Source organism: Bubalus bubalis, chromosome 19 (genome assembly GCF_019923935.1).
Source record: "Bubalus bubalis isolate 160015118507 breed Murrah chromosome 19, NDDB_SH_1, whole genome shotgun sequence".
NCBI lineage: Eukaryota > Metazoa > Chordata > Mammalia > Artiodactyla > Bovidae > Bubalus > Bubalus bubalis.
This window is the reverse complement of record NC_059175.1, coordinates 10,086,479-10,207,696: the sequence shown is the minus strand read 5'-3', so window position 1 is coordinate 10,207,696 and position 121,218 is coordinate 10,086,479. Positions and strand designations below refer to the sequence as shown.

General features: G+C 40.2%; 5 protein-coding genes across 12 annotated transcripts; 2 read left to right on the top strand and 3 right to left on the bottom strand.

Moving 5' to 3' along the window:
- Positions 1 to 3,702: 3,702 nt before the first annotated feature.
- CCDC125 (coiled-coil domain containing 125) lies at positions 3,703 to 35,248 on the bottom strand. Of its 5 annotated transcripts, none has more exons than XM_006058936.4 (12): positions 35,009 to 35,248; positions 26,137 to 26,579; positions 21,400 to 21,458; positions 19,418 to 19,504; positions 18,339 to 18,416; positions 16,809 to 16,894; positions 14,840 to 14,922; positions 12,535 to 12,653; positions 10,347 to 10,454; positions 8,292 to 8,466; positions 5,000 to 5,130; positions 3,703 to 4,164 (listed from the first exon to the last, which is right to left on the bottom strand). In XM_006058936.4, the coding sequence occupies exons 2-12, from the start codon at positions 26,444 to 26,446 to the stop codon at positions 3,859 to 3,861; spliced, it is 1,542 nt and encodes a 513-aa protein (XP_006058998.2). In that variant the 5' UTR covers positions 26,447 to 26,579; positions 35,009 to 35,248; the 3' UTR covers positions 3,703 to 3,858. The 5 variants fall into 5 exon arrangements, with proteins under 5 accessions (XP_006058998.2, XP_025126666.2, XP_006058996.2 ...); XM_025270881.3 differs by lacking the exon at positions 35,009 to 35,248 and adding an exon at positions 34,510 to 34,616; XM_006058934.4 differs by lacking the exon at positions 35,009 to 35,248 and adding an exon at positions 34,333 to 34,510.
- A 6,238-nt stretch (positions 35,249 to 41,486) lies between these two features.
- On the bottom strand, positions 41,487 to 57,040 carry AK6 (adenylate kinase 6). Its single transcript, XM_006058931.4, has 5 exons — positions 56,902 to 57,040; positions 55,134 to 55,226; positions 45,439 to 45,497; positions 45,108 to 45,253; positions 41,487 to 41,951 (listed from the first exon to the last, which is right to left on the bottom strand). Exons 1-5 carry the CDS (start codon positions 56,927 to 56,929, stop codon positions 41,759 to 41,761), a joined length of 519 nt encoding a protein of 172 aa, XP_006058993.1. The 5' UTR covers positions 56,930 to 57,040; the 3' UTR covers positions 41,487 to 41,758.
- On the bottom strand, positions 53,385 to 56,953 carry TAF9 (TATA-box binding protein associated factor 9). The gene is made up of 3 exons (XM_025270880.2): positions 56,902 to 56,953; positions 55,134 to 55,226; positions 53,385 to 54,430 (listed from the first exon to the last, which is right to left on the bottom strand). The coding sequence occupies exon 3, from the start codon at positions 54,411 to 54,413 to the stop codon at positions 53,619 to 53,621; it is 795 nt and encodes a 264-aa protein (XP_025126665.1). The 5' UTR covers positions 54,414 to 54,430; positions 55,134 to 55,226; positions 56,902 to 56,953; the 3' UTR covers positions 53,385 to 53,618.
- Positions 57,041 to 57,250: 210 nt separating the features above from the next.
- Positions 57,251 to 91,195, top strand: RAD17 (RAD17 checkpoint clamp loader component). Of its 3 annotated transcripts, none has more exons than XM_006058932.4 (17): positions 57,251 to 57,388; positions 58,883 to 58,986; positions 61,657 to 61,914; positions 62,450 to 62,533; positions 67,705 to 67,861; positions 69,272 to 69,408; positions 69,901 to 69,953; positions 70,042 to 70,167; positions 70,256 to 70,325; positions 75,431 to 75,542; positions 77,386 to 77,571; positions 77,882 to 77,967; positions 78,085 to 78,231; positions 79,425 to 79,574; positions 81,749 to 81,869; positions 88,535 to 88,592; positions 90,435 to 91,195. In XM_006058932.4, exons 1-17 carry the CDS (start codon positions 57,373 to 57,375, stop codon positions 90,694 to 90,696), a joined length of 2,127 nt encoding a protein of 708 aa, XP_006058994.2. In that variant the 5' UTR covers positions 57,251 to 57,372; the 3' UTR covers positions 90,697 to 91,195. The 3 variants fall into 3 exon arrangements, with proteins under 3 accessions (XP_006058994.2, XP_025126664.2, XP_006058995.2); XM_025270879.3 differs by having other exon boundaries at positions 90,412 to 90,641; XM_006058933.4 differs by lacking the exon at positions 57,251 to 57,388 and adding an exon at positions 57,479 to 57,744.
- Positions 91,196 to 91,341: 146 nt separating this feature from the next.
- MARVELD2 (MARVEL domain containing 2) lies at positions 91,342 to 115,080 on the top strand. Of its 2 annotated transcripts, none has more exons than XM_006058930.4 (7): positions 91,342 to 91,701; positions 96,940 to 98,103; positions 99,223 to 99,258; positions 104,904 to 105,052; positions 109,218 to 109,389; positions 112,374 to 112,424; positions 113,022 to 115,080. In XM_006058930.4, the coding sequence occupies exons 2-7, from the start codon at positions 96,955 to 96,957 to the stop codon at positions 113,142 to 113,144; spliced, it is 1,680 nt and encodes a 559-aa protein (XP_006058992.1). In that variant the 5' UTR covers positions 91,342 to 91,701; positions 96,940 to 96,954; the 3' UTR covers positions 113,145 to 115,080. The 2 variants fall into 2 exon arrangements, with proteins under 2 accessions (XP_006058992.1, XP_006058991.1); XM_006058929.4 differs by lacking the exon at positions 91,342 to 91,701 and adding an exon at positions 91,727 to 91,875.
- Positions 115,081 to 121,218: the final 6,138 nt, after the last annotated feature.

Sequence of the window (121,218 nt, the reverse complement as noted above, 5' to 3'; positions counted from 1 at the left end):
TAATTGTGAGGTCACAGTTACACAGTTGTATATTTTCAAGTAGCATTGATATTGCCATACTTTTCCAAAGTAGCTGTATCAATTTACACTCCCAGTAACTGTTCAGTAGTTCTTAAAAATGGAGAAGCCCCTTACCGTACACTATATACAAAAGTTAACTCAGGAGTTCCCTATGGTCCAGTGGTTAAGACTCTGCTTTCACTTCCAAGGGCACAGATTCAACCATTGGTTGGGGAACTAAGATCCTGAAAGCCACATGCTGTGACTGAAAAAAAAATATCAAAAGACCTAAACATGAGACCTAGAACTATAAAGATTCTTAGAAAATAACATAGAAGGAAAGCTTCATGACATCAGGTTTGGTAGGGGCTTCCTGGATATGACCCCAAAAGCAGCGGCAACAAAAATTAAAAAAGGACAGTTTGGACTGTATCAAAATTAAAAGCTTGTATGCCTCAAAGGAACATGATCAATGGAATGAAAAGGCAACTCCTATGGATTGAAAATATTTGCAAATCATGTATCTGATAAAGTTCATAGCCAGAATACATGAAGAATATATGTTGTTGTTATTGTGTGTGCTCAGTTGCTCAGTCATGTCCAACTTTTTGCAACCTCATGGACTGTAGCCCACCAGGCTCCTCTGTCCATGGGATTTTCCAGGTAAGAGTACAGGAATAGTTGCCATTTCCTTCTCCAGGGGGATCTTCCCGAACCAGGGATCAAACCTGTATCTCTGGCATCTCTTGCATTGGCAGGCAGTTCTTTTCTAATGGGCCACCTGGGAAGCTGTTGTTACAGCTCAACAACAACAACAACAAATCCAATTAAAAAATGGGCAAAGAACTTGAAATAGACATTTCACCAAAGATGATATTGAAATGGCTAAAAAGCATGTGAGAAGATGCCCAAACCACGAGTCATTAGGGAAATACAAGTTAAAACCACAATGAGATATCACTTTAAACCTACTAAGATGGCAGTCACCAAAAATAAACAACTAACAAGTATTAGTGAGCATGTGGAGAAATCAGGAAACCCTTGTACACCATTGGCGGGAATGTATAAAAACAGTGCAGCAGCTGTCGGAAACTAGTGTTTGCTCAAAAAGTTTAAAATGGAAATACCATATGATCCAGCAGTTTCACTTCTGAGTATGTACCCCAAAAAGTTGAATGCAGGATCCCAAATGTATACATTCATTAACTTTTATGTAGGAATCTAGTTCACCTCATCATCTCATCTCTAACACTCATAATCTTTCTTTTTAAAAAACTTTTTATTTTTTAATGGGGTATAGCTGATTAACAACGTGGTGACAGTTTCAGGCAAACAGCAAAGGGGCTCAGCCATACTTATCCAGGTATCCATTCTCCCCCAGACTCCCCTCCTGTCCACGCTGCCACATGACGTTGAGCAGAGTTCCATGTAGCACTCACAATCTTTGAGGTCTTTGCTAATTTATCTCATTCTGATTTACTTTTCTTTGATTTCTACTGTGTTGCTAATCATATATGATTCCGCCTTTGTGAACTGTTGATTCAGATTTTTTTATACAGTTTTTAAAGGTTACTTTCCATTTAGTTACTACAAATGTTTATATATGTGTGTGCTATATACATGCTCAGTTACTCAGTTGTGTCTAGCTCTTGGTGACCCGTGACCCAAAGAACTGTAGCCCGCCAGGCTCCTCTGTCCATGGGGATTCTCCAGGCAAGAACACTGGAGTGGGTGGCCCCACCCTCCTCCAGGGGATCTTCCCAACCCAGGGATCAAACCCAGGTCTCCCACATTCCAGGTGGATTCTTGACTGTCTGAGCCACCAGGGAAGCCCAGGTATTACAAAGTATTGATTGTATTTCCATGTTGTACAGTATATCCTTATGCCTATCTCACACCCTCTAGTTTGTACCCCCACTCCCCTACCCCTATATCCACCCCCATAACCACTATTTTGTTCTCTGTATTTGTGTCTGCTTTTTTGTTATATTCACTAGTTTGTTTATTTCACATATTAGTGATACCTTGCAGTATTTGTCTTTCTCTTACTTCAGTTAGCGTAATGCCCTCTGAGTCTATCCATGTTGCTTCAAATGGGGAGATTCTTTTTTATGGCTGAATAGTATTCCATTGGTTTTCTAGGACAACTATATACTGTTTTCCCCAGTGGCTGTACAAATTTACATTCTCACCAACAGTGTACAGCTGTTCCCCTTACTCCACATCCTGTTTGTTATGTGTGTTTTTGATGATGGCCCTTCTGACAGGTGTAAGGTGATATCTCATTGTGGTTTTGATTGGCATTTCCCTGATGATTAGTGATGTTGAGCATCTTTTCATGTGCCTGTTGGCCATCTGCATTTCTTTGGGAAAATGTCTGTTCAGGTCTTCTGCCCATTTTTAAATTGGATTTTTTTTTTTTTTTTGCTGTTGGGTTGTATGAGCTGTTTATGTATGTTGGATATTAAACTCTTTGTCATATCATTTGCGAGTATTTTCTCCTATTCAACAAGTTGTTTCTTCATTTTGTCTATGGTTTCCTTTGCTCTGAAAAAGCTTTTATGTTTAATTAGGCCCCATTTGTTTATTTTTGCTTTTGTTTACTTGATGAAATTTAATTTTGTCCTTGATCAGTTGGAATATTACAAATTTTATCAATTTATGTGTTTGTTTTAAACACATTTAAAAAGAACCTTTCTAGTTTTTGCAATTTGATTTTTTTTTTTATGCTTCTCTTTTTGGTATTATTAAATAATCCCAGATCCTTCCTTTCCCTACCTTAAAAATTATCATATATACTAGACTGTGTATGGACTTTATCTTATTCTCATTGACCTGCTGTTTCCACACTGTTTTGAATAATGTAGCATTGTATTACTGTCAGGACAATATATTTTTTAATTAAATATAATTTTTATTTTGGAGTATAGTTGATAAATATACTTTGATATCTGGTAACAGTAGATCCTCATTATTCTTCCCTTTTTCAAAATGTATTTGCCAATTTTTCAGCTTTTGTTAGTAATGACTACCAGTGTGGTTCCTGTAACACAACTATAAATGGTTTATATTGTTACCTTATTACCCTATTGTGTTCATCTATTTAAATAGTAGTATCTTTTCGTAACTGCTGAAAATGCAGTGCATTTCCTGTGCCATCATTGTGATGCTTTGTGATTAATATAGTAATATTCCCAAAAGGTATTGAAAATTATTACTATGTAATATTTTTAGGAAGAGAACATTTTAAATGGCCTAAAATTCAGCATTAAGACCAAGAAGTTAATTTCGAGGTATTTATAAGTGCCAGAATTCTGGGTAGATCTGGCTATAAAATGTCACCACTCTGACAAAAAAATCAGCTGTAAAGGCAAGTTGCTAGCAATGACTTTGAATATACTTCTGCCAAATTCCTACCATAATAACTTTTTTATTGCAGTTAAGGAAATTATTTTTAAGCTTTATATGGGAAATAAAAAACAGAACTAGAACAAGATAAATGTATTCCAAAAATTAACATTGAGTCATTCCTTTTGTTGCTTGAGCCAAAGATCCCTATAGTCAACAATCTGTATAGTCAATCTAAATATTTTTTCCTCAAATATCACTATTTCTTTTAATATTTTGGGAAATGCTGAAAATTTCATATAACATAGTAATATAATTTATAAATAAAATGCATCAACACAGAATACTAATAAATTTCTTGTAGAAAACATTTATTTAATTAAGTTGCCTCCCAAAATTTAGAAATACCTAGAAAACATACAACTTCTGAAAATGTAGCAATATTTACAAGGCCCTTTTTCAAAGTCTCAATATAAACATCTCTCAGTTCTAATTTCATCTGATTTATCTTCAGTACATATTTGATGGCAAAGAACGGGACCTTTTAAGAGTTCTTGTGTACTTTTGATCTGTTTGAAAGTGCTGAATTGAACAAATGCAGCCCACAGAATTAAAAATTTGAACACTTGAATGTACAGGATCACATGAAACAGGGAATTGTAAAATTTTCTGCCAGGGGTTTTTTAATGTAAAACTGTCTTTCATAGAATTTCTTTCTTTAATCTCTTTTGAAGTGGTGTCTTTGTCTTCCAAAGCCCGAGCAAGCATGTAACTCACTTTCCTTTGATGAGCCAAAGCTTCTTCTTTATCATTCAACTGCATGCAGAGAAATTAAAAATGTACCAGTTAGTCAGTAAATCAGAATACAGAGCTGTAGTCCGGAGTATTTCATGAAAATTAAATTTAGTCTTCAATCTGTCCAGTCAGTCAATATGAATAAATTAATTTAGGTCCACTAATTCCTCAGCATTGTGCTACATGTTATTGAAGACTTTCTTATTTTTAGGAAGAATAGAAAACAGCATTCCTTCTGCTGAAAAAAATGTTTAAGTCATTTGGAGAGAAGTATATATTTACATGGGGGGTGTGTGTGTATATATATATATATAATGCTAACATGTACTTACCTCTGAATAAAGTTATTTATAAAATTGTGTTATATATTTATATGCAATAAATAACTTTAATAATACTCTTCTATAGATACATGTGTTCATATAACATGAGTTTCTTAGTTTAGTCATCTATGAAATTGAGGATAACAGGACTGATTACAGTGTTGTGGTAATGATTACAGGATATAATGCATGAGGATGTGCTTTGAACACTTAAAAAAATCCTAAATATATAAAAGTCTTGTCATGAACTGTACATAAGTGCTGATGATGGAGATGCCTGGACTTAATTACAGAGAGCCTCCTCTTTTTCAGAGGTGGAACTTTATTAAAGTTGCACAGGAAGAAAGAACCTGGAAGGGGGAATTGGAAAGCGTGTGTGGGGTGTTCAAGAAGATAAAAATTCCAGAAAACGGTACCTTAACTGGGAAAATAGCATGAAAGTCAAGTATACTGCGATAAAGAGTTGAATTAATAGGAAGCAAAAAGATTAGCTCATCCACAACCTCTTAACAACAAAGAAAGCAGATACTAACCAAGTCTATTAGCATCTTAAAGATTTCCTGAGGATCGTCCTGGTCATTGGTACTCTTAGAACTGTTTTCTGAAGGGAGCATACCCAACAATTTCTGCCCTAAGGTCTTCTTACTCCCTTGGGATAGTGACCCTAAAATAGAACATGAAAATCCAGTTGAGACATAAAAAGACACACACTGACATGCTTCCAGGAAAAGAGGTAAGTGTGAACCAAGGTTAATTCATTCCTAAATCAGTCAGGACCTTGTCCTCTTCAGGGACCCTCCAGCATGAGTGAGGCAGGCAGCACAGTGCAGTGGGAAAAATGGACTTTAGAGCCAGCAGCAAACGCAGGTGAGAGACCAAAGTTTTGAGAACCCAGAGCAGTGCCCTGCACTCTCATTGCTCAGCCCATGGGAGAATGCAGTCCTTGCTACCCAACTCGAGTCCTCCAGAGGAACCAGCGGTCCACATTTGTATGTGAAATCTTCTGATGTAAAGGTCAGTCACCTACCCACATTGAGAACACTCCCAGCAAAACATACCTGCAGACAGGTGGCCTCTGAACCACGCAAACTCTGCTTTAGAGCCAGAAAAAAACCTGGACTTGAATCCCCATTTAGCCACTTGGGAAGGGTATCACTTTAGAATAAAGTTCTCTAAGCTACATGCCCTCAGCTCTCGAATAATGCTCTATTGCTGGGCTGCTGTGCCATTTAAATAATAGAGCATGGCTGGGAGAGGGGAGTGGTATTGAGCGAGTACAGGGTTTCTGTTTGGGAAGATGAAAAAGTTCTGGAGATGGATGATGGTGATGATTATACAACAATGTGAATGGACTTAAATGAGACTTAAAAATGGTTAAAATGCTAAGATTTATGTATAATTATCACAAGTAAACCACACAGTTGTGAAAGCACCTAGCCCGGGTACTGACATAATGCTTAAAAGGCCACATTTCTGCAGTATTTATGCTGATATTCTTCATCCATCAAAAGGATGCAGTTTGTAGCAGGAAATACGAAGTCATAGATTTATATACCAAGAAAGTTTCAGATGAACTCCAAAGGGACAATTCCCTTTCCACCCATTCCTAATAAACCACAGTGACGGCCTCACACCTGACATTTGCCAGTGGCCACTGTGGCAAAGGGGAAAAGCCAGGCAAGTTGACTGGCTCATCAATCCTGAGAATGAATGTGTCTCTAATTTTAATCTAAAAAAAGAAATATGTTTATGAGCTATCTCTCAGAACTTGTCTAAGCTGCCAAATCAAGAAAAGTTAATATACTGTTAACCACAAATAAAAAAATGACCTGTAACAATCATTTTGCAACAAATTATTGAAGTATATTAATAAAGTGAATCAAAGTCTTGTCACTAAGAAGGGCTTCCCCAGTGGCTCAGCAGGAAAGAATCCGCCTGCAGCGCAGGAGCCGAAGGAGGCGTGGCTTCAGGCTGTGGGTGGGGAAGATTCCCCTGGAGAAGGGCATGGCAGCTCACTCCAGTATTCTTGCCTGGAGAATCCCATGGACAGAGCCTGGCGGGCTACAGTCCATAGGACCACAAAGAATCAGACACAATTGAAGCGACTTGGCACACACATGCTTGTCTCTAAGAAACCAGAGCTAGTAAAGCTTTTATGGGCTTGTAAAGACTTTTCAGAGACGAACCAATTATTTTAAATTCTGCTTCCAGTCTCAATACCTTATGGAAAGCAAAGACTGTACCTCTCAAATCATGTTTTCAATGGAAAAGTTCCTGAATTCTGTAAATAGGCAAGGCAGGAATTCTGGAATATAAAATGAATACAAGCGCTGAAATGAATATGAATCTACCTCTCTGTTTCTTCTTTCTCCCTACTCTTCTCTCTGCATGTATGTTCAGTTGTGTCCAACTCTTTTTGTCCCCATAGACTGTAGCCTGCCAGGCTCCTGTGTCCCTGGGATTTTTCCAGGCAAGAATGCTGGAGTGCGTAGCCATTTCCTCCTCCAGGGGATCTTCCCAACCCAGGGATCGAACTCGTGTCTCTTGCGTCTCCTGCATTGGCAGGTGGATTCTTTACCACCAAGCCACCTGGGTAGCCCATGCCCGTGGAGGATTTAGCCATTATACTTGCTCATCAGCCTCTGTAAATCTCAGAAGAAACAACTTCAAAAGTTAGTTTCAGGATAAAGTGGAATGCTTGTTGCAGAATGAGAGCTGAGGAATATCATTTTCCCCCTTTTGCCCTGACTTCCACCTGACTCTAAATACATAACTTTTATAATCTGTTTTCACCCACTTTCACAGTTCTTGTTTACCACTTCTATTTTTATTATCCCTTATTTCTTACCACTTCAGCAAAGAGATGGGTAAAGTTTAATGAAGCTAAACTTCACAACACTTGATCCATATACTAATATGCACTGTTTGAAAAGAAATATTTAAAACAAAATAAGTATTATATATTAAAAGTTTCATGTTAATACTGTAAGATTCTTATTGGTCCTAAATTCATCTGAAAATGAGAGGGACTGGAATTAGGATTATGGATTTTGACAAATTAAAAAAGATTTAGAAATAGGGTCATTTCAGAATTTTAAAAATAAAAATTTATACTTCTTAATAAACTTCACTTTAATCATGACTGATAAATGGTTTCAAATTGGAATTTTAAATTGAAACAAAGTGAGTTCTACTGAATAATATTTAAAAATGAAAACTTAGATTGACCATTAAGAGAAACTAATTTCTAAAAAGTAATACCTATTTGTTTATATTGGACAGTCTACATACTTCAATGACAATTTGATTCTCTCATGGCATTTTTATATATTTTGTTTACACTAATACCATAATGACTCAAAAATGGCCATGAACTTTTTGACAGGCTTGTAAACCAAAATCTAAACCTTAATTTGTTTCACTTTTTATAAGAATATTTTATTGATTTGTCCAATTTAAGTTTCCTCTACTGCTCAGTGTGTCCTTCCAGAAACACACATTTCAATAAAGTTTACTTAGGTAAGTTTAATGTTGGGTTTCACTCTCATTTTTCCCTTTAATCATCTAGCACTCATTATAAATTCTTCCCACTGAGCACGGTCTTGTTTAAATGAAATAGAAGAGTACTAAAGTAGTCTCCTGTTATTTTATGATTTCATTTGCATAGGTAACATTCAGCGACCCACTTTTTCCCCACAGTTGCTAAATTTTTAGATAAATCATAAGTATATCTGAAATTTCAATTATATTCACCATATTATGCTTAATTATAACTAAAAACGACTGAAATTACACCTGATTATTACCATTATAATTCATATTTACCATTTTCTTTAAGGTGCTTCCAACTTATCCATTTTGTTGCTTTCTTACACATTTTATCCATTTGTGTCAATCTTAGTGCCTGGTCATTTTTCCTCATTAATTGTTGCTCAAATGCAATTCTGAATGCATCTGCCATTATGTAGGCTTCTTCTTTACTCTTCTGCAGAAGTTCCAACTGGTTTTGAAAGAAAGTTTGAGAGGTGTTAGAGACAAAGGCAATGGCACCCCTCTCCAGTGCTCTTGCCTGGAGAATCCCATGGACGGAGGAGCCTGGTGGGCTGCAGTCCACGGGGTCGCTAAGAGTCGGACACGACTGAGTGACTTCACTTTCACTTTCCTGCATTGGAGAAGGAAATGGCAACCCTCTCCAGTGTTCTTGCCTGGAGAATCCCAGGAACAGGGGAGCCTGGTGGGCTGCCGTCTCTGGGGTTGCACAGAGTCGGACACGACTGAAGCAACTTAGCAGCAGTAGCAGCAACAGAGGCAAAACCAGGGCTTCCCAGGTGGCTCAGTGGTGAAGAATCTGCCTACCAATGCAGGAGCCGCAGGAGACACGTGTCAGCAGGTTCAACCCCAGAATCAGAAGATCCCCTGGAGTAGGAAATGGCAACCCACTCCAGTATTCTAGCCAGGATAACCCCATGCAGCCTAGCGGGCTACAGTCAATGGGGTCACTAAGAGTTGGATGCAAAATGAGAACCGTTTTTTTTTTTTTACCTTATTACTTACCAAATGCTGAGTCAGATTCGCAGATGCAGTTTACCACTGAGTGGAGTCGAGTGCATATCCGTGATCTATTGCATCTGTTTAATCTAATTAGTACTTGCCAACTAGATGCCAACTAGATTACTGGATGTTTCCCTTATGCCTGTCAGCTCCTTGGTAATCCAACTCTCAGACTTCATTATCAAGACAGGCCCTGTGTGTGCCCTTCCCAACAAGGAAGCAGGGAGGATGCCAAATGCCACATTTCAGTTCTGCCTTGGGCCATTCCAGACAATACCACTAAAATAATTATGAATACCATCTCTCAGATACCTCCCACTGGTCTTTGTAATCTTATGCTTTTCCTAATGAATTGATAATGTTTAGCTGCTTGCTTTCACATATATACTGAAGACTAAATTCCATACCTTCAATAAAAATAAATTCTAAAAATTATGGTCCACATTGTATTTATTATTAAAGCCTAATAATGGCAGCTATCATTTGATTAAATGCCAGGCATGGCCATATGCTAAACATTGTATGTACTGTATTTCTTACAACAAACCTCCAAGCTAGTTATTACCCTCCATTTAACACGCATCCAAAGCCACAAAGGTGGAAAGAGACTGAGCTGAGATTCCAACCTAGATCTGGCTGGCACAAAGGTTCCTTCCACTATACCTTGCAGCTTTTCTAAGAAGCTTCATGTTTATCTGTTAATCAGGGTTGTGCATCCTGATGATTTTAAGCACTTTTCCTCCATGTATAGACAACAGAAAGAAGAACTTAAGCAACACCAACTAAAACATAGGCAAACAACTTCACGGTTACAATATCGTGCCAAGTACTATTTGTATTTTGGAACCGTGTAAACCTGTTTTTTATACATTAATGTTACTAATATCATTTAAAACTAAGGATGAGTTACATAGCCAGTGACTACCAATGAAGCTAATTACTGCATATACTTCCATTCATCTTTATACAGTAAGTCCCCTACATACAAATGAGTTCCATTCCAAGATCACATTCGTAAGTGCAACAAAGTTAGCCTAGGTACCCAGATAATACAATGGGCTATACACCATTGCTTTTACACTTGCTTCCAGATGTGCTGGGCTTGAAATAAAGATCTGTACTCTGTACAGCACTCTACAGTAATGTACACAAAAGCACAAGCCCCTGTAGAGGATGCGTGCATGTGACTGTACACCAGACACATGTGAACTCACGTGACTGGACGTGGGCAGGCACACTCGCATCTCTCACAGTTAGCAACTTGAAGGCTCGTATGTAGGGAACTTACTGTATGAACAGAGAAACAACCAAAGCTTTCACTGTTTTTACCTCCTGTTTGAGCTGCAGGAGCATTTTCCGAGTGGACGCAGCCAGTTTGGCACAAGCACAGGGGCTCCCTCTGGGACGGTGACACAGGCAAGCTCCCAGCACTGCAAGCTTCAAATCCCAAAGAATTATCCATTACCAAGTGTAACACTGCTGACCCATACACAAACACGGGGCACACACAAACCCACTGCACATTTCAGACAAGCATCTGATTCAAAGAAACTACGAAGGAAAACAAAAATAGGAAGCTGAGACCATGATTTCAGGACCCAAGTGGAAATTAATTACAAACGAGCAGAGACTGGTATTACAAGGAACAAAAACCTAAAGGAATTCTACATTCTTTTCAGTCTCCAAAACCTTTCACTTGGTATCAGTTTCCTATACCTCTGAGTCCTTGGCAGGAACTTGACCTAACGAAGTAAATATAAACCTCTCTCATGTGGACTTCCTGTGACTGGGCTTGGCCCTGCCACCCAGCATTGATTACTGTCAGGTCCCGCAAATGGTGATTTTTAACACTGATGAGGAGTACATCATCCTGCCACTCCTAAAAAACACGCCCTGTGATCATGTAATACATTCTTAAATACTTCCTGGCTCACCCAATGTTCTGGAATTGCATAAGGCCTGGATTCCTCAAAACCTGTCTTTGGATCACAATGAAGAAACTAGTCCATCTGGGTCACTTAGAAGAAAAGTAAGAACTGTTGTACTTTTTCTTAAAACTCATTTTGACAACTAACCCCAAGTTGCTTTCCCAACATACTCCAATTTAATGGGGACAGTCTATGTAAGATATTGGGCCATATCTTTTAAAGTTTCATGTGAAACTTACTACAAATTATTGTCAAAGCTTCCTGCTGCTGTAAATTTCATATTAATGGACTGGCTTAAAATAGAATCTTATTTTACAGACTGTTTAGAAAAGAAGATTCCACTGTCTCTCTTAGGGTAAAGGCTATTTCAGAAAATTCCTTCTCGCATGGAAGATAAACTGAAGTACATAACTTTCGGCTGACTTGAGTGGTTATATGGCTGATTGGTATCTTCCCTCTTCCCTTTTCAACGTCCAACTACTGCATATTGTTCCTGCGAAAGTTGCCAGCAACCAGTTTCAGATTGCAAGGTTTCTGCAAGGACCTCTCAGTCCCAGTTCGCTGTCCTTACCTCAGTGCCCCTCCATCAGCTGGCTCAGGGCCCTTGTTCCTGCCTGTTATAAGGTTACTTACGATAGCCTACTCAGGATTATAATAAAGCACACTTATTCTGAACTCTCTCTCAGTTCAGTTTATGTTTCATTTTTTGATAATACACTAGTTTTCCACCCAGGCAGTAGAGCATGGTGATCAAAATCACAGACTCTAAACTCTACCTGGGTGTAAATCCCAGTTCCACCACTTACCAGCTCTGTGACTGTGAGCAAATTACTGAACCCTTCTGTGCCTCTGTTAACCTCATTTGTAAAATAAGGATTTAATAGTACTCACCTTATTTGGTAGTTGTGAGAATTAAATGTATAAATCTATGCAAAGCACCCAGAACAGTATCTGGTGCTTACTAAGGACTATGTATTTGCTATTATGAGTAGTAGTTACTTTATTTGAAGTTTTATAATAAGTGAATGGCTACTCCCTCTCACTGATGTTTATTTCTCATGAGTCCCCAGGACCCTTTTTATCTTATCAGCCAAACTTCTACCTTGTAAGACATTTCACACCTCAGCAAGCAAATAGCAAGGCATCAGCAGATCTTTATCCTGAACCTGGCTCAACTCCAGACTGACTGCGTCACTTCAGGGAGGTAAATGAAACTGAGCCTGAGTTTCCTCTGTAAAATGGGGCTGATACCTGCTTTGCAGCCTTCACAAGACCATTACAAAGATCAGATTTTAAAATGTGTGGGAAAGTACTCTGCCATGGTAAGCCTCTACCCAGGGGAGATACTACTAACTAGTTTCTCCTGAAACTAGACAAAGGAAATAAAAGGACCAGGAAGCAGCAAGCTCATCCCCTAATGCCCAAAGGGTGCAGTACCTGCAAGGTTGAAGAAGGAACACAGGCCTCTCACCCTCAGTCTCAAGGTGCTAAGCACGTTGCTGTTGTAGACATGGAGGTGACGGCGATCACAGAAACAGAACACAAGTGAAAAATTCCCTCCTGCTAAATTTTCATAACTGCTTACCTACCTCAAGACCTGAAACCTCTGAGAAGCCACTTCTATCCTGGCAGGTGTCTTCCTGAGCCATCTGCTGCTGCTGTTTGATATCAAGCATGGCGAGCACCTCCAAATACTGTTGATTCAAAACTGGGAAGGGCCATGTAAGAAAGTGTTAGTCATGAGGTCTAACTCCAGCTTCACCTAATCCGCTTAAACTAACATCATATACTTATTTCCTCTAAGCAAGGGATATACAGTTACCCACAAAAGCTGCCTCCAGCCAGAAAATCTACCTGAAAGAATAGTGGGTATTAAGCAGTATTAATACACATGTGCATGCGTACTTCGTTGTGTCCGACTCTTTGCGACCTCATGGACTGGAGCCCACCAGGCTCCTCTCTCCACAGGATTTCCCAGGCAGGGATACTGGAGTAGGTTGTGATTTCCTCCTCCAGGGGATCTTCCCAAGCCAGGGACTGAACTCCAGTCTCCTGCATCGGCAGGCACATTCTTTACCACTGAGTCATGTAAATACATGTGTTCAGTTTAGTTCAGTCGCTCAGTTGTGTCCGACTCTGCAACCCCATGAACTGCAGCACGCCAGGCCTCCCTGTCCATCACCAACTCCCGGAGTTCACTCAAACCCATGTCCATCGAGTCAGTGATGCCATCCAACCATCTCATCCTCTGTCATCCCCTTCTCCTCCTGCCCCCAATCCCTCCCAGCATCAGGGTCTTTTCCAATGAGTCAACTCTTCGCATGAGGTGGCCAAAGTACTGGAGTTTCAGCTTTAGCATCAGTCCTTCCAATGAACACCCAGGACTGATCTCCTTCAGAATGGACTGGTTGGATCTCCTTGCAATCCAAGGGACTCTCAAGAGTCTTCTCCAACACCACAGTTCAAAAGCATCAATTCTTTGGCCCTCAGCTTTCTTCACAGTCCAACCCTCACATCCATACATGACCACTGGAAAAACCATACCCTTGACTAGACGGACGTGCAACACTAGATAAAAATGTTAATTTAAAAAAAAATTGTATTTATTTTTGGCCAGGCTGGGTCTTTGCTGCTGCATGGGCTTTCCTCTAGTTGTGGCAAGCGAGGACTGTTCTCTAGTTTTGGTACACAGGCTTCTCACTGTGGTAGCTTCTCTTGCTCTGGAGCATGGGCTCCAGGGCACATGGGCTTCAGTAGTTGCAGCTCCCAGGCTTGAGAGCACAGGCTCAGGAGCTTGGTGCACCGGCTTAGCTGCTCCAAGGTATGCAGGATCATTCCCAGGCCAGAGACTGAACCCACGTCTCCTGCATTGGCAGGCAGATTCTTTACCACTGAGCCACCAGCGAAGGCCAAAATGTTATTTTTAATGTGGAAGGATCTTAACTGCAACTGAAGTCTGGTTGTCATTTGCTCAAAAAAAATTTGTAGGATTTTCAAAAAGAAATATACAATATCCACACTGTGAGACAATCAGACAATGAGATCGCATATACTACATTAATGTACTGTCTGTATTGAATTAATGTACTGTACCAGCTCTCTAAATGCTATCAGGCTTTTGTTTTAGTTAAGAGTTTTCATAAGAGGCTCTCAACCCAAATACTTAGAACAAGAGGGGTCCTGCTATTTACTGCAGAGCAGAAAACAGAGTAACTTTTCCTCTCTTCTTGCAGGGTAGAAGGATGGGGAGGAAGGGCAGGGCTAGTGGTTAGCAGTTTCTGTCCTGGCACGAACCCAACAAGAGGGAAATCACTTATCTGCTCAGATCACTGGTGTGGAGAAGCATGTCTGTGCCTGCAGTTCTCACCGGGGCATCGCCACAGTTCACTTACTACACTGTGGAAAGTGCTGCTCTTGGGCCCGTGGCCCAGTTGAGCACTCATCCCTTTCAAGCCACCACTTTAAAAAATAGCTTCTGCTGGGAATTCCCTGGTGGTCAAGTGGTTAGGACTCCAGGCTCTCAGTGCCAAGAACTCAGGTTTGATCCCTGGTCAGGGAACTAAGATCCCACATGCCACGGGACAGCTAAGCCCGGGCGCCACAACTGCCGAACCCTTGTGCCTAGAGCCCGTGCTCTGCAACAGGAGAAGCCACTGCGATGAGGAGGCTCGCACCGCAACCGAGTAGCCCCTGCTCAACACAGCTAGAGAAAGCCCTAGTGTAGCAAAAACCCTGTGCAGCCAAAAATATATTTTTTAAAAAAGAAAAAAACTAATTGATGCATTTCTTCTTTCATTCTTAAAATATATTACTTCACAATATTCTTAACATAGGACAAAACTGGTCTTTTAACATAATATTTTAAAAAAATTATCAAAATACCATTCTACTTACTTGCATTTTCAGACTTGAGCATTTTAATTTCTTCTGTTTTTAGTTTCAAAGTTTCTTTGAGGACTGCATTTTCACAATTTAGCCTGGAAAAGAGTACCCTCCAAATCATTAAAACATTAACATTTTGTAGTTGAATATTTAATCCCATAGTTAGAACATTAAAACCCAAATATATTTTTCTTATTTCAAAATTGTCTAGAATTTATATGTGTAACAAAAATTTAAAGAATGTGGTAAGATTCTGTACTTACTCTTAACACTTTTGTATATTTAGCTGAGAAAATCAGAACCAGAAATAACTGTAAGGCATCTATCTTGAACACTCATATCTCTTTACTAAAGTTTCAATCAACTTAATAACCATTTGAACACCAACTACATGCTTAGGACACCTTCCAAAATTTACAGAAAAAGCTACATAGGAGGTACAAACTTTCAGTTATAAAATAAATAAGTCCTGAGGATGTAATACACAGTGTGGAGACTATAGCCAACAATTACTGTGCAGTATTTGAAAGTTGCTAAGAAAGTAGATCTTAAAAGTTCTCAACATAAGAAAAAGATGTAATGATGTATGACAATGAATATTAACTAGATTTATTGTAATGATCATTTTGCAACATATGCAAATACTGAATCATTATCTTGTACACCTGAAATTAATACAATGTTATTTATATGTCAGTAATACCTTCATTTAAGAAAAAGAGACATAGGGAGTTTTATCTATTGAATGAAAGTTGGAATTACTTACAGGAGTTCTTAAATTGCCCAACACCAGAGGCTTAAAAAAACATATTTTTGTAATTAAAAAACAGTAGCCAGATCATCTGGTCTAATTTGTAACTTTAAATAAAATACCTATCAAGACATGTTGTGATATTCCTAGGGAATATTACATCCTGTGCTTGGGATATAATATCATTTATCCCAAATGCTATAGGCCATAGGCCTCATATCATTAGAACAGTGGTCATGAAGTTCAAGTTTCTCAATTAAAAAGTGAAATGTGGTTCATATCACAAGAAAAAATATTCTGTAACCATGTATGGTGACAGATATTGACTAGACTTACTGTGGTGAGCCTTCTGCAACGTGAACAGGTGCTGAGTGCATTGTGTTGTACACCTGAACTAATGTAGTATGTTGGTTACATCTAACAATATGTAAACCTAAGGCATCCTCTTTCCATGAATTACCTAACAAATTAATAAAATGTGAAATCACTTTTTCAAGCAATGTCTATGGCCCTTGAACTAAGCAGAAAAATATTACCTCTATTTATATTTATGTATTTAACTACAAAGAGAGAGAAAGAAAGGTAAAAAGAATGATAAAGTAAATGTGGTAAAGAGTTAAAATTTGGAGCATCTTGGTGAAAGATATATAGGAATTATTTGTACTATTCTTACAACTTTTCTGTAAGTCTTCAATTATCTCAAAGTAAGAAGTAATAAGTTAAAAAATTAGGTACTAAAGCCATCTATAACCCCAGGTATCAATTTCTCAATGACTGACCTTGTAAATATGCTACAAAGTTATTAAATAAATTCACACTGATAAAAAAGTTGTTCAGAAGACTGTAAAAAACAGTGCCAATGCTAAAATAATTTCGGAAACACAATTCTTAAACAGTATTTTAATACACAATTTGTACTGTATTTTTTAAAAAAAGAAAACAGTAAAGTAAAATATAGAACTGGTAAATAGATAAGCAACATGAATTTCATTTTTTATTTTTTTATTTTGGCCACACCACACAGCTTGCAGGATCTTAGTCCCCTGAGCAGGGATTGAACCTGAGGCCCCAGCAATGAAAACGCTGGGTCCTAACCACCAGACTGCCAAGGGAATTCCCTGAATTTTATGTTTACAATTAGGTCAAAGAAGAAGAAAGTCTAAGCTACACTTAAATTATACACAGTTTAAAAATTTCCAAAGAAAAATTATGGAATAATAATATACAAACCTGTCATATTTTTGGATCCAAGATTCCTCTATATTTTTAAATCTATTCTGATCAAATTGTATTTCCCACTGCAAGACATTTATTTCCTATAGAAAAAAATAGCACTTTCAAGGAAAATTACTACAATTAAATCATTTTATGACTTAACAAATAACTGAAATAAATCATTTAGTCATTTCACAGAACTGGGCTAAAGAGAAAACACTAATTATTGCTCAGAAAGAGTCTGTGACATTTGTAAACACATATAACATGCCTCTTTAGCACTCAAAAAGCTTTACTGAAGGTTACTTATCATTAGAAAAATTTCAAATTGTCTAGCTTCAAATTCTGCTGGCTTGAGCCTAGATTTTTCATCACCTCCAATCCATGCAGACCCCAAAATACACTCTTGGAAGTCTGAGCCCAGGACACTCCCATCAAGGGAGAGTGAAACAGACACAGGAACGTGACCACTTAAGAGTGATTCCTAACCATGATGGTTTATGACAGGACAGTGAGTCCCCTGTGCTCTACAGCAGGACCTTGCTGTTTATCCATTCTGTGTATAACAGTTTACACCTGCTAGGCCCAAACTCCCAGTCTGTCCTTCTCGAACCCCTCACCCCTTGGCAACTACAAGCCTGCTCTCTGTGTCTGTGAGTCTGTTCTTGTTTTGTGGATAGGTTCATTCATGTCATATTTTAGATTCCACACATAAGTGGTATCATCTGGTATTTGTCTTCCTCCCCCTGACTTACCTCACTTAGTATGATAATCTCAAGCTGCTTCCACTGCTGCTGCCTAATTACCCTTTTAGTGAAGATGAAATAGAAAGAGGCAAGCACTGCAGGGCAAGTAGAGGAAGAAAAATAGAAAAAGAGAAATAGAAGTGTCATTTTTTGGCAGGGTTAGCCCATGTGACAATCTGTTTTGGATTATAAGATCCAAAAGGGAAGGGACTGTATGAGGCTGAAGCACATCTGGTAGAAGGAAGGCACAAATGATATAACCATTGGTACGGGGGTCTTTAAGGAAATTCTATTGGAAAGATTACTGAATTGAACAAGTCCATTGCCAACAAAGGTCCATCTAGTCAAGGCTATGGTTTTTCCAGTGGTCATGTATGGATGTGAGAGTTGGACTGTGAAGAAAGCTAAGCACCAAAGAATTGATGCTTTTGAACTGTGGTGTTGGAGAAGACTCTCTGCAAGGAGATCCAACCAGTCCATTCTGAAGGAGATCAGCCCTGGGATTTCTTTGGAAGGAATGATGCTAAAGCTGAAACTCCAGTACTTTGGCCACCTCATGCGAAGAGTTGACTCATTGGAAAAGACCCTGATGCTGGGAGGGATTGGGGGCAAGAGGAGAAGGGGACTACAGAGGATGAGATGGTTGGATGGCATCACTGACTAGATGGACGTGAGTTTGAATGAACTCCGGGAGTTGGTGATGGACAGGGAGGCCTGGTGTGCTGTGATTCATGGGGTCGAAAAGAGTCGGACACGACTGAGTGACTGAACTGAACTGATGCTACAAGTGATCAAATACCTTCTCCAAGGATCTCTTTTGTTCCACAGTTTTTTGAAGCACTGCCTGGGTATGACTTGTGGCTTTGCCAAATATTGCCTACAAAAAATAAAGACATATCAGTATAAATTAAATATCTGACCATCCTTATATACAAGGTGAAGTTCACATCTTTATTCTTCACATTTTTATTTTAAGACAGCAGAAAACTGCCTTGAGATGAGAATTCCCACAGAGACCACCTTTCGTATAGAGTTTGATAGTTCAAAATCAGAAGATCTTGGTTTGTTTCCCAATGAATGTGAGAATGAATGAATGAATGGATGGATTTCCCACACAAAAACGAATCCATGAACATTCACAGCAGTATGATTTATAACAGCCAAAATGTATTAATATAAACCACATAAATGCCTATCAACTGGTGAATGGGTAAGCAAAATGTGGTATATCTATACCACATTTTATTATTTGGTAATAAAAAAGGAAGCAAGCACTGACACATACTACAACATCCATGAACCTTAAAAATATGCGAACTAAAAGAATCCAGAGGCACAAGAATCTAGACACATATTGTATGATTCTATTTATGAAACAAAAAGCAAAGCTGTAAAACAGCAGATACTGCTTGTTGGGAGATAGGAATAGGAGTAACTGCTAATGGCTAAGAGGTTCCTTTTGGTGGGTGATGGAAATAGTATAAATTAGGTTGTGATGATGGTTACACAAGTCTACATTTAGTAAAAATAAATTGTATGCTTAAAACAAGTGAAATTTATGACACATAAGTTTTATCTTAATAAAGCTGTTTTAAAAATCTGTAGCTAAAAAAAAAAAAACAACCAACTGTATTAAGCATTGATGCTTTTATTTTAAAAGCTAAAACCAGGGAGTTCCTTGGTGATCTACTGGTTAGGATTCAGCACTTCCACTGCCATGGCCCAAGGTTCAGTCCCTGCTTGGGGAACTGAGATCCTGGAAGCTGTGCAACACAGCCAAAAATATAAAAATAAAGATAAATGAAAAACAAAAGCTAAAAATCATACTACTTATCACTGGAATGTGTACCTGATGAAAGTTTGAAAATAACTTCTTACCATGCTTTGAAGAATTTTCAATGCTTCCTCTTTACCTTCAAGTTGTCTTTGAGATGCCTCAAGTTCAGTTTTCAAAATTTCTACCTCCTGAGGAGAAAAATATAATCAGTCTTCCTATCTGTAATATATGCAACCCCTAATGATCAACTTAGTATACATTTAAGCTCAACATTCACTTTGACTCAAAGCACTCTGATCTTACAAAATGAGGCTGGAAATTCCTCCAGGCTATATAAGTGGACTAGAGAGGCTAAAACTGAGATCATTACTCTCAGGTATCAGTTATGGCTAAAAGCCCAAATCTTTTGCTTTTACCTATGTAGGCCACACAGTTTTTGGGTGTATGTGTGTGTTTGCTTCTGCTTTTTGGCCACACATGAGGCTTGTGGGATTGTGTGTGTGTGTGTGTGTGTGTATTTGCTTCTGCTTTTTGGCCACATGTGAGGCTTGTGGGATTGTAGTTAATTACCCAACCAGGGATTGAACCTGAGCTGCTGGCAGTGAGAGTGCAGAGTCCTAACCACTGAACCACAGGGAATTCTCTAGGCTCCACAGTTAATAATTTGGAGAAAAATCTTTAGACCACGTAAACTAAGCACATGCTCATCCATACAGCTCCATGAGCTATTAATATTATGGCTTAGACTGTGCTCTCTATCCCAAAAGATATGTTCAAGCTTTAACCCCTGGTACCATAAATTCGACCTTATTTGGAAATAAGGTCTTTGCAGATGTAATTAAAGTCATACTGGATTAGGGTAGGCCTCAATCCAGTGACTGGTGTGATGCAGCTACAAGTCTGAGACTGTTGGTGGCAACCACCAGAAGCTAGGAAGGTTGTAAAGGTCCCTCTAGACCCTTCAGAGGGTACATGGTCCACCCACACCTTGATTTCAGGCCTCTGAAATTAAAAGACGCTTACTCCTTGGAAGGAAAGTTATGACCAACCTAGACAGCATATTAAAAAGTAGAGACATTACTTTGTCAACAAACGTCTGTCTAGTCAAAGCTATGGTTTTTCCAGTAGTCATATATGAATGTGAGAGTTGGACTATAAAGAAACCTGAGTGCCGAAGAATTTATGCTTTTGAATTGTGGTGTTGGAGAAGACTCTTGAGAGTCCCTTGGACTGCAAGGAGATCCAACCAGTCCATCCTAAAGGAGATCAGTCCTGGGTGTTCATTGGAAGGACTGATGTTGAAGCTGAAACTCCAGTAGTTTGGCCACCTGATGTGAAGAGCTGGCTCATTGGAAAAGACCCTGATGCTGGGAAAGATTGAGGGCAGGAGGAGAAGGGGACGACAGAGGATGAGATGGCTGGATGGCATCACCGACTCAATGGACATGAGTTTGAGTGAGCTCCGGGAGTTGGTGATGGACAGGGAGGCCTGGCGTGCTGCGGTTCATGGGGTCGCAAAGAGTCGGACGAGACTGAGCGACTGAACTGAACTGAGCCTCCATAACTGAAAGAGAATCAATCTGCTCTTTTAAGCCGCCCGTGTGTCAGGGCAGCTCTACAAAACCAGTAGAGCAGCTTTCACCAGAAGAGTTCACAAACGCGCCTGCAGACAGCTTTCCTGTCCCTGAGAGCACGGCCACCCGCATTGGAACTCCTACTCCCGAGCAAGATGGACGACCTCCACAGACCCCCTGGGCGCTTTCTGGTCCTCTGACTTGAAAGAGGTTAAATTAAGTCAGGTTATTTCAAGCCACACACTCTGGGAAGACAGATGAAAGGGAGTGACTACTATTTTCTCTAGGAGATTAGAGAAGTAAGGTGGAAAGGAGACTAGGAAGGCATGTTTACATAAACAGCCTTTTTGAGAGATAAGGAGGCCAGTTAGAAGTTAGGAGCTTGCCACCATGGCTCGAGAATGTCTGGAAGGCCAACAACTGCATTCCATGCCATGTTAGTATCACTTAAACAAAATGTCAGTGGTCTTCATTCACATGAGAATTTGTATATCAGCCTGAGTACCTACCTCTAAAGTTTCATGAAGACGTTGCCTTAATTCCACATTTGACAACTCTGAATTAGAATCTATTAGAGGGAGAAAAAATTAAATATTTATTAAATATTTTCTTAAATTAGTTAGATATAGGACATTTGTTTACAAGATATCAAATATCAAATACAGGCTTTCCCTAAATTGAAAAGAGAAAATAATTGTAATAAAACAATGATGATACAAACAGGTAGCTTAAAACACTCCACAAATGAAAAGACACATACTTTTGAATCAAAAGATTCTTTTAAAAACAGGACTCTTAAATAAAACTGTTGTTAATGAATTGGTTAACTACTATAACCACATACAGTATCAGAAAACATGAATGTTCGTGAGTGAAATAAATGAATTTTGGTGTTTGGCTTAAGCCTATTCAATATCATGATATAAATATCTAAGAAATAACCTAAATTTAGTTTCTTTCCAAGCAGAATGACGAGAACTCTCCAGTAACTTTAATTATTCTCTCCTTAATGTGATCAATTGAGACATTAAACTGAGTTTCCCAGGAATTTCATTTTCATCGCAGTCTCACTGGCAACAGAAAAACACTGAACTGGTAAATAAGAGCAAGAGGGCGGGAAGTAAAAAGAAGCAAAACAATTAGAATATTTGGAAGTACATTAAAGATTTCTCCAAATTTTTTTTGCTATTCTGAACTTTCATGAACATGACAGTATCCAAGGGAAAACCTAAGTCATGTTTTTACTCTGATAATTCAGGGTTCCAAGGAGGGACAACGGTGCCTCTGGGCTGACAGTGACAAGTTCTATTCTATTATACTTGTGGAAGGCAGAATAATGGCCCCCAACAACGTCTACATCTTAATCCCAGAGCCTGTGAATACCTTGCAAAAGGGATTTTTGCAGATGTGATTAAGAACTTGGAGACAGGAGATTATTCTGGATTATTCTGGCAGCTGGGCCAGATGTAATCACAAGGCTCCTCACAAATGAAAAGAGGAGGCAGGGGAGTCAGAATTAGAGTGATGATGCAGCAGGAGAAAGACTCGACCGGTGACTGCAGGCTTCAAAGATAGAGGAAGGGGGCCATAGACCAGGGGACTCAGCCTCTACACAGTGGAAAAGGCAAGGGACAGGATTCTCCCTTGGAGCTTCCAGAAAGAAGGCAGTCACGCTAACACTATGGTGTTAGCCCAGTGAAACCTACTTTGGGCTTCTGACCTACAGAACTGTAAGAGAATAAAATTTGTGTTGTTTTAAACCATTACATTTCTGATCATTTGGAAACTGCCTATTAGCAAGAGGAAACGAATACCATATTCTTACCTAGAATCAAGTCAACTCTGATGAAAAGACAAAAGTCCATAAACTCCTAAAATAGGAGCTCATACCATTACTATTTTCCTGGGTTGGGGAGATCCCCTGAAGAAGGAAATGGCAATCCACTCCAGTACCCTTGCCGAGAAAGTCCCATGGACAAAGAAGCCTGGGAGGCTACAGTCCAGGGGGTCGCAAAGAGTCGGACACAGCTGAGGGACTTCACTTTCACTTTCACCATTACTATTATTTATTATTTATATCCCAGTAGTTTCCTAAAGTTTCTAATGCTCAGTTTTCAACATCTTTCTTGCAAAACAGTATCCATCCTCTATGCATGATAAACACTTTGAAGAAAAATATGTAAATAATCTCATCTTAATTTTAAGAAGGATTCTGAAGGATAGAGATCAGTCCCTAGCTGCAACATGTTATTTGTACATCTGAAACCATGTTTCTTAAATTATTTTCATGCTGTTCCACTTTGGAGGGGAAGTTTTACAACGGTGGATTACAAAAGATTCAGCCACACCAGAGCTGTGCCCCAGTGCAGGCAGGGGCTCGTCCACCAGTTTCCAGTCACTTCAGGGATGTTAACATTTTATCACAAGATGATTCTGAATGTTAGTCTCTCCTTAGTGTACAAGCAGAATTTATGTTTCAGATCAGATCAGATCAGATCAGTCGCTCAGTCGTGTCCGACCCCTTGCAACCCCATGAACCGCAGCACGCCAGGCCTCCCTGTCCATCGCCAACTCCTGGAGTTCACTCAGACTCAGTCCATCGAGTCAGTGATGCCATCCAGCCATCTCATCCTCTGTCGTCCCCTTCTCCTCCTGCCCTCAATCCCTCCCAGCATCAGAGTCTTTTCCAATGAGTCAAGTCTTCACATGAGGTGGCCAAAGTACTGGAGTTTCAGCTTTAGCATCAGTCCTTCCAAAGAAATCCCAGGGCTGATCTCCTTTAGAATGGACTGGTTGAATCTCCTTGCAGTCCAAGGGACTCTCAAGAGTCTTCTCCAACACCACAGTTCAAAAGCATCAATTCTTCGGTGCTCAGCCTTCTTCACAGTCCAACTCTCACATCCATACATGACCACAGGAAAAACCATAGCCTTGACTAGACAAACCTTTGTTGGCAAAGTAATGTCTCTGCTTTTGAATATGCTATCTAGGTTGGTCATAACTTTCCTTCCATGGAGTAAGCGTCTTTTAATTTCATGGCTGCAGTCACCATCTGTAGTGATTTTGGAGCCCAGAAAAATAAAGTCTGACACTGTTTCCGCTGTTTCCCCATCTATTTCCCATGAAGTGGTGGGACCGGATGCCATGATCTTTGTTTTCTGAATGTTGAGCTTTAAGCCAACTTTTTCACTCTCCACTTTCACCTTCATCAAGAGGCTTTTTAGTTCCTCTTCACTTTCTGCCATAAGGGTGGTGTCATCTGCATATCTGAGGTTATTGATATTTCTCCCGGCAATCTTGATTCCAGCTTGTGTTTCTTCCAGTCCAGCATTTCTCATGATGTACTCTGCATAGAAGTTAAATAAACAGGGTGACAATATACAGCCTTGATGAACTCCTTTTCCTAGTTGGAACCAGTCTGTTGTTCCATGTCCAGTTCTAACTGTTGCTACCTGACCTGCATACAGATTTCTCAAGAGGCAGATTAGGTGGTCTGGTATTCCCATCTCTTTCAGAATTTTCCACAGTTTATTGTGATCCACACAGTCAAAGGCTTTGGCATAGTCAATAAAGCAGAAATAGATGTTTTTCTGGAACTCTCTTGCTTTTTCCATGATCCAGCGGATGTTGGCAATTTGATCTCTGGTTCCTCTGCCTTTTCTAAAACCAGCTTGCACATCAGGAAGTTCACGGTTCACATATTGCTGAAGCCTGGCTTGGAGAATTTTGAGCATTACTTTACTAGCATGTGAGATGAGTGCAATTGTGTGGTAGTTTGAGCATTCTTTGGCATTGCCTTTATTTGGGATTGGAATGAAAACTGACCTTTTCCAGTCCTGTGGCCACTGCTGAGTTTTCCAAATTTGCTGGCATATTGAGTGCAGCACTTTCACAGCATCATCTTTCAGGATTTGGAATAGCACAACTGGAATTCTATCACCTCCACTAGCTTTGTTCGTAGTGATGTTTTCTAAGGCCCACTTGACTTCATATTCCAGGATGTCTGGCTCTAGGTCAGTGATCACACCATCGTGATTACCTGGGTCGTGAAGATCTTTTTTGTACAGTTCTTCTGTGTATTCTTGCCATCTCTTCTTAATATCTTCTGCTTCTGTTAGGTCCATACCATTTCTGTCCTTTATCGAGCCCATCTTTGTATGAAATGTTCCTTTGGTATCTCTGATTTTCTTGAAGAGATCCCTAGTCTTTCCCATTCTGTTGTTTTCCTCTATTTCTTTGCATTGATGGCTGAAGAAGGCTTTCTTATCTCTTCTTGCTATTCTTTGGAACTCTGTATTCAGATGTTTTTATCTTTCCTTTTCTCCTTTGCTTTTCACTTCTCTTCTTTTCACAGCTGTTTGTAAGGCCTCCCCAGACAGCCATTTTGCTTTTTTGCATTTCTTTTCCATGGGGATGGTCTTGATCCCTGTCTCCTGTACAATGTCATGAATCTCATCCCATAGTTATGACAAATTAAGATTAACTTTATTTTGAGAATTTTATGATATCCCTAAAATAATCTGAAGCCTGTGTCCTGCCTTGTAACACTCTTTCCCCAGATGAGCTCTGGGCCTGCAGTGCTCAAATGTCACCTCCTCAGGGAGGCCCTCCTGGATCTCTGCTTGAAACAGCAGCACCTCTGCCCTCCAATCACTTACTGTCTTTCCATTTACTGCTGCCTAATGTTATATAGTTGATCTGCAGATTTATTTTCTGTGTCCTCTACCATGAATGTGACCTCCATGACCTTAGAGCCTTTGACTATTTTGTTCACTGATGTTATTCCCAGAACCTGGCACTGTCGTGGGCACCTAACAGGTACCCAGTAAACGTTTATCAAATAAGACCAAAAAAATTTAAAAATGAAACATACCACTACTTCACAAGAAAAGTAAGGTAAGTAATCACTTATCGATATTACTAACATATGTCAGCTAGTCAGTCCAGTCGCTCAGTCGTGTCCAACTCTTTGTGACCCCATGGACTGCAGCAAGCCAGGCTTCCCTGTCCATCACCAACTCCTGGAGCTTGTATGTAATGCCACAGAATAACTACTTCACAATTTGTATAATACTGGGAAACAGAAAGATGAATGACTTTTATACCATCACCAATCAATCTCTAGAGGTGAATAATGATAAATTTCTAAAACCCATGATGGTCCCCATCTTCACGCACTGGAAGGGTGACAGCCTTGATCACACTCATAACAGAGAAAAGAAGAGGAGGACGGTAGGCATCCTTACCGGTGCTACTTTGTCTCTTGTGACAGGGAATTCGGGGCCCTTCCAGGTATGTATCTTGAAAGCTCTTCTGTCTGGAATACTGAAAAACGGCACCGTTTCTTTTGTCCCCATTTCTTGTAAAAAGGGGAGGACTAGAATTCTTTCCATCTGATCTTTTTCTAGATTTAAATAAATGTGAAACTGGCACTTCACAAATGCCGCCAGGCCTTCTTCCAAGGCCATACCCTAGGTCGCCTTCTGCCGTGTCATCGTCCTCTGTTTCCCAGGCCTGCCCCTCCGCCTCACTCGGCAGCCTCGCCACGCTGCTCATCAGTCACGTGCCTTCTTTACAATGGGCTGCCCTGCTGGCTCAGCAGTAAAGAATAATCCACCTGCCAGTGCAGGAAATGCGGGTTCTGTCCCTGGGTCGGGAAGGTCCCCTGAAGCCTTCTTTACCTAGTTACCTGTAGTTAAGAAAAAACAGCAGTTAAAACCCAATCAGTATAATCAGAGTTGGGTTTGCCAGGGAAGAAAAGTTCCTTTCTGCATCATGCTGGCAGAGCCAGTGACGCACAAGCACACAGATGTCCCTGGCAACCCAACTGAAGCTATTTAACATTTCAGGACTTTTTAAATAAGAAAAAGAAAAATCTGACTCTATATTTCTGAGAACACAGGACAGACTTTTACTGAATCCAATAATAACTGATCAGGATGAAGAGATCAGGCTTTGCCAAGGAAACAACAGTCTTGACAAATGAGCTTCCAAAGGAAAGCAATCAGTTTTCACAAGCCTAACAGCTGTACAAAATTCAGCAGTCTTGGGAGTTCCCTGGTTGGGGAATAAGATCCAATAAGCCGCGAGGTGCAGCCAAATATATATATAATCCAAAAAGTGTCTGAAAAATCAGCTTCCAATGACTAAGACCATCCTATCCCCGTCCTTTATCCTTCATCTGCCTGAGATACTTAGGACTCTTATACTCTCTCCTACAGCTCTGCTTGGTTCATTGTCTATTTCTGTGCAGACACAATTAGGAGACGTTTTGCTGGGTCAGTGACAGGTGGGAGGGAAGAAGGTTCCCTCTCCTGCCCCTACATCATCCTTCCCTCTCTTTTTTCTCAAACCAGGTCACATCTGTCATCAAAACCCTCCACCGTTTCTCAGCACAGAGTACATGTCAAAGCCCTTCCAATGGTGAGGGGCCCCAGGTTCATCTCTGCCTGGTACCCTCACCCTGGGCCAGCCGCCCTGACCTCCCTGGTGGCGTTGACCCAGCCAGGCATTCCTGCCCCAGAGCTTCGAGTTCCCCATGCCCTGAACACTCTTTCCCCAGGGGATGCGCAGCTGGTCCCTCGCCTCTTTGGATCTTTCCTACAGTGTCTACTTCTCAGTGCTGCCTTTCCTGGTACCCCACCTAAATTTGCCAACTCCTCCTCTCTCTCCTCCTTCTCTGCCTGATTTTTCTCTTTGGCATTTATGACCTTCTAGCATGCCCCTACATATTTTACTCATTTTTCAAAGCACACCACCAGAAGGGGGAAAATAGTACAAAAGGGAGCCTAGGGAAGACTATGGTTTTTCCAATAGTAATGTCTGGATGTAAGAGTTGGACCATAAAGAATGCTGAGTGCCTAAAAATTGATGTTTCTGAACTGTAACGTTAGAGAAGACTCTTGAGAATACGAGGACAACAAGGACATCAAACCAGTCAATCTGAAAGGAAATCAACCCTGAATATTGGAAGGACTGATGCTGAAGCTGAAGCTCCAGTACTCTGGCCACCTGATGCAAGGAGCCAACTCACTGGAAAAGACACTAATGCTGGGCAAGACTGAAGGCAGGAGGAGAAGGGGGTGACAGAGGATGAGATGGTTGGATGGCATCATTGACTCAATGGACATGAGTTTGAGCAAACTCCGAGAGATAGTGAAGGACAGGGAAGCCTGGCGTGCTGCAGTCCATGGGGTCACAAAGAGTCAGACACGACTTAGCAACTGAACAACAACAAAAGGGAAGCAGAAGGTGGCTCTGGCTTGCCTGTGATGCTTCTTAAAAAGCAGGGTGTCCTGAACATTTCCTCTGCCGGAGCCCAAACCTGCTCCTGAGGGCACCAAGTGGAATGCAAGCTCCACGGGGTAGAGACTTTTGTCTGAATCACACTGCAAGCCCAATGCCTAAACAGTTATCAGAGACATGATCTGTGCTCAACACATACTTTTAAATAAATGGATAAAGGAAGGAAGGAATAAACAAACAAACTGAGGGACTTCCCTGGAGATGCAGTGGTTAAGACTCCATGCTTCCACTGCAGGGGGCATGGGTTCGATCCTGGTCAGCTGATCCTGCATGCTGAACGACGCAATCAAAATACATAAATAGATACATAAATAGTAGTGTTAGTCACCTGAGAAGGCAATGGCATCCCACTCCAGTACTCTTGCCTGGAAAATCCCATGGACAGAGGACCCTGGTAGGCTGCAGTCCATGGGGTCGCGAAGAATCGGACATAACTGAGCGACTTCACTTTCACTTTTCACTTTCATGCATAGGAGAAGGAAATGGCAACCCACTCCAGTGTTCTTGCCTGGAGAATCCCAGGGACAGGAGAGCCTGGTGGGCTGCCGTCTATGGGGTCGCACAGAGTCAGACACGACTGAAGCGACTTAGCAGTGTTAGTCACTCAGTCGTGTCAGACTCTTTGTGACCCCATGGACTACAGTCTGCCAGGCTCCTCTGTCCATGGAATTCTCCAGGGAAGAATACTGGAGTGGGTTGCCATTCCCTTCTCCAGAGGATATTCCTGACCCAGGGATCGAACCCGGGTCTCCTGCATTGTAGGCAGATTCTTTACCATCGGAGCTACAGATATATAAATAAAAGACAGATAAATAGATAGATAAATAAACAGACAAATTAAAAAACTGAAATACTTGCCTGGGGTAAAAAACTGAACAGTCACCTTGGTAAGGCTCCCCACTGGATAACCTGGGACTAACTGCAGGTGAAAATGCCATCCAGAGAAATGCCCATCACTGAGCCCTCCCACAAGGAGCCCACTGTGGCCACCTGCCTGGTGACAGTGGCCTGCCTGTTGGCTGAAGAGCACCAGAAATGCCCAGCCTTGCCCTCCAGTACCAGGGCAGTTAAGAGGGCCTTTTACCACCAGGCATTTCAAAACAGCTGCTGTGCTGAAGCTGTTTAGGAACATTTCATCCTTTTCTCAAGACTCACGTTTTTTAAAAAAGGAAAACAAACAGATCTGACATCCTTTCTAAATATCCTGCTGTTTAAGTAGCTGCTTACAAGGACATTCAAAATGGTTAAATCTCAGTCTTGTGTTTTTGCTGAAGTCGCTCTCTTAGTTTGCTGCTATTAAAAGCACACACAGATGCCAAATAAATCTATCATGTTTTTGAAGGGGAACCTGGTGCCTTTAGGGCCAAGGTACCATATATTTTCAGTGTTTAATAACAAAGGCCCTTAAAAATTTTTTAAAACAAAAAAAGGCCCTTAGAAAACTGGAAAAGATACATCATAAAAGAAGGTACGTGGATGGAAAGAGACTCAGCATCATTCATCATGAAAGAATTGGAGATTTAAACCACAGTGAGATTCCACCACCTACCACTGACAATTCCAAGTGCGCTGAGGATACGGACACCACACACACAGCAGGCAGGAGTGTAAGACAGTACAACCACTGGAAAGGTCTGAAGGCTTCTTTCAAACAAGTGACCCATCAGGTGCATTCACCCAAGAGAAATGAAAACACTGCACATACAAAGATGTGTGCATGAATGTTCAGTCCTTTGGCTGATATTCAAATTAGCCAAAAAAACCCTGAAAACAACCCAAATGTTCAGCAACAGGAAAATGAACATACTGTGGGAGTCCACACAAAGAATATACTCATTAATAGATAACGAACTTCAGACGCATGTGATAATATGAATCTTACATTAGCCAACAGAAGAACCATATACTGTATGAAATCTGGACCAACAGACAACAGATCAATGGTTTCCTGGGGCGGGAAGGATGAGGGAACTTTTCTGGAGTGATGACAAAGTCTTGTGTCTTGACTGGATGGTGGTTTGTCAAATTCATTAAACCATACGTTTACAATGGTACCTTTTATTACATGTAAATTATACCTCAATAATAAGCTATTAAAAAAATTTTTTTAAAGTAAAGGATCTTTTAACTGGACTAGGGGAAAAGATTAGAAGTGTGTTAAGTGGTTGTATTGTCCTCAGTAAGAAAATCATTAAACTGGATGTCTTACATTGGTAACAACTTTTAAACCATGATCTAATAATTGCCAGCACTTGTTGCTTACTAGACACTATTCTAAGTGCTCTACTTAGATTATTCTATTTAATCTCCAGAAACACTTTAAAAGACAATACTACTATTGTTTAAGTCTACCTAGAACCATTACACTGAAGTACAGAGAGGTTAAATAACATAGCTAGAGTACAGCCAGATTCTGAATCTAGACTCCTCATGTCAAAGATACTGCTGGACTATTAGACATTGCTTTCTATCTTTCAGAGCATTTTAATGAGATTAATATCAGAGTAAACCAAGTTTCTATTACTTATGACATCAAATAAAACTGAGAGTGAAAGTCTAGGATAGTTAGTTTGGCCAACACTCAACACAGTATGTTGGACCCATTTTCCCCCCAAAATTTTTATGAAATCCTCTTGGTTCCTTTATATGTTTATTTCCTAAATAAGTCTGTCTATTTTTATTTGTCAAGGTTGATAGGAAATTACTTATTGAATCAGAGACTAATCCCTAAGAAGCTGCACTAGAGCAGATTTCTGCTTATAAATTCAACCTCCTGCCTCTGTTAAGAAGGGTGTGGTCAGGGTCTGGCAGCCAGCAGTGAAGAAAATGGAATTGGTCAAGACAAAGGAAAAAAGCAGTAAGAGGAAAGAGTAAGCAATCACAAGATCAGCTAAGAATATTTTTCAAAGTGCCACATATATTCAGGTATCATAGGTATACTTTGACACTGTTCAGAGTTGAATATGAGATTTCACATGGTCTAATGCTCTAGTGTTTTTTAAAATGTAACTTTGGGACACTTTTATATACTAAGTCTAGAGTGACTTTTTCATCACTCCAGAAAAGTTCCCTCATGCTCTTTGAAGTTATCCTTCCCACCCCAGGCAGCCATTGATAATAGTAATCTGTAATGCAGTCAAACTTGACTTTTAGAACACATTCCTTATAAGAAAGGAGAAAAGACTGACGTTACATTCCATTCAACCACTTTTAAATGCATCCAAGGTTATCAACCAGGGAGGCAGCAGGAGGTGTGACAGAGAAAGCCCTGATCCAGGAGGCCTGGGTTCAAATCTCACACCACCACTTGCTGCTCTGTGATTCTGGGCAAGTCATTTAACCTCTCAGAGCCTATGTCAGAATTTCCAAAACGGGTTTAAGCATAGCTACTTTATAGGTGGATTTTGGGCACTATTAATATACTTGAAATCAATGTTGGTTGATATGAATTTGAGTTTTAGTGTCTTAATTTGTCAAGTCACAGGACTGGATAAGACTCTTTTGTTCTTTAGACCTCTAAAATTCTGATTCTATTGCAGCGTTCTTCCAAGGTGTGCCCCAGGGAACCCTGGCTCTCTGGACTATTCAGTGTTGCTAGGAATAAAAGGATCCTTTTGGTTTTATTAAGGGTGTAAAATTATACAGAAAATTACATGGCAGTGGCAGAGCCAGAAGTAGAAACCACATCTCTGACTCCCAGCCCCCTTGCGAATGGCCCCTGGATGAACAGATGACGGACTGTGAGCAGACAAGCTCCTGCTCTTCCGTTAAAACAACCCTGAATGGGACATGGGTCTTCCTAATTCCTAAATCTAAGACCTAGCCTCCTAATCCCTAAATTTAAGACAGCCTCATCCCTCTGTCTCCTCTACCTCTGCACAAGCTATGATGCTACTGACTCGCCATGTCCAAGTCCCTCTTGGCACACAACCCCACAGGGGTCCCTGACTGCCTCCTACCTGCCCACTCAGACTCCTTTTCCTCTTCCTGTATATATTTTATATATGTTTGTATATATTTTTGGCTTTTGTATATATTTGGCTTCCTCTCCTAAATACTTTAAATATACATCTCCAGCTGGTTATCCTGCCAACAACTCAAACACAGGTTGTTCAAAAATACTTTCATTGCGCTCCCCACCTCCACCCCAGGTCTCCTCCTGAGTCCCCCATTTCTGCAAATCCATCAACCATGCTCCAAAACATTCAGGGACAAAAAACTCCAGGATTTAGGCTTTTCCCCTTTTTCTTATTTTCTGGCCTTCAGTTGCCAAGTCTTCCACAAAATTTCCCCAAGCCATGTCCTTCTTTGGGCTGCCTTGGTGGCTCAGCGGTAAAGAATCCGCCTGCAACGCAGGAACCACAGGAGAAGCAGCTTCAGTCCCTGGGATGGGAAGATCCCCTGGAGGAGGAAATGGCAACAAACTCCAGTATCCTTGCCTGGAGAATTCCACAGATAAGAGTAGTCTGGAGTGCTACAGTCCATAGAGTCATAAAGAGTCAGACATGACTGAAGCAACTTGGCACGCACGTACGCATATGTCCCTCTTTGCACATCAACGTCATAGCCCTGGGTGAATTTCTTTAACCTCTCCTGGGCTAAACCAATACTCCCCTAACTGCTGCCAAGTCAATCATCTCCAAGCACACATCCAATAATGTCCCTCTCCTGTCCTAAGACAAGCCACAGCTCCCATGGCATATACAGTGAAAGCAGGTGTTGCCCTTTTCTATAAGGTAACTGCAGCTTTCACCTCCTGTGCCACGTGAACTCCCTGGGCACGCTCTGTGCTTCCGTGTGAGACGCATTTTACCTGCTCCCAGGCCCCCGCAGCCTCATCTCCTTAAAGTCTCTGGTGGAGCCACTCTCCACCCCAGGGATCCCTTCTCGTCTCAGGACCCCTCAGTTCAGGACAGCCACTCCCTTCAGTAGCCCTCCCGAGTCCCCAGGGCCAGAAGCGATTTCTCCCACCTCTGAGCCCTCCTAGCTCAGTGTTGTACCTTTCTAACAGTCCTTCCTTCCTTCCTGACTTGTGTTTTTATTGTACACGCCCCTAATGTGTGTGTCTCATTTACTTGTGCATAACAGGTGTTCCAGAGACACTTCATAGATGGAACGGAAAAAGAAAACAGATTCCTGCTTGGAAAACTTGAACTAGAAACACCCACACCCACTAGCCAGACAGCTCTTTCCTTAGCAAACAAGTTGATCAAACAGACACCTAATTCCTGGCAAAAAAGGAAGTGACGTCAGCCCTTTCTGTAAACAATGGTCTACTGCATATCACTGTAGAATTCTGTTTAAATTTTTATGTTAAAATAATTTTAGATATACAGTAAGTTGCAAAGATAGTACCATGAACTTCTGTATACCCTTTACCCAAATTCTTTTAATGAAGTATTAGGGTACATTTATCAAAAATAAGAAATTAACAATGATACACACACTTAACTAAACCATATATCTGTATGTGTAGTTAGTAGCTCAGTCGTGTCCATTTGGGACTCCATAAACTATAGCCCTCCTGGCTCTGTCCATGGAATTCTCCAAGCACGAATATCAGAGTGGGTTGCCATTCCCTTCTCCAGGGGATCTTCCGGACCCAGGGATCAAACCCAGGTCTCCCACATTGTAGGCAGATTCTCTACTGACTGAGCCACCAGGGAAGCCCTAACTAAACCACATACTTTATCAGAATTTCCCCTTTCCCTTTGTTATTGTTCAGTCCCTCAGGCCTGTCCAACTCTGAAACCCCATGGGCTGCAGCACGCCAGGCTTCCCTGTCTTTCACTATCTCCTGGAGTTTGCTCAAGCTCATGTCCATTGAGTCGATGATGCCGTTCAACCATCTCATCCCCTATCATTCCCTTCTCCTCCTGCCCTCAATCTTTCCTCCATCAGGGTCCTTTCCAGTTTCCCTACTTAAGTCCTTTGCTGTTCGAGGATCCAATCCAGGACACCACAATTCATTTAGTGAGCTACAGTTTTAACGTTCATAATTAGTAGAAAAAATTTAGAAAAAGTAATAAAGGAGGAGGGGAGAGAGGCAGAAATAGAGTCTTTCAAACCTATTTCTCATTTCTATAATGTCAGACAAGGCCATTAACTAGCGTGAGGGAAAGGAGGAGCCCGTTTACCAGCTTGTCCACAACCTGCGGAGTTTCTCGAATTTGCGCAGCTGCGTCCTGGAGTCTGGCTCCACACCCTTCCCAGATCCCTGGCGGGTGAAGAACTGAGAGTGGGGCACGGCGAGGGGCACCCTGGCCGACTCGCGCCGCCCGCGTCTCGCCCCGACGGCCCCTAAGCGCGCTCACCGGGCTCGAGCCTCCTCGCCGCGCGCGCCGCCGCTCCTCCCGCCACATGACCGCGCGGCGCGGCCCCGATCGGGAAGGCGGCGCGGCGCCCGGGTCCCTGGCCCCACCCCCTACCTCGGCGCCACCGTCTGAGCTCTCCCGGTTAGGATGCGGGGACTGCGACTTGGACACCCGTAATGTCCCCAGATACAGCGCAACCGAGTTATAAATAATAGCTCGAGACCTCGAGAAACGACGAGGTCGTGTGTGCGTCACTGAAGGTAAAATGAACTGGTTCAAAGCTTAAGCCTCAGCTGCTGCTGCTAAGTCGCTTCAGTCGTGTCCGACTCTGTGCGACCCCATAGAGGGCAGCACACTAGGCTCCTCTGTCCCTGGGATTCTCCAGGCAAGAACACTGGAGTGGGTTGCCCTTTCCTTCTCCAGTGCAGGAAAGTGAAAAGTGAAAGTGAAGTCGCTCAGTCGTGCCCGACTCTTAGCGACCCCATGGACTGCAACCTACCAGGCTCCTCCGTCCGTGGGATTTTCCAGGCAAGAGTGCTTAAGCCTCTAGGAGTCGCTTAAGAGAAGGATGGAGCTGAGCTGTAGAGGGGCTTTTGAAAAGAAGGGTTTCAGAGCCGAGGAATGAGGAGGCCTTGCAGGCCAAAGGGACTGCCAGGGCGAACGCTAGGCAGTGGGAGGGAACCAGAGGGCAGGGCCTGGAGAATTGCTACTGAGGAGATCCATTCCTGTGAATTTCCTGAGAAAGACCCTACCTCCCTTCAACCCCACCCAAAACGTGCCAGTCCTTAGCTTCCTCACCGGGTGCAATGATTTTGATATTTCCTAATACCTCGTGGGAAGAGTTGACTCATTGGAAAAGACTCTGATGCTGGGAGAAATTGGGGGCAGGAGGAGAAGGGGATGACAGAGGATGAGATGGCTGGATGGCATCACCAACTCGATGGACGTGAGTTTGCTTGAACTCCGGGAGTTGGTGATGGACAGAGAGGCCTGGTGTGCTGCGATTCATGGGGTCGCAAAGAGTCGGGCACGACTGAGCGACTGAACTGAACTGAACTGAACTGAATGCCGGACAGGGCTTCCCAGGTGGCTCAGTGGTAAAGAATCTGCCTGTCAACACAAGAGACGAGGGTTCAATCTCTGGGTCAGGAAAATCCCCTGGAGGAGGAAATGACAACCCACTCCAGTATTCTTGCCTGGGAAATCCCATGGACAGAAGAGCCTGGTGGGCTACGCTCCATAGAGTCGCAAAGAATCAGACACGACTGAGCACACACGCATGCCACCCTATAGTAGGTGATGTGGACCTATCCATGGGCCTGTCTCCTAGACTCCATCTTGGTTAAGAGATGCACGAGCACACGTGGGAGGGCCCTACCACGAGGGCAAGACTCTCTCTGAGCCCTCCCATGTGTCTATTCACACATACCTTTTTCCTCCTGTAAACACTTGTTTCACTATTTTACGTCTCTCCATGGGAATTCATTTCTACACAGGTGGTGGGCCAGGGCCTTGTCACCAGTCACAGGTTCCTGGTGGTCTAGTGACTAGGATTCAGCACTCTCACTCCCAGAGCCTGACTTTCAGTCTCTGGCCAGGGAATCGAAATCCTGCTTCAAGCTGCTGCAGTCCGAGGCCACCTGAGATCATATTTTGTTCATCCTTCCACTAATACTACACTGACTGACTTTACTCTTTACGGCAAATCTTGAAATCATTTAAGTCTTCTAACTTGGTTCTTCTTCATCGTTGTCTGGTTATTCTAGTTTCTAGAATACAAATTTTAGATTCAACTTATCAATTTTTATTTTAAAAGAGTATGTTGGAATTTAATTTCTACATCAATTTGGAGAAAACTGACATATTAATAATATTGAGTCTTGAAATTCATGAACACGGTGTGTGCATGCTAAGTTGGTTTCAGATCAGATCAGATCAGTCGCTCAGTCATGTCCGACTCTTTGCGACCCCATGAATTGCAGCACGCCAGGCCTCCTGTCCATCACCAACTCCTGGAGTTCACTCAAACTCACGTCCATCGAGTTGGTGATGCCATCCAGCCATCTCATCCTCTGTCATCCCCTTCTCCTCCTGCCCCTAATCCCTCCCAGCATCAGAGTCTTTTCCAATGAGTCAACTCTTCACATGAGGTGGCCAAAGTACTGGAGTTTCAGCTTTAGCATTATCCTTCCAAAGAACACCCAGGACTGATCTCCTTTAGAATGGACTGGTTTAGTCGTGTCTAACTCTTTACGACCATGTGGACCGTAGCCCTCCCGGGGTCCTCTGTTCATGGGATCCTCCAGGCAAGAATACTAGAGTGGGTTTCCATACCTCCTCCAGGGCATCTGGATGCATCTCCTGCATTGGCAGGTGGGTTCTTTACCACTAACACCACCTGGGAAGTCCACAAACATGGTATATCCACCTATTTGGATCTTTTGATTTCTCATTTGAGTTTTCTGCATGCAGAGTTTGCACATATTTTGTTAGATTTATACCTAAAGTATGTAATGCTTTTTGGTACCATTTAAAATGGTATTGTTGTTTTAATTTCCAAATGTTTGTCATTACTGTATAGAAATGCATTGTCTTTTCTGTATTGGTCTTGTATCCTGTGGCCTTACTAATGTGACTTATTCAAGTAGCTTCTGTGTGGATTCTCTTTGGAATTTCTGCATAAACAATGTTAACTGAGAATAGCTGATTTATTTCTTTCAGCTCTGTACATCTTTTATTTTCTTGCTTAATGAACTGCCTAGGACTTGCTACTGCTAAGTCACTTCAGTAGTGTCCGACTCTGTGCGACCCCATAGATGGCAGCCCATCCGGCTCTGCCGTCCCTGGGATGCTCCAGGCAAGAACACTGGAGTGGGTTGCCATTTCCTTCTCCATTGCGTGAAAGTGAAAAGTGAAAGTGAAGTCCCTCAGTCGCATCTGACTCGTAGCTACCCCATGGACTGCAGCCTACCAGGCTCCTCCATCCATGGGATTTGCCAGGTAAGAGTACTGGAGTGGCTTGCCATTGCCTAGGACTTACAGGATGACCAATTTGCTTTTTATTCACTAGTCTCACTTAACAAATTATATTTTTCTAATCTCCCCTTCCATAAACTCCTTAAAAAATAAACCTCTGGATGGATTTTAGGGATCCATAAATCTTTTAAAAATATAACATTTTATGTTAGTATGTAGATCTGTATTTCTTTGAAGGAAGTGTGTTCATAGCTTACATGACTGTTAAAGGAATTTATATCATCAAAAGGATTAAGGAACTAAATCTTTAGTAAAAGCCCAGGTATAATTTCCATGATCTTGTTTTCCTCATATGCAGCAACCAGAGTTATTAAGAACAGGGTTTTGTTTTTCAGCTGTGCCATGTAGGATCTTAGTTCCACAACCAAGTATCAAACTCATGGCCCCTGTGGTGGCAGCTCAGTTTTAACCACTGGACTGCCAGGGAAGCCCCCCAAGACGAGTGTTTTTCCCACCTTGCCCTCTCCCCGCTCAACTGGAAAGAATAAATAGTTCTCTCCAGATCTGACTCTTGTGTTAAAGATAAACACAAATTCAAATGTTCTTAGGCACTGGTGGTAGGACATGCTTAGAATGCAGAAGAAATATAGCCCCACTAAGGCCAATACCTCATTTCAAAGCCCACAAAAATAAAAATATACCAAGAGGGGCATAAGGGAGAAAAATGACTGTTTATGCACATGTCAAAGCTTATTAAGACACTTTCAAACCTATGCTCCATACAATGGAAGCACAGAGTCTTAACTATTGGACCACAAGGGAAGTCCCAGGACACTTTTGAGAACCTGAATAAATCATGTTAAGAACTCTCATTCATAGAAATACAAAATGATTAAAAATTTGCCACACTTTTATCTCCAGTTTGATTTACGTCACACTGCCTATTTAAACAAAAAGTTTACAAGTAGGTTTGGATAAAACTGAGACAAACAATAAGTAGGTTTATTTTTAAGACATTTTTTCCCCCAAACAACTATAAATGTTAAAGCATTGTGATGAAAGCATTACATGAAAACCTTGGCCTGAAATTAATAAGCATATTTATATTTTTAAGAGTCTTATAATGTATATAGTTTGGTAGTAGATTCCATTATTTCCTTTGTTAAAGGAACATCTTATTATGAGACAATGCTAGTGTTAGGATGGATAAGTAGTAGCAATGACTTGACAAGAGGATTTAGTGAATCCTAGTGAAAAAAAATGGCACCCCACTCCAGTACTCTTGCCTGGAAAATCCCATGGATGGAGGAGCCTGGTGGGCTGCAGTCCATGGGGTGGCAAAGAGTCGGACATGACTGAGCGACTTCACTTTCACTTTTCACTTTCATGCACTGGAGAAGGAAATGGCAACCCACTCCAGTGCTCTTGCCTGGAGAATCCCAAGGACAGGGGAGCCTGGTAGGCTGCCGTCTATGGGGTTGCACAGAGTCGGACACGACTGAAGCGACTTAGCAGCAGCAGCAGCAGCAGTGAAAAAAAGTCTTTTCAAAACAGATTAGTGGGAATTCCCTGGTGATCCAATGGTTAGGACTCCATGCTTCCACTGCACGAGGCATGAGTGGGTTCAATCCCTGGTCAGGCAACTAAGATCCCACAAGCCACGTGGACTGGCCAAAACAAACAAACAACAAAGTATTAGGGATCCAAAGGAAGATACACAAATGACTAACACATGGAAAGATGCTCAACAGCATTGGTCGTTAGAGAAATGTATCTAAACCAAAATGAAGCTACGACTGTGTATCTACAGGATGGCTATTAGGTGAACAGTAGCCAGTGTTGGCAAGGATATGGAGAATTAGATCCCAATACATGGATGGTGAGAATAGAAAGTAATGCAACCACTTTGGAAAACATTTTGGCATATCGTCAAAATGCTAAACTCAGTTGCAATATGACCTAGCAATCTCCCTCTTTGCTATATCCAAGAGAGTTGAAAACATACATCCACACAAAAACTTGTGCACTAATGTTCATAAAACATAATACCCAAAATGGATACAATCCAACTATGCTGCTGATGGAATGGATAAACAAAATGTGGAATAGCCATACAGTGGAATATTATTCAACCATATTAAGGAATGAGGTACTCATTAAGGCTTCAACATGGATGATCATGAAAACACTATGCTAAGTGAAAGAAGCTAGATACGAAAACCATTTATTGTATGATTCTATTTATATAAAATCTCCAGGATATGCAAATCTATAGCAACAAAGTGGACTAGTAATAGCAAGGGGCTAGGAGAAGGGAAGAATGAGCAGTGACTGCTAATAGGTATGGGATGTCTTTTGGTTGGGGTGATGAAAGTGTTATAGAATGGAGTAGTTGCACAATCTTGTGAATACGATTTTTTAAATGGACTGTACACTTTAGTGGATTTTAGGATATGTGAGTTATAGCTTAATAAAGAATAGGAAGGTCTGTATGTTCTAAGATGGTATAATATCCAAAATACATTAAATGAAAAAAAAATGACAGAACAGTTTGCATGGTATGCTACCATATGCTTAAAAGAAAAAAAGCGAGCACACACATGCTATACCATATGCTTAAAAAAAGCACACACACAACACACACAAAATGCTACCATATGCTTAAAAAAAGCACACACACACACACACATCCAAACCAGTAACATTCTTTCCTAAAGGGAGGGAATCCAGCAGTGACTGAAGAACAGGGTGGCCTGAAAGGGAAGCCTACCTTTCTAGTACAGGTCTTCCTTGACTTATGTTGGGGTTACAGCCTGATGAACCCATCATAAGTTGAAAATATCCTAAGTCAAAAATGTGCTTAATACACCTGACCTACCAAACATCACAGCCTACCTTCCCCCTGCCCCCCCCCCCCCCCACACACACACACTGTGGAATGTGAGATCCTAGTTCTGCAACCAGGGGTGAACCCACATGCCTAGCAGTGGAAGCTCGGAGTCCTAACCACTGGACGACCAGGGAAGCTCCTGTCCTAGCCTACCTTAAATATGCTACCTTAAATGTAAGAACACTTACATTAACTTACAATTGGGCAAAATCATCTTAACACAAAGCCTGTTTTATAATAATGTGTTGACTGTCTCGTAAGTTACTGACCGCTAAACTGAAAGTTAAAGTAGAACGGTTGCATGGTGCAGAGTGGCAGTGAGTTTTATCGGTACCCTCATTATCACCCGGCTGACTGGGAGCTGCAGCCACCCCCAATCCCCACCATCACAGGTAATGTGCTGCATACAGAAAGCTAGCCCAGGAAAACATCAAAATTCAAAGCATGAATTTGAGAGAGTCAATTCCTAGGCAGGTTGATATAGTAAGTCTGGGGTCCCTGAGGAAAAGAAGGATCTGGGGCTCTCAAAGAGGAGATAAGGGTCTGGAATTCTCAAGGAGGAGGAAAGGACAAACTTATATAACAACAATGTATCTGGCTTGAGGACAGTTACTTCTTCCTGAAAACCTTCTGGCTAATCCTGTTACCTTAAAAATGTAAATTATGGGAGGGGTCTAGTAAGATCTTTACAACCTTGAGACATTCTTTTGATTTATTGTAATAACTAATTAAAAATGCATATAACTCCCTTGCTTAGACTAGGAAGGGGGGCTCTCTGTCCCCCTTCTGATGTCTGTGTCAGAAGCTTTCTCTGTCCTTTTTATACTTTAATAACACTCTGCTACACAAAAGCTCAAGTGATCAAGCCTGGTCCCTGGTCCCGAAGCTAAATCTTCTTCGGAGATCACGAATCAGACACCATTCACCATAAGCTATCAATTTCTAGTGTGTATGTTCTCGCTTTTGCTCCATCATAAAGTCAAAACATCCTAAGCTGAACCATTTTAAGTTGGGTACCATCTGTATATGCTTTTGTACATTTTTAATTCTATACAGAGTGCAAGTATTACCACTTTTTTTTTTAAAAGAAAGAAAAATGGAAAATCGATGCTTTATCTTTAACCGGTGTTTTATTTTAAGAGATCATCTTCATTTTCTTCTTTAATAAACTTTTACAGTTTTAACTCTCAATCCTTAATAGTATTATTCAATATATTTGAGTTTAGCTTTCTCATAGAGAAAAAAACCCAAACATAAACCTTTATACTATCCATCTGCTAGTCTAACAGCACAATTTCAATGAGAAAGTTTTATTGATAACTGAATAATTCATGTGACATCAGCAGAGAGATGTCAAGAGTGATTGTGCAGTGGCCATTCTTGTTAAGAACTGTGATCTTTGACCCACTGCTCAATCCATTTCAGTATCTGATTGATATTATCCTCTAGATCTTCTGGTTTATTGCTCGGCAGCTGATGCACTATTTCTTCCTTGTAGGATGCTAAGGCTTCTTCATGAAGAACTTGAAAAATTTCACACTGAACATTATCTTTTAGTTTCTTCTCATTATAACCCCTAGAAGGCAAAGAGGAGATAATCTGAATGGCATTAACTAGAGTTTTAGGAACAAATTAGAAATTGGACACTTCAGAATCTATACACTTTTTGAACACATGAAGAATCACACAAAAATACTTCTTCATCTCTTTACCTAGAAATAATAGGCTGGCATTCTTCCCCCTACAATTTGTCAGCCATTCAATTAGCAAACATCTACTTACCTCAAGCCAGATGCCCAGCTATGAGATTAAACAGTCTAAATAGTTATGGTTCTAAATTTTTAAAGTTAGAGGAATTAAGATATAGACAGATAAAACAAATAAATGGCATATAATAAAACGCACATGGTAAAGAATATCATATACTAATTGGGTACTAGATCACACAGATGTATCTGTAGTTTACCAGTTCCAAAGACACTGAAAAAATTAACTTGTATAATCTTTAGGAAGATGTAAATTAGCCAGCTAGTTAGTGAAATGAGTAAGGAAAATTCAGACTCAAATTAATTCAATTTTCTAACAATCAAAATTAGATTGAACTACTCAAAAGGTGATTAACGTTATGGAAAGACAGCCCACAGAATGGGAGAAAGTTTTTGCAAATCTTATATCTGATAAGGGACTTACATCTAAAATACATAAAGAAATCTTACAACTTAGTAAAAAAGGCCAAATAATCCAATTAAAAATTGGGCAAAAGGTCTAAATAGATATTTTTCCAAAAGATATACAAATGGCCCATAAGCACATGAAAACGCACTCAGTATCATTAGCCATCAAGGAAATGCAAATGAAAAGTACAATGTGAGGGATGGAATGGGAAGGGAGGAGGGAGGAGGGTTCAGGATGGGGAACACATGTAAACCTGTGGCGGATTCATTTTGATATTTGGCAAATCTAATACAGTTATGTAAAGTTTAAAAATAAAATAAAATTAAAAAAAAAAAAAAAAAAAAAAAAAAGAAAAGTACAATGTGATACTACTTCATATCCACTAGGATGGCTGCAATCAAAAAGATAATAAGGATGTGAAAATACTGGAGGCTTCATATACTCCTCTTGGGAATGTAAAGTCGTGCCATCACTATGGAGAATGTCTGACAGTTTCTCAGAAAGTTATACGTAGCTATTTAACATGTGACCCAGAAATCCTATTCCTAGAGAAACTTCAATACCCAAGATAAATGAATGAATGCATAATGTTCACAGAAAAACACATGCATGAATGTTCATAGCAGCATTGTTCATAATTGCCAAAAAGTTGAAACAACCCAAATGTCTATAATCTGATAAACGGATAAATAAAATATGGTATATCCATATAATGGAATATTATTTGGCAATAAAAAGAAAAGAAGTACCGGTACATGCTACAACACAGATGAACCTTGAAAACATTATGCTAAATAAAAGAAGCCAGACACAAAAGATCACATTTTATATGATTTCATTTATAAAAAGTCCTGAATAGGCAAATCCACAGAGATAGAAAGTAAATTACTGGTTGCCTGGGACTGGGGACTAAGGGGAGATGGGGAGTGACCGCTAATGGGTATGGGTTTTTTTGAGGGGGGTGGAGGTGTGAACATTTTTAAAAATTGGTTATAATAATGGATATACAACTCTGTGAATACACTGAAAACCACTGAAGTGTATGCTTCAAATTGGTTGTACAATTCATATGGTATATGAATTTATTTCAATAAGGTTTTTTTCTTTAAATAGGTGATTGCTGCTGCTGCTGCTAAGTCGCTTCAGTCGTGTCTGACTCTGCACGACCCCAGAGACAGCAGCCCACCAGGCTCCCCCGTCCCTGGGGTTCTCCAGGCAAGAACACTGGAGTGGGTTTCCTTCTCCAATGCGTGAAAGTGAAAAGTGCAAGTGAAGTCGCTCAGTCGTGTACGACTCTTTGCGACCCCATGGACTGCAGCCTACCAGGCTCCTCCGCCCATGGGATTTTCCAGGCAAGAATACTGGAGTGGGGTGCCATTGCCTTCTCCAAAATAGGTGATTACACATTAAAAAAAAAAATTAAATAGGTGATTAATTTTTTCAATGGTTAAAAACAAGACTGCTTTTCTCATACTTTAATCTTTATTTACATAAAATTTTAATTTTTAATAAAAATGTTAAATGGTTTTTGAGAAAAGGCATATATACCATATTGTCTCTATTACTTCTCTGTTCAAATATTTTTAATGGCTTTTCCTGCCTAAAGAAAGATGATGAAAGCTTCAGGTATTATTCCCACCTAACTTTTCCTGTATATTTCATACTATACTTTTTTGTGCAAGGATTGATTTCCCTTGTAGCTCAGATGGTAAAGAATCTGCCTGCAATGTGGGAGACCCAGGTTTGATCCCTGGGTTGGGAAGATCCCCTGGAGAAGGAAATGTCAACCCCCTCCTGTCTTCTTCCCTGGAGAATTCCATGGACAGAGGGAGCCTGGCAGGCTACAGTCCATGGGGTTGCAAAGAGTGCGACTCACACACACACACACACACACACACAACTCAACGGTGTTTAGTCAGAGTTGACTATGATCACTGAGAACACAAATTCTGAACCTGACCTTAGTTAGGCAAACTTCTGGAATTTTCCTTCCCGAAACTTCTTTCTAAATTCCTTTAAAATTCCCCCTTTGCCACAGCTTGAATCAAAAGACAGTGGGGAAATGTTTTCCATAAAACTTTGCTTTTTTGGTTATTCTAGATTAAGCCTGATGCTCTCTTGGAAAGGATGAACTCAAATATGTTGTGAAATGTTAATTTATCTTGTTAGTTTTTCATAAGTTTTCTCACTTCTGATGTGAGAATGATTTAAGTGGGTAATTTTCATTCCATAGCAAAGAATATGCTATTGTCTTGGCTGTTTTCCTAGAGAAGCTTTACATTAGGGAAAAAGCATGACTAAATAGTTGCTATATAGTACATTTTACTGAATCAGACTGTCAGTTAGGTCAGAAACTACTGCTTGTGTTTTACAAATGCATCCTTTTCTCTTAGGTTCAGGATGTTGGTACTATACAGACTTGGTTTATAATGAGAACAAAATATAAAGCAGTCACATTTTCAAATAGAACCTTTGTGATGTTAGTAATTGCCAACTTCAGGAATCTGAATAAAAGTTTATATAATACTTTAAGAATTTAATGTTTTTCCTTTCTTACCTATTTTCAAGTCTTTTGTACAAAATACTGTTATCTGTTTTCAGGACAAATACTATATGAAACCAGCGTTCAGGGAAGAAATCACAACCATGGTAATCAACAATAACTCCACCTTCACTCATTTGGCTTTCTAGTTCATCAACTACCTGTAAGAAAGGGAAAAAATAAAGATGAATACTCTTTTAAAAACTGAGGTCAATAAAAAATAAATAAAATAAATAAGCTAAAAAAATATTATCACCTCAGTATTCAATCAATTAAAAAAAAACCTAAGGTCAACTTTCCTATTAAATTTTTTAAATGTATACTTTATTTAAAAAATTGTACTTACTCTATCTTCATCTAAAATGGGACAGTCATACTCTTCATCATAGCCATCATATAACTGCCCTAAAAGAGATTTACATTGGAGTATTAAAGTAGTCTTTTCTCGGTAACTTTCAGTAATTTTCAATTACTTTTTTAGAGATAAGAGAGGGCACTAATACAACAGTGTCACATGGACACCAAATATAATGAGCAATGCGGATAAATTAGAATTTTGTCTAGAAGGAAATTTGGGTAACAGTATATCTGCAACCGCTTTAGCTATTGATGGTTTCAAAACTGAAACCATCAACAGAGAACCAACTTCAGTATTTGTGGTCCTAAACACTCACATACATTAACAGCAGATTAAGTTCCAAACTTATTAGGCCAAGGATATGAAACTTATTAAAAGCAACAACTGGCACTTGATTCCACGAATGAACCCTTTGTCACCGAGGTCACATTCACGGGGTTTGGGGAAGGAAAGTCAGTATACAGATGCTCCTGAACGTCTAGATTTCCAGCATCCCCAAAAGCCAAGGGTTAAATTTCAGAAGGTAAAACAAGAATGATGGGGGCAGGCATAAAGAAGGCAAATTTAAATCTAACATTAAAACTTTCCAGTAAATTCGTTCTCTTTCAAATGAAGTGTGTCATAAGGAGGCGAGACATACCAATCCCACACTCAACCTGAACCCCTGGGAGGCATGTCCTCACGAGGCAGACTTAGATCATTCTTTTAGCCATCTCAAAACGCATGCTATAGTCTTCTCCCTCTTCCCCCTAACAATGTGGCACAGGATGAAATAAGCTTAAAATGGGCATAAGTTCTGAAGTGACAGAAGGGTAGTCCCCGAGGGTTAGTGGAAGGCAGAGGCAATTTTAACTGTCTTGCCTGGAAATCGGCCTGTGGACCGATTCTGAGCACATGAACCACTTCTCTAGCACCCTAGTGTGACCTCCGACTTCTTGGGTTACTGTTCAGCTACCAGAAACTCTTACCTGCTAAAAAGTTAAACTGTCTTGGTGTGGGGAAAACTGGTTAACTATATAGAAAATAATCTAAACCCTTACTTTACACCACAAGTTCTAGATGGATTAAAAAGTTAATTACTACATTCCAAAGATAACTAATGGAAAACTAAACTCTACAAAGGAATGATTCATTTGAGTTTGTGAAAAAAATAACTGATTCAAATAAATAAAATGTTAAATTTCTTGAAGAATTTTTTTTAATAGCAGGGAGAAATATTTAAACCAGGACAAAGGACTGAAATGTAGATTATATAAATATCTCAAAAACAGTAACCTAATAATAAAAAAACAATTTACACATAATGGAAAAGATAATTAGTAAACAATACATGAAAAAAATGTTGGACTTTCCCAGCTACTAAAGAGATGCAAATTAAATGAGCCTTTTTATAACTGTTATGTGTTTAGTAAATTGACTCTGAAAATGTGTAATTATTTTTTAGAGTCAACAGTGCATTTTATTATATATCTTAGGTTCATACATTTCAAATATGCTTTTAAAGCTTAAGTTCAATACAAGATAAAAAATGTATATATAGCAGCGGTTCTCAGGAACAGAGTTTAGGAGACTGGAGCAAGCTTTTTCCCTAGCACATTGTGAATAGTGTTTTGAGCCATGTCTGTGGAATGTTTCCTTCTGACCTAAATGCCTTTTTTATTGGATTTTATTACAGTGAACAGCTTTAGAAGGTATAATATTGCTAGTAGAAAAGAAGACTTAAAATAAGTTAATAACCTGTATTTTCTTGAAGTCTTTAAGAGCTAAATGATCCCCTTTTCTCCTAATAGAGCTCCAAGATCATCTAATAAAAATAATATTGTCCATAAACTATCTGGAGCATCATCAGCCTAAGAACCACTGTTCATGGTTATTCAGTGTCTTCTGGCCTCACAGGAAGAGGTATGATGGATTTCTCAGTGTCCTTGGATCGTGCTTTCCTCATATTGTAAAGAGTCCTCATCCGGCTCCCCATTGAGCACTGAATAAATAGTACTCCTGACTATCGTGTACATTCTGTAGTCTAGCCACTTGTACATGTTGACAGCAAATGGGTTAGACACTCTTACAAAGAGATCAACAAAAAATCCACCCCTTCTTTCTGAAACCTCCTCTAATAACTCCATAAGTTTAGCAGCCAAACCACGGCGCTGAAATTCCAGGACAACGACAGAGCTGTGATGTGCCCATGCCATTCTTCCCTTGCCACTGAGACTTCTGGTTTTAGAAAAGGCAGAGGAACCAGAGATCAAATTGCCAACATCTGCTGGATCATGGAAAAAAGCAAGAGAGTTCCAGAAAAACATCTATTTCTGCTTTATTGACTATGCCAAAGCCTTTGACTGTGTGGATCACAATAAACTGTGGAAAATTCTTCAAGGGATGGGAATACCAGACCACCTGATCTGCCTCTTGAGAAATTTGTATGCAGGTCAGGAAGCAACAGTTAGAACTGGACATGGAACAGACTGGTTCCAAATAGGAAAAGGAGTACGTCAAGGCTGTAAATTGTCACCCTGTTTATTTAACTTCTATGCAGAGTACATCATGAGAAATGCTGGACTGGAAGAAACACAAGCTGGAATCAAGATTGCCGGGAGAAATATCAATAACCTGAGATATGCAGATGACACCACCCTTATGGCAGAAAGTGAAGAAGAACTAAAAAGCCTCTTGATGAAGGTGAAAGTGGAGAGTGAAAAAGTTGGCTTAAAGCTCAACATTCAGAAAACGAAGATCATGGCATCCGGTCCCATCACTTCATGGGAAATAGATGGGGAAACAGTGGAAACAGTGTCAGACTTTATTTTTCTGGGCTCCAAAATCACTGCAGATGGTGACTGCAGCCATGAAATTAAAAGACGCTTACTCCTTGGAAGTAAAGTTATGACCAACCTAGATAGCATATTCAAAAGCAGAGACATTACTTTGGCAACAAAGGTCCGTCTAGTCAAGGTTATGGTTTTGGCTGTGGTCATGTATGGATGTGAGAGTTGGACTGTGAAGAAGGCTGAGCACCGAAGAATTGATGCTTTTGAACTGTGGTGTTGGAGAAGACTCTTGAGAGTCCCTTGCACTGCAAGGAGATCCAACCAGTCCATTCTGAAGGAGATCAGCCCTGGGTGTTCTTTGGAAGGAATGATACTAAAGCTGAAACTCCAGTACTTTGGCCACCTCATGTGAAGAGTTGACTCATTGGAAAAGCCTCTGATGCTGGGAGGAATTGGGGGCAAGAGGAGAAGGGGACAACAGAGGATGAGATGGCTGGATGGCATCACTGACTCGATGGACATGAATCTGAGTGAACTCCAGGAGTTGGTGATGGACAGGGAGGCCTGGCGTGCTGCGATTCATGGGGTTGCAAAGAGTTGGACACGACTGAACAACTGATCTGATCTGATCTGATAACCCATTAACTCTCCACCAGGGGCCTCTGCAACGAAGACGTACTCTAGCCATTGGGCGAGGTACTCTAAGTAAAAAGGAACCCCAAAAGTTTCTCTAGGTGGATCCAAGTTAAATGTTGTTGAAGCAAAACAGGTCGTCGCACCGCTGCACCCACGGGAACCGGCTTACCGAAATACCACACCAGGCCCGCCCTGGAAATCTGTAATTTTTTCAAGAAAAATGTCTTGTCCAGAGATTTCTTTGACCTCTGAATTTCTAACCAGAAAAAAGTATAAAAGATGCTTAAAATACTCAACAATAGTGAATTAGTTAAATCTTGTTTACTAACTGGCTGAAGTATGTAATTAAACTTAAGTAAATTAGGTTGTTAAATTTCTCCATTATTTTTACATTACTTTCTATATATACATATATATATATATATTACAATGCCACAAAATGAAGAATACCTACCGCTGATTTTGTACTATGTGGGAATCTGGGGTAGATAAATGTTCCTTCATATTTTAAGTCCAGACTACTATATGTTGTCTAAAATACAACTATAGCAGTATTAACTTTATTATTAAAAGTCTTTATGTATTGCAATGCTGATTTGCAGAATTTCTTAAAATCATGTTAATACATTTTAATAGTGTAATCCAAGTTTTCAAACATTCATTTCAAAAAACATTTATCTAACACCATGTCCAGTAATTAGAGGAAATGAAGATACAATAGTGAACAAATTGAACACCAAGACCAACTTAGTCCTTCCCTTCAACAGTTTACAGTAACATGAGAGATGACAGACAAGTAACCTGGAAATTGTAATATTTAATGCTGTGGATCATGGTGCTTTGGGCAATAAGATGGGCATCTTTTAGGTGAGGAACATAAGCAGGATATTTGGGGAAGCTTCCTGGAGGAGGTAACTTCTAAGTAGAAACTTGAAGCTAAGGAAAAAAAGGTAGGTAAGATGATCCTTTGTTCCCAGGTGGCTCAGTATGTAAAGAATCAGCCTGCCAATGCAGGAGACTCAGGAGACACAGGTTCAATCCCTGGGTTGGGAAGATCCCCTGGAGTAGGAAACGGCAACTCACTCTAGTATTCTTGCCTGGAAAATCCTATGGACAGAGGAGCCTGGTGGGCTCCAGTCTGCAGGGTCACAAGAGTCAGACACAACTCGGCAACTAAACAACAATGAGATACTGAGATTCAGCACTAATGGTCTTGAGGATGGTCAAGTGGTACCAGGGACACAGCATCAGTGGTCTTATGAATGGAATAGGGGTTTCAAACGGATTTTTTAAACTATCAAGATTAGAAGCCAAGTGCATCTGGCTAGCATGTGAATGCATTTGTATGTGTGGTGGGACAGGAATCAGGAGTGGACAAGCAGTCAGGAAGGACTACAGAGCATCTAAACATTAATTTGGAAATGTCCAGGAACTATCCAGATGGTTACATCTAGTAGATGTCTAGAAATTGGTCTAAGTCAGAGTCACCAGCAAAAAAGAACTGACCAGTCTGAGTCAATGAGATCACTAGACAGAGAGGCAGGATTACAAGATCACAGAGGAAAAGACATATATGGTGGGAAAGCGAGAATCAGATGAAAGCATTGGGGTAGCAGTGCTGGTGAGAGGACAAGGAATAAGTTAGTTTCCAAGTCTTCTAGTGGTAGGTGATTAAAGTGAAGGGAAAAATGAGATACACAAAGGTTAGAGTGGGGATGGAAAGCTTTTTCTATAAAGGGCCAGACAGTAAATATTTCAGAATTTACAGCCTACTCTTTAGCTAGTGGCTCCTACAAAACCAGGGGCAGCTTGCCAACCCTTGGGTTAGAAACACACCAAGATTTTAAGTGTTGTGAGCCAGATATTTGAAATGCATCTAATGTCTAGACCCATGAGCATGCTGGGGTTAGGGACAGAGGCTGAAGATCGATAAACTAAAAATTTAGGATGAAAAATTAAGCAGAAAAATTAAGGATGCTGATAACAAGTGTAATTAAATGACTGCACATGGGAAAGGGCAGTGAGGAATGCAGACTGAATGAACAGGGATAAGGAAAGCAGTCTTGGTCCCTCCAGTCAGGACTCTCTCTAGTTTTATTAAGCTTAATTCCCCACCTAATTTTTCCTGCTTTAGTTCTAAGCAACATAGATGGTCTCTTACAAATAATACAGAAATTTAACATGATTACCAGGATGGCAATAAACTCCATTTAGGCAGATCAATTTAAAACCAGTTTTGTTTTGGTCTCATGACTTACAGCAGGTTTCTAAACCTGAAATACTACTGACATTTTGAGCTTGGCCACTTGCTCCTTGGAAGAAAAGCTGTGGCCAACCTAGACAGCCTATTAAAAAGCAGAGACATTACTTTGCCAACAAAGGTCCATCTAGTCAAAGCTAAGATTTTCCAGTATTCATATACAGATGTGAGAGTTGGACTATAAAGAAAGCTAAGCGCCAAAGAATTGATGCTTTTGAACGGTGGTATTGGAGAAGACTCTAATTTAGAGTCCCTTGGTATGCAAGGAGATCCAACCAGTCAATCCTAAAGGAAATCAGTCCTGAATATTCACTGGAAGGACGGATGCTGAAGCTGAAACTCCAACACTCTGGCCACCTGATGCAAAGAACTGACTCATTGGAAAAGACCCTGATGCTGGGAAAGATTGAAGGCGGGGGAAGGGAACGACAGAGGATGAGATAGTTGGATGGTATCACTGACTCAATGGACAAGCTTGAGTAAGCTCCCCGAGTTGGTGATGGACAGGGAAGCCTGGGGTGCTGCAGTCCATGGGGTCGCAGAGTCGGACACGACGAGCGACTGAACTGAATTCATTATGAAGACAGAGGACTGTCCTGTGAATTGCAGGATGTTCAGCAGAATCCTTGGCATCGACCCATTAGAGATCACAAGAAAACCTCCCACTCCAGTTGTGACAAGTAAAAATGTCTCGGAATATCCCCCGAAGGACAAAATCACCCCATTGAGAAACAGTGCTTTGTAGAAGACTGAGTGGTTTCCCTTAAAACATATTACCATTTGGGAAAAAATGAGGCAGCTGAATGTCTCAGACTATCTCCTAGTTATATTTTCAGGTATATTCAAATGGCATCTGGGGGAGGCAAAAAATCTGATATATTTTGAAAAATCTAATAAAGCACATCATCTAACATGTTATTAAATCAGACCAGAATCCTTTATCTGGCGTAACAGGAGGAAAAATGCCCCATTTATAAGGAAGATTCCATCTCATTAAATAACTCATCAATAAAATACAAACAGAATGGTCAAGACCATGCACCATCAAGGCACACAGCTAAAATGTGTGTAAGCAGACTCAAGAGGAGAGTGTCTTACTGTGGATTATCCTTGGTTCTGGTGTTACTGTTGCTCTCAATGCTATTCATGACAGATTATAATTTCATTAAGTTTAGGAACATTAAATTGAGTGGGTGAGAACTGGAAGACATGACTGAAATTGACTACTGTATGTAACTCTGAGAGGAGGAAATGGCAACCCACTCCAGTCTTCATGCTGGACAGAAGAGCCACCATGGACAGAAGAGACTGGCGGGCTACAGTCTATTGGGTCGCAAAAGAATTGGACATGACTTAGCGACAAGCACACGGGTGACTCTGAAATCACTTATCAAAAACAGTAAAGTTGCACAGGCAAAGGAACAAACCAGATTTCATATGGGTATAAAATGCAGAATGACAAGCTACACACAGTAGCAAATAAAGACCTAAGTTTTATCAACTATAATTTGAACACCAAACCTGAATTAAAAATATAAGCATGATACTAGCTTATAGTATCAAGAATATGATGAAAAAAAAAAAAAAAAAAGAATATGATGAGCAAAGATACATAACTGACCTGCAAAAAGGGAAGCTGGGAAAAAACTTAAAATTTTTAAGTAGTGAGATACTGAGAGACACACCAAGGATCCTTAAATATAAGCAAAGGAATAGAAAAATGGGACCTAAGAAAAACTCTGGCAATTGAAAAAGGTAAATCTAAATGGGAAGTGTTTGTCACCCAGTCATGTCTGACTTTTTGCAACTCTATGGACTGCAGCCAGGCAGGCTCCTCTGTCCAGGGCATTCTCCAGGCAAAAACACTAGAGTGGGTAGCCATTCCCTTCTCCAGGGGATCTTCCCGACCCAGAGATCAAACCCAGGTCTCCTGCACTGCAGGCAGATTCTTTACCATCTGAGCCGCCAGGGAAGCCCAAATGGATAAGGTTCACTATAAATAAAAATCCTGACCAAGTGGTCTCTCTAAAAAGCAGACATGGTTATACTTCAGCAATCTGAAAGAATGGCCCCTAAGAGTGACTCAACACCAGAGATCATACTATGATCTAAACATGTGAAAACACTAGAAGTGACTCTAATGGAAGGAGTAGACTGCAGCAACTTCAAGTTTTTCCAACTGCTATTTCTGTTGGTGATGAGGTGGAAAACTGCAATTATAAAAAAAAAAAAAAAAACTAAGAACATAATTGCCAAAGTACCAACAATTAAATGCACGAATTGCAACTTTATTTTTTACACTTAAAGGCTGACGAGAAACCATTACTAATCCTATTAAAGAAAATCTAACACAACAGCTCAATCGAAAAGTATGGTAAGCGTATTTACTCATTAAATACTATTTTTTCTAGAACACAACATGGAAACATCTAGCATGCATGTTTAATCTCAGTACAACAGATTCAAAACCAAGTATACATGTTACATGCGTCAAGGCTAGATTACAAATTATCATAGTCATCGTCGTCATCATCATCGTCATCATCATCATCATGTTTTCTTTTCAATGCATTTGATGCTTCATTGGCAGTATTTTGTGATGAGACCATGTTAGTGGTAATAAGAATATTTTTGGACCCAATTAATGACGGATTAATTAGAACATTCTGAACTGCTGATGTTGCAGGAATTGAAGCTTTTACAGCTGGGGACTGTGAAGTGGGCATCTGTACTGTGAACCTTTGCCCTGTGAGGGACACTGGAGTCCCTACTTTAGTTGAAACGGACATGGCTTGTGGGGTTGGTGTGCCAAGCGTGGGAGTACTTGGTCTGCTAGTAACTGAACCAACGCTTAACCGTGGAACTGTTATTCTTCCTGCAGAAGTAGATGCCTTTTTTTGTAAAGACTTAAGTCTATAATTTGGAGCAGTCAAGCAATACCTATCAGGTGGCAATCTAGGACCTGAGTAAGGCTTGATCAATGGCAAAGGGGTTTGATTTCTTTGCCTTGCAATATCTAATAAAAAATCTCTTGGTGGAGGAGAGGTAAAAGACTGGTCAGCACGACACTGGATTGCCAATCGCACATCATCTGCATCAACAGTAGCTTTCTTAGCATGACTTGAATAAATTTTTGCATCATCTAGAATTGTGGTCACATATCGGAAGGCAAACTCCAACATCTGATTTATAACTCTTGGTTCATATTCTGTAATCCCCATATCCTTCAGGATTTGTGCCATCATCTGTGCATCTTTCGGCATGCTCTTGGGAGAAGCCATCTTGCCAGACTCCATGATATCCGGTGATCAAACTTTAGATCATTTGAAAAAAATATGTATATTAGATCAAATGTGAAATAGTTACTTTAGTAGCAACTGTCAGGAACTTAAAAATTTTTAAATACAAGTTTTTAAAAATAGAAATTAAAAAATGTTACATCTTTTCAATTTTAATGAGGCACATTTAAAGTTCCCTTTACTTAAATTTATGGAGTTTCTACCCATTAGAGAATATAAAAAGATGAAGACACAAATAATGGAAGTGATGAAAGACTGGGAAAAACCAGGGTAAAATAGGTAAAAACATATACTTTAAAAATATGTGCAGATGCTTGCAGGCATGCATCAAATTAATCTAGTACAGCCATATCCTACTGCCTGAGTTCAAAATTCTGTCCTTCCAGTAAGCTCACAGACTATCTTTCTCTCTATACATATATGCTTAGCATAACTCAAAATACTCTTCCTCATATTCAAACGGTCCTATCTTCATGGAAGCTGTTCCAGTTATTACTGTCCACAAAAACTGCTAGCCAATTGCAGAGGGGATGCAGCAGTCAAAATAACCAGGACACAGCATGAGACAATATGTTCTATTTCTATGTCCCCAACAGAGCACAAATTCCTTCATGGAAAATTTTCTCTTCTTTCTCACAAAATAAATACAATGCTAATACTTCATTCTTTATCTCTCACTTTTTAAATAAACAAACCTAACACCAAAGTGTCCCTTACCTTCTCGAGCTAAATCACCCACATTAACGTATTTCAGTCCTGATCTTGATGCGAGTTCTTTGCCTAATGTGGTTTTTCCAACCCCTGGTGTACCTGTAAGACAAGCCACAGAAAAATACTGTTCATGAAATACTCATTAGACTTTAGCCACTGATCTGCCCTTAAGGTTCTCAACAACTGAAATGAAGAGTTTCCTAATTAGCAATCCTATATGAACACACACCATAACCTAATGAACAACCCAAAGCCTGCTGGATATCAGAATTTCACCCAGTGTATCTGATTTTACCAGAGCAAGTGGGGCTTGGGAGAATCTGATGCCAATCACAGACTGTTTGCCATCATGGAAATTCCCAGAATAAAATTAGCCACCTCAAATAAACTGCCACCATTTATTTGTTTCAATGTGTATACATATATACACATTGCGTGCATATATATCAATATATATACATACATTTCCTTCTCCTACATAAATGGCAATACTATACATTGTTCTTCACCTTCCCTTTTTCATATTGCTTCAAGATAATCATACCCTTAATTTTCAGCTGTTCAGATTTAATGCCGCCAAAATTATAAAATCTGGTCATTATAATTAAAGATAAAAGGAATAAATTCAGGTCAACCTATAAGGAAAATAACATTTTACCTCCAGTCCACTATAATACACCAAGTTTGAATCCTAAACTCACCATGTTTTCAATAAAATGCTCACGTTTATATTTTTGATGATATGGTTTAATATTAAAAAACTAAGATACTGTCTGACACAAATAAATAAGATGTTGTAAAACATGCCTCTTAAAGAGCAGGCTAAATGTTAATTTGTTGACGTTAATCTGCTGCTCTCAGAATCAGACAAGACTTATGTGCTGCCAGTATGCTTGTTTTGTTGAAAGATACAACTGCTTTGTTTCCACAAAGAGCGCCTCAATTTTGTATTGCAACAGCATCTACACCCATTAGATTTTGACATGAATGTCCCGTGATGCTATTACCTACTACAATTTAACAGTTAGAACATTTTCAGAGTTAAACAAATTAGAAATAATATTCTTGAAGTCACTATGCGGCATTTTAGGGCCCCTCGTATACAACAGGCGCCTTGAGCATGGATCCAAAGACCCAGAAGAAACCCCACAATCATCCCGGGAATTTTACAGCACCTCTGGACGAGAAACGACCAGAGATGCTCAGTCGATGCCTTCTGTTCTTAAAATTTAAAAAGCCCCTGAAGCAACCTCCGCCAGCGTATATGACAAATGAATCACCCACAGCACAAACATCCGACTCCTTTCACCTCTCAGATACAAAGGAAAAATGAGAGGCAGCTCAAGAAGCCTCAAGACCTAATAATGGCATCCATCATTAACAGATCTAAGGGCCAGATACTGCTTTATGCTATTTAGCTAACAACCCAAAGACAACCCTACCCAAGTAAAGCAACAGCCATTTTACAAACAAAAACGTGATTAAGAAAGATTAGGCAGCTTGCCAGAAAAGGGAGCTGGATCTATCTACCTCTCTCCGCCTCACCGAGAAGGCCACCTCTCGCCAACAGAATTAACGTTCGTCGTCCCCTCCCCCCGCCTCCCGCAAAACCGCCGCGAGGGCCGGGTCCAGAGGCCCTGGCGACAACCCCGTCACGCGACCCTCGCCGAGCCTCCGCACGTAACACTAAGCGAACCCTTCGGGCCAGGCCCCAGAGCACTCGGCGTCCCGGGCCAGCCCAGCCCCTCGACAGCACCCCACCGCGCGCCCTGACCGGTGAGCAGGATGTTCGGAAGCAACATGGTCCTCGCCGCGCTGGCTCCGCACGCCTCTGCACACGCGCTCTACACACTCCTGGGAGGGGCCGACAGGGGCGGGCAACGGCAAGCGCCAGCGGCCCGGGGTACTCGAGGCCTGGAGGGGCACTCGAGACCCACCTCCGTCGCCTCGTCACCCACAGTTGGTTACCCGGCCCTCGAGGACACGCTTGCATCGCAGGGTCCGAGATACCGGCAGCGGTCGGGCCGGCGCTTCGAGTCAGGCAATGCGCTGGATGCCTAAGACAGTCGCTCCTTAGGCGGCCCCGTCCTCCGGACTGGGTCGCGGAAGCGCCGACAGATCTGGAAGGTCCCCGAGGGGCGGGGCCTCTCAGAGGCTTCCGCGCTGAGCTCGGGCAGGGCCGGGTGGCTTGCCTTCCATCTGGAGCAGAACCTGGGCTCCACCGCTCCCCTCCGCCCGCGAGGGGATGCAGCTACCCGAAAGTAAGGCTGTCGTTGCTGCGGCTGTGGTGTATATATGTTCTCGAGACGCGAATCCATGTCTGCCTTCACGCCTCCCGGCCTCTCGTGGCTCCTCCTCCCGAACTGCCCATCCCATCTGGGGGTGAGAGGGTGGGGGTGCTGAGCTCTGGCCTGGAGCAGAGGCACGGGAGTTCGTCTCGGCTCTCGCCTGACTAGCAGCCTGACCTTGGACAAATATTTCAGCTTAGTTATCTCCAGTGCAGTGTGTAGGGTGGTGGTGGGTGTGCTAGAAATACTCTTCAAGGTCTCTTCTGCCGCTGACATCTCTTTTCAGGAACCTGGTATCCTCAGGGACAGTTGCCTATTTTTTAAAGGAGGTAACTGTCAGCCTTGTTTTCAAAGAGCAACTAGAATTCTGACTAGAACAACAGTCTGTCTCTCTTATTTCGACCTGTCAACTATGTTCACTCAAAGAGGTGCTTTTTCCACCTATGTACCTCTTTGAAACTGCAAAGATGTCCCCAGTCGTGAAAAATTTGTGAGTGTGTATGATTTGCTTTCTAGTGTGTGGAAGTGTTTACACATAAATTTCGTGTGTCTCCAAACTATAAAGCTCAGTTTACAGGTTTTTGACTTTAAAAAACTTTCCTTCTGGCAAACTTAAAATTGCTGAGTTCGCCAGTTTATGTAAACATTGAAGAACTATGAAATTCAGAAGAGTGTTGCCAAAAAAAATGTCTTGATGACGTGTTCAAAAAAGAACAAACCGTTACAGAAAAACTTTATAGTAAAATATAAAGTCTTTGTCTAAAGTCAGTGATAAGTCTGAATTCCTTGTACGGTGCTTTTTTGGTTATTTGAAATTTTGGGGAAATTTTTGAAATGTAAAGTGTGGGGGAAAAAATTGATTTATTTTATTCATTTTTGGCTGTCCTGGGTCTTCCTTGCTGCTTGCAGGCTTTCTCTAGGTGCGGTGAGTAGGAGCTACGCTCTGGTGGCAGTGTGTGGACTTCTTCTGGTTGGGTAGTCCCCGCCTTTAGTGTGTGTGAGCCCAGTAGTTGCGGTGCAGGGGCTTAGTTGCTCTGGTATGGGGGATCTTTCCGGACCAGGAGTGGAACTGATGTCCCCTCCATTGCAGGGCACAGTTCTTAACCACTGGACTACCAGGGAAGCCCTGAAGTGTGGAAAATTTTAATTTTAAGTTTCAGTATAAAAACTGCACAAAGAGAATTGTTTAATTTTTCTTAACAAAACAGAAATACACAAATGTCTGGTTTTTCTGTGTTATCTAATGTATTACTGAGTTCATGTGAAAAATGTATCTCTGTAGATAATTGACAGTTATAGTCATTAAAAATAAAATTCACTTTACCATTTTGATTTCTTACTGCATGTATTCTCTTTCAGTAGTTCTTGAGCCTTTATTATGTTGTTGATTTTACCAATACATATTACTGTACTTCTGTTTTACAATTTTCTGAATTTGAGATTTTTTTTTTCTTTTTTTGCCCCTAGGTGAATTATACTTTAATGTACTACAGGTTGTATACTACGGATGGGAACTATTGAAGTTTATAATGTCAAAAACTTTTTTTAGACCAAAGGTATCTTCCACAAAGGTATGATACACTAAAATGGCCATGTGATAGTTGCCCAAAAGGAGTTATAAATTTTTGAATATGTTCCTAATGACTTGTTACTACAATCAAAGTAACGGTGCCCAGTACTTATTATAATTAGTGATCTAAAGACTCTAATAATAAATTGTGAAACAACTGTGCACTGAAAACACAACCTTTATTTTTTTAAGTTAATTTATTTATTTTAATTGGAGGCTAATTACTTTACAATATTTTAGTGGTTTTTGCCATACATTGACATGAATCAGCCATGGATGTACGTGTGTCCCCCATCCCGAACCCCCCTCCCACCTCCCTCCCCATCCCATCCCCAGGGTTGTCCCAGTACACCAGCTTTGAGTGCCCTGTTTCACACATTGAACTTGGACTGGTGATCTATTTCACATACGGTAATATACATATATCAATGCTGTTCTCTCAGACCATCCCACCCTCTCCTTCTCCCACAGAGTCCAAAAGTCTGTTCTTTATATCTGTGTCTCTTTTGCTGTCTCACATATAGGGTCATCGTTACCATCTTTCTAAATTCCATATATATGCATTAATATACTGTATTGGTGTTTTTCTTTCTGACTTACTTCACTCTGTGTAATAGGCTCCAGTTTCATTCACCTCATTAGAACTGATTCAAATATATTCTAATAGCTTAGTAATATTCTACTGTATATATATGTACCAGAGTTTTCTTATCCATTCATCTGCCAATGGACATCTAAGTTGCTTCCATGTCCTAGCTATTGTAAACAGTGCTGTGATGAACATTGGGAATGAAAGAGCAATCAAAGAGAGAGAAATATGTTGTATGTGGTATTACAACTTGAAAAGCCCCACCTCTTAGAAATCATGTGGTTCCGTGTACCAGTTCTCAGTAAAGCTGGTGGGTGGGTAGGATGGGTGTCAGACAGTGTACTGGAAGTTATCCATTTTCCTAGTGGTGGATCTGATTGTCCTCTGACTGTAAGTAAATTATTTAACTTTGCTGTTTCTTCTTTTTTTTTTTTAAGGAAAAATTCACATTTATGTAAGAAATAAAACTTTAAAATTTATGAGTAATATGCATATTGAAGTTGCCAGATCAGAATTGCTATTAAGAGTTTTACTACTACTCATATTTTCATGTACTCTATTTTTATAAAGGAAAGGGGCCAAAATTGTAGTACCAGTGATAGTCTTTTAAAGAGGAGGAAATGAGAGGGGTAGCTATGACTGAAATTGTTTTCCCCAGAGGTCTTCCTTCCTTTACCCTCTGCTGATCATAATCCTAACCTCTGCCTTTATAAGAGGAATGAAGTGTGATTTTGCATTCATAAAATACCTGTAAGCTCTAACTTCCTTCTCCTGAGCCTACTTGCAGTGCCAATCTCTGTTTGTTTGTTTTTTTCTTTCCTTCCCAGCAAGAAGCATTGTGTAGTAAGTAAATGGTTCACAACTGTGGCTGAGCATTCTTCAAGGAAAATATATCTTTGTTCCCCCTTGTTAGCCAGGCAGGGAATTCCAAAAGTCAGGCACTGAACTAGATTTTTCTAGATTTATACTGTTGGAATGTTAAGAAAAAGTTCACTTTTAAAATTAAAATTATTAAATATTTTTAATAATTAAAAAATTAAGTATTTTTAATACTCCTAAATATTTTTAGGTTAAAATATTTTGTTTTTGCATTTTTCGCTGTGGATCATTATGAAGGATTTTAAAGAAAAGGAAATGATGGAGGGAAACAGAGAGGTCAGGAGTTTCTATAGACCAGAGGACCGTGAAGTAGAACTCACTGACTTTCCTGCTCTATTAACCTAGTACTCATTTTCCTGAACAAATCTGACAGATCATCCTCTCTGGAAAGCCTGCTTCCCTTTCAGAAACATACTAGTTGCTTCGTGAGCTGAAGAAAAATATAATCAAGTCATAAATACGGATTATTCATAGCATCAGTATTCTTAGACCTTATCCTCACAAGTCTTAAGGTTGATAGGGATTACTTCAATGTATGAAATGGTTCTTAGTTTGTGAATATATTAATCTGGTCAAGGCAGAAGTGTTCCTTTTCTTACTGCTCTACGTAGTTGCCTTTTTCTTTATTCTGTTTTACTTCTTTTTTGATAGGTGTTTTTAATATTTGTGTTTCAAGGCTACAAATGAGTTTTAAAAGAATCAGCCTCATCTTTACCCTGAAAGTGAAAGTCACTCAGTCATATCCAACTCTTTGCAACCCCATGGACTGTAGCCAACAGGCTCCTCTGTCAGTGGGATTCATCAAGCAAAAATACTGAAGTGGATTGTCATTTCCTTCTCCAGGGTTCTTCCAACCCAGGGATTGAACCTGGGTCTCCTACATTGCAGGCAGATTCTTTACTGTCTGAGCTACCAGGAAAGCCACCAATCTTTAACCTGGAAAGATTATTATTTATAAAAATAATTGTTTGTACTCTGTATTCATCTATATGGCATTTATCATTGCCATGGTCAAGTAGATAAGCATGCATTTATACTTATTGTAAAGTAGAAGAATAACATACATAGAGTCAGTTTTATTTAAAGAATTTGTGAGATTTATTGTCAATGTTGCTAATACAAGAATTTTTAATAGAGTAGTTACATAGGGAATAGATGCAAAAAAATATAACAGTGTTTATTTATATGGTTTCTTTTTTTCAGGTAACAAACTGGGTAGACCCATCATTTGATGGTTTTTCAGAGACTACAAGCATTTCTACTATTACTGCCACATCATTAAGTGTGAATAACTCAAGTCTTAGAAGAAAAAAGGTGCCTTCCACATTAGAAAGTAGCAGATTTCCGGCTAGCAAAGGAGGAAACCTATCTTCCTCTAAACAAGTCTATGGTCTAGAAAATTCAAAAGAATATCTGTCAGAAAATGAACCATGGGTGGATAAATACAAACCAGAAACTCAGGTAATAGCATACAAAGAAGTCTTCATAATTCAGTTTCAGGAAGGAGAGTGATGTGCATTTTTGTTATTATTCATAAAAACCTTTTTGCCTAAATGAATTAGAAAAAAATAATAACTTCTAAGTTTTTTTATATTTCCAGTCTCGAATTTTCCCAACAGTTATTCTGAAGATATATCATTGGTTATTTGTCTTTGATTTAATTTAACCCTTTGATTTAGTTTCATTTAATCAACCCCTAACATTGACTTAATCTGCTTAATTTTTGTAAAGTCCCTCCCTATTTATTACCTTACTAAAATGTATTTCAGGATTTTAAAATATTTTATAATTTCAGATGTGCTTCAGATATTCATATGTTGTGGTCAGTTTAACAATAGAATTTTTCCATATGAATATAAAGAATTATAATCAAAAAGACTTTTTTATTATGTTACTCATTTGCTAGTTTTTTCATTAAAAATGTGTAGAATAGTCTGTGCGATGTATCAGAAATTTTTGAGTTAAAGTGTTTTTATTTTAAACTTGAAAATTTTAGCATGAACTTGCTGTGCATAAAAAGAAAATTGAAGAAGTTGAAACCTGGTTAAAAGCTGAAGTCTTAGAAAGGCAGCCAAAACAGGTAACTAAATAAGAAATGTTTTTGTTGTTGTTTTTTTAAGCAGTTTTTATTTGTTTATTTTTGTTTCTTTGTTTATTAGTGTTTTTTGGGGCCATGCTGAGTCTTTGTTGCTGTGTGGGAGTTTCTCTAGTTGCAGCGAGCAGGGCTGCTGTCTAGTTGTGGTGAGAGGGCTTCTCATTGGGGTGCCTGCTCTTGTTGCAGAGCACAGGCTATGCATAGGGCGTGTGGGCTTCAGACCCCAGTAGTGCTGGCTCCCAGGCTTAGAGCACGAGCTCGCTCGTAGTGGGGCATGGGCTTAGTTGCTCTGAAGCATATGGGATCTTCCTGACCCAGGGATCAAATCTGTGTCTCCTGCATTGGCAGGTGGATTCTTTACCACTGAGCCACCAGGAAACCCCAAGGAATGTTTAGAAATACTTGACTTCAGATGTTTCTCTGCGTTATAGTTGGTTGTAGGAAGTTAAAAACTTTCATGTTGACTTTGTACTCATGAGTCCATCTCATCTGTGGTAGAAAGCTGTCTGACCTTACTACTTCTGCCTCATTAGAAGACTCAAGAGACTTTGAGTTTTCTCCTTTACTTGATCTCTTTTTCCCTCTTATGTCTAAAGCTGATATATTTAGCATATCACATTATCTCACACTGAAGCAAGTAGGCAAATTACATACTAGTTTTTTACTAAATATAACCTAAAATAATCATTTATTTTACCCTGTAAAATGTTTTTTCTTTCACCTCCTAATTTCATAATTGCCCTTGACTCCCAAGCTAGAATATTCTTTTTTTCTTTTTAAACTTTTAAAATTTTGAGATCCTGCAAACATAAAAATAGAATAGTAAATGAATATTCACAAACCTGTAATATAGCCATCATTTTCCCCATGAGTATTTTAACATAAAATGTAAACATTTGACATTTAATTCCCTAACATGATCTAGTGATCCATTCATATTCACATTTTCCCAGTTGTCCTCAAAATGTCTTTTATATCTGGTTTGTTACAACCAGCGCATGATCAAGGACCATCCATTACATTTGATTATTATATCTCTTAGGGCTTTAAAATCTAGAACAGTTCCCTTCACTTTTCTCTTTCTCTCTACGACATTGACTTACTGAAGAGACCAGGGTCTTTTTATCCTGTTGTTTGTTTGGTAGATTAAGGAGGTGATAGTCAAAACTCTTTATTGTAATTTCCTCTTGCATTTGGCACATAATCTATTGGAAGATGCTTTGGCAGCATATAGGATTTTCTGACAGTCTTTCACCTAAGAGATTTAGTGTTCATTTTCAGTCCTTGTCTGGTTAGTAATTTTGTTAAGATTGTGAAATGGTGAATTTTCTACTTCTATTATTGTTATTTCTATAATTGTTAGCTGGCATTTTTCTATAAAAATAGATTTCCTCAATACTAACTGGGTTTGCTTAGTTATGAATACCTTTAAATACATTTCCAACTGGAAAGACAGGATAAATTACTTTGAGATGAAGAGTTGGTGTTTTCATTACCTCCAGTGGTAAACAGGTCCTTTTTTGAATCAAGATTCTTTCTGACTGGTTTGTCTATCTAACCTTTGGTGTAGAGTTAAGATATGTACTCAAAATGAATCTTCATTTTCAGCATTGGTATTCCTCTACTGGCTCATAGAAATCTCTTGTTTCTCTGAGTACCAATTCTTGGGCACTTTCTCAGAAAGCTTTTTCTCATTGTGTTGTTTGGTCATCTCAACTAAATAGTCTTTATTTTTCAGTGACGACTGTGTTTTATCACTTAACAGTACCTTTTTTTTTTTTTTTTTTTTTTTAGTATAAGCATTATTGTGTCTTAAACCTACACAAGTGTTATTGTTATTGTTTTACCAGTAGGATGACTTAGCTGTGTGTGCATGTATATGGGTATTAGCAAAAGTATTTCCTCTACAGTTTGAAAAGCTTCTTCCCTCTAGGAAGTTGTACTTTAACCAGCCATATACTCTTTATTATACAAAACTTTCAATGTCAGTAATTATAAGACATTTTTATCTTAAAAATCCTGGATAATTTCTAGATTTCTGTATGGAAAAGCTAAAAAATTGTTTTTTCACTGAGTTTAATTTTGGAGGCCAACTTCTTTCCTTCAAAATATAGTAAATCTATTACAATGTAAGCATTGGGGGGATTAAAAAAATATTTAGTGTTCCAATAAGAGACTAGCTCCCAATTCTGTTGCTAGAAGCAAAACCTGGTGTGGCTGTATCATGTGTCAGAAAACATATGCAACTTTGTTCCATAAGAAAAATGCAGGGCTGCCTGTGTTTGAGCTTTCTCTTCTTTTGAAAAGAAGTAGTTTCCTTAGAAGTAATCAGTTCTCATTAACTGCATTAGTTATGTTCTGTTAAAGTCCCAGCAAGCAAAGAATTAGCAAGTCCTGAACCATTGCTCCTATGGGAAATGCAAGATTGGTTCCTTCAAAACCTAGTGATGAAAGAAAACGAAAAACCTAATGTTGCTCTGGTCACATTTTCATCACTTCCCCATCAATACATAACCTTGTTTTGTATGTTTCTGTGTAAAGATACCTTATTTATTTCAGTTCAGTTCAGTCGCTCAGTCGTGTCCAACTCTTTGTGACCCCATGAATCACAGCACACCAGGCCTCCCTGTCCATCACCAACTCCCGGAGTTTACTCAAACTCATGTCCATTGTGTCGGTGATGCCATCCAACCATCTCATCCTCTGTCATCCCCTTCTCCTCCTGCCCTCAATCTTTCCCAGCATCAGGGTCTTTTCCAATGAGTCAGCTCTTTGCATCAGATGACCAAAGTATTGGAGTTTCAGCTTCAGCATCAGTCCTTTCAATGAACACACAGGACTGATCTCCTTTAGGATGGATGGTGGATGGACTGGTTGGATCTCCTTGCAGTCCAAGGGACTCTCAGGAGTCTTCTCCAATTCAAAAGCATCAATTCTTCGGCGCTCAGTTTTCTTTACAATCCAGCTCTCACATCCATACATGACCACTGGAAAATTTTATTTGTTTACTTATTTTTTGGCGTGCGGGATCTTAGTTCCCTGCCCAGGGATCCAACCAGCATCCATCCCCCTGCAGTGGATACAGAGTCTTATCCACTCGACTGCCAGGGAAGTCCTCAGGATACCTTATTTAATATGTATTATTAGATCATTAACATTAAACTCATGGCCTGTAGAACTATAACTCATAAGGTCTTCCATTTTAAAAAATAGAACAGGGGAATCTCCTGGTGGTCCACTAAGTTAAGACTTAGTGTTTTCACTGCCAGTGTCCAGATTCAGTCACTGGTGGGGAAACTAAAATTCAATAAGCTGCATGGTATGGCAAAAAAAAAAATAGAATTAAATAAAATGAATAGTGTAACTGGCTCTTCTCTGGGTACAAATACACATGCCCTTGTTCACCATAGTTAATAAAGGTAAACAAGCAAGCAAGGATCACAGCCCACTGTTACATGTAGGATATCTTCCCCTGATAATTTTTCAGTTTTAAACTTTTAAAACTTTTTTTTTCAATGTGTGAGGGAATGTTACTGGGACCTATAACCTTTAGTCTGTCTTTAGAGTCCTGTCTCTGGTAAATACATTTCTTAGTATACATTTCTTAAAAAACCTGATATCCAAACTGAGGTCATTCCATAAGAATGTTATACTTGTATAATATTGAACTATATAATCCAAAGAGAGGTTGATATTAAGATTGAATTTTCTGAGTTCAGGTAACCTCTAAAAATACTTGTGTCAGACATGACCTTGTTAATCTAGCTGAAGGTGTTTTAATTTGGCTGCTGAATAGTCCTTGGGAGGAACATAGTGCAAGAATTGAGGATACAGTCACCATTTAGGACAGTATGGAGATTGCTTAAAAAATTAGGAATAAAACTACCGTTGTTCAGTTGCTCAGTCGTGTCCAACTCTACCATACGACCATATGGTTTTATGGTCATATGGTACCATAAAACTACCATATGACCCAACAGTCCCACTACTAGGCATATACCCTGAGAAAACCATAATTGAAAAAGACACATGTACCCCATTGTTCATCACAGCACTATTTACAATAGCTATGACATAGAAGCAGCCCAGATGGCCATTGACAGATGGATAAAGAAGCTGTGGTACATATATATAGTGGACTATTCAGTTCAGTTCAGTTCAGTTCAGTCGCTCAGTCATGTCCGGCTCTTTGTGACCCCATGAATCGCAGCACGCCAGGCCTCCCTGTCCATCACCAACTCCCGGAGTTCACTCAAACTCACGTCCATCAAGTTGGTGATGCCATCCAGCCATCTCATCCTCTGTCGTCCCCTTCTCCTCCTGCCCCCAATCCCTCCCAGCATCAGGGTCTTTTCCAATGAGTTAACTCTTCACATGAAGTGGCCAGAGTACTGGAGTTTCAGCTTTAGCATCATTCCTTCCAACTCAGCCATAAAAACGGATGTGTTTGAATCATTCCTATTCTCATGAGGTGAATGAACTAGAGCCTATTATACACAGTGAAGTAAGTCAGAGAAAAATATCATATGTTAATGCATGTTTATAGAATCTAGAAAGATGGTACTGATGGACCTATCTGAGGGACAGCAGTGGAGATGCAAACAGAGAACAGACTTGTGAGCACAGCAGGGGAAGAAGAACATGGGACTAATTGAGAGAATAGCATTGAAATATAGACAGTACCATACGTAAAATCAGATAGCCAGTGGAAATTTGCTGTGCGGCACAAGGAGTTCAAATCCCGTGCTCTGAAACAACCTAGAAGGATAGAAGGTGCTGGGAGGTGGGAGGGATGTGCAACAGGGAGGGGGCATGTGTGTACCTATGGCTGATTCACGTTATATATGGCAGAAACCAACAGAATATTGTCAAGCAATTGTCCTCTAATTTAAAACATTTTTTATAAAGATACTAAGAAAAAATGGAAGTCCCCCCGCCCCCCAAAAATAGAATGAGAAATTATCAGAAGCTGTGCTTAGAAGTTCAGGAAATAAGACAGTTTTATCTATAGCTGGTTTAGTCCAGCTAACATTGTGCAATTAATTCTGCTTTTATGACTAAATATTTCTAGAGATAATATTTAAGAAGAATATTAAAACAATATTCTAACATTCCAATGATTTTGATTTTTTATTGATGTTTATATTTGGTTTTAGGGTGGATCTATTTTATTAATAACAGGACCTCCTGGATGTGGAAAAACAACAACTATAAAAATACTGGCAAAAGAACATGGTATTCAAGTACAAGAGTGGGTTAATCCAGTTTTACCAGAATTCCAAAAAGATGATTTCAAGGAGATATTGAATCCTGGTAAGGTTTGTTGTGAAGGTAGTGGAAATAGTGGGAAAGTCTGTGTTTACAGAAGATTTGAAACAAGCCCCTCAGACCCTACTTGGATATGTTTTTGAGAGGAAGGTATGTATTGCTGCTCCTGTACTTGATCGGCATCTGCCCACTACCAGCTGCTTCACAGTCAGAGGAGCAATCACATGAAACTTTATGGGTGCATTTAGGTTCAGAGAGAAGTAACTTTAGGAGAAGGAAGGAGAGGGTCCCTCCAGTAAAAGAGGTGGTGCTCAGTCGCCCAGTCACGTCTGACTCAGTGCAACCCCATGGACTGTAGCCCGCCAGGCTCCTCTGTCCATGGGAATTCTCCAGATAAGAATACTGGAATGGGTTGCCTTGCTCTCCTCCAGGGGATCTTCCTGACCCAGGGATCGAACCCAGGTCTCCTGCATTGCAGGCAGATTCTTCACCATCTAAGCCACTAGGGAAAACACTGTGTAATGTAATATAATGTAATATAACCTCACATATATGCTCATAAACTCCAGCATGATCATTTTTAACTTGCATAGCTTTTCTATTGCTGCTTTAGAGTAACTAGGCTAGGCATATACAAATCACCTAGGCCATTTTGAAGTGCAAGAGTTTCTGTAGAAGGACAATTATATTAGTATTTTAATGTGGGGTATTCTTTAAAATTCTATTTTTAGGTTCTTCTATAACATCTGTGCATATGCACACCCTTTTGCTGCTACTCCTGGAATTTTTACTACTTTCTAGTAGTAATGTTAATTTGACAATCTGAAAAGTCTTTATTTACAATCTTCTGCATAAAATACTACTTCTTGTAGTCCTAATAAGTTTACTAATCAGTCATTCTGTTTTTGTCATTAAAACTTATTAAGGTAAAACTTACTGTTATTGAAAATAGCTCATTTATGATCACACACTTACTGGGAGAGTCTTCATTGTGTAGACAAAGTCATAAATATTTGTACCATTTTTATGATTTTTATACTAACAGCTGTGTTGTGAAATCAAGTTAACTCCATATTACATTTCTTGGTACAGAAGCATTATACTGTTATTCATAGTGAGTTTGTCTTTTGAAATGAATATTCTGTTTTAAATTTGAACAGTTTTAAATTAAAAAACAGTCTACAGTATTGTGTGCTACTTTATCTTTATGTATATGTAAATATATTTAGTAATATTCATGTATGTTATGTACTGCTGCTGCTAAGTCGCTTCAGTCGTGTCCGACTCTGTGTGACCCCATGGACTGCAGCCTACCAGGCTCCTCCATCCATGGGATTTTCCAGGCAAGAGTACCGGAGTGGGTTGCCATTGCCTTCTCCGATGTTATATACATATATGTAATATTGATATATACATAGTTTGTGGAAAATAAGTGTTAAGTATGTTTCTTTTCAGAATCAAGCTTCCATATATTTCCCTACCAGTCTCAGATAGCAGTTTTTAAAGAGTTTCTACTAAGAGCAACAAAATATAACCAACTACAAATGCTTGGAGATGATCTGAGAACTGATAAGAAGATAATTCTAGTTGAAGTAAGGATAACTTTGGAAATTCTGCTGTAACTATTGAATAAACAATTGCAAGATATATCTTATGTGATAGTGACATTAACTCTGTCCATGGTACTAGTAGTGGTAAAGTATAAAATCTTTGTGTAATAGAATAAACTTGCACTAAACTTGGATAGAGTAACTATAGGTTGCATGTGTATATATATTGTAGGTTAGTGAACTTTAAAAATTTAATGGCCTAAATGTAGAGAGGCAAAAAAATAATTGGAAAATGATGTCTTAGAATATAACTTGCAGTGACCTGAAGAAATTTGATCTGAAAGTTCCATAGACACTTATTACTATTAGGGAATCAGCTAGTTGTTTTCAGCTAGTTGATGTTTAATTTCTACAGAAGTTCTTATTATAGTACATTGAATACATAACATTTTTCCCATTTTGGTAAATACAAGTCTGAAAATAAATTTACATGGGAATAAAACTGAGCTAGTGTTTATCCTTTGTTTTTGGTAGGACTTACCTAACCAGTTTTATCGGGATTCTCATACTTTACATGAAGTTTTGAGGTGAGTTTCAGTGAAGTCTTCTAAAACTCCAAATTAAATGACAGGAGGTTTAAATTTCAGCCTTGCTTGCTATCTTTTGTTATTTTAGGAAGTATGTGCAGATTGGTCGGTGTCCTCTAATATTTATAATCTCTGACAGTCTCAGTGGAGATAATAGTCAAAGGTTACTGTTTCCCAAAGAAATTCAAGAAGAGTGTGCTATTTCAAATATTAGGTAAGAATGAAACTTCTGCTTAAAATTTCACGTATATACTGTATTTTTAATCACATAACCACTGTCTTTCTTTATAAAACTTTGACAGTTTCAACCCTGTGGCACCAACAATTATGATGAAGTTTCTTAATCGAATAGTGACAGTAGAAGCTAATAAGGTAAGTTTCTTAAGAACTGATTTTTTTGAACTTTACATTGTCATTATAGAAAGCCAAATTTAAGTGGTATTATATAAACTTGAGGAATTAGAGACATGAATTATCTCAGTTTTTAAAATTAAAAAAATTTAATTATACTCCTAAAGCATGTCGAAAATGTAGGAAAGACTGATTTTAAAAACCCTTAACCTGGACTTTCCAGGCAGTGCAGTGGTTAAGACTCCATGCTTCCACTGCAGGGACTGCAGGTTCGATCCCTGGTTGGGGAACCAACATCTTACATACCATGCAGCGTGGCCAAAAAATAAAAAATTTAAACATCCTTAACCTTTAATTTTCCTTTGCTTGGCTTAGTGTTCTAATTTGTGTCTATTGTTAAGAAACTATTTCCTGCCATCTTGGTTCATTAATCAGTTATAATCCAACTCTACTTTTGTCCTGTGTCACTTTTCAAAGATTTAATAATTTTTTTTAAATTATGGTAAAAAATACATCATAAGATTTACCATCTTAGACTTTTTTTCCAGCTTTATTGAGATATAACTGACATATAACGTCATGTAAGTTTAAAGTGTATGACACATTGACTTGATAAAACTTACATAATGTAAAATGATCGCCACCATAGCATTTTCTAATACCTCCATCATGTCACTTAAATTACCTTTTCTTTTTTGTGATGAGAACATTTAAGATTTTTTTCTCTTAGCAACTTTCAAATATATAATATACACAGTACTGTTAACTGTATTTTATATTTGAAATATCTTAACCATTTTTAGCCATCCAGTTCAGTAGTGTTGAGTATACTATCGTTGTTCTGAAATAGCTTTTATGTTTAATGCATCGTTTTTTTTTTTATCTTTCAAATCAAGATGGTGTTAAAGTTAAATTGGTAAAACTTCTCTCAGCAGCATGGTTCTAGGTGGACCACCTGCTATCAATCAACTGGATTTTACATGAAACATAATTAGTTTTGCAATGCTGGATCACAGGAACTGAGGGAAATCTCCAGGGGAGAGGTTATGTTGAGGATTAAACAAAATAGCGCATGTATGTGGAGCACTTAGCTAAATAAATACAACTATTAATGGTGAAACATTAGAAACACAGTGAATCCAGTAATAGAGGGAGCAGCTGCTGTGGTGAACTATTATGTCCTTAATTCATATTTTGAAAATATTTAGTGGTATGTGTGATGCTAAGTCACCTCAGTTGTGTCCGACTCCTTGTGACCCTATGGATGGTAGCACACAGGCTCCTCTGTCCATGGGATTCTCCAGGCTAGAACGCTGAAGTGTTGCTGTGTCCTCCTCTAGGAGATCTTCCTGACCCAGTGATTGAACCCATGACCTCGTGGAGTTTTTACCTGCTGAGCTACCAGAGAAGCCCATAGTAAATGTGCTTTACCTTAAATAGTTGACCTGTAAGAATGTTATCTCTTATGTCTCCTGCATTGGCAGGCAGGTTCTTTACTGCTAGCGCCACCTGGGAAGTCCCAGTTAGTGATAAAGGGAAATACAGTTTAATGTCAAGTTAAAAATAACAGGATGCAAAGTTACATGATAATGCTAACAATGGAAATGATGTTTCAGCCTTTGATATATGTCAGGCCCTATGCAAGGTATTTTTACATACTTGATCTTATTAAACCCTTACTACAGCTATACAAAATTATCTCCATTTTATGGTAAAGAAACCGAACTTTGCAAGGAAATAACTTGAATAATATTCCATGACTATTAAGTGTCAGATGAGTTGGAAGTTTTGTTCTGACTCCAAATTACCGTGCTAAAATGAAACATAGATTTGTTAATCTATGTTAATCTATGACGGCCCAATGCACATATATACATCAACCTATATATACTAAAAGAAATCACATAAAAATGCTAAGTGGGATTCTGGGTGGTTGAATTACTTACAATTTTTTTCTACATTCTCTACTATAAGCATGATAACTATAAACTATAGTTTTAAATATTTATTAAAAAGTTGGAGAAATAAAAAGTCAGTCTCATGTTACTTTATCATGTGACTCACAATTTTTTTAAGACTAAGTCATTAAATTGCAAATGGCATTTACTCTAGCAAGTTGGATCTAGTAAATTTTATACTAGTAAAAAGATTACCATAACTTCTTTGTTATGTATTTAATGTGCTGTGCTTAGTCACTCAGCCATGTCGGAGTCTTTGCCACCCCATGGACTGCAGCCCACCAGGCTCCTCTGTCCATGGGCTTCTTCAGGCAAGAATACTAGAGTGGGTTGCCATGCCCCCCTCCACAAGATCTTCCCAACCCAGAGATCGAACCCAGGTCTCCTGCATTGCAGGCAGATTCTTTACCATCTGAGCCACCAGGGACGCCCAAGAATACTGGAGTGGGTAGCCTATCCCTTCTCCAGGGAATCTTCTCAGCCCAGCATCAAACCAGAGTCTTCTATAATTCACGTGGAGCTACCAGGGAAGCCCATAGTAAATGTGCTTTACCTTAAATAGTTGACCTGTAAGAATGTTAGAACTAGTATACTTTTGAAATCATCATTGATACGTTACATCACAGGAGCAGCAGTAAGCCCAATATTTAAATATAAATCAAATGTAAATATAAAATCAAATGTTATGATACTGTCTGGGGTCGCCAAGGATGATAATGATAGTATAAGAAGATTTAAGTGAGTTTAATCTCTTCTATTCCATAGCTTAGTTAATTATCTTAAGAAAGAGTATAGACATCTTATGTGAATGAGTTACAATAAAGAGTGTTGACTATCTTAAGTGTTTAAGTTTAAATAAATGTTTCTGTGTATTTATAGGAAAAAAGATCTTTAGTCTTTTCTGATGTCATTAGGTATATAAAGTGTGGAAGGAACTGCTGATCACACATTTCAGCCACATTTGCTATATATATTCTCCATAGTTAACATCTGTATTTTTTCTTCAGCTCCAAGAATCATGATTTCAAATTATATTTCCTTGCTGGCAAATCTAAATTTTTTCAAAAACAAGCTACTCCTCCCAAAACAATTTTTAAAGTAAATGTGTTCACAATATAAATGCAGTTAATCTGGAAGCGAAGGCATGAGCAAGAAAATTTTGTGAGTGATAAAGAGAAACTTGGTGTCTAGATATTTGAACATAATATGAGACTGTAGAGAGTACAGCAGTGTGATATTAGTGTAAGAATAGACAAATGGAAGAATAAAATGAGAAGACAGCACAGAACTAGATCAATATGTGTAAATGGAATTTTTTTAACACAATGAAAGTAGCATTTTACATCATGAGGGAAAGAGAGGTTAATAAGTGGTATTGGAACAATTGCATATTCAAACAGAAGAACATAAGATTGTCTCTTTCGTTCATACTATGCAGAAAAATAATATAAACCTTGATTTAAAATTTAAATACAAAAATTAGAAGAGTATTAGGAAAAAAATACTTTGAGTTGGGGGAAAGTCTTCCTAAACAAACAAAAAAAACCTGAGAGCCATGGATTTACTTCAAAAAAATGGGAAACTTAGGAAATAACAGAAGACATGGTAAACAAAGATAAAAGACAACCATGGGAATGAAAGACAAATGGATAGTAAACATGAGAGGTATTCAGGCCTGCTAGTAATCAGAGAAAAAGATTGATAAACAGCGTTGCCAAAGATAAGGAAAAATGGACACTCTCACCTACCATTGCTGGGAAAAATAAAACTGGTAAATGTTACAGACACTTGGCACGACACTCTACAGAAGTATTCGTGCATGTTGGCAAAGGTATATACAGTTCACTCTTGAACTACATGGGTCCACATATATATGCATTTTTTTCAGTAGTGAATACTACAGTACTACATGATCCATGATTGGCTGACTCCAAAGAATCAGAGCTACAGCTGCAGAGGGTCAACTATAAGTTATACTTGGGTTTTTATCTCTGAGAGGGGCTCCTGTCACTAACCCCACACTATACAAGGATCAACTATATATACAGTATGTGTGTATCTATATATATATATATATATGTATATATATATAGGTCTGGAATGGTTGAAAAAAAAAAGGAAACATGTAAATATCCCTTGATTGATAGAAGTATTAGTTTAATTACTGTATAACCATAATTTTTTTTAATTATATAGATTTAAAGGAACTAACATAGATCATAAAGAATGGAGTAATACATATGATCCCCACTTGTGTTTAAAAAATTAGCTCTTTGTATATACTTATAGATACTATATATACTTACAGTTGTATGAGCACAAAAAATGGTCTGGAAAGGTTCCTACCAAAATGTTAGCAGTTGTGACAAAGTTGGAATCGTGGAGACTAAAAGTATACTAACTTGCATAAAGAACTTTTAAGACAGCTTTCATTATTAATACAGTTAAAAATATATTGAAAATCATAGCACAGTACTGTTTTTCTGTTTTAAGCAATTTTTACAGGACCTGAAATGGGTTCACCTTTGAGCAATCACATGAATCCAGCTAAAGTCATATTGTCAGTAAACTATTTAAGAATTTCTGAAGGGAAAAGAGAGGATAAATTTCTCTTGCCTTATACTTGATCTACCAAGGATGTGAAATGTGATATATCATATACCTTAAATAACTATGAAATTTAGGGTTTAAATATGAGTTGATGCAGTTGTGGTTTTTTAATACTCAACAGACTGTACTAATATGGTGAAGACTCCAGTGTAGGGATTTTCATGTAAGTTTCAAATTTTCTTGTGTATTTAGTTTTATTGCATTGTATTATATTTTGAGGTCTCTCTCTGTGTATATATGTATATGTGTGTATCTATACATTTGTATATGTGTGTGTGTATACGTATATATATATATATAGTGAGAGAGAGAACTTCAAAATATTATATAGCCTAGTCCAAGTAAAAAAGTAAAACTGTTTTATAATCTTGAAGATTTACTTTAAACTAAGGTGTCATTGACACTTGTATCTTCATAAGCAGACTATTTAACATGTAGGCTTTTTGGCATGCAAGTTTGAAAGATTCTAATATACTTCCATTAAATTTAGAAAATAGAGAGTTTTGGTTTTTGTTTTAGAAAACATATATTTTTAAAATTTTAATTGTTTCATTTTAGAATGGAGGAAAAATTGTTGTCCCTGATAAAACTTCTCTAGAGTTTCTCTGTCAAGGATGCTCTGGTGATATCAGAAGTGCAATAAATAGCCTCCAGTTTTCTTCCTCAACAGGTAATTGGTAAAGATACACTCATAATATTAATTAGGTGACTAACTTTTTCTTGTTCATGAAATGAAATTAAATTAAACATACTTTAACTTGAAATTGATATATACCCACTTATATTTTTTATTGAGACAAAATAATAAAATTATGTATGTATGTGTACATAGACACACCCCTATGAACGTGTCACCATATATATTTGCATATCTGAGGTAAAACTTATTTATTTACATAGTTTGCCACTTCACCTTTCAAAGTTAATTTGGAATGAAACTTTCTGGGAAAAAATTGTGGCTCTGCCACTTTTTAGTGACTTAACTGTGCAAGTTACTTAGTCTTTCCATGCCTTTATTTTTTCACCTCTTATATGAGCACCTGTCTCATCAAGTTATGTGAAGAGTAAGTGAGGTAATACAGAATGTTTATTCCAGGGCTTGACACATATTGAGTTCTCAAATGGCCAGCTGTTAATGAGTTTAATATTGGTTTATATAAGATATGTTTAACAAATATATTTCCACTTATTAAGAAACAAAAGGAGTGCCTAGCCATGCTGAAGTAAAGAGATAGCCCCACTAATGGCAATGAATTAATTTTTATTCTTAATGATCACAATTTACTGCACACAGTCATCATCAGAAAACTTTTAACAGGTGACCTACTCGATGCTTAACATTGAGGGATTAACCTTAAAAAATTAATAGCTCTTTGGTGCTCTCAAAATCCACCTGAAATCTAGTTTCTATCCACAAGTGTAACCTGTTCACTTAGTTTCATCTTTGTTTTTCAAAATAACTGTAAAGAATTAGATTTTTTAACTCAACCAAAACCAGAATTCTGCTTCTTCCTATAGAAACATAAATGTAAATTATCCTTAGGTTCACTACTAGAATTAGGAGTGGGCCAGTTTGAGATCCTGACTACCGTTTATAATATTATTGCTCTGAACTCAGATATTTCAGAAGGAAGAAAATAATAGTTTTGGGGTGGGTTAGAAACTATATTAGCAGTTGTATGTTTTTTCATCTAATTCTCAGACCAGCCTAATGAGATAGTACTACAATTCAAACCCAGATTCTGTGTTTCTGCTCTTCCAGGCTGGTTTTCTAAAATCATGCATTCTGAATTTTCAAAAGTAGATTTCCCAGTGAAATTTGAACATGGGCATATTCAGAAGTTGGAGACTGCCCAAATCAGTAAAGAAGTAATATAGAGTCATTGTTAAGCAGGGTTTGCAGAACCAGACTGCCCAGATTCAAATCACCTGCTAGCTGATGACCTTAGCCATTTACTTAACCTCTTTATGTCTCATTTCTTTACTCTGTATAGTAAACTTTCTTCCTTCATAGACTTATTGTGAGGACTGAATTGGTTAGTACATACCATGCACCAAGAATAGTACCTTGCCTTTGTGAGAAACCAAGGTAATATAACTATATTAGAGAGCATGTTATTGTGTATGTGAAAATTTGAAAGGTGTCAAGTCATATTTTATTTATTTTTATTGTTGCAGTGTTTATTATGTATTTGACACACATACACAAAACTTAAGGAGAAAAATTAATTGTATAGATCAAGCTTACTTGTGTAAATAGTTCTGGTGGGACTACATAATTTCAGTCACTGAAGATTAAATCTAGCTCATGACATACTTCTAGATGACATTTTATGTCCTTAGTAGTTTAGTAACTGAAAGAGGGCTCTGATTCAGTTTGTATACCTCATTATTATTTATTAGAAAAGCATTTAAAGTAGAATACTTAGTGTAACTATATCTGAAATGTTCTGTTTTACTTTTCATGTTTTAATTTTATTTTAAATATTGTTTCTTTGGTGTATATTATTTAGGAAAGAACAATTTATGGCCAAGGAAAAAAGGAATGTCTTCCTTAAAATCAGATGTTGTGCTGTCAAAATCAAAACGAAGACAAAAAACTGATAGGATATTTGAAAATCAGGAGGTCCAAGCTATTGGTGGCAAAGATGTTTCCCTCTTTCTCTTCAGAGCTTTGGGGAAAATACTATATTGTAAACGTAAGAAAACATTATTCATTTTTTTAAAATATCTTATTATCTTACAATTAAAGTTTAAAAACGCCATTTTTCAGAATGTCATATATTAGGTTCAGTTTCAAGAAAGAGCTAAGATAGGTCAGATACTCTTTGGCACGACATAAGAAAGACATAGCAGGAAAATGTACTTAGAGTATTTTTGGATTATAAGTGGAATTAAACATAAAAATCAACTATTGAAAAAAAAATCAGCTGTTGAAAAATTTTCAAATGAGAGGTGCTATATAAAGATGATGTTATTTTTTAATAATTCCAGACTTTTTTTTTGTAGGAGCACCTGTAACAGAAGTAGACTCACCTCGATTACCTTCTCATTTGTCAGAGTATGACCGGGATACACTGCTTGTTCAACCTGAGGTCAAGTCTTTAATAATACCTAGTACTATTGACACAATACATGCTATTTACATTTATGTCCAGATAAATTTAACCATTGAATTTTTACTAAAATTATATATACTTTATTTTTTATAGGAAGTAGTAGAAATGTCACACATGCCAGGAGAGTTATTTAATTTATATCTTCACCAGAACTATGTAGATTTCTTCACGGAAGTGGATGATCTTGTGAGAGCCAGTGAATTTCTGAGTTTTGCGGATATCCTCAGTGCTGACTGGAATGTAAGACTAAGTGTTTGGTTTATGACTATTTCCTCAGAACGGAGAAAGAAAGTTTACTTTTATTCATACTCATGTGACATTATTTTAATTAACTCTTTCATAACTATGACAACATTAATTTCATGCAACCAGTGTTCGCAGTGAAACTTCTGCAGTGAATCTGCTTTTTCTATGTTAATGCAGCACTAATTTTTTCTAAAGTTATTTTCTGATAATAAAACTAATACATAGTTGGAAAATTTGACAAATTGAAAAGTAGATTGAAGGGAAGAAATGTGCTACTTTCTTTTCATTTTTTCTTTTGGCCATACCATGTGACATGTGGGATCTTAGTTCCCTGACCAGGGAATGCCCTGTACTACTTTCTGTGCTTTCTGATAGTTTTTAAATTTATTTATTTAAAATTTGAAATTATTCATTATAAAGCTTGTAATTTTTCTTAACATTTTAACTTTGACTGGTATAGCAGTCACTAGACACACATGGCTATTTAAGTGAAATTAAAAATTCAGTTCCCTGGTCGTGCTGGCCATATTTCCAGCGTTTAAACATTTATGATAATTTCTGTTATACACTTAGAGTTTCATTATTTAGTAGTTGCATTTGCTTATTCTATATTGCTTTTTTTATTTTGAAATTTTATAACTCTGTTGACAAATAGAATATACAATGACTATCTGAATACCTTTAACTTTTGTTCATCAGTCTTCACATTTTTCCACATTTGCTTAATCTGTATTTTTACACACTTGTTTTGGCTGAATACTTGGAAAGTAATTGGAGCATCATAGCACTTACTTAAGCATGGATAAGGACACTGCTCTATTACAACCACAATAGCATTATTACACCTAAAGAGAATTAACATAATCAGTATGTATTATAATTAACATAAATTCAGTAAGGATACTATCCTCCTTCCTGTTTCCCAGTTACTTCAAAAATGTATTTAAAGTTATTCCTACCACCCCATCTGATACACAGTTAATAGTCACACATAGCATTTGGTGGTTATGTCTCCGCTGAGTTTTCTTCAGATAATTTTGTGGCACTATTATGTTTAGGGCTATGGTGAATGTGAAAAAAATGACTATGTAGTAAATAAATACACTTAGCCTTTTTGGGGAGTCAGTAGTACCAATAAGTACTATCTTACAAATCTCTTATTTTCTCTATTTTTTATTCTTTTTTAGACACGCTCTTCACTCAGGGAATATAGTACATCTATAGCTACGAGAGGTGTCATACATTCCAACAAAGCCCGAGGATTTGCTCATTGCCAAGGAGGGGGATCAAGTTTTCGACCCTTGCACAAACCCCAGTGGTTTCTAATAAATAAAAAGGTAAAAAAGAGAATGGTACATTTTCAATAAGTGAACTCCTTATGGTGTGTGAATTATATCCCAATAAATCTATTTTTTTTATTTAAGAGAAAAATGATCTTTCATTCTTAATAAGAAATAGTGGCTAAGGCTTTTAGTTTTCTTAGCATTATGATAAAACGTTAAAAGGACAGTCTTCTTAAATGCTTTTTTAAAGAAAAAGCACTCAAAATTTGAAAGTACATGCCTGTTTTATTGGAATCAAAGTATACAGGCCTGCTTTGTTTCATTGCACTTTATTAAAGTGCTTTGCAGATAATGCGTTTCTTACAAATCGCAGGTTTGTGGCAATCCTGCATCACACAAGTCTGTCAGAACCATTTTCCCAACAGCACTGCTTACTCTGTGTCATACTTTTATATAATATTTCAAACTCTTCACCAGCAAAAAAAAAAAATCATGACTGGATGAAGGCTCAGGTGATGGTTAGCATATTTTAAGCAATAAATTTTTTAATTAGTGGGCTTCCCAGGTGGCTCAGTGGTAAAGAATCCACCTGCTAAGCAGGAGACATGGGTTCGATCCCTAGGTAGGGAAGATCTTCTGGAGAAGGAAATGGCAACCCACTCCAGTATTCTTACCTGAGAAATCCCATGAACAGAGGAGCCTGGTGGGCTACAGTCCTTAGGGTCACAAAGAATCGGACACAACTTAATGACTAAACAGCAACAGAAATTTTTCATTAAACTATGTTGCACACTTTAATAGACTATAGTCTAATGTGAGCATAACTTTTATATGCACTGGAAAACCACAGCATTTGTGTGACTTGCTTTATTGTGATATTCACTTGATTGAAGTGGTCTAGAACTGAACCCACAATACTCTGAGGTATGCCTGTAGTTATATTTTTGTTTCAGTTGAAAATAAATCCTGGCTTTACCTCTAACCATCTGGACAAGTTATTTCACCTAGTATGCCTCTAGATTCTGATTCCACAGCTATAAACGTATAGGATTGGATTATTTAGAAGTCAAAAACAGGTGGCTTACAATTTGAATACAACACACAACACAAACAGATTTTTTTTAATGAATTGCCCATGTTTAAAAACTTGTTTAATAGTTAAAACTCAGATAAGAAATTCTGGCCTCAGAATTTCTTGAGTGTCCTGAAAAAAAAAAAAAAAAAAAAGAGGGCAACCCTGGTCCGTATTTTACATGGCTGTAATTGGCTCAAGCCAAGTATAACCTGCCCCCTTGGTGGCGGGAGTGATCGGTGCCGCTGTCCCCAGATGTTCTGCTGCACTGATTTCTGTTACCTGCTTGACCTCCTATAGCATCTGACTTTGTGACCCCTGAACTAGGTCATCTCTAAGATGTCTTCCAGTTCTAAATTCATGTAGCTAAAATATGAAAGTATCATTCATTACTTGAGAAAAATCTTCCAGTGGATTTCTTGGAGCAGCGGTAAGCAATTTATGTCCCTTATTGACTTGCTTTGCTCTTTATAGCATGTGTATTAATTTTGCATTTGTTACATATAAGTGATCTACAACCGTGGGCTCCTGAAACGCTAGAGATTATATTTCTCTTGCCATCACCATAACACTGCACCTCTCTTAACTGAAGAAAGTACATTCTTTTATTGAGAAACAGTATCTTCACATAATTGGTGTATGTGTATGCTCATAAACAGAAATCCTTTAATGTTTTTAAGGACCTTCTACCTAAGGTCTTGTTCTTTCTGCTATTATATCAAATGTGAATTAGTTGCACAGATAAAGTGCTTTGTTAGATAATACTAGGACTTACTAGAAAAGACCCTGATGCTGGGAAAGACAGGGCAGGAGGAGGAGGAGGAGACAGAGGATGAGATGCTTGGATGGCATCACCTACTCAATGGCCATGAGTTTGAGCAAACTCTGGGAGACAGCGAAGCACAGGGAAACCTGGGGTGCTGCAGTCCATGAGGTCACAGAGTCAGACACGACTTAGCAGTTGAACAAGAACAGGACAGTTAGAAAGGACTAATCAAGCTGCTTGATGCGGCCAGAAAAGAAGACTGATGAGATAAACTTTTAAAGTATCTAGTGTAGAAACCCACACATATTGTGACATAATAAACTTATGTGTAGAAATAAATATCCATATTTAAATTTTTATTTTTCATTTCACCTTTTTTTCTCTCTACAGTATCGGGAAAATTGCCTGGCAGCAAAAGCACTTTTTTCTGATTTCTGCTTACCAGCCTTGTGCCTCCAGACTCAGCTATTGCCATACCTCACTTTGCTAACCATTCCAATGAGAAATCAAGGTAATAACATGGATTTTTATTATTCCCAAGAAGTAGTGTTTTATAACATTATATTTTTGTGCATCAAGTCATTTCTGTGTACCACTGACACTCAGTTTTTTCCCCATTGTTTTTTGAATCAGAATTAATACTGCTTTTTGATTAAAAAAAAGAAGTATATAAAGTAAAAATCAAAAGTCCCCTATAAACCATGGGTAATTCCTTTTCACAGATTGGTGTAAATTCTTCTAGACTTTTTTCTGTGCAGATATAATAATGAAAGTGATCTTTAATTTGCTTTTGTCACTTATCATACATAGAACTCCATATTTTATAAATTAGTGCAAAGGAGCTCTGGAGGCTGGGAAGTCCAAAATCAGGGTGCCAGCATACCCAGTGTCTGGTGAGGCCTACTTTTGATCTTGCAGATGGCCATCCTGTTGTATTCTGACATGGTAAAGAGAGGAGGAAGAAGGCTCTCTCTGGGGTCTCTTTTATAAAGACACTAATCCTATTCATGAGGGCTCTACCCTCATGACCTAAGCACCTCCCAAAGCCCCATCTCCTAAAGGCGTTAGGATTCAAAATATGACTTTGAGGTGACAGAAACATTTAGTCCATAATAGCAGCAATGCTAAAGTATATTCAGATCTAACTCATTCAACCTTGTTGATAATGTATTTTGGTTGATTCAGTATTACAAATAGTGTCCATTAATAGTATATTTACATTGTTTTTCCTAATTTTGAAATTATAAGTAATGCTTTAAAAAAAAAGTGAGAGACTTCCCTGGTGGTCCAGTGGTTAAGAATCCACCGTCCAATGCAGGGGATGTGGGTTCAAAGATCTCACACGCTGTGAAGCAGCTGAGCCCACCTGCTGCAACTCAAGAAAGCCTACATGTTGCACAGAGACTCCATGCGGCCAAAAACCTGTGTGATACCCACTTGTCCAATACGTGTCTACCGAGGTTTGCCTTTCTTGAAGAGCAGTTTTCCATCCGTTGTTTCTCTTTTTTAACATGTATCTTAAGGGCCATATTTCATTAACAGTCTTAGGTCACATGTCTGTGGTGCTGATCTTCAAGGTAGAACAGAGAATTTGTGTAATATTGAAAATATAATCTACTATGTAACTCATCAAACTTCTCATAAGTTTTATTTCTTTTTATTGTTTGGCCACATCCCATGGTATGTGGGACCTTAGATCCCTGATCAAGAAATGAACCCACACCCCCTGCATTGGAAGGCAGAATCTTAACCACTAGACTGCTAGGAAGTCCCAAAACTTCTCATAAATTTCAAAGATAGTGTTTGTCTTATGAATGATCAGAAGAGAGGATTATTGAGTAAATGTCTACCTTCATACAAGAGTTTCATCTTTTAAGAATATTGATACTTAAAAGTTTCAAATATTCTATATTTATAGGCAGAAGTGAGATGACTTTTGAATAGTGTGCATGTTTAATCTGTGAGTCAGAATCCAGAGAGATCCCTATGCTTGCCTATTAATTGTAGATTATACTTGTATCTATTTGGCTGTGCTGTGTGGCTTATGGGATCATAGTTTCCTGACCAGGGATTCGACCTGGGCCTTCACAGTGAAGTGTGAAGTCCTAACCACCGCATCGCCAGGGAACTCCCAGATTACGTTAGCCTTTAACTTAGAAATTACAGGAATGGTACGAAGGGAATTCTTGTATATCCTTCACCAAGATTCCTCAGTGTTTCATTTTTACCATATTTCCCTTTTTTTCTTTGTCTTTATACACACATGTACACAAATATATATTTTCTGAACCGTGTTTGAGGAAAGTACAGACATGATGCCCATTATTCTTAAACACTTCAGCATGTACTTCCTGAAACCAAGGATATTCTCCCACATCACCACAATATTTACATCAAAATCAGGAAATTAATTTTGATACATTACCGCTAATTCATAGTTTAATTATTAGACCCCATTTATAATTTATAGACACCATTCAAATTTTGCCAATTGTCCTAATAATGCCCTTTGCAAAATAACAACAAAAACTTGTTCTCTTTCTTGTCCAAAAATCCAGGGCAAGATCAGATGATTCACTTAGCTATTCAGTTGCTATCTCGTCAGTCTCCTTGATTTAGAATAGTACCTTGTTGTTTCTTTGTCCATTATGTCTTTTTTTGGCTGCACTGGGTCTTCCTTGCAGCGTGCAGGCTTTTTCCCTGCTTGCGGCACACAAGGGCTTCTCTGGTTGTGGCTCACGGGCTTCTCTTGTTGGGGCACCCTGGCTTCCGGCTGCGGAGCATTGGCTCTAGAGCACGCAGACTCAGGAGCTGCAGCACGTGGGCTTCTGTAGTTGTGGCGCATGAACTTAGTTATTCCGTGGTATGTAGCATCCTAGGTCTTGACCAGGGATCAGTCTTGTGTCCTCCGCATTGGAAGGCAGATTCTTAACCACCGGCCCACCCCTGTCCATTGCAAATTGAAACATATAAGATTGTTACAAAATGGACTGTCCCTGGGTTTCAGTTTATCTGAGGATTTGGGTTTATCTGTCTGAGTGGTTACAGGTATGTATTTTTGTCAGGAATACCACAAAAGTGATGCCATGTTCTTCTCAGTGCATCACATCAGGAGAATACAGTGTCTGTTTATACCATGCTGGTGAAGTTAACTTTAATTATTTGTAAGGTAATTATCTCTGAGGTTCTCTAATGTAAAATTATTAAGTGTTTTGTGGGGAGACACTTTAAGACTATGTAAATATCCTGTATCTCATTAAAATTTCACCCACTGGTCACAGCATCTTTTGATAATTATTTCCTGAATCTGTGATAGTTGGCAAGTCATGATTTTCTAATGGCATTATTCCTTCTACATTCCTGTTGGTAAATTCTGCTGTAAGGTATCGCTTCACCCTCTTCTGTTCGTTTACATTAGTATGGAGTCTGGATTCTTTGTCAGCTGTTGTTTTGCACTATCATTATTCATTTTGGCCCAAATTTGGCCAATGCAAGCTGCTTTAGGTGACTCTGCCTTTACTCTTAGAGTAGTTTCTGATACAAAATGTTCCAGAATTATTTCATACTTTGCTGCCAAAAAAAATCCTATTTTTGGACTTAGAAATCTCCAGGAGTTCTGGTTCCTTTCAGTGGATATGGACCCGTCTCCCACTTTGCTAAATATATTTACTTAATTCTTCTGTCTATAACCTATCTCCTAACCATGCAGGCTATTCCGTCAGCTCCAGCCTGTTGCCACCAACTCATGTTGGCACAGCTGGCCACATTCTTTGTCCCATTCCCAGCTGTGGGAAAGTGAATTGGTTTGATTTAATAAGAGTCCCCTTGGACAAGACTCGTCAGCATCACCTGGAAGCTGGAGAAAAATGCAGAATCTCAGGCCTCAGTCAAGACCTGCTGAATTGATCTGCATTTTAATGAGATTCTCCAGGTGATTCTTATGCAGATATTTGAGAAGTATTGGTTTGCATTACTCATGCTGGAATCTTCTGGAGAATCATTATATCCACTAGTTACAAGTTCAGATTCCAGGATCACAACTCAGGTTTTCCGTATCAAAAAGCTGTTTTTGAAAATCCTAATGGTGTCGTATATTGGATTTTTACAAAGGTAAGTGTCCAAGAGCTCTCAAAGAGTTTGGTTTGCAAACTTTAGAAGGTTCATAAATGTAGTCAAAAATAGGATGTTTTGGCTTTTCTTTTTATTCATCAATTTTTTTCTTCTTATTCATCAAATTTTATCCCATTTCTTTCATTTTATTTACTGTGTCATTTCAGACATTATCACTATGTTTCTTCTTCTTTCTCTCCATCCTCTTTTCTAGTCCTCCATTAGTGTTTGTTGGAAGGCTTTAAAAAAGCATTCTGTTTTCTCTTTCATTGCATAATCTCTGTCAGTCTGTGTTCAAGGTTACGGATTGTTTCTTCTCCTTGTTCAAACAAGTCCAGATTTCCATTTGGTTCTTTTTGCAATTTTCTTATCTATTAAGGCCTTCCCTGGTGGCTCACACGGTCAAGAATCTGCCTGCAGTGCGGGAGACCTGGATTCAATCCCTGGGTCGGGAGATCCCCTGGAGAAGGGAATAGAAACCCACTCTAATATTCTTGCCTAGAGAATTCCACGGACAGAGGATCCTGGCGAGATACAGCCTATAAATTGGACGCAGCTGAGTGACTAACACAGTTCTCTTTATTGATATTCCCTGTTTTATGAACCGTTGTCATTATAGCTCTCATGACTTCTTTAAGTAAGGTTTCCTTTTGTTCTTTGAAAATCTTTATAATGGCTCCTGTCCATGAAGTCTTTTTCTGTTGAGTTTAATGTCTGGTCCCTCTCAGAGTTTCTGTTACCTACCCTTCTCCTGTGTATGGATCACATTTTCTTGTTTCTTTGTATCATCTCACAATGTTTTGTTGAAAACTGGGCTAATTTGGGTAATATATTGTAGCTCCTCTGGATACTGAGTCACCTCCACTCTCTGGGGCTTGTGTTTTCTGTTGTTTGTTAATTAATTGTTTAGTGATTTGGCTAAACTATTGATGAAGTCTGTTTCCCCTACAGTGTGAAGCTTCTGTCACTCCTCAGTGAGCTCAGCTTTGGACATGCCCACAATCACCATGAGATGACAGGAGGGCTGTTTGTAACTGTCTCTTTCCCTTATTTTTGTTAAATTGTTTGCCTTGCTTGATATCACACCCACCTGTTCTGTTTAACTAGTTACTGGCAGATTCCTCTATTGTTTTCAGTAGTGTCAAGGGGTTATAAATTATTCCACAGTCTGATCCAGTTAAATGTGGGCAGGTGTAGACCTTGAAGCGAGTGTCAGGTTTGATCTGACCCGGGGAGGGGGGTGGGGTGGGCGGTGGATCTTCTTACTTGTCTCTTTCCTAGTTCTTTTCTGGTAAACTAGCTGGCTTTTGCTCAGCTTGTTAGTCTTAATTAAGAGGAGCTATTGGTTTCAAGAGGGCCCCTTGGCTTGAACTTCCCAACATTCTGTTTCTTATAGAGCCAGTTCCTCTGGGCAGAGCTTCAGAGCACTCTTTTCCTATAGAATGCCTCTGGGCAAAATCTCTGAGCCACTCTTCTGCCTGTGTGCTCAGCTGAAGGGAGCCGCTGATGATCTAGGCTTGGGCTCTCCCACTGGGGACATTCTGCCCTACAAATGAGTTGGGGCGAGGGTGATTGCAGTTCAAAGAGGAGGCAGTGTTCTTGCACTGCTGTGCCCTGGGGTAGAGTCTCCATCCTTTGCTCGGGGCTGGGTGGAGAAAGGGAGCCCCAGACTCTCAGCTGGCAACAGTGACTCTCTAGGGGAAGCTCTGTGTTCTTGGCTGCGTCCACCTGGAGTGAAGTATCTCCCAAGTTGAGGAAGGGGAAGAGCAGATCATGACTCAAATTCGAGACTCTGCTGTTAGACATTCTTGAGTAAATATTTCCTCGTAACATAACATTTACCATCTTAAACTATTTTATTTGTTTATTGATTTAGTTGTGCTGGGTCTTTGTATCTGCACAGGCTTTTCTCTAGCTGTGGCAAGCGGGGGCTACTCTCTCATTGCGTTGCGCAAGCTTCTCGTTGCAGCGGCTTCTCGTTGTGGAGCACAGTCTCTGGAGTGTTCAGGCTTCAGTAGTTGGAGCTCCCGGGTCTAGAGCACAGGCTCAGTAATTGTGGCACACCAGCTTAGTTGTTCCACAGCACGTATGATCGTCCTGGACCAGGGATCAAACCTGTCTCCTGCACTGGCAGGTGGATTCCCTTAGTAGGGACGCACCCATCTTAAACTATCTTTAAGTATAAAGATCCCCTGGAGAAGGGAAAGGCTACCCAATCCAGTATTCTGGCCTGGAGAATTCCATGGACTCTATAGTCCATGGGATCACAAAGAGTTGGATACGATTGAGCGACTTTCACTTTTCAGTAGTCTTAAGTATATTTACTTTGTTGGGCAGCCAATCTCCAGAACTTTTTCATCCTGAAAAATTGAAGCTACCCACATTAAACACTAACCACCTCCCTTCCACCCCCATGCTAGCTACCCCCTGAAAACACTGCCTACTCTATGAATTTGACCACCCTCAGTACCGCACTTTAGTGCAATCATACCATATTTGTCTTTTTATGACTGGCTTATTTCACTTAGCATGTCATCAGGGTTTATCCACATTATAGCATGTGTCAGAATTTCCTTCCTTTTTGAAGCTGGGTAATATGACATTGTATATATATTTACCACATTTTGTTTATCCATTCACCTTTGATGGACACAAGTTGCTTCCACTTTTTGACTATCACCAATAATGCTGCTGTTATAAAAATGGGTATACAGATGTTTCTTCAAGACCTTGCTTTCAGTTTCTTTCTTCCCTGGGCGTATAGCCAGAGTGGAATCGCTAGATCATATAGTTACTCTGTTTTTATGTTTTTGAGGAACTACCTTACCATTTTCCATAGCAGTCACACCATTTTATATCCTACAGCTTTGTCCACATCCTTGTCACCTTGTTGGTTTCTGAGTTTTTTTGTTAATAGTCATCCTAAGGGGTGTGATGTAGTATCTCATGGTTTTGGTTTGCATTTTCCTAACTATTTGTGACCTTAAGCATTTTTTCATGTGCTTTTTGGCCATCCTTCTTTGGGAGAAATGTCTGTTTAAAAATTTTTTTAAATTTCTGTTTTAGCTCAGATTTCTTTTATCCAAGATATTGGAAGACTTCCTCTAAAGCGACACTTTGGAAGGTAAGCTGATCATTTTCATTTTCAAAGAGCTGTTACCTAAGTAACCACCAAATACTTTATCTATTTATTCATTATACAGTCAATAAATGTTATCTGTAAAGGTTAATAAATATATGTTGTACCAGTGATCAAAGACTATATGATCACACTGTAGACCCATCTATTATGTTTATTACATATAACAGCATTTTTCACCAGCTCAGAATCAGGTAAGATAGAATCACTGGATTACAAAGGCAGTGGAATCTTTAAAATCCTTGAGTTCAGCAAATTTTGCATAACTGAAAACCCCTTTGCTTAATGTGTTCTTAGCGTATATTTGGAGTGTGTGATAGTCAGGAACTTTTTATTTCTTTATCATTGAAAATTCAGACAAGTGAAAAAAATATATAAATATAGGGATAAATCTCCATCTATACTGTTCATTCTATTGCAAAATAGTTTCTAGGCTAATATCAGTGATTAACACAGTGCTTGTAGTCCATTTCTACTTGGCTTATTTATAAGATCAAATTATGCACTCAGGCATTCTAAAAAAGGTTTAGAAAGTACTCACATCCTGGTTTTAAGGATAAAAGTAAATGATAGAAATGGCACCTATTACCCCTCCTACTAGTTCTCCTATTCCTGGTCCCAAATGGAAAACTTGCTTATCTGGGATTTTTTTTCTATGAAGGTAGCTTCATAGATTCAATAAAGGCCTTTGTTTAAGGCCCTAATAGCTATGGGGAGTGCACCTTTCCTTTTACAGAAAGATAATAATGGGTGGATTTTAGAGCATCATCCCAGTGGGATATGATCAGGGCTTAGACCTTTTACAAACTTTCCTTTTTTCCTTACTCTGTCTTAATCAAAGAAGGACCAGCTATTCTCACTGGCTCCTTTCCCTCCAAGATTATGACATCAAAATCAAGGGAAGACAGTTGTCTTCTGTTGTCTTTTTCCTCCTAAGATGTAATTAAAAGAACGAGAGTCACTATTTTATTATTGGTTCAAGTACTTGATCTGAATTGGGAGGCAGGATTTGTCGGTGCTCCTTATCACAATGACTGGTACTGTTGTCTTTCACTTACCATATTTAACATTATCTTTGATTTATATTGATAATGTTGAATATTCTGATACTTAAACTTGATATTTAATGTTTCTATTTAATAGCTGCATAGTTTCCTTTAATTGAACCTACACCTTGTTTTGTATTAATACATTTAGCTTGTTTCCAGCATTTGTTATTACAACCTTCCTTGAAGCTAAATCATCATGTATATCAAATACTATTTATGTAGGATGAATTCTGTGAAATAAAATTGCTGAATCAATGGATATACACCTTTGCTCTATATTGCCAGATTGCTTCCAAGAATGTTTTGCCCATCTTAATGCCCACTTACAGTGTTTAAGCACGTTCTTTTCTCCTAATGCTTTCCACCACTGGGTTTTATTATCTTAAAGATCTTTTCCAGTTTGAAAGATGACAATGTTATTTTAATTTCCATTTTAAAATTACAAATTAGGTTAAGCAATTTATTTAGTAAGCATTCTTCTCCGTAAGCTCTCTGTTCATGTTTTATATGTTTTTTATTTCATTTAATTTATTTTCATAAGAACTGTTTACTAAAGATATTAACTTGTGTTGTATAAGTTGTAATGATTTATTCAGTTTGTCATTTACCTTTTAGTTTTGTTTATATTATTAAATAAACTGGAGTGCCTGGTTAAAAAGCACAAGGAAGGTAAATAAGAGACCATAGGAGATGGCTTTATAATCTTCAAACTCTTGATGTAATTTAAAAGAATCCTCTCCTTTGATTATTATTAGTGCCTGTGTTATGAATCTGGCAGGTTGAAAATGGAAGCCCTGACTGACAGGGAGAATGGAATGATAGAGGCGGACAGCGGAGATGAAGCCCAGCTCACTGGAGGGCAGTCTGCAGAGGAAGCACTGGGTGAACCCATTCAAAGCGCTGAACCTGAAACCTGGTCTCTTCCTTTGAGTCAGAATAGTGGGAATGAACTGCCGGCCAGCCAGCCTCAGCCCTTTTCAGCCCAGGGAGATGTGGAAGAAGACATGATAATAGAAGACTATGAGAGCGATGGGACATAGAAAGCAGCCTGCCCATGAGACTGTTAACCGACAGATTCACACTCATGTTATTCAGTGGTACTTGAACGGTGATAATAGACTTCAGGTGAATTAGTTTGTTAATTCTTCTCCTAGTATTTCAGCACAGAGAACTGACCTCTGTTATGTTGAAGTAAATAGAAGCTCAAACCTTGATATAATCTCAGTTTTTTCCTCTAGTATTTATTTAGTCTTGTGAGTGGTGTTGGGAGAGGAGGTCAGTGTGTATCAAGTGCATTTGAACGTTATGCCAAATACCAGAAAATGTGAAGGAGTAATTCAGAACACAGAAACTCTACAGGCTGTAAATAAGAATTATAAATGCAATTATGAGTGTAAATAAACTTTGTGCCTTATTCACAATTTCTCTCTGGTCTCTAGCTTCTCAGATGCCATTTTTATATGTTGTACAGTGGAATATTTTAGATAACTTTCTGGAAACTATTTACATAATTTATATAAAATTAAAATATTGAATTTCTTTATGTTTCTTCTGTATTTCAATGTTTCCTAATATGCACTGTCTGCCATGTATCATTGGACATAGGACACAAGTCTCCTTCATCCAGTGCCAAACTTTTTCAAAAATAGGGAAGGAAGGGAATAGCAAGCTTGCGAAGAACACTCTCCGGAGGGTTTAATCCAATGGCAACCCACTCCAGTATTCTTGCCTGGAAAATCTCATAGACGGAGGAGCCTGGTAGGCTACAGTCCATGGGGTCACCAACAGTCGGACACGACTGAGCGACTTCACTTTCTTTTCTTTTAAAGACCTTTCCAGAGCTCTCCCAGCGGAGCCTGATCCGAAGCTATTGCTGTAAGGTGTGGTTGGCGGGGGTGGGGGACACCGACCCGCCCAAGCCCCAGGCGGGTGTCTGGGCCTGACGAAGCCGGGCGGGGCGAAGCTCGGCCCGGCCCCGCCCCAGGAGCCCGAACTGGGTTTCGGAGCCGCGGGAGGCGAGGGCGCTTTGGCAGGTGGCCGCTCAGGTGAGCTGGGCCCAAGGGGTGGGGCCCACGTGACCGGGACGCGGGCGGGGAGGGGCCGGCGGACCCCAGGCAGGTGCGCGTCGGGGAGGGGGGTGGGCCCCTCGGGGCGTCCTGGGCGCGCGCGCTTGCTGCGCCGCCCGCCACTACCTTCGGACGAGGCCGGCCGCCGGCGCGGTAAGGGTTGCGGACCCGGGGGAGAGCTGGGGCCTGGGAAGCAGGAGGGCCCCTCGGCCAGCCAGGTTTCACGCGGCGGACACAGGTGCCGGGCGAGACGCGCCCCACCCCCGGCCGGGAAGCCGCGGTGCTTCCGGGCGCAGGGCTATTCCGACCTGGGCTGGTCCGGCCCAGCTTAGTTCCGGCCGCTTTGGGCCGGAATCTTGAAAGACTGAAATTGCCTTTTCACTCCGACTCGGAGACGCGTACCTGGGGGTGCAGAGTTAAAGACCGAACGAATAGGTGGGGCGGGGAGGCGGGGGGGGACGGAGCGACGAGCCGCGGCCTGGGCAGAGACCCCGACAAGGATGCTTGCAACTTTTCCCGGTTCAAAGCGCAGTTCCCTTTCCACTGGAAACCAGTAGTGTGTGAAATCTGCCTGTGTCTGGGGCCCAGCGTAACTTTAAAAGCCAGTTAAGGGTGATTCTGTGGTGTAAAGGTGACCAACTGGATTCCTGTAACACTTTCCTGGGGAGACCGTTTCTTCTAATCACCGCTATGGTGTGTGCAGACCGAAAGAAGTCAGGGCCCCGGGGCTTGAACAAAACAAAAATTCGCCCTGCCTCAGCGTGCTGATTCTAACTGGACTCTCTATGAGTCCCTGAAAGACGCTAGGGGTATCCAGATATAGAAATGTAAAAATACAACTGACTGGATCCTTCTAAAATCACATAATTTGCTATTACACATTTCTTCAAAATTTGGAATTTTGACTTTTTAAGGTGATCTTAGGCTTCCCTTGTAGCTCAGTCAGTAAAGAATATGCCTGCAATGCGGGAGACCCGGGTTCGATTCCTGGGTCGGAAATATCCCCTGGAGAAGGAAATGGCAACCCACTCCAGTATTCTTGCCTGAAGAATCGCAGAAACAGAGGAGCCTGGCGGGCTACAGTCCATGGGGCCACAAGAGTCGGACACGTCTTAGCGACTTAACCAAACCACCACCAAGGTGATCTAATTCAAATAAGCTACTTTTCACAAGTCTTTCTGTTGTTCAGTCTCTTAAGTCGCGTCGCACTCTTTGCAACCCCATGTAGGTAGCCCTGCCTGTTCTTCACTATCTCTTAGTTTGCTGAAACTCATGTCCATTGAATCGGTGATGCCATTAGAAGTGAGCATGAATTAGATCCATTATGAGTGAGTGAAGTCGCTCAGTCGTGTCTGACTCTTTGCGACCCCATGGACTATATATAGCCTACCAGGCTCCTCTGTCCATGGGATTTTCCAGGCAGTAATACTGGAGTGGATTGCCATTTCCTTTTGCCAAACTGCTGCTGCTGCTACTGCTGCTGAGTCGCTTCAGTCGTGTCTGACTCTGTGCGACCCCAGAGAGGGCAACCCACCAGGCTCCCCCGTCCCTGGGATTCTCCAGGCAAGAACACTGGAGTGGGTTGCCATTTCCTTCTCCAATGCATGAAAGTGAAAAGTGAAAGTGAAGTCGCTCAGTCGTGTCCGACTCCTAGCGACCCCATGGACTGCAGCCTACCAGGTTTCTCCGTCCATGGGATTTGCCAGGCAAGAGTACTGGAGTGGGTTGCCATTGCCTTCTCCATTCGCCAAACTGGTATCCCTTAAATGCCTGTATATCAAAGACATTGAAGGATATGTAAAACTTGTTAAAGTTATTTGTTGTGCTTTTGCCGCTACTTTTTTTAGGAAAATGTATTTCAAGAATTATACTAGTACTACGCATTCATAGAATTTAAGTACTTTTAGACAACAGATAAAGAGATAAAGGACCAAAAAATACTGCTAATTGCTATCATTTATATAAATTATTTTCTATACTAAATTTTTTCTCCTACTTTTCATTGGGCACCATGTTGGGACTCACAGTTAATTCTTTAAAATTGGAGTGCCCCTTTAGAATTTAGACCCCAGAATTTAGACCTCTCCAGCTCCACTCAATACCCAGGTGATTGTATTTAGTCTGTGGTAGTATATACCCTTCAGTGGGCAGCCTACCTACTTGTTAGCTTTGCCTGAACTTTTAACAGGTATCTTAGACTCTCTTTAGGCTGCTCCTCCAAGGACTAAGCTGGACAGTGTAGAAATGTAGATAAAAATGATCTGATGTCTGGGATTTGCTTTAATCTATTGATGAATAAGGGGGAAGGTATAGATGAAACAGTATTGATAAGTTGATAATTATTGAAGGTTGCTAATGGGCACATAAGGACTTGTAATACTATTCTTTCCACTTTTTATTGTTTGGAAGTTTCTTTATTAAAAATTTTAATTCCCTGTACAGAGAGTTTGACCTCTTCTTGCTATCTTTGTTGCCACCACCATGGCCCACTGGAGTACAGTTGACCCTTGAACAACACAGCTTTGAACTGTGAGGGTCCACTGAGTTACTTTTTTTTTTTTCTTCCCCAATAAATATTTATACAGAACTGAGTGGTTTGCAGTTGGTTGAATCCCTGGGTTTGGAATCACAACTACACCTTACCAACTCCTCCTGTGTTGGTCAAGGGTCAACTGTATTTCAGTGACCTCCTAGCCGGTCTCCCTCTTTTCACTCTTTTCTCCTGGAATGTACTATTAACACAGCATCCAGAGTGATCCTGTTTAAAAAAATAGTAACATCATGTCAGACCTCTACTGAAATTTTCCAGTGGCTTCTCATGTCACTCCCAATAGAAGCCTGAATCCTTTCTAATGATTTTTAAGTCCTAAGGATTCAGACAGCCTCAATTCTGCTACACACCCTCTCATGCTGTTGCTGCCTCCATGCCTCAACAATGCTAGGCACTCCCACTTTAAGGCTTTTACACTAGCTGTTCCAGCTGCCTGAAGCACTTCCCCTGATACCTGCCTGGCATCTTCTCTCATCTCCTTCGTTTCTATATTCAGATGTCTTGTTCTCTCTGAAGAATTCCCTGGCCACTCTATGTAAAATTATAGCATCCTATCTACACTGCACTTCTTACCCTCTTTCCCAACTTTGTTCGTTGGCATCTCGTTCACTTGCCTTATCTATCATCTGTCATCCCTGCTCCCCACCCCCAGAATTTAAGCTGCATGGAGGCAAAGATTTCCGTCAACCTTTTTCACCGATACATCTTCAGGAAACCTTGTGTGTGACAGGTACTTGGTAAAGAATTGTTTGAGTGATTAGATCTCTGTTTGACAAAGTAAAAACAAAACCTTAGGAATTTCTAAATTGTTCAACATCGTAAAGGTGGGATTACCAGCTTTAATTCTGAGATCTTTACAGTGCCAAGTACAATACCATGCGCCCAGGGAGCCTTCAATAAATACTCATGAGCAGTTTGAGGGAGAAAAGCATTGTACCTTAAACATAGTAGTTATAATAGCAAATAGTTTCCTTTTTGCATATGTGTTCAGGTCATTGATTTCTTGAAGGAAATCATCAAGTTTGATAAAAAGTTATAGATATTTTCTATTTTTCAGATGGATTAAATACTCTAACACGACTGGGCGACTTCACTTTCACTTTTCACTTTCCTGCATTGGAGAAGGACATGGCAACCCACTCCAGTGTTCTTGCCTGGAGAATCCCAGGGACGGGGGAGCCTGGTGGGCTGCCATCCGTGGGGTCACACAGAGTCGGACACAACTGAAGCAACTTAGTTTAGCAAGATAGCTTTTTGGGCTTCCTTTGTGGCTCAGCTGGTAAATAATCCACCTGCAATGGCAGGAGACCTGGGTTTGATCCCTGGGTTGGGAAGATGCCCTGGAGAAGGGAAAGGCTACCTACTCCAATATTCTGGCCTGGAGAATTCCATGGACTGTATATCCATGGGGTCGCAAAGAGACAGTACCTTCTAAAAAGATTTTTTATTTATTTATGGCTGCATTGGGTCTTTGTTGCTACGCACAGGCTTTCTCTGGTTGCAGTGAACAGGGGCTACTCTCTAGTTAACGGTGTGTGACTTACTGCAGAGCACGGGCTCTAGGCGCTTGGGCTCAGTAGTTGCGGCTCACAGGGTTAAAGCTTTGGGCGCAGTAGTTGTGGTCCACAGGCTTCGTAGCCCTGAGGCAGGTGGAATCTTCACAGACCAGGGATTGAAAGCATGTCCCCTGCACTGCCATGCAAATTCTTAATCACTGACCACCAGGCGAGTCTTCTGAGATACTTTATGAGTCTTTCCATGGCTGCAGCAAATCACCTTTAAATAATTGCTCTGGAAAGAGTGATTTCCATGGGCATTGCTGTGGCTCTTAGAAGTCAATTTTCTAGTATCAAGCGTTATGCCATTAGAGTGGAAGAAGTGACTCCCAAAACGTGACTTCCCAAATTAGGAAGGAAAGGGGCCCTCCACTCCATGTGTTTACCAGACTGATTCTCGTGGGCTGTTCCAAAACAGACTTGAGTTAATGAAAGTGAGTATTTGCTGACCCATCAAGTTTGGTATGCTCAAACTCTTAAATATGTTTATTTAGATATTTGAGGAAAGGACTCTGCTTGGAATGTGTTAGCACCCTGCATTAAAATTTAGTCTCATTTTTGGTTTTTTACACTTTGTTGTTTATAGGGCTCGTAGGTAAATTTGACTTATAAATGTTGTAATCCCTAAAGGTTTAAGATTTTAATTGCCCTTAAATCTCATAGAATGGTTCTGTATCCCTGGCTAACATAATTGTTACACATGTTTAAAATGTATGTATTTTGGAGAAGGAAATGGCAACCCACTCCAGTATCCTTGCCTGGAGAATCCCATGGACAGAGGAGCCTGGACATGACTGAGCGACTTTTTACTTTTACTTAGGAACTATATAACATCCAGCTAAAGACTGGCAGGCAGGTATTCTTTCTGCCCCCTTCTGATGTCTATGTCAGAAGCTTTCCCTATCTCCTTTATACTTTAATAAAACTTTATTACACACAAAAATAATAAAATAAAATGTATGTATTTGCTTTGTCATTTTCTATATCATGATGATTAGATATGATCATATTGGTTTCCTGAATATGATCATTTGCTACTAAGTGACTAAAACCAGCATCATTGAAGGGTACATAACTAAGCATAAGAGATAACTTTAATCCTGACTCCAGGTGTGAACATCACAAATGTCGTCCAGTGACAGAAGATCCAGGAATCGGGACAGACACTATGATGAGGTCCCAAGGGACTCAGACTATCCAGATGGCACCATAAGAACCTTCCAGACTCTTCGAGACAGTGAGCTGGCCGTGAGCGCTGATCCATTGCCACCACCCCCTCTCCCATTACAGCCGCCCTTCGGCCCAGAATTCTACTCAAGTGACACAGAGGAACCGGCCATAGCGCCGGATCTCAAGCCTGTAAGACGCTTTGTCCCTGAGTCCTGGAAGAACTTCTTCAGAGGGAAGAAAAAGGACCCGGAGTGGGATAAGCCAGTGTCAGACATCAGATACATCTCCGATGGAGTGGAGTGTTCACCTCCAGCCTCGCCCACAAGATCAAACCATCGTTCACCCCCAAATTCCTGCAAAGATCCTCACGGCGAGCCCGAAGGCAGCTGGCATTCCCAGAAAGAGACTGAGGCCATGTTTCCTCACGATCCCTATGGATCCCTAGGCCGACACACGCACACAGCCCGAACCTACAGCGAGAAGGTAGAGGAGTATCACCTTAGGTATTCCTACATGAAGTCGTGGGCAGGCCTGCTGCGGATCCTGGGGGTGGCCGAGCTGCTGCTGGGGGCCGGCGTTTTCGCTTGTGTCACAGCGTACATTCACAAGGACAGCGAATGGTATAACATGTTTGGGTATTCACAGCCCTACGGCATAGGAGGCATGGGTGGCCTGGGCAGTACCTATGGGGGCTATTACTACAGTGGCCCCAAAACTGCCTTTGTCCTTGTGGTTGCTGGCTTGGCCTGGGTGACCACCATCATCATCCTGGTGCTTGGCATGTCCATGTATTATCGGACCATCCTCTTGGACTCAAATTGGTGGCCCCTCACTGAATTTGGAATCAATGTCTCCTTGTTCATTTTGTACATGGCCGCAGCCATAGTCTATGTGAATGATACCAACCGAGGGGGACTCTGCTACTATCCGTTATTTAACACGCCAGTGAACGCAGGATTCTGCCGGGTGGAAGGAGGGCAGATCGCAGCCATGATCTTCCTCTTTGTCACCATGATTGTTTATCTCATCGGTGCTTTGGTTTGCCTAAAGTTGTGGAGGCACGAGGCGGCTCGGAGACACAGGGAATACACTGAGCAGCAGGAGGTAAGGGATTTCACCATCTTTGTTCTTTCTTTCTGCTATTAGCTCCCTCCTTAAATACCTATAGTTCTCAAAACAAAGCTGTCGTTGTTGTTTTTAATGGTCTGAAGTTCCAAAGGCCTCACTCTGTATCTGACACGCTCTGCCCAGATAACCCACTCTGCGTGTCACTGTTATGTAAGGTCGCAAGTAGACCCCAGATGTGTAAGGTAATATATAGTTCGTTGGTTGCACTATTGTCTGTCCAATATGTAAGAGAACACACAGCTATTGAGTTTCTATAAAGAAGAACAACAACATATTCAGTAAAGTAAATGGCCCATCATTAAGAACAATCTTGATTCCTTAGTATGGTAAGACTTAATAAAAAGCATAATTGTTCAGTTGCAAGAGCAAAGTGCTCATTTAAATCTGTAATGAAATCTGAAACCCACTTTTCTTGGAGTTTATAAATTTATCTCAGTATTGTAAGCATATTTTTAAGTTTTACATCTGTGTATGCAAAGTACAGAATTTTAAATTCTAATCAGTGTGAAATCAGATAGTGAAACACATCCTTATAATTTTATGTAATTTAATAATAATGGAGTTACTATCACTTCAAATTCTATGTTATTATGGCTGTCACTCATATAATTCTGTTATTTCTTTTCCTTTTCTTAACAGAAGCTTGTTTTTATACGAGTTTGCATAATGGTTGATTAAACTTGAATGATGCCTGTTTGTGTTGCCGTAACTTCCTAAATGTTAAGACATACTGGCGTGTAGCTTTTTTAATTATAAAATTAATAATGTAACCATTCCAAACTCTTTAATTGTGTGAGGCAGTGGGAATCAAGCATAAATAAAATCTCTAGGTAGTTCAAGGCAACTCCATAATCGTCGCCACCATCTCCTTATTGGCAGCTCTGTTCTCTGCTCCTGATTGACGGAGTCACAGTTATTTCTCCTCCTCGGATTCTCCACTGGTCCACCAAAGCGTGGCCAGGAGAGTCAGGAATCCATCTGTAGAGAAGCAGTATCTATAAAATTGAAATTGGGCTATCAGTACAAAGGGACAACACTATTTGCTCAGTAGCTTCGCGCACCTCTAAAAAGTCGTTTCAACTCTTTCTGTTACAGATAAGTGAGCCATCGTTACCATCGAAAAGGAAAATGGTAAGAACCAAGTCCACGTCGTGTTTTATCTCTGGATTTGCCAGTTTTCTCTCTTGTCTGTTTGTAGATCACCTGTCTGTAAAAGTGTATCTATTGCAGTAAGTTTGTAATAGGACTTTTTATCTTTTTTCTAATACTAAGAGGGCCAAATCAGACAGGGCTATTTGTAGCATCTTTTAGTTTTGTTAGCTGAAAGCGTCTGCAAGTGAACACAGTTGGTTCTTATTATATATTTGTTTGTTTGTTTGTTTTTAATGAAGGTGATTCTCCCCCGGTTTTTTCAGTGTCTTCAGTTCTTCTCCATTCTTTCCTATTCTTGTCGTGCTGCTTTCAGATGCCAAATTTTGTCGTGTTGGGAAAGAAATCCCCATTCCACAGTTTACTGACTGTGACGGTAGACAAGGTGCTTACCTTCCCAGGCCTCAGTTTCTTAATCTGTAAAATTGAGATACTAATAATTTCTACCTCACAAGTTTGCTTGAGAGGATTAACTGAGATGCTGTTATTATAATTATTGTATATATAGAATAATGTAATATATTTCAATCATAGTTTTACCTCATTGAAAAGTTCTTTTTTTTAAGATATTGGGCATTATTTTTTTCCTTTTTTTTGGAGGCGGGGGAGGCCACATGGGATGCGGGATTTTAGTTCCTGGACTAGAAATTGAACCCATGCCCCTATAGTGGAAGCATGGAGTCCTAATCATTGGACCACTAGGAAAGTCCCTGGGCATTATTTCTAAGCAAAAAGATAAGAATGCAACCTTTGGATTTGTTTGTTTCTTTAAAAAGGAAGTGTGTTAGATAGATATCTATTTGCTTTACTCCTTCTTTTACACAAGTGGTAGCATACCATACCTACTGTTATATCCCTTATTTTTTTCTCTTAACGATGTATTTCTAAGATTTTTTCCTTATTAGTACATAGAAAACTTTTGCATTCTTGGTTTCCAACTACGGAGTATTGCATTTTATGGTTAGACTGTAATTCATTTAGTCAGATATTAACATATAAGTTGTTTCTAGCCTCTCACTATTAAAAATAATGCTACAGTGAATAACCTTATACATACGACTACATACTTATACGGACTTCCTTTCATATATGTGCAAGAACACTGAAATTCTGAGAAGAGAGTTTCTGGATCAAAAGGCATGTACATTTTTGGTTTGACTGCCAGATTGCCCAATAGAAGGTCTACCAATTTCTATCCCCAACACACTACAGGCTTCCTCACACCCTCACCACACAGTGTTAGGAAATTTGTTAACATCTGTCAACCTGGTAGGTGAAAAATATCACTAATGTAGAAATTTGCATTTCTCTTATCAGGAGTGAGGTTGAGCCTTTTTCATATGTTTGCATTTTCTTCCCTATTAACTGTCTGTTTATATCTTGTCCAGTTTTTTTTAATTGGGTTGCTAATTTCCTTAAGTTCTTTTTTGTTAAATGCATTCATTTTGAAAATACCTTTGATGAGGTTCTTTTTCACTTTGTTCTCAATTATGTTGTAACATACAAATATTAATACTATTTGAAAACATCTTATTCATGCTGAAATAAGGACGTTATTAAGTGGATGAGCAACAGCCTGTCTCAGCAATCATGATTAAAACATCGGTGTCATCATTAATTCATTCATTGAACAAACACGTGACAGGTTGTAGGCCCGTGACATGGATACAACAAGGAACACTATCTCCATTTCCCAGGGGCTTACAAATCTAGTGAAAAACACAGACAAAAGATTAGTGGAGTGATTGTGTGTGAGTGTGAGAGCAAGCGAGCAAGAAGTACAAAACTAAATAACTCACAGATTTGTGTTTCTGTGTCATCTCGGGAAATCAATTTATGAATGATAGTATCTCAAGTTCAACATTATTCATTGATCAAAGCAACTTTGAGGATCTGTAATTAGTCATGGTTTTTAAAGGGTCAGTTGCATTAAATGATTGACTCATATATGAAGTCATCTGAATTACAGCTGAGCCTTGCTGTGGTTTTCTTGGAGATCCGTAAATCTTTAGAAATCAAGGGATATCTGACCAGTCCTGACTGACCACACATGGGGATAAGTGAGACTGGTATTAATAGCTGATCTATAGTATATTGAAGAGTTTCTCTCTCACAGGACAGTGTGGACCTAATGTTACAAACCTCTACAGTTTAAACATTGTTCATAGAATTAGAGCAATACTGCTTTGTGCGGGGGGAGGGGGTTGCATTTTGGTTGTTTTTTAATTGTACTTTGTTTTAACTTCCTGATTCTCTTGTGTTTTAGTTCATTTTAAATGTTCATTTATTTATTCAACATTAATTGCGTCAGGATATACATTTCAGTTAGACTTGTGACTAACTCAGCGACTAACAATCAGAGTAAGCTAAATGGATCATCATTTCTACAGAAAGAAGTTCTAAGTCCTTAAGTGGTGAGCAGATTTCTTAACTAGAAGAGTCAAAATCTAACCTGGAGAAGTTCCCTGGTGGTCCAGTGGCTAAGACTCCACATTCCCAATGCAGGGGGTCTGGGTTCAATCCCTGGTCAGAGAACTAGACCCCACATGCTGCAACTAAGATCTGATGCAGCCAAATAAATAAATAATTTTTTCTAATCTAATCTGGGCATAAAAAGCAATAGTGTGGGTTTGGGATTGGGGTCTGTGCATCATGACATCAAATACACTTACAGGGAGGGACAGTCAGAAATTGAACAAGAGCACCCTGAAACACATGTCTGACTCTCCCCATTTCTAACTTGACAATGTATTCCTCCAGCCCATTTTTTATTTGAAAAGCTTAGTAATTGTATCCATAACGTTACTTACCCCAGGCTTAATTGCTTTCTCTTGCCTCACAGCAAAGCTTTTCTGTGACAAGACTAGTTTTTGCTAGATGCAGAGAAAGGTCATGAAATCTGGGGCCATGTGTTCGTAATCTGGAGTACTGTTTGAGAGTGGTGTGTCCTAGGGCTGGAGCCCAATTAACTTCCTTTCAGTGAAAGCCTGAAGAGGTTTTCATTTTTGTGTCATGTCTAGTTCTAGATTTTTTTCCCCAGGAGATTTTCTGAATTGATATCAGTGTGGTTCACCCAAAAAGAGTGAAAGAAAATGTTAAGAGCATAAAAACAGGGGGAAAAATGTAAAGCAGGTGAGATAGTCTGTGTGGAAATATGATTTCTTAGAACTCCTTTTTATATTAAAAGGTGAATCTTGGAATTAGGAACGGGCAAGTAAGGAAAATGAATAGCTTTGGCTTGAAAAAACTTGGTGACTGCACCCATGAAATTAAAAGACACTTGCTCCTTGGAAGAAAAGCTACAACCAACCTAGATAGCATATTCAAAAGCAGACACATTACTTTGCCAACAAAGGTTCGTCTAGTCAAAGCTATGGTTTTTTCAGTAGTCATGTATGGATGTGAGAGTTGGACTATAAAGAAAGCTGAGCGCCGAAGAATTGATGCTTTTGAAGTGTGGTGTTGGAGCAGATTCTTGAGAGTCCATTGGGCTGCAAGGAGATCCAACCAGTCCATCATAAAGGAAATCAGTCCTGAATATTCATTGGAAGGACTGATGGTGAAACTGAAACTCCGATACTTTGGCCACCTGATACGAAGAACCGACTCACTGGCAAAGATCCTGAGGCTGGGAAAGATTGAAGGCGTGAGGAGAAGGGGACTACAGAGGATGAGATGGTTGGATGGACATGAGTTTGAGCAAGCTCCAGGAGTTGGTGATGGACAGGGAGGCCTGGCGTGCTGCGATTCACAGGGTTGCAAAGAGTCAGAAATGACTGAGCGACTGAACTGACTGACTGACTGAGGGGGGAGCCTCACATGGACTCTCCTGTCCAATGTGACTACCTGGGTAGAATTCGTGATTTTGACCACGCAATCTGAGCCTGCCCCAGCGCTGCTGACCAAGAGGGTCAGTGTGCTCCCTGGACACTTCTCAGGCAGCTGTGGGGGAAAACAGGTTGTTAAATATTTAGAAGCTAGAAAGGGATGCCGTGAAATGGAAATTCACTTACTTAAGCCAAAAAATTTCCACTGATTTTAATACCATGTTGGATTTTCAAGATTAAGCATTAAAGAATTCAGTAGGATGAAGAAGTGGCCTTCTGACCATCGAGGAACAAAGTGCAACAGATGCTAACCTCAGAATATGTTTCCTAAAATAGTCTTGTTTGATCCCGTTTCCTCTGGGTTTTCTGCTCTCCACTCGCGTTCCTGCTGTTTGGGTCCGTAGCTGGGCATCGTTTCTGCGGAGGAGCCCTGGTTCCCCTTCCACCTGCCCGGGTGCAGGCTTCCCCTCTCGGTAGCCCTCCCCCAGGGCAAGTCAGCAGCCTCCACGTCTAAGCTGGGCTTATCCATGGGCTGCACTATTTGGTGAGTTAACAGTTGGAGGTTTTTAGCGTGAGCTAATGTTAAATGAGACCTCAAAGGCAGCCTCTGAGAGATAGAGAAATCAGGAAACAAAGGATTTGCAAAGCTGCCTGACCAGGTAAAGAGCAAGGTTTTAAATTCCTGTTTTATATTTTGTTTTCAATAGACTAGGGTCCCTCCCCAGCCACTCTCAATTAGTTGATGGAGTTTTATTCAGCAAGCAGGGACTGAAGACCGGAGGAGTGGAGGGAGTTTTCTTCTATGTCACGGAAAGCAGTGTGCCTTTGCCCACCTCCGCCCATCACAGCCTCGTTTCTAGCATGCTACTTGGGCTTCCCTGGTAGCTCAGTAATTAAAGAATACGCCCACGATGTGGGAGAGCTGAGTTTGATTCCTGGATTGGGAAGATCCCCTGGAGTAGGAAATGGCAACCCACTCCAGTGTTATTGCCTGGAGAATCCCCATGGGCAGAGGAGCCTGGTGAGTTACAGTCCATGGGGTCGCAAAGAGTTGGACACGACTGAGCAACAAGCATAGCACCACAACCAGAACTTCAGGGAACTTTAGGATTGAGTGATACACATTTAAGAACACCAGGGCTTCCCTGGTGGCTCAGACGGTAAAGTGTCTGCCTGCAATGCGGGAGACCTGGGTTCGGAAGATCCCCTGGAGAAGGAAATGGCAATCCACTCCAGCACTCTTGCCTGGAAAATCCCATGGACAGAGGAGCCTGATAGGCTACAGTCCATGGGGTCGCAAAGAGTCGGACACGATATACATTTAAGTAAACTGGTTTCCTCCTTTTATTCATTTAAAGAACCCAAAAGTCAAAAAGTACTGTTTTTGAGGGGCTTTAGGTTTTTTTTTTTTCCTTGGCTGTGCCATGCAACTCACAGGACCTGGGCTTTCAGCAGTGAGAGCGTAGTCTTAACTAGAAAGGCCTGGGTTTTCATTGTTGCTTTTCACTTCATAGCTGTGAGACCTTGAATTCACTGACTCTGAACTTTACTCCTTTATTTGTAATGTGGAAACCCCTCTCCTGGAATCCACCAGCCTCTCCAGCCTGCTTGGTATTCTGGGCACTGCCCAGTGGGGCCCCCAAGCACTCTATTCCTTTTTTTTTTTTTAATGAGACTAGATTTTTAAATTATTATTATTTATTTATTTTTGACTGTGCTGGGTCTTTATTCCTCTAAGAATGAAGTTGAGTTTTTTTTGCTCTGTTTATAAATAAATCCTCTTTTCCCCTCTAACTGTAGTGTGACATGGCCACCAGTTGTGAGAGACAGAGAGACCAAGAAGTTAATTTTAAAGAACTGAGAGCAACAAAAATGAAACCTGAACTTCTGAGTGGACCTATTCCCCCGGGCCACATCCCAAAACCCATCGTGATGCCAGACTACGTGGCGTGAGTATCTGCCTTTCTTCAAGGTAGAGATAGCGAGGTTCCATTTGGAATTTCATTTTTCTGTTCGTCTTCAAGTTAATACTCTGCTTAAAGTCAATTATATTTGAACAGTTGTTTGTTTCCTGAGAGGTAGTATATTGAACTGAAGGTACAGTATGGTCACTGAGAAATAAGGTAATAAGCTGATTTCCTGTTCCTCTTGTTTTAATGAAAAAGTTATCACTTTGATTTCCTTTTCTTCCAATTTTGAGATATAAGTGACCTACAGCTCTGTTTATGTTTAGTGTGTACAGTGTAATGAAATCATGAACTTACATGCATCATAAAATGTTCATCACAGTAGGTTTAGTGAACAGCCATCATCTCATATAGATACAAAATGAAAGAAAGGAAAAAATTTTTTTCATGTGATGAGAACTCTTAGGATTTGCTCTTTTAATAATTTTCATATATAACATACAGCAGTGTTAATTGTGTTTATCATGTTGTACATTGCGTCTCTGATACTTGTTTATCTCATAGCTGAAAGTTCATAGGTTTTGATGACCTTCATCCAATTTTCTCTCCCTAAACTTCCTCTTCCCCTACCCCTGCCTCTGGTAACCACAGATCTGATCTCTTTTTCTGTGAGTTTGTTTTTGAAGCATAATTGACCTACAACAGTATGTTATTTCCTGGTATACAACATAATGATACAGTATTTCTATACTTTTCAAAATCATCCCCAGGATAAGTCTGTTATCATCTGTCATCAAACAAAGATACTACGTAGTTATTGATTATACTCGCTGCACTGGACATGTCGTACCTGTGACTCATTTATTTTGCAGCTGAAAGTTTTTACCTGTTAATCTGCTTTACCAATTTCTTTTTTTCCCCCACCTCTCTCCTCTCTGGCAACCACTACTTATAGGTGACATAGATGGTTTTATGGCTTTTGTCTTTTAACCTTCCTACTAGCTTTATACGGGCTTCCCTGGTGGCTCAGAGGGTAAAGAGTTTGTCTGCAGTGCAGGAGACCCGGGTTCGATTCCTGGGTTGGGAAGATCCCCTGGAGAAGGAAATGGAAACCCACTCCAGTACCCTTTCCTAGAAAATCCCATGGACAGAGGTCTGGTAGGCTACAGTCCATGAGGTCGAAAAGAGTCGGTCGCAACTGAGTGATTTCACTTTCACTAGCTTTGTACACCGAGAAGGCAATGGCACCCCACTCCAGTACTCTTGCCTGGAAAATCCCACGGATGGAGGAGCCTGGTAGGCTGCAGTCCATGGGGTCGCACAGAGTCAGACACAACTGAGCAACTTCACTTTCACTTTTCACTTTCATGCATTGGAGAAAGAAATGGCAGCCCACTCCAGTGTTCTTGCCTGAAGAATCCCAGGGATGGCGGAGCCTGGTGGGTGCCGTCTATGGGGTCGCAGAGTCGGACAAGACTGAAGCGACTTAGCAGCAGCAGCAGCAGCAGCTTTGTACAGGGCTGATTTACTACCTTTACTGTATATTTGCCTTTACCAATAAGATTTTTCTTTTTTTAATTTTCAGGTTTCTAGTTAATAGTCTTTTCTACTTAAAGAAGTTCCTTTAACATTTCTTGTAAAGCTAGTTTGGTGGTACTAAATCTTATCTTCTGCTTGTCTGTAAAATTTTTTGTTTGTTTGTTTTTTGTTTTTGTCTGTAAATTTTTGATCTCTCCATCATATCTGAATGAAAGCCTTACCAGGTAGAGTATTTCTTGGTTGTAGATGTTCCCCTATCATCACGTTGAATATATTCTATCACTCCCTTCTGGCCTACAGAGTTTCTACTGAAATGTCATGTGATAGCCTTTATGCCAGTTCCCTTGTGATAAATTGTTGCTTTTCCTTTGTTGCCCAGGCTAGGGAAGTTTTTAGCTATTAATGTGTCTAAATATTTTCTCTGTCCCTTTCTCTGTCTGTCCTCCTGGGATCCCTATAATGTGAATGTCAGTGTTCATGATGTTGCCCCAGAGGTCTCCTAAAGTGTTCTCACATATTTTTGTTAAATCTTTTTTTGGCTCAAGTGAGTGATTTCCATTGCTCTGTCTTCCAGTTTGCTGATCTGTGGCTGTGTATCATCTTATCTACTATTGCCTCCTTTTCGGTAGACTTTTCATTTCAGTTATTGTATTCTTCAGCTGAGCTTGGTGTCCTTTTTATTTTTTCACTCTTTGTTTAAACCTTCTAACTTCTCACCCTGCTCATACACTCTTCTCCTGAGTTCTTTGAACATCTTTATAAGTATAATCAGGTAGTTTGCTTATTTCCACTTTACTTGGTTTTCTGGAGTTTTATCTTGTTTCTTCATTTGGAACGTAATTTGCTGTGGCTTCATTTTGCCTAATTTGCTGTTTTCATTTCTGTGTGTTTGGTTGGCAGTTTTGTTTCTTGGCCTTGAAGTATGGCTTTTTGTAGAAGATGTCCCGTGTGTCCCCGTGGCGCACTCCCTTCTCATCACCAGAGCTGCATGCTCTAACGGTGTCCCCTGTGAGGGCTGCATGGGCCCTGCTGTGACGGCAGGCTGCCTACCGCGGATGTCTGCTCGGCGTGGCTGCCTCCCAGTCCTGCTGCCAGGCCCGGCCTTGTGAGGAGGTTGCTGGCCTGTGGTGGGTGGAGCTGGGTCATAAGGTTGATGCCTGTGAAGTCCCGGGGGGTCCTGAGGCTAGTGTTGGTCCACAGGTGGGCAGAGCTGGTTTCCAGGGCTGGTGGTTGCAGGCCTGGGGAGCCCAGGTCTAGGGTCAGCCTGCTTGAGTGAGGCCAGTTCCTGGCATGGCTGGCTGTGGAGTCCATGGTGTCTCAAAGCTGGTATCCGGTCCCAGGGCAGCTGCTTTGGGGCCCAAAGTGTCTCAGAGCTGAGCTTGGTCTTCTGGTGCTGGTGGGTATGCTGGGGTCTGGCCAGGGGAAAGAAAGGTGGGTGGGGGTGGGGGAGAGGGTTAGTCCCGTGACTTCAGCCTGTCGATGGGAAAGCTGGGGCCCAAGGGATCCCAAGGGTAGTGCCAGTCAGCTGGTGGGGTGGTGCTAGGTCCCGGGGTCCTGGAGTTGGTGCGCACCCACAGTAGGGCCAGGTGCGGGGGCGAGTGCTGCCCACAGGTAGGCAGAGCTGGGTCCTGGGGTCTCTGGCTACAGGGTTGAGGGGTCCCGGAGCTGGTGTTGGTCTTCTGGTGGACAGGCCCACCTGGCCCCCTAGTGAGTGGTACTGTGACCCCACCTGGCTAGCTGCTGGGCCTGAGGCATCCCAGCACTGGTGCTCACAGGCTGGTGGGCTGGGCATCCCAGCACTGGTGCTCACAGGCTGGTGGGCTGGGCATCCCAGTACTGGTACTCACAGGCTGGTGGGCTGGGCATCCCAGTACTGGTGCTCACAGGCTGTGGGCTGGGCATCCCAGTACTGTGCTCACAGGCTGCTAGGCTGGGCATCCCAGCACTGGTGCTCACAAGCTGGTGGGCTGGGCATCCCAGTACTGTGCTCACAGGCTGGTGGGCAGGGCCTGGTCCCTGCACCAGTAAGCCAGAGGGAGGGTTCCAGAATGGCGCTCGTGGTAGAACAAGCTCCACAGAAAAGCTGCTGTCAGTGTCTGTGTCCTCAGGGCGAGTTCCAGTTGCCTCTTGCCTCTCTGAGAGGCTCTCCAGGATCAGCGGTGGGTCTGACCCAGACGTCTTTCAAATAACTGCTTCTGCTCTGGATCCCGGAGTGTGTGAGATTTTGTGTGCGTCTTTTAAGGGTAGAGACTATTTGCCACAGGCCTCAGAGTCTCCCGAAAGTAAGGCTTGCTGACCTTCAACACCAAATTGTCTGGGGCCTTGTCTTCCCAGTGCAGAAGAGCCCAGCATGGGGCTCAGACACCTCGCTCCTTGAGCAGACCTTCTGCAGTTGTGGTTAGCCTCCCGTTTGTGGGCTTCCCATCCAGGGGTATGGGTCTTGACTTTACTGTATCTCTGCCTTCCTACCCATCTTGTTGTGGTTGCTTCTTTAGTAAACATCTTTAGTTGTAGAAGATATCGTCTGCTAGTCTTCTGGTCTCTCTCAGCAATAGTTGCTCTATAAATAGTTGTAATTTTGCTGTGGCCATGGAAGGAGGTGAGCTCAGGATCTTCCTACTCCACCGTCTTGGCCACGCTCCAACTTTGGTTTATTTTTTTTCCTCAGGAAATACCCTATGATTCAGACAAGTGATGAGCGAGAACGCTATAAAGCTGTGTTCCAGGACCAGTTTGCAGAGTACAAAGAGCTCTCCGCTGAAGTCCAGGCCATCCTGAGGAAGTTTGATGAGCTGGATGCTGTGATGAGCAGATTGCCGCATCGTTCAGAAAACCAGCAGGTGAGGGCCTGCACTGTTAAGGCAGAGTTCCGATAGAGGAAGGATGAATTCTGACTTTGTCCAAAATGTAGAGGAGGCATAACCGTATATATCTGCTGTCTGGGGAAGTCACTTGAGATCTTCAGGGTGACAATTCAAAATATATCATTTAATGTCTTTTGCTTTCAATTGTTAAACTACATTTTATTTTCCTACTTAAGTAAAATATAAATTTGCCTAAGGTACACACTGAGTCAATTAGGGTCCCAAAGGAGACAGACAGCACACTCAAACTAAGATAATTTGAGGAGGGTTTATTCACAAATGGTGGACGGAGTGTAGAGGAGCCGCCAGTGGCCATGCATCTCCAGGGTAAGTCACAGCTGAGCAGCTAGCACCCCAGGCCCAGAGAGCACAGCAGGTAAGGGTGGAAAGTGGACCTGAGGCCGCACATGTGAGCTGCAGGGCCCGTGCTGCAGACCGATGACCGTGTCTATGGCAGAAAGGAAAACCAAGGTGGACACGGCAGTCATAGAAGACTCATGCTTTTTCTCTAATGTTTTGTCTTTTTCACATTTTAATATCTGGGAAATCAGGATGCCCTCATAATCAATGGCATTTTTTTACCTGACATGCATTTCTTTCATTGAAATATAATTCACATAACATAAATTCATTGCTTTTAAGTGTCAATTCAGTGGTTTCGTATTTTTTTGTTTGTTTGTTTTGGGTTTTTGTGGGGTTTTTTGGCTATGCCATACAACCTGTGAGATCCCAGTTTCCCTGATCAGGGATTGAACCCACTCCCTCAGCAGTGTAAGCCCAGAGTCCTAACCACTGGACTGTCAGGAAACTCCCTGGTTGGCTTTAATATATTCACAAAGTTGTATAACCATTACCACTCTAATTCCAGAACATTTTTATTACCCCTCCTAAAAAAAATATACCCCTTAGTACTAATTCCCCATTTCCCCTCTCTCCAACCACTGACAACTACTAATGCTTTCTGTCTGTATGAATTTGCTTATTTTGAACACTTCGTGTAAATGCAGTAATATAAGTGTGTGCATGCTCTGGCACTCAGTTGTGTCCAACTCTTTGCAACCCCATGGACTGTAGCCCACCAGGCTCCTCTGTCCGCAGAATTTTTTAGGCAGGTTTGCTGAAGTGGTTACCATTTCCTCCTCCAGGGGCTCTTCCCAACCCAGGGATCAAATGCGCATCTCCTGCACTGGCAGATCCTTTACCCCTGCGGCACCTGGGAATTGGCCTTGAATGTCTGGCTTCTTTTGTTTAGCCTCATGTTTTCAAGGTTCATCAATGTTGGGTCAGAAATCAATATTTCATTATTTTTTGTGGTGGAATAATAATATTCCTTTGTATGAATTTCTTTATCCATTTATCAGACAATGGACAGTGGATTGTTTCCATGTTTGGGCTATTATAAATAATGCTGCTATGCACATTTGTGTGTAAAGGAACACACACATGTAAAGGACATTTATCCTTTATAAAAAGAATGTATTAATCTAATCCACCACTTGTGTCATTGAAATTTTTAAAACTCATACAGCATTTTTTTAATAAATGTCAAATGTATGTATATAGAGTCTATATCCATATTATATGGGGCTTCCCTGGTGGCGCTAGTGGTAAAGAACCCGCCTGCCAAAGGAGGAGACATAAGAGTCACAGCTTCAACCCCTGGGTCAGGAAGATCCCCTGGAGGAGGGCATGGCAACCCACTCCAGTATTCTTGCCTGGAGAATCCCATGGACAGAGGAGCCTGGACGGCTACAGTCCATAGGTTTGCAAAGAGTTGGACACGACTGAAGCAACTTAGCACACACATGCATATTTTATATGTAGATATGTATAGTCTTCTCCTGAGACCTCTGTTAGTTGGGCATCTTTGTTTTGACCAGACTTTTACACATACATTTAAATGAGTTATAATTATGAGCTCTGCAAGCCAAATGTGTAGAGTAGTGACATTTTCCCAGGCTTGGAGTGATGGAAAGGTGTTGGCTAAGAGACACCTGTACCGGGAACCATGAGGAGTCCAGCACAGAAGGCAGGCCCAGGATCAGTTAGTACCGTCTGGTGAACAGACAAGGTCCACAGTTCCAAGAAGGGTGACCAAGTTTAGAAGGGAAGGAGCAGGCGCCAAGCATCTAGATCAGCGCAGGCTGGAAATAGCAGGCTGGTTGGCAGACAGATGTTAGAAACCCAACCGTCTTGTGTAGTCTCGAAGCCCAGGCCCGGTGGTCTCAGGTTTGTAGGCTTTGTATGAGTGAACAGGGCTCAGGCAGGTGGGTCTGCAGTTGGTGGGGTGGCAGGGTCCTGATTACAGCAGGCACAGAGAGACTGAGTCCTCCAATGATAATCCCACAGGGTGTCGACAATACTCATTTCCTCTGGTTTTTACCACGGCTTGGCAAGTAAGTAGCCAAACGACAGGGCCGCAGTTAGTCTCGGTGTCTCCTCCAGGCCTTATCCAAAGTGGAGATATTAATTGTATCACAAAAGACAGCCTCTGGTCCTCAGGCTGAACTTTGCATGGGCAGGAGTCTGCCAGCCAGGCTTATTCATCTCCAGTGTGTACTCATTACTCAGTGGCCAGTGTACTACTGAGACATTTTTTTTCCCCTTGCTGTGCTGGATCTTGGTTGTTGCTTGCGGGCTTTCTCTAGTTCCAGCGAGCGGGGGCTTACTCTCTAGTTGTGATGCCCAGGCTTCTCATTTCAGTGGCTTCTCTTATTGCAGAGCGCGGGCTCTAGGGCACCGGGCTTCAGTAGTTACAGCACTGAGGCTCAGTAGTTGTGGCACGCGGGCTTAGTTGCTCTTTGCGGCATGTGGGATCTTCCCAGACCAGGGATCGAACCCATGTCCCCCTGCATTGGTAGGCAGATTCTTAACCACTAGACCACCAGGGAAGTCCTCTTGAGATACGATCTGAGTAACTGCAAATATTTTCATTCACGTATATGATATATTATTTTTAGGAACATGAGAGAATTTCAAGAATCCACCAAGAGCTTAAGAAAAAAAAGAATGTGAGTAAAACCATTTCCTTCTTATGGTGTAGCCTTATCCAGGTACAGTGGTGTCGGCTGACAGACTTCAGATTGTTGAAGCTAATGTAGTTCTTGTTTTGTGATTCTTAAGATGCTACTTGTTAGGAACCGCGGGTGGCTGCTGGGCGCCCTCTGTCCTCTCTGTCCTGAATACACTCTGCTGTGTCCTGCTTTAGGAACCCAGGGAAATGAGCCCCCTGACGGAGCTCTTCACCCACATTCATTCACAGATTTAAGTTCTTCTAGAGGTTTCTAATTCCATCCCTAACTTAATTGCACAAATCAGTAGAGGCTGGGGAGTGCTTTTAGTAATCCATGGTTTACTCTTTAATGTATTCTAAACTACTCAAGTTAAGGGCACGTCAGCTCCCTACTTCTGACTCAATTTTGCTGTGAACCAAAAGTTGTTCTAAAAAATAAAATCTGCTGAAGTACATGTAGAGAACTTCCTATTATTCTAGTTGGGCAGATTTTGAAATCTGCTATGAAAGGCCATTTTCTGGGTGATAATGTGTGTTTCTATGGTTTTCACTGAGGAAGCCAGCGGCTGGGATAACAGCTATGTTTCTTTTCCAGGATCCTACATTTCTAGAAAAAAAAGAACGCTGTGATTATCTGAAGAATAAACTTTCTCACATAAAGCAAAAGATTCAAGAATATGATAAAGTGATGAATTGGGATGTACAGGATTATTCTTAAAACTTATTTGAAGCCACTTTTTTATATCATGCTTAATATTTATTTACTATCTTTTTTATGCTGGTGTCTGTGATAGAGAAGCAAATGCCTCATGAATAGGCTTCTGGTTGGTTTAGCTGGTATGTCACGTTAAGACAGTTTGCAATTGCATTTCAGACATTTCAAAACAAATTCAATTTTACTAAGGGCCTTTACTGAGAGTGGAAGAAATTCTGGACTCATCTGTGTGCAAGTGATATTTATGTTGTTCGAATTGATTCGGATATTGTGTCCTTGTGGTGGCGATCGAGTGAAGTCATCAGTTCTGGTGCTGCTCTTTCCTTTTTTACTTAGGCCGGTTCCTGGGACTTCTTAGGACAAATGTCTCATCCTAGCCAAAGATGTCATTTCTTCCCTTGAAAGAGGTTTGAATCCGAGATCAACATTTTCAAGCCTTATGACCTTGGGCAAGTTGCTTAACCTGCCTGTGTCCATTTCCTCATCTGTACAATGGGGCAAATTATAGTACCTACCTCACAGGGTTGTTATGAGGATTAAATGAGTTACTTTTGTGAGCACTTGGAGCACACTCTAAGCACTGCACCAGTGTTTGTGAAATACAGACGTGTTTGTGGAGTGAATAATCTACCCAGAATAAGTCTCAAAGTAAGGACCTTAATGAGCAAGTCCAGCCAGCTAACCCAAGGCCATGGCCTGTAAATAACTCTTACACACGTTGCTTCCCTGTGGCCCTGTGCCCGCTGGGGTCCAGTGCAACCTTCTTACCTTTCTTTAATCAACGTCACTGTGTACACACCTTCATGTTCCCACAGCCCAGCCATTCCTCTAAACCTCAAATGGAAAGACTGAGCTTTTACTGTTTCTTTTTCTGTCCTGTTTAGACGTCCATCCTAAGGCCCCGTGATGTTACATCTTACTTAGAACCTCCCTTCGCTTTATTGGAATGCTTCATCATCCCAAGAATTAGCTTGACTTTAAGGCTTTATTCATGAGAAATGTTTTATTTTTGTTAATGTGAACAAGAGACTGCCTTAAAAATGTTTTTTAAAAAATCATTGTTATTGGACCCTATTCGGCAGCATCTATCTTGTAGATAATTTCCCAGGTATAGAAGTACAAGTCACCAAGTCGGGCCTGACTCTTTTGACCCCATGGACTGTAGCCCACCGGGCTCTTCTGTCCATGGAATTCTCCAGGCAAGAATACTGGAATGGTTGCCATTTCCTTCTCCTGGTGAGAAAGACGTAAGTAAGTAGTAGTAAGGAAGTAGTAGGAAGTAAATAAGAAGTAGTAAGACATAAAACTAATGCTTTGGAAAGATAAAATTAAGGAGCAGCAAAAATGTTTAGAAAAAAGGAGACCAGGTGGGAGAATGCAACAAATCAGAAATATAATGTTTGCTTCTTATAGCTGCCATTCAAATAATTAATACTTGAGGAATTTTCTAAGGTGATAAAACCAAAGAAAAGCATGTGGAAAAACAAACTGGTTACCGAATAAGCTTTCTAGTTCTTCTTTGTCAGTGAAATCCCATTTAGTGTATATTGTTAATATTTTCAGTCCTCAGTTCTCAGACAATGCTTAGGGTGCTACAAGTCTTAAGAGGTGATACTGAGGAAAGTGTGAGGCCCCCTCTGAAACCCTTCTAATGAACTAGAACAGCTTCACTTTCTGTTTTATATACTGGGGTCCCATGTTAACATTTCACTTAAGAAAAACACCTATGCTTTAAAAAAAAAAAGATGAAATAATACCACTTTGATAAACTATAAAGAGTTAGATTCATACTGAAATGAAGTGTCAGGGAAATTTAACTTGTGAAACTATATGTTTTACCATAATTGTAAATGTTAATCTTTGAAAACCCATGTTGTAATGTTGATTTTTGCAGTTTTTATGTAAATACGTAGGTTTATTAAAATTTCAGTTACCCGTTGTTTTGTGTGTGCCCTTTATTGTTGACTTTGCTGGCATTCCTGAGTTGACTGGGCATGTTCTTGAGAATATTTTCCATTATCAGAAAGTAAAGTGGAAAGTCATTGAAAGCTTGTAGGTCATAATGCTCGGGTGACCCCTCCCCCACTACTTGCAGGAATTCAAAGTCAAGGCCGCTGTTGGTTTCCTTAGGCAGCCTGCCTTAACCACGTAACACAAGCTTAACACAGAAGTGTGTTGTCTCACAGTTCTGCAGGCTAGAAGTTGCAATCAGGGTGTCAGCATGACCAAGCTCCCTTGAAGCGTATAGGGGAAGCCTTCCAGCTTCGGATGCTTTTGGCTGGCTGTCTTTGGCCTTCCTTGTGTACATATCGCCTGAATCCTCTGTCCTCACGTGTCCTTCTCCCTGTGCCTGTCTTCACACGGCCATCATATTGGATCAGGGACCCACACTCTCTAGTTGCCTCATCTTAACTAATTATACCTGCGAAGACCCCGTGTCCAAACACTGTCACATCCTGAGGTCCCAGAGATTAGGACATCAACCTATCCTTTTTGGAGGGGACACAGTTCAACACATAACAGCCACTGTGAGCAAGCTGTGAGATTCAGAAAAAGAGTTCCCTGTATATTTTTTATTTTAGCTGACTTTTGACATGTATTCTATTTTGAAACAGTATGAGAACATATAAGTATATCTAAAATTTGGAAGGCGAAAAGTATATATCCTTCACTCATTCATTTGCCAGTTGTATGCCAAGTGCCTTCTTTGGCCAGATGTTCTAGTACTGAAGATTTGGTAGTCAGTAAAACAGGAGAGACCCTGTCTTAACAGGAGATACAAATAAGAAGACAAAGGGATGGTGATGAAGTATGCATTTTTCTTATGTGCATTTCGAGAAATGGTTTGCATAGCCTGATACTGAGATGCCCCACTGTTTAAAAGATAGACAATACGGGGAAAATACAGTTTTTTCTGACTCATATTTTTTTAATTAAAAAATTTTAAAGGAGAAAAAAAAACTAATAGATACAAAAGCATCTTAAGTGGTCTCCTTTACTACCATAAGTCTGTGTTTAAAGAAGTGAAGCTGGGAGGCTGCACCAGTGTGTGGTAAAGCAGCTCTCCTACGCTAGAGAAGATACGCTGAGTCAAACGAAGGCAAGAAGAGCCCAGCAGGAGGGGAAGGTGCGCTTCAAGCTGGCAGCAACCAAGGCTCCGTTATTTCCTGTGTGATCTCAACAAAGGAACCTGAGCGTTAGCCTCCTTACCTGTGATGGGATAGTATTACTACCTGATGATACTGCTATCAAAATTAATGAAATACTGTTAGTAAAATTTCAAGAAGATGCTTGTTTAATTAGTGGTAGCTAGATACTCAAACTATACTTTTCATGGAGTTAGATAATGATCTGTCTGTTTTAAAGATAGAATATCAAAAATGACTAATAATAATGATAAAAGGTTTTTTCAGGAAGTATAGGTAATGTGTAAACTGTAGAAAATTTATAAAATGATAATAAGCTTATGCACTTCCTCCCAAGCTCACACAAATAAAACTGCCCATAATTTTGACCCCTAAAGATAGTCACTGTTTACATTTGAGATCATATCCTTCCATTCTCATCTTACACAAGTGTATGTATAAGCATGTAAAGAAAGAATTGTGGTATTTACAAAACAAGTTTATTACAAATAGCATGCTGTGTTTTGCATTTTACTTAATAAAAAGTAATTTTTCTGAATTTAGAGTTTTTACGTTTTCTGTTTCATTTTAATGCAATGCAGTTATCATTGTTTCAAAGTGATTAATGCTCATATTGTGGGAAAATAAAGAATGGGAGTTAGTTCTAGATTCAAGCTGCATGGCCTCAGGCAAGTCACTAAACTCTGAGCAATGGAATTAGATGAGACAAAAGTACCTGAAATAATTTTGTAAACTATACATCTCTGTGAAAATCCTTAATTTATTTTTCTATATTTTTTGTTCTGATAATGTTATCAATAAGAACTTTTCATTAGTAGTCTGCAGTGCATGTGTGCTCAGTCGTGTCAGACTCCACAATCTCATGGACTGTATAGCCCACTAGATTCCTCTGTCCGTGGTATTCTCCAGGCAAGAATACTGGAGTGGGTTGCCATTTCCTTCTTCAGGGGATCTTCCCAGCCCAGGAATCGAACCCACGTCTCCTGCATTTCCTGTATTGGCAGGAGACACCTTGGGAAGCCCAATAAACATATTTATTATATAATCAGGACTTCTTCGGAGGTCTATATATTCTGGTACAGCCAGAATGTCCATCACATATACAAAGAACATTTCCATTTCAACTGATTGAAGCCACAGTGCATGCGGAGTAGGCAAAAAGCAGGGAATTGAGGAGGCATTTTCCAATTAAAAAGTGAGGAGGAACTAAAAAGCCTTTTGATGAAAGTGAAAGAGGAAAGTGAAAAAGTTGGCTTAAAGCTCAACATTCAGAAAACAGATCATGGCATCTGGTCCCATCACTTCATGGGAAATAGATGGGGAAACAGTGTCAGACTTTATTTTGCGGGGCTCAAAAATCACTACAGATGGTGATCGCAGCCATGAAATTAAAAGACTCTTACTCCTTGGAAGGAAAGTTATGACCAACCTAGACAGCATAGTAAAAAGCAGAGATATTACTTTGCCAACAAAGGTCCGTCTAGTCAAGGCTATGGTTTTTCCAGTGGTCATGTATGGATGTGAGAGTTGGACAGTGAAGAAAGCTGAGCGCTGAAGAATTGATGCTTTTGAACTGTGGTGTTGGAGAAGACTTTTGCAAGTCCGTTGGACTGCAAGGAGATCCAAACAGTCCATCCTAAAGGAGACCAGTCCTGGGTGTTCTTTGGAAGGACTGATGTTGAAGCTGAAACTCCAGTACTTTAGCCACCTCATGCGAAGAGTTGACTCATTGGAAAAGACTCTGATGCTGGGAGGGATTGGGGACAGGAGGAGAAGGGGACGACAGAGGATGAGATGGCTGGATGGCATCGCCAACTCGATGGACATGAGTTTGAGTGAACTCTGGGAGTTGGTGATGGACAGGGAGGCCCTGTGTGCTGCGATTCATGGGGTTGCAAAGAGTCAGACACAACTGAGCGACTGAACTGAAGTGAACTGAACTGACTTTCCAATTAATAGAGTACTGATTTGGCACCTTCCTTTTTTATTTATAAAGAGGGAAAAGGGGCCGTCAGTCCTAAGAGGCTCATCACCCTACCTCCAGATATGTATTTAAAGACAGTTCTGTTTGCCTTGTGGTTTGTTTAATGGATAACTCTACCATTTAATTGCTTTGGAGAAACTAAAGTTATTATAAGATGTTAGACCCATAAAAGGGATTTATCAAGACAGTTTGAATTGTAAGTAGTGTACAAGGTTTCGCTTTTTACATAAAGCAGCATTTTGTTCTACCAGTTCAAACTGTGAATAGTCATACTCATTATTTATGGGGCAGTTTTGGTAGGAGGATCTAACTGTCAATATTCTTAGTTATAAGCGACAGAAAACAAAGCTGGCTGGTTCAAGTAGAAGAGGGATTTATTACCATCTACTGTCTAGCTTGGGCTTCCCAGGTGGCACTACTGATAAAGAACCCACCTGCCAATGCAGGAAACATGAGATGCAGGTTCGATCCCTGGGTTAAGATCTCCTGGAGGAGGGCACGGCAGCCCACTCCAGTATTCTTGCCTGGAGAATCCCATGGACGGAGGAGGCTGGCGGGCTATGGGCCATGGGGTCGCAAAGAGTCTGACACAACTTAAGCAACTTGGCACGCATGCATGCACTGTCTAGCCTACAGAACTGTTGGGAGACATGGAGAACTGAGTTGGAGGCTATACAGCAGGAAGAAATCACACCTAAATGCCCAAAATCACACCTAAAATTCAATCTCGTGCAAACAGCTCTCCTGCTCCTGCTGCCCTCTGTGTGGCAAATGCGCCGCCAACCCTGCCATCCTTGGATACATGACTCAGATTCAGATGATTGAGAGTGAGAAACGAGTTGGTGGGAGCTAGGTCCTTTGCCATGCTCTAATTGCAAAGGGGACTGGGGCGGGGCCTTTTGAGCTTCAGCAGGAAGATCCGGCCTCCTACTGAGATTTATCACTTAGAGAATTCCCCAAAGTATGAAGGGATTTGGATGTTGACAGCCAAAAACCAAAACAAATATTACCTATGGATTAATTGTCCTCATGGTGAGTGTAGTCAGGGATTTATCTTACTCATATACGAACAGGCCAGATACACACATTACAGCCAATGCCAGAATACCCTTAATGCTTCCAGAGCTGAGGGAAAGATAGAAAGGGTCCCCACTATGGACACATAGGAGATGAATCCCTGGCCTCCAGGTTTTTTGCGGGGTTTTTTGCATTACTGCTAGAGCCATGAAATTTATTTATTTTATTTTATTTGGCTGTGCCGAGTCTTAGTGCAGTACACAGGATCTTCAGTTGCAGCCTGTGAACACAGGCTTCCCTGGTGGCTCAGCTGGTCAAGAATCTGCCTGCAATGCAGGAGACCTGGGTTCAATTCCTGGGTTGGGAAGATCTCCTGGAGAAGGCAGCAGCTACCCACTCCAGTATTCTGGCCTAGAGAATCCCAGGGACTACACAGTCCATGGGGTTGCAAAGAGTTGGACATGCAAAGAGTGAACTCTTGACTATGGCATGCCGGATCTCGTTCTCTAACCAGGGATAGAATCTGGGCCCCCTGCTTTGGGAACTCAGAATCTTTGCCACAGGACCACCAGGGAAGTCCCTGGCCTCCAGGTTTGAGGTTCAGAAAAACATTATCGCCCAGAAAGCACTGCAGTGAAGTCATTTCCTGGCCTTTCCAGAGTAGGTCAAATCCTCCTACTGAATACTCTACTACACCTGTACCTCTTATTGAAATCAGCACAAGTGTTTACCAAACAAGAATCTTATAGCAACGTTGCTTACAGAAGCCCTGAACTGGCAACAACTCAAACGTCCATCAACAGGAGAGTAGTAGAAATGAGAAATTATGGTATGGTCATAGAAGTTGCTGTTGTTTAGTTGCTAAGTCATGTCCAACTCTTTGCAGCCAGGGACTGTAGCCCGCCAGACTCCTCTGTCCACAGGATTTCCCAAGCAAGGATACTGGAGTGGGTCATCAGTTCCTCCTTCAGGGGATCTTCCCAACCCAGGGATTGAACCCAGGTATCCTGCACTGCAGGCAGATTCTTTACCAGTTGAGCCACCAGGGAAGCCCCTACAAGGCTATATACATATTTAAATATTTATTTCCCTTTGCCCTTGAGTTTAGTCTATACACTTAACATATGTCTGTTCTATATCAATAAAAAAGCTACTGTGTTATAAAAATCTAATCTCTGGTGGTAGAAGTCAGAATAGAGGATACCTCTGAAAGATGGTTATTAGCTGGGAATGGGGGCAGGAGGGAGCCTTCCAGGTGTTATTACTTGATCCGGTTGGTTGCCGAGGGTGGTAGTGGTTGTTCAGTGGCTAAGCCATGTCTGACTCTTGGCGGCCCCTTGGACTGCAGCACGCCAGGCCTCCCTGTCCCTCCCTATTTCCTGAAGTTTGCCCAAGCTCATGTCCAGTGAGTTGGTGATGCCGTCCAACCATCTCATTCTCTGCTGCCCTTTCTCCTGTGGCCTTCAATCTCTCCCAGCATCAGGGTATATACCTGGGTATATGAATTACGTAAAAATTCATCAAGCTGAAGACTTAAAATTAATGCCTTTTACTGCACATATGTAATACCTCAATTTTTAACAATAATATACATTTGAAGAAAAGCATATTCCCAGTTTAAAGCAATCCAGATAAATTTGGGAACACAATGCATTCATAAATTGTGAACTGCCTACTGTCCTAGTGGTCTTTGGAGAACTCTACAGAGTTATAGCTAAGGCAACACCGCAGTCTTACAACTGTTGATTTAATGAGTTGTATTTGAAAACCAGGGTTGTGTGTGTTTGAGACTTTGAACCAACTTCCTATCAGAGGTGGCAGATTATAACTGTTTTCTTCCTTTTTTTCCTCTATGAGCTGTCCAAAAACAGTCTACACATGAATGAAGCTGAAGATTATTTATACCTGTTTTCAATGCTTTTATTCTAAC

What these genes read in the sequence shown, in the direction of transcription:
- CCDC125 (XM_006058936.4), bottom strand. Translation starts at nt 26,446, where the DNA reads ATGAGCAGCGTGGCGAGGCTGCCGAGTGAGGCGGAGGGGCAGGCCTGG. An exon ending in TGGATCCAAAAATATGACAG is followed by an intron (nt 14,923 to 16,808) that starts GTTTGTATATTA and finishes ACTCTTTTCCAG; the next exon opens with GCTAAATTGTGAAAATGCAG. An exon ending in CAGAGGTTTCAGGTCTTGAG is followed by an intron (nt 10,455 to 12,534) that starts GTAGGTAAGCAG and finishes TGGGATTTGAAG; the next exon opens with CTTGCAGTGCTGGGAGCTTG.
- TAF9 (XM_025270880.2), bottom strand. Translation starts at nt 54,413, where the DNA reads ATGGAGTCTGGCAAGATGGCTTCTCCCAAGAGCATGCCGAAAGATGCA.
- AK6 (XM_006058931.4), bottom strand. Translation starts at nt 56,929, where the DNA reads ATGTTGCTTCCGAACATCCTGCTCACCG. An exon ending in TCCGAACATCCTGCTCACCG is followed by an intron (nt 55,227 to 56,901) that starts GTCAGGGCGCGC and finishes CTTGTCTTACAG; the next exon opens with GTACACCAGGGGTTGGAAAA. An exon ending in CCATTTTAGATGAAGATAGA is followed by an intron (nt 45,254 to 45,438) that starts GTAAGTACAATT and finishes CCTTTCTTACAG; the next exon opens with GTAGTTGATGAACTAGAAAG.
- RAD17 (XM_006058932.4), top strand. An exon ending in CAAAGGTATCTTCCACAAAG is followed by an intron (nt 58,987 to 61,656) that starts GTATGATACACT and finishes TCTTTTTTTCAG; the next exon opens with GTAACAAACTGGGTAGACCC. An exon ending in AATACAAACCAGAAACTCAG is followed by an intron (nt 61,915 to 62,449) that starts GTAATAGCATAC and finishes TGAAAATTTTAG; the next exon opens with CATGAACTTGCTGTGCATAA.
- MARVELD2 (XM_006058930.4), top strand. Translation starts at nt 96,955, where the DNA reads ATGTCGTCCAGTGACAGAAGATCCAGGAATCGGGACAGACACTATGAT. An exon ending in TACCATCGAAAAGGAAAATG is followed by an intron (nt 99,259 to 104,903) that starts GTAAGAACCAAG and finishes CTCTAACTGTAG; the next exon opens with TGTGACATGGCCACCAGTTG. An exon ending in ATCGTTCAGAAAACCAGCAG is followed by an intron (nt 109,390 to 112,373) that starts GTGAGGGCCTGC and finishes TATTATTTTTAG; the next exon opens with GAACATGAGAGAATTTCAAG.